This window comes from Urocitellus parryii, chromosome 15, assembly GCF_045843805.1.
Source record: "Urocitellus parryii isolate mUroPar1 chromosome 15, mUroPar1.hap1, whole genome shotgun sequence".
Classification (NCBI taxonomy): domain Eukaryota; kingdom Metazoa; phylum Chordata; class Mammalia; order Rodentia; family Sciuridae; genus Urocitellus; species Urocitellus parryii.
In genome coordinates this window covers 11,219,006-11,335,561 of record NC_135545.1, presented here as the reverse complement: position 1 = coordinate 11,335,561, position 116,556 = coordinate 11,219,006, and the positions used below count along the sequence as shown (strand labels likewise).

The window sequence follows — 116,556 nt, the reverse complement described above, 5'->3', positions numbered from 1 at the left end:
AAACCAAAAACAAACAAAAACCCCACAAAATCAAACCAAAAACCAGTCTCGAGCCAGACCTCAGAGTGCTCACCCTCACTGCTACGACACCAAATAAGAACCCCAGCCAGGAGCAGAGCAGCCTCCTGCAGGTCGGACCTCATGCTGCCGAGCCCTGGCTGTGGGGCAACCTCCAACCTTGCCCCCCAAGTGGGGGCTAAAGAAGGAAAAAGAGAATGTGCCAGCCTGCTGACCCCTGCCCCAACCCTGGGCCAGCAGAGACAGGGCACAGCCTGGGGCAGAGGGCCCTGACCCAGAACCACCCATCAAATGTTCTTTTCCAGAAGGTGAAAGAAAGGGCCTGAACAACCTTACACCAAATATTCAGTAGCTTCATCCAAAGGATGTACAGACTTTTTAGCGTTGTGCTCAACAGAATGTGTCCCTACCATATGTCCCCCTCTCCCCTGGCCCCCAGCTCTCCCCACCTGGGCAGGGGGTCTTTCTTTAGCCCTCTTCCCTCCCCCAGCCAGGGGTGAGTTCGGGGGAAGGCCCGGGGATGATTTTTCACCCTGTACCTCCCCCTTTTCCCTTTGAAGGGTGGGCTAGGCCATTTTGCCAAGTTCCAGCTCTCATAAGTCCCTCCTCAACCCTGTCACCCTCTTGTGCTCTGGAATCTACCCCTCTCCAGCCTGTGGGAAGGTGGATGTTTCAGGCAATAGGTGATGAGGTGAGGGCATTCAAGTTGTCTTTTTTTCCATCCTGTCAGTTTCCCTGAAAAAAAATATTCATATTCCAGTGCCTATCCGTGGGATCCTTCACGTTCTGACATTAACCAGAAACCAAAAAGATAACTCACCTCACTCCGCCCACCCTGTGCCCCTCTGACACTGGCAGATGCCTACCCTCCCCTGTCCCAACGCACACACGCACGCACCCCAGTGGTGGGTTCCTCCAGATGGCATCCCCATCAGGGTCCATGTGGCGGGGACAGTGCCATGACCTGTGGTCCCCATCCAAGAGGGCGTTGTGGTGGCCACCACTCCCATGAGACCTCCACAAGTCTTTGCTGGACCCTGGGTTTGCCCAGCCCTAGACGCATCTTGATGATGGACAGAGGAGAGACGCTACTGGGAGCCACCTTGCCCTCCTGCTGTTGTGGAGGCCAACAAAGTTTTGAACCAAAAAAACAAACAAACAAACAAAAACCAAACAAACAATAAATTAAAACTAGAAAAAAAGAATTTATAGATATATATATATATAAATAAATATATAAGGGAAAGAAGACAAGGACTCTTCAAGAATAAGAAGGAAGCTCGAGGTGGAGCCAAGCCCCTGCACCAGTGGTCCAGGCCCTTGGTCCCCAAGGCAGATGGAAGGACGGATGCTTCTTTCTCTTCACAAATACCTCATGGACGTCGTCTTCGGGAAAGCCGGAGGGGGACGGCTGGGGCAGGGCCTGTCCCTCAGCCAGGGTGGATGGAAGTGGGTGGGCAGGGCTGAGAGAGGGTGTCAGGGACAGGGGTGAAGAGCCCCAAACTCCTCGCCCCCCCAATCAACTGAAAAAGCTTTAAAAAAAAAAGACAGGAAAAAAAAAAGAAGAAAGCAAAAAGAATGGACGAAGGAAAACCAACAGTTTTCGGGTGGTTTGATTCCTCCTTTGATTTCTTTTTCTGTTATCTCCTGTCTCCTTCCTCTTTCTTGCCCTCCCTCCCTCCCTGCCCTCTCCTCTCTCTTCTCCTTTCCCTTTGCTCTTTTCTCACTTCTCTCAATCTCATTCTTTCTGTGTCTCTCCTCAAACCAAAGTGTTGCTGTGAAGGACTGGAGCCATTGAAATCAGAGTGGTCCCCGCCCCTGGCTGGGCAGGAGCAGAGGGAGGGGAGCCTGGAGATGGCCTGGTGGCCTCCATGCTTTCTGCTGGACACTCCAAAGAGAGGCAGACGGAGCCCCAGCCTCAGCGTTCTCTTTTCTTCTGGTCTCCCTTCTCCCAACCGGGAAACAAAACTGTTGGGCTGGGCCACAGAGGCAGCAGAGACAGCCATCACAAGGGCCTCGGTGCCTTGTCTGGGCAGTGGTGGAGCGGCGCCTCTCCCACCCCTGGCACTAATGGGGCCTGGCACCTCGTCAGCCCATCCTTGCTAGAATGTAAGCATCTCCGATGAATCAGCTCCCTGCCCTCACCCTACCTCTGAGTTTGTCCATTTGATGTCCTGAAAAGGGCCTGGTGAAAGGACCTAAGCCCCAGCCCAGGGGTGGAGAGGGGCCAAGGGCTCCTGAACGGATAGGAAGGATGTTTGAGCAGAGCAGAATGAAAGGAATGATGACCAAAAACCCCCTCCGAGAAGACAGGCAGCATGGAAGGCATGGTGGAGATGACTCAAATGAAAGCTATGATTCTAGACCAAAAAAAGGAAAAAAAGAAAAAGAAAAAAAAAAAAAAAGGAAAGAAAATCCAGGACTCACCACCACCCACTTCATCCTGCTTCCTCCCCATCAAGTCCCCTACCTGGGACCTCTCCCCATCCCAGCGTGTGGGGAGTGGGGCAATGAGAGAGGAGGAAGCAGGGCAGGGATGGGGCAGATGCCCTGACTTGGTGGAGGGACCCCCATGCAGCTGGGGGTAGAGGGGACCCTCCCCATCCAACCCCCACAACTTGGAAAAGAAAAACAAGAAAAAAGAAAATTCCTGGGGGGTGGGGAATAACCAAATTCCAAGCTTTAACTACAGCTGTGAAACCAAATATTGGGAAGGGGCGGGAGGGAGGGAGGGAGGGGCAGGTGAGCCCCAGGTCTCCCCCCTGGGCCCCCCTCCTCCGAGGACTCGAGATAAGGCACCAAATACCTCATAGAACTTTAATGTTAAAAAAAAAAAAAGAAACCAAATATCGTTGGCTGGGGGCCAGCCAGGGCAAGGGGCTGGAGCTGGAGGGAGCTAGGGCTGGGAAGGTGATGGGGGAATTCCTGCCCCCCACCCCCACCTGCCCCTTCCACTCTGGCCCCCACCCCACCCCGCCTCGACTCCGGGAAACAAAACTATCTCATCGTTTTTATTTTGTGGTCTGTACAGAGCCTGTGTCCGTGTGTCTGTGTGTGAGCGAGAGAGTTGGAGAGCTGGGGAGCTTTATGTGGGGATAGGGGAGGGAGACCCCAGGCCAGGCTCTAAGCTAGCTTAGAGGTCAGATAGAGGGCCAGGGGCCTGGGCTAGAGAGGAAAGGTGAGTGAACTGGGGCAAGGGGAGCCCTCTGAATTTCCCTTCTTCCCATCCCTGACCTCCTACTTAAGGGAGGGACAGAGACTGGGTCTACTTAATGATGGGCTTTTTAATTGTGCCAAAAAAAAAAAAAAAAAAGATGCCAGTAACGAAACCACCTCTCTCTGTTCTCTTCTGGAGGGCAGAGTGGAGACTAGAAGTGGGAGGAAGGGGCTGGGTGTGTATGGGGGGTGAGTAGTAGGGATGGGGGCCCCAGGTCCCTGTAGAAGTTGGGGCTAAGATCAGGAGGGGGATGGTGTGAGTTTTCCACACATCTCCTCCCTGGGGAAGGCCAAGGGAATGGTCTCCAAGCCTGGCACCCTGGGAAGATTCAGAAGGAACTAGTGGGGGGTGACCTCTTGACCTATTTTCTCTCACCCACCCTAACCCCAGGGTGCCTCTCTCTTCCTCTAGCCCAGGGTAGGGGGAATTGAGTGAGAGTGAGACAGACTGAGCAAGATTGAGACACGCGGGCCCCCACCAGTCTCAGTGGGAAAGGCAAGTGCGAGAGATAAAGGCCTCCAAGAGAATAAAGAAACAAACCAAAGATTTAACCATTTAAAAAAAAAAAAAACCCACAGACAACTCCGCTACCTTTTTATACGTTGGGAAAAAAAGTGAAAAAAAATTTAAAATAAAAACTAAAAAAAAAAAAAAAAAAAAAAACCACAAAAACTCCGAGCCGCAGTTCCCTCTTGCGGTTTAAACTTTGACCTCAACAGTCTCCAAAGCAAGACGATGATAAGAAAGGAGAGAAAAATAAAAAATAATGTATATTTTTAAGTATTTGTCCTTGAGATGTTAGCTCCTCGCCAAACAAACAACAACAACAAAAGGAGCAAAAAATTCAGAGAGAAGTGTTGCTGGGATGGAGACAACAATTTACTATGTCTGTGACCCCTCCCCCCCGCCTCCCTCCCCTCCCCCTCCCTTCCTTTCCTCCAGCCCTGCTGCCTTTCCCCCAACCTATTCTCCAAGACCAGGGGCTCAGTATTTATTTATGTAATTGCAGGGTAACTGGGAGCCTCTCTTGACAACTTGTAGAGGCCTCTGGATCATGGTGGGGTGAGGAAGGGGCAGGGTGTCTTTAGGGAAAAGCAAGGTCCTAAATCTTTGAGCAGCTCTTCTCACTTCCCTCTGGCCTCTTATCCCACTGCTGCCACCATTACACCCCGATTCAGGACTGCACTAGGGGAGGGTGACCACCCCACTTTGTAAAGATCTGATTGGCTGAGCCCTTTTTGGGGTGGGTGTCTCACCTAATTGGGTGGGAGACTTGGAAAGGGTGGCAAGTAGTGGTCACAGGAGAGTGGCATCCAAAAATTGAGTAGACTCTGGAGTACACCTGCCTTTCCTCCATCCCCCCAAGTGAACCCCCTTTTCAGTTCTCTGACCCCTGTGTTGGTAGCCCTCCTCTCCCATCCTTTACCCTTTCCCTGTCTCTTCTCGTGGTAGCGGGTTAGCGTTTCAGTGTTCTTAACTCCAATCTGCTTGTTCATTGTACAATGTGCTTCTTTTAAGGCCCCATTTTTGTAACTTGAGTGTGTCATTCATCTGAACAACAAACATCAAAAAATAAAAAATTAAAAACTGTACAGAAAGAAATGATGCCTGCTCTCCCTTGGTCTTCTGACTGTGCTGGGAAGGGTGGTAAAGAAATGAGGGTATAGGGGTAGGGATGGTAATGTGGGGAGGGAGAGTTTTACTTCTGTACAAATACTGAATGTTCAGAAGGCCCGAACAAAATTGTTTACCAATCAGAAACTTAGGCTGAATTCAAAATTCAGTTCTGCCATTTTATGGATATGACCTTTAATATGTAACTTTCAGTGTTCTTGTCTATAAAACAGATAATACCTATTTCATGGGGCTGAGAGAATTAAATGAGATGGTATAAGTAAAGCGCTTAGGACAGACAACACTGTCAATAAATCTGACAGCAGTCAATAAATGAGAACTATAACAAAACCAGGGACCAGCAAGTACTTACCCACCTCCATCCCTGGATGCTTCCCCAGAAGACTTTAAAGCTCTTTTAAAACTAGTTGATTTTGATGTTGTTTGATGATACAATGTACATACCATCCTTCTTCCTTTTTAGAGGGACATTAAATGTAATTCATTCAAATTCTTCGCCTATCTTGAATAAGTCATAGGCAGGAACTATAGCTTCACAGGCCAAGCCTGGGCTGACCCCTAGAATTCACCATTGAAAATCAGAAGTGGTCTTAACACTCCACTTTCTCACAAAAATATACTGAGAAAGCCATTGGGGTTTTCTTGTCACTGAATTATCATCTGATGTCTGTGTGGCATACAGGTGCTGGGTTTCCAAATCCAATAGCAAAGGGTAGGGAAAGAAGGAAATGGAAAGGAGAAAAGACTGGATGAGGGGTTTAATAATTTAGTAATGAAGTATTAGCGATGCATCATTTTGGCAAGATTAAAAGAAAAGCGAGGGATATAGCTCAGCAGATTAGTGCTTGCCTTGCATACACAAGGCCCTGGGTTCTGTTCCCACCACAGCAAAAAAGAAAAAAAAAAAGAAAAAAGTCAAGCAAGCTCCTCTCCAACTCTTAATTAAATCAGCAGGATAGGAACTTCAGGATAGTGTGCTGAGGAGGATCTTTTGGTGCAGGCTCCAGCATTCAGAGTGGTACAGTCAGAACCATGCAGGTCATCTTGTGACAAGCAGACGGCACACCAGAGCACCCTTCAGAGTTTGCCACTTGTCCTGAAGCCTCAAATGTGTCCACCTGTAGCCCAGTGAATGTGCCTGGGTTATGTACATGCCCCACCTTCTAGTTACATTTGGGCCTACTCTTGTTAAGAGCATATTGGGTACCGAGTGTGATGGTGCACATCTGTAATCCTAGCTACTTGGGAGACAGAGGTATTACAGGTTCAAGGTCAGCCTGGGCAACAGAGTGAGACGTTTTCTCAAAATATAATAAAGGCTGAGGATGTTTGTCTAGCATGTGCGAGGCCCAGGGTTCAATAAGACCCTAGTACTGTGGGGGAAGAAAAGAGAACACTGGGTACTAGAGGAGCAGTGTTCGGTTCCTTTGACTATTTGACTTCCATTCCAAAATAGTCAATGCAAGTCTCTTGTTAAGGGCCTCCAAGCCGCTCTCAGAATTGGTGTGTTCACCAATAGATTTGGTGTCTGACCCTAGATTTGCTTGCTGGGTCCAAAACTCAGAAGGAATTGCCCAACAAATCATTGTGGAGTTTGAGAACCTTTGCCTGTCCAACTCGAACACCAACATCCAACAAGTAGTCAGTACTGCCTTTTTTTAAACAAAGGTTCAACTGAACAGCATCTGAGTTTCAGCAGGGTGATGGAGAATAATACTTTCCCGGAATTTGTTCGCAAACTTTGTTTGCATGGGTAAACTTTTCTTATGTGTAAGCTTTTATTATAGGCTCCAGAAAATAATAATAAAGGACAGTCACCCTATCATCATAGTTGTTATTCTGTTTAAAGCTTTTTTTTTTTTTTTTTGGTCTGTGGTCAACCAGTACTTTTTTTCTCCATTCCTTTTTGTTATTGTTTTGGGGGTGAGGGGTGGAGAGCTACCAGGGATTAAACCCCTTAGCACTTGACCGCTAACCCTCATCCCTAGCCCTTCTTAGTTTTTGAGACAGGCTTCACTAAATTGCTGAGGCTGGCTTTGAACTTTTGATCCTGCCTCATCCTCCAAAACTGTTGGGATTATAGGTATGCACCACTGTACCCTGCCCATTTTTTTTTTTCCCCTTAATTCAGCCTGCTGTCTGGTTTTGCAAGGATGAATCTAAGCACTTATTTGATACTACTTTCAGGATATTATAGCACCTCAGGAGTGCAGTTCAGGAAACATTATGGGTAATTATGGGGACCTGGCATGATCGTCTACAATGGTTCAAATCCTTCCTATAGAATATGCAATATGAAGATGATATCCATGATCAACACACCATAGTGGGAAACAACTACTTAACAGAACTGCTCTTTATTAGGTGCTTTTAGGACATCAAATAATGAGTACATTTTTTAAAAATTAACTATTTTGTAAAAAAGCTAATGTGTTAGAAAAGCAGTGGAATTAGAAGACCTGACTTCTAGCCCTTCTTACCTCTAACTGCCTGTGTGGCCTTGGTAACTCCTCTGAGCCCTCCTCTCAGCTGAGCAACAGATTAAACCTCTGATCTTCAAATGACAGGGCCTCAATGCCCAGAGAGCCAAAGGTCTGGAGAGAACAGAATATCAGGGATGCTTACTGGGCAGGTCCTGAGCTTCCCATTCCCAGAATTTCAATATAGCTTTTCTTTCTACTTCTGTATTGGGGTTCCAAATTAAGAATTCTTTCCAACAGAACTATCTGGAGACATCTCAGGAGGTGGCATCTTAGAGGCAAGGCTGGCATAGCAACTGAGCATGCTCCATTCTCTTGTCTCTACCACCTTCCCCCAGTTATGTAAAAGGAAATAGAGTGAAAAGTATATGGATGATTAAGCTAAATGAAACCTGAGCTCTGCTCTGTCTGGGTTGAACTGACCTTGGGGAAGTTACCTCAATGCTTATGACTTTAGACACCTTCCCTGCAAAAATGTTCTCTTTACAGGACCAGTGTAAATGTTATGCAAAATAATGCAATTCATAGATAACTAGACATTCTAAAACTGGGAAGCCACCCCAGCACTGCCTCTTCCCCCACAAAATGTATTGGTTGAGCCACAGTCTAACTCCAGGAGTGCTACCTCCTCTTATGCTTCTTCCTACCCCAGTGACACATTATTCACAATCTTATCCAATTCCACAGCTGAGTCTGACCTCAGGAACCACCCTGCTTTACTGTCCCAGAAATATGCCCAACCTGAGTTTACCCTTAGGGACCCTATGAGTAAACCAGATGGCCTTGGGCGACATGGGCCACATCAGGCAAGAAGTGAAGGGACAGAGGCTGGTAAGAATCTAAGGATTTCTCTAAACATTCCTAACCACTAGCAGAAAAGCTCTGAGCATTTTCTGCAGGGCTGTGGGGACCTCCAGTGGCAAGAAAGTCATGTTACCTCCCTTTAACACCAGAGAAGTTCCTGCTCTGGGTGCCATGCCTATAGACTCTTTAATCCAGCAAATGTTCACAAGGAGCTCCTCCTACCCGCTAAGCCCTGTACTGGGTTCTGGGAATGTAGGCATAGTCAGACCTAGTACTAGGCCCCGACTCCCAAATTCCATTCTACACAGCTAGGCCTGACAAAAACACGTTTAACTCAGTCTTTATTGACTCTTTTACTTCGGGGTCACCAATGCTAACAGGTGGAAGGTTGTGGGGGCACCTTTATGCATGTCAAGGACCCCAGAGCATCCCCTTAAGAAAAGAGAATAAATCCAGTTTCAGAACTTACACAGTGGCAGGGAGGGGAAAGAAAAAGGAGCACAGTATGTACAGAGGTTTAAGGGGATGCTGGAAGAGGGCCTTTAGCAACAAGGCATGGTGGTGCTAAAAAGGGAAACAGGGTAGAATCAGCCACTGATCTGGACCCCTTCGGCCTCAGCCAGAGGGTATATCTCAATGGCCTCTACCAGGGGCAGTGCCTCTACTGCAGACTCCATCACAGCTAGTCCAACAGCCGCTTCTGCCTCTGCCAGCTGTTGCCGCACAGCTGCCTGATGCTGCTGCTGGTGGGTCTTGCGATGCTTCCAGAGATTGGAGAAGGAGCGGTAGCTCTTGCCACAGTCGGGACAGGAGTAGGGTCGTTCACCTGTATGGATACGGCGATGTTCTGCCAGGCGCATGGAGATGGCAAAGGCCTTGCCACACACTTCACAGGCAAAGGGCCTCTCACCTGTGTGCAGGCGCCGATGGTCTTTCAAGTGGGTACTCTGACGGAACGCCTTGCCACAGTCTGGACATGGGTATGGTCGCTCTCCTGTGTGGATACGCCGGTGTACTTGCAATGATGTCTCTGTGCTGAACAGCTTCTTGCACTCACTGCACTCTAGGCCCCGGCGTCGGGCAGGGGCTGAGGAGGCTGTGGTGGCAGTACCTCCGAGGGTTGCTGGGGAGGCAGCAACTGGGGTGCGAGTGGCTCTTGGAGCCCGAGGAGCTGGGGGCTCCTTAGCCAGGACCTCTCCAGGCCCAGCAGCTGCATGGGCCGCCTCATGTGCCTGCAGCCGAGCAGCTGAGCCCACTTTCTTGCCACAGGTCCCACACTCGAAGCGACGTGGGGCCTGAGCAGCAGCAGCTGCACAGCGGTGCTCTCGAAGTCGCAATGAGGAGGGGAAGGCAGCCCCACAGGAGGGGCAGCGATGGGGCTGGCGCCCAGCATGGGCCACAAGCTGGTGCACCTCCAATAGCCGGCGCAGCAAGAAGGAGCGGGGACACTCACGACACTTGTATGGGTACTCGCCTGTGTGGTGGTAGCGGTGCATAAGCAGGCGGTATGGGCGGTGAAATCGTACCCCACATTCCTGACAGCGGTAGGGGAAGTGCTGGGCATGCACCAGGCGGTGCTGCCTCAGTGTGGAGCTTTGCGTGAAAGCCTTGCCACAATCCCCACAGCGGTAGGGTCGTTCCCCGGTGTGTGTAAGTCGGTGGCGCGCCAGATTGGCAGGTGAATTGAAGGGCTTGGAGCAGTCAGGACAGGGGAAGGGTCGCTCTCCTGTATGTGTGCGCAAATGGTTACGCACATGAGACTTCTTCTTGAACATCTTGCCACAAATACTGCATTTATGGCGCCGCTCCAGCCGGTGCACAAAACGCTGGTGCCGAGTCAGCTGTAAAGCTTTACCAAATTCACGGCTGCACAGGAGGCAGCGGTAGGTACCTGGGGCAGCAGGCCCTGCTGAGCTCTCCTCAGACACAGGTGGCTCTGGGGCCTCTGGCTCTCCAGTCTCTGCTGGGGCTGGCTCAGGAAAACCAATGACAGGCTCCTCTGGTGGGACTGGTGTCGTGGGCAGAGGGACACCCCCTGCTCCATGGGTACGCCTGTGATAAAGGAACTTGGTGAGGTTGACAAAGGTTTTCCCACAAGGACACGAATGCAGAGGATTTGGGGTATGAGCTCGCCGGTGGGCTAGGAGGAGGGCCTCTGTGCCAAATGCCAGGCCACAGTCTACACATAGGAAGTGGGACTCACTGCTGTGGTCTCCAAGATGCTGGTCCAGACTAGAAGGGCTAGGGAAGACACGACTGCACAGGGGGCACTTAAAGACACCTTCCCGGTGACTCCGCAGGTGCTGCTGTAGCTGGTGAGGTGAGAGAAAGAGCTGATCACAGGCTGAGCAAAAGAGCTCTTGGGTGGCTGCCCCACCTGGCTCTCCACTGTTGTTCCTTCGGGCCCTTCGCCCCCGGCGATCGCGCCCAACTGCTTCTCCATTACGTAGCTCATAACTGTGGTCAGAAGCTGGCAGAGGGTCAGGTTGAGACACAGGCACCTCTGCAGGTGATGGGGTCAGAGTCTCCTGCTGTAGGGCAGGCTCCTCAGGCTCTGCGGCAGGAGCAGGAAAATGGGTAGCCTGGTGCTCCAAGAAGTCAGCTGGAAGCTGGAAGAGCTGGGAGCACTCAGAGCATTTGTAGAGTAGTAGTTCCACCTCAGTCACTACCTCGGTGGTGGTGGCAGCTGCAGATGGGACAGCAGCCCCTTCCCCTCCCTCTTCTGCTTTTCGGTAGGAATGTTCTACAGCCACTCGTGCCTGGCCCACAGGGGGCCCTAGGACAACTGGGGACCCTAAGACAACTGGGGCAGGAGACTTGGTGGGTGTGGCCCGAAGATGTGTCTGCCGGTGGCTCAGCCAGAGTTCCTGGCTGGCAAAGAGAGCCTTGCAATCTATACACTCATAGTGTATGGTGCTGGAACTCAGTGGGGGCACCTTGGGTGGTGGCTCAGCTGGCACTGCCTCCTGTGGTGCCATCATCTTCAGGTGCAGCTCCTGGTGCTCCAGGAGCTGGCTGGGTGACATCAGCAGTTGCCCACACTCTAGGCACTGGTACTGGCTCTCCTGTACTAAGGTCTGATAGAGGCCTGTGCCTGAAGCTGCTTCTGTGGCCACAGTGACTCCAGGGTCAGCCACCCCAACCAGCTCAAAGTGTTGCTGGGGTACATGGGAGTTCTGGTGCACAAGCACCTCCTCCAGGGATCCATAGAGCTGGTTGCACTCAGAGCAGACATAGCGGTGCTCAATGTATAGGACTGTCTCCTCTGATTCCTCAGTCATTGCAACAGTAAGGCCCTGGGCTGTAAGAGGGGAGAGCAGGGTCAAATCAGCTCTTCCTAGGGACACTTCTTTCCCTTTATCACCCCTACCTTCTATTATCTTAAAACTATTTCCTCTCCTAACTTCTTCCTTTGATTTTTCTACTCCAACTTCCCTCCCTAACAATGCTTCCTTTCCTGAACACACAAAATGAAAACACCAAGTGCAAAACCTTCCCAGCAGTCCCTTCCCAGGGTCCACCCCAAGTCTCATCTCTCAACTGAATCACATAAAAATTCACCCACCAAATCCTTATAACCTGTCTAATCCCTCCATCTCCCATTCCTCATAGCAGGACCCATGGCCCAACCTATCACACAAGAACCTGTTTCCACTTAGATCTCCTTCCACTGATCCCTTACAACTCACATTACCCTTGCTAAGGTACTCAGGAGAATCTTCACATAGGCCTTCACTACCTGTTTCTCCTGGCTACACTCTTCTGGGATAGATAGGACTCTGTTCTATCTCCCAGGTTCTCAGACCACTTTTTATACCCAGATCACTCAAACTGCCCCAGTGACCTGCCACTCCACTTTTGGCACCCTTACATGACATAACCCCTCTCTTTTACACACACCCCTGTTAAGCACCAACTCTCCCTCTGGTGCCAGATTCCTCACATCAAACTATCCTTTCCCAATCAAATGTTCTCACATCAGCCTAACCCATCTCCACATCCAGACTTTTTCTACCTTAACCACTTCCTCACAATGCCCAGACCCCTCTGCTTGAACTGAAAACTTCAACAAATCAAGGTCCTCTCCCACACCTAACCCCTTATCCAGAACAGCCAGACTCTCAAAAAAAAAAAAAAAAAATTACCTCTTCTCTATAACAAGTCTACAATTCTAAGACCCTCTCCGAACCCAGATCCCCTCTTTACATTGATTTAAACCCCTCTTCTTCATACACAGCTACCCATCCTTGGTGCCCATATTCCTTCGTATGAACCTAAGTCCCTCTTCTTTGCAAAAATGCCCAGGTCAACCTTAACCTATTCCAGGAATTCCCAAACACCTACTTCACATCAACTTAATTTTTCTTCTTTGTAAAAAGATTCCCCAACTCTGTAACTCAATCCAGAAATATTCAGACTACCCTTCCTAATGGCTCAAACTCCTTTCCCACACAGCCCTTCCACAGACAAATCCTCTTCAGGGATATGCAGACCCCCCATAACCACTCTAACCTGGAAGACAAACCCCTTCACATCCAAATCCTTCTCACCAGGATACTACTATGGAGATATCTAGATTTCTAATTATCAATGTAGCATCTTTCCCATCACAAGGATATCCAAACCACCCTCTCTTTAGCACACAGATCTCTCTCATCACATCACCCCCAGGGTTACCCAAAACACATCTTCACCTTGGCCTAGTTACCCATACTAAAAGCAAATGAGTGAACAAAAACTACCTCCCTTCAGTGCATTCTAGGGACACCCAGACACTTTCATATGAACATACCCTTTGTACAAAGGCCCCTCTCAACCCTTTCCAAGGGTATCATCCCCCACATAATGTCCCACCACATTGGCTGAACGACTCTTCACATTAATTTAATCCCATTCTTCACATCTGGATCTCTTCCTCAAGTCTAAATTCCCCTTTAAAGAAGAATATTCTTTTCCTAATACCTTTTTACACCAAGTTCCCTTTCACTGCCCTAATTCTTTCCAGAATTAACTAGATTTTGCCCCCAGGGTTAACTTAATCACCTCTTTCCTCATGCTCTAACCCCCCTACCCCAGGCACCAAAAAGCCCTCTAACCGCCCCCACTTGGGTCCAGTACTCGTCCCATGACCCAAGTCCTTTTCCTCGATACCCCGTGGAGCCTAGGAGCCCTCCTCGGCGTCAGCACTACTAAGGCCGCTTCTTCCCTCCCAAGTCCCCACCGGCCCGAACCCTCAGCCCCGCCCCGCCCCTCCTCACTCAGCCCTGCACACGACTCTAGTCCCCTTCCCCACCCGCCACCCTGTCCCGACTCATCCTAGCCGCCCGCGTGCCCCGCGGCCGTTGGTGCCATTCCGCCCTCACCGCCCTGCGCGCGCCCCTTCGGGCCCTCACTGCGCAAGCCTTGACAAGAACAGGCCGCGGGGGAGGGGTGGAGGCCACGCCGGCCCTCCGCGCGCCCGCTGGCACTCACCCACCTCCGCCGTCTCGTACGCCCGGGGAAGGGGCAGCGGCTCTTCTTCCACAGCTACCCTAGCGCGGCGCCCTCTCTAGCTCCCGCCGTCGCCTCTCGCCTGCTCCGCAGCCTCACTCTCGCCCCAAGCCACCCTCAGCAACGCCCCTCCTACCTTCCTCCACGGTCGCCGCACAGACGGCACCACGCGACCAATTATCGCCTGCCTGGCTCCGGCCTTTCTGCCAATCGACGCTCTCGTCTCTGAGGCCCGGGCCAATAACGAGGAGGATCTGGATGCCCGGTAGCTCCCAACCAATCCTCTCGCTACGTTCCCTCAACACCCCTCCCCACGGCCGGGTTTGTAGTGACCGCCCCCTTAGGCCTCCAGGAGGTTGCTCCTCCTCCACCTCCTTTTCGGCTCCGCCTCTGACGGCTCGAAAGGAGAGCGCTGAGCCGAGGGCAGCGCGATGACGTCAGGAGGGGCGCAAGGCCGCGGGCGCCATCTTGGCGGCACTGGGCGGGAGTTAGCGTTGGGATTGAGGAGAAAATCTGGGCAATTGAGGCAGGCGGAAGGCGGAGGCAGGGGAATTGAGGCTCAGATACCCTCGAGGACCAAAGGAAGAAAGTCAAATGCCAGTCAGCGGGAGGGAAGAGGGGAAATTAGAAAGTCCATCATATGGAGGGGGTTTAAAAATTGAAACCAAGGCACCAGGCTCTATTTTATTAAACAGGGAGTGAAGGCAGGAAGGAAGGGCGGGGAAGCTAAGAGACGGGATAGAGACGAACACGAAATGTTAGAAAGGAATGGAGGGTGGGTAGCTTAGGGTAAAAGGAAAACAAAGGCTCCAGAAGGAAATGGGAAATGGAGAAAAAGAAAAGGGTCAGGAATTTACGTTTGAAGAAATGGAGTGTGGAGGGTAGAGTACCTGAGCACAATTCGGGCGTGAGCCTGGAGGAGATGAACCGGTAGCGCATGGACTCAGGGAGGACGGATCCCTATGTGTCTGAGGGATTCTGCCCATCTCTGTTCACCTTCCCTTCTGGCCCTCCAGGTCTTGAGAGCAAATTGCTTCAGCACTGTTAAAAAAAAAAAAATGTTATTAGGTGTTGGGGGTACAGCTCAGTGGTACAGTGTTTGTCTTGCATGATCAAAGCCCTGGGTTCAATCTCCAGCACTGCAAAAAAAAAAAAAAAAAAAAAGAGGGCCCTCTGAATCTGAGGTGGGGGAACTGGAAGATAGAGTTGGTCAAACCTCTCCTCCCTACCCTTTCGGATGAATAAACTCAGACTTGGGTCTTTTCCCCCATCTGAGGCCAAAAAGCTAGTAGGGGATTGAACACCAGAAAATCTAGGTCTCATTCTTCAGTCACTACCTTTGCTTTGCCTTTATCAGTCTCTTAACTGGGTGCCCTAACTTTCCACTAATCTCTCTAACACCAGGCCCACGTGGATAAACCAGGATGTTTGGACTGACATCCTGGCCCAGCCACTTCCTTGCTGTGAATTCCCTTGTGTCTCAGTTTCTTCATCTGTGAAATGGTCTAAGAAAAACCTCTGTCTCAGTTGTTGTGAGGCATGGAGTAAAATCTATATAGGAGTTAGTTTTTATTAGTGTCTCAAGGAGCTTAATAATAATAGCCAACATTTCCTATGTTAGAATGTGCTAGGAATTATACTCAGTGCTTTCCATGCATTATTTAGTTTAATCCTCTGAACAATCCTCAGAGGGAAAAACTGTTATCCTGAGTTATCCTCAAAGAAACTGAGGCCCAGAGAAGTTAAATAACTTGTCAAAGTTCCCATAATTAGGAAGAGACAGCCAGGATTCTAAGCCAGGAGTTGATCCCACCCAAAGCTTACAATCTTTTTTTTTAAATGAAATAGTCTTTAATAATAATAATCATAATACTAGAATTGGTCAAGCTTCTAGATCTAATCACCTATTTATAGAAAATACGATATATAGAGGGACAAGCATTTATAAGACAATTGGGAAACAATCTTGGGCCCCAGGTGCCACTGCACAGAATGCTGAAGGTTTGTGATTGCATGTTGAATGGCTGGACTAAGAAGTAGAACAAAGAAGTTGACTAAAGTTAGGGCCTGCAAAGGTTCTTATGTCAGGCTGGATTTGCCCTTAGGGTGAAGTCATCTAGGGTGGGAGCCTGAGAAGTAGAAGTTAGGCTCAGCCTTTGATAGGCTGTCTGCCCTTGGACAGGTTTTTGCTCCTACAGAGACTTCCTTTACACTTGAAAGTCTGAGGGTCCAGTGTAGTTTTTCAGGCCCCTTTCTGCTAGAACCTTCTTGGATTTTTTTTTAACTTTCTTGTGTTGGTTAGGACCTTTTGGACTATATAGGAGTAAAAAGAGGACTGGTTAGACATTCTGGAAGTGACACACCAGACCAGGACTTCAAGAACAGTGTTTAGAGAGAATAGATATTCTTTGTTGATATTGCTACATGAGCAAAGCCAAGAGGCAGGTATGAATCTGGGCCTCAGACCTGGCTAAGAGTGGGTTAGGAAAGTCATAGGTGCTGCCCAAGTTGGGTGAGGAGGTGTGTGCAGAGTTGTTAGTCCAATGTCACATGTATGTCAGGGATGCCACACATGGCAGCTGCAGAGCGCTCCCCATGCCAGGCCTGTGCGTGGTCTGAGAGTTGCCACGTGCCCAGTTGTGTGTGCCCAGTTGTGTGTGCGAGGCAAGCGGTCACATGCCGAGGGCTGCACGTGAGCGTGTCACTGTCTCCTCCCATCACGAGCATGGGGGTGGTAGTGAGTCACGGGCTCAGCCTTCAGCGCCAACTGTCATGTTCCTTCCCCCAAAATTTCACCCCCCACCCAGCCGTGCACCACCCACCCCCACTCCAAGATCTGTGGAGATTCTCTCTTCCATCCCCCTCCCCAGCTAGGTTCCTTTGAGAAGCAGCAGAGACTCCCTGGGAGGGAGGGAGTCTCCCAGCTCTGGCTGTGCCCTCCACTCCCTGCTCTTGTGTTGTGCCCCTTTCCCAAAGCTTCTTTGCTTTGGTGACTGGAGAATGAAGCCCTCTTCTTCCTACCCACTCATCTTTATGGATCCCAAAGACTTCTGTATGTGTTATCAAGAATTCCCACACCCGAACCCATTTCTTCCCTTCATGGGGGCTCTTTCTCCATGACTGGCCGCTCTTGCCTCAGTGGGCCTTGCATCTATGAGCCAAATCCTTGTCTCTTTTGGGTCCTGTGGTTTCTGTGTCACCCCCCCCCCATTATCGTGCCCTCCTCCCACATTCTTGTCCCTCTCCTGTTCCTGTGGTCTGCTTCCTTATTCCCTTTCCATGGACTGAGGAGTTTTCTGTTTCTTGTCCTATGAGCCCATCTCTCTGGATATTGATGGCTGCCTTTCTCTTTTTCTGCATTTTTCTTCATCTCTGTAGCCCTCTCTATCTCCATTGCCTTCTCCCCAAGTCTCCCTGCTACCTCTCTTCTCTGTGGGCCCCGTACCTAGGGCTGCCTGGGCAGGGCGGTGGCGTGGTGTGGTAGAGGGGGTGGCCTGGGGGTGGGCCCTCCATCCAATGCAGCTCCTTCCTCTCATCAGCATTCTCCTCGTGGGGGCCCCCCAGCCCAACCAATGCGAGCTCCCCCTCCCCCGATTCCCCTCCCTCCCTCCTTGCTCTCTGCCTCCTCCCTCCCTTCCTCCTGCCTGCCCTCCTCCCTGCCTCCCTCCTTCCACCAACCCCCCCCCCCCCAGCACTCCAGGACCCAGCGCGGGCGGCAGGCGGGCAGGCAGGCGGCGGCCTCAGAGGGGAGAAGGAGCGGTGGCGGCGGCCAGCAGCAGGGAGGCAGGCCCAGCTGGGGACACACAGCCGGCGGCTGCTGCTTCTCACAGGGGACCAGGAGTCCGTGGCCAGGCCCTCCCACCGAGGCCCTGGGAGGGCCGCCCCCGGGACACCCCACCTCCGCCTTCCTCTTCCACCTGCTCCTCTTCATCCTCCGCTCCATCCTCTCCTCTCTCCTCCTCTCCTCTCCTCTTCCCCATCTCTCCACCTCATCTGCCCCCTGCTCGCTCTCCGCCGCCAGCATCCCGTCCTCCCCAGCCCCTCTACTGCCTGCCTTTCCAGGCCCCCAGCATGTTTTTCCCACTGGGGCTGAGGGCTTGAGGACTTCAGGCCCCAGCCTCATCCGGGGCAGGGCCAAGGCTCTGGGGGGAGGGGGGGACGGGGGCGACCCCCTCCCCCCCATCAAGCCCTCCCCTCCCCCACTTCTCCCGATGGCCAGCTTCCTTTTCTCCACCCAGTCCTCGCCACCCCCTGTGGCCCCCCCAGGCCGGCCAGGCTAGGGGAGGGGGCGGGGGCCCTTTCCCGGGCCGGCTTCCCCCTCCCCCGGCTTTGCCTGTGTCCCCCTCCCTTCCGTTTTCACCTTCCTCTCTTCCTTTCCTCCCTCCTTCCCCTCCATTTGCTCCTTCCCCCTCTCCTCTCTCCCCTTCTCTCCTCCATTTTCTCCTTTCCCCTTCCTCCCCTCCTGGCCCGCCCTCTCCTTTTCCACCTGTCCTTCCTCCCCTTCCTTGGGAGCCACCAGTTTGGATTAGTTGGGGTCCACAGCCGGCGGCGGGGGAGGGGGCCCTGTGAACTGCCCTCTCCCCCTGCCCCAGCCACACCACCACCCAGCACCAGACCATCTCCCGATTGTCGCTCCTCTGTCGTTCCTCGGGCCTCGAGGGAGCCCAGCCCTCCGTCCCACCAGGATCCGTGAGTGTCTCTGCAGGGCGGGGATTGGGCTGGGTCCTGGGTCCTGGAAGGCTGGGCTCACTGCCCACCTAATAGGGTCCTCACATTCCCTGTTCTCCAGACAGCAAGGACCCTCCCTCACTAGGGGCCTGCTTCATGCCCTCCATCTCCCTAACCTCCCTTCACCATGACCTTTTCTCACCCCTACTTCTGGGTACACAGTTCACACCTGCCCCAGTCCCCCACTTCCTGAGGTCCTGTGGGGTTGGCCAGCTCTTACCTGTGGTGTCTCACTTCTCTGGGGTTTCTGGCAGGTCCCTGCCCCCACCCCCTTCACTGATCTTTGGTCCCATCCCAGACCAGCTCCTACTCTCACTCTGTTTCAGTGCCCTCCCTACCCACCCGTGTGCCTGCCACACGCCCTGTCGCCCTGTCCCCATCTTATCTGCCTATCCCACCTCATATCTCTTGGAAATGTCTTTCTGTTTTTGTTTCCACTTCATGTGTCTCTTGGGCCTCTATCTGACTCTGCCCAACTTTTCTCTTCTTTGCTATTAGCCTAAGCCTGTATTGTTGGGTCTCTGTTAGTGGTCTCTGTCAGAGGTGCCCAGGCCATCCTAGCCATCTTTCCACTTCTCTTTCTGTTCTTTGCCTCCTTTCTCTCTCCAGCTCTGAGCTCAGGACTTGAGGTTTGGAGGCTGTTTTCTATCTCTTACTTTTTGCCTTCCCTCCTTCAGACCCACTCTGTGTACCCAGCCCCTCTACCTACTCCCTAGCCGTCTCTGCTCCCTGATTGCTGGATGGTTCTGCTTTTCGGCCCTGAGCCCTCTCTTCTCACTTCTGTTTTTCCCTGCCTGGCCTTTCTGCTCCCATCCCTACCCATGCCTGGGGGCTTGCATCCCCTGGGATCTTTTCACCCCCACAACCATCCCTAAGCGTCTCCTGCTGGATGTGCCTGTGTTAGGGGGAGCTGCCTCTGCCACTCCAGGCACATTTATTCTTCCTCTCTGCCTCAGTTCTTTCCTCCTGACTCTTTTTTACTCTCTCTCCTGTTGTCTGTGAGTCCATCTCTTTCCCTGTGTGCTTCTCCCTCATGCGTTTCTTTCTCATTTCTGCCCCTCTTACCTCTCTTAGGCTGCTGTGCAGCTCATCATCCTTCCTCTTCTTTCCTCTCCCTCTTTCTCAGACTCTCCAAGTTTTATTGTTTCTCTCCTCCCTACAGTTCCTGTACTTTCTCCTCCTCCTCCTCCTCCTCCTCCTCCTCCTCCTCCTCCTCCTCCTCCTCCTCCTCTTCTTCTTCTTTTTTAAGTCTTCTTCCTCACCCTATTTGTCTACTCATCTCTCCTTTGCCCTCTTGTCTTTCTCTCTTTCCCCAGTGGCAGGGCCCTTTACTTGCCCCTTCCCCATAGCGACTGACAGTGTTTTTGCCTTGTCTGGCTTGGCCTGAGTTCCCGACTGTAGTCCCAGGCCTGCTGGCTCCCTATATCTTCTCTCTCTCATCTTCAGTCTGTTTTCTGCCACCTTGGGTGTTTCACTTCTAGGCTGTGTCTGTTTGTTGTCCTCACCCATTTAGCCCCAGTTACCACTTTTGGTCTGTCTGTCTTGCTGTGCATGCCTTCCTGGACCTCTGTGTCTATTTGCTGTCCCCAAGCTTGTCCCTGCATTGTGTCTCTGTCCTTCTCCCACCTGTGTCTCTTGGTCCCTGCCCTTCTGTCTCCTCTCTTGGTCTTTCTGTTCTCTAGTCTCTGCTCCCTATTTGTTCCAAAGTCTCTGGTGTCTCAGGATGACCCCTCCCAACCCCACCTTCCCAACCTTTCTACTGTGAGCTCTTCTCCCAGCTCTCCCATCATCCCTTGCTCCTACCCTTGACAAGCCTTCACCTTAAATCTAAATTACAGTCTGTAGCCACCAGCCTGTCCAGCATGCATTCCTGTCCCCCAGCCTCTCCTTCCCAGAGGCCCAGAGCGTGGTGACTCGCTCAAGGTCATGCAGTGAGGCCAGGATTGGGACTGACAGGTACAGAGCTCAGACTGACAGGGCTCAAACTGACTGGGCTTTCCTGACCACATCAGATGATCCAAGGTTTTGGGTTGTACTTTTGTCGTTCCTAGCAGTTGTCACTCTGGCATCTCACCAGCTCAAGCTTTCCTTCTATGGAGACTGGGTGGGATGTGGAGAGACACTAGTTTCACCTCATAGCACTCCGGGCCCTACAACAATCCTCTGTTCTGGAAACCCAAGTATCCTTTCTCTTGGGGCATGGCCCTTGGCCGTGCTGCATGTGCATCTGGCCAAACATCCTGCCCAGTGGTGCATCCAGAGCCATCCCTAACCCCTGGCGGTCGAGAGTTGTGAGAAGCAAAGATTCAGTCTCCCCCTTTTCTTCAGCTCCCCAGAACAGGGTGGGGGCAGCAGTTTGGCATGCACTACTGCAAACAGCTCATTCCCAGCCTCACTCACTTTCTTGCCTTCTGGCTCTCTTCGGGTTGCATCCTGAGTTGGTTTGTGCTGTCTCCTCTGTCTTCCTCACTCTGTGCCTCTCCTGTGCTTGGTCAACCTACCCTGCTCTCTTCCTCTTTCATATATATATATATATATATATATATATATATATATATATATATATATTTAGTTGTAGTTGGACACAATACCTTTATTTTTTATTTATTTATATGTGGTGCTGTGGATCGAACCTAGGGCCTCGCACGTCCCAGGTAAACGCTCTACCGCTGAACCACAACCCCAGCCCATATCTTCCTCTTCTTGCTTCTGCCCTCTCTTTCTGTGTCTTCATATCTCCCCCATCTTCTTTCTCTTCCCTCTTTCTCTCCTAATTCTATCCCTAGCTCCCTGTAACCCTTCTTGTGTATCTCTCTCTCCATTTCCCTCTCCATTTTCCTATCATCTTTCTGTTCCCTTTTATATCTGCCTGTTTTTCCTTCCTTTCTTCTTTTCTGGGCCTCTCCATTTCCCCCAAGACCTTCTAGCTCTGTTTCCTCACTTCTCTTTATTCTTTTTTGTTTTTTTGGTTAGGCCCCTTTACTACTTTGGGTCCATCCATCTATGTGAGTCTCCCTCTTCCTTTCTGTTCTCCACTCTCCTCAAGTTTCCTAAGTCCTGGATACTGTCCCCAAACCAGACCCCAGATGTCCAGTCCTCTTCCCATGGGATTGTGGGAACTAGGGATGTCAAGAAGGTGGCAACTGAAGCTTGGGATGGGGTTGCCTAGCAACCATTGCATTCTCTCCAGCCTGTTTCTGTTGCCTAGTAACAGCTGCCTGCCCAGAGACAGGGGCGGGACTGGGTGAGGGGGGTGGCACTTCCTGGTTTCTTATTGGGGTGGGGCTGGTCCCTGGAATCACTCCTACCTGAGATCTCTAACATGCTTTGCTCCCACTTGGGTCACTGTGTGCATTCTCTAGCAGTGTCTGTCCCATCAGTGCCCAAGTGCTGGGAGCTCCTCCTGGTTGCACCTCTGAGCCTGAGCTTCCTTCTAGCAGTGCCCCAGTACTGCAAACTTATAGTCAGAGCAGGGTCCTGCAGAGCTGTGAACCCTTCACCAGCAATGTCCTGGGGGTTGTGCTTGTCACCCTGTCTAGCAGCCCTCCTAAGAGACTCTGCCTTCATATCAGCAGTCTCCCCTCAGCTTGGGGGTCTCGCTGCAGGTGGCGAGTGGGGGCCGCGGCAGCTGCGTCCCCATGAGGAGGGGAGGAAGATGCCGGCTGAGCTGCTGCTGCTGCTGATTGTCGCCTTCGCCAGTCCCAGCTGCCAGGTGCTCTCATCACTGCGCATGGGTGAGGTCCTATAGCAGTCCCTCTCTCAGAGACCTCCTGCTGGGTCCTGGGGGTCCTTTTGGGAACCCATGCATGTCAGTCCCCTAGGATCCAGGATTCTGGGCCTCACATTCCCACATTCTTCAACAACAGGGGGAGCCCCGGCCCCCAACTCCTCCTTCCTCTGCACCTAGGAGTTGAGATCTCCAGTTCTCTCCAGTCTCAGATCCAGAAGTCTAGACCCTTAGTCTCTATACCTGCCCTCATTTTAGACCCCAGCCCCTCTATTCTCAGGACCTAGGAGTCTGGTCCCCAACCCCTGTGTCCCCTCAGCTGCAATCCTGGACGACCAGACAGTGTGTGGCCGCGGTGAGCGTCTGGCCCTGGCTCTGGCCCGGGAGCAGATCAACGGGATCATCGAGGTCCCAGCCAAGGCCCGAGTGGAAGTAGACATCTTTGAGCTGCAGCGGGACAGCCAGTACGAGACCACGGACACCAGTGAGCGGGGCCACGGGGGCGTGGGGTGAGGCAGGGCAGTTGGGGCCCTCAGTCTGTCCCTCTGCCCTGCCCCCCTCATCTTGGCCTTGTCCTCTCCTGAATCTGTCTGCCTACTACCTTTGTGTCTGCCTTCTCTTTCCCAGAGAAGGCTGCTGATGGGTGCAGGTCCTGGGCAGTGAGGCAGGTAGCTTAAGGGTGGGACAGCAAAAGCATGCTGAAGGAGGCTAGACTGAAGCAGAACTTTGGCAGGTGAACAGAATGTAGAGAGTGGCACTGTTCCCAGCACACCTGTGGAGCCCAAGCCTGCCACATGATAGGGGTGTAGAAGTGTTTGAATATTGAATGAATGAATGAATGAATGAATGTTAATACACGATACTTGAACAGATGTGCTGGAGATATTGACCTTTGCAAGCAGCTGTCTTAAACCATGTTTAAGAGCTGGGGATGTAGCTCAGTGGTAGAGCACTTGCTTAGCATGTCTTAGCATGTTCTATCCCTAGTAACACCAAGAGGAGGAAAAAAAGATAGCATGATTTAGACAGGGTTTTCTTCTGCAGGCCTTATCAGAAGTTCTCTTTTTGGGGGGTGGTGTAGTGGGGGGGGTTGTACCTGGGATTGAACCCAGGGGCACTGAGCTACATTCCCAGCCCTTTTTTATATTTTATTTAGAGATAGGGTCTCACTAAATTGGAGCCTCACTAAATTTTTGAAGCTGGCTTTGAACTCACAATCTTCCTGCCTCACCTCCTGAGCCACTGGGATTATAGGCGTGTACCACTGCACCTGGCTTTAGAAGTTTTATTATGTTCATGTAATATTTCAAATCACCAAGAGGGAGAATGGGGCACAGCATCTCCTAGATTTTTTTGACTGGTGCAGCATAGAACATGGTCTGGGAAAAGTGGTGGTGGAAAGTAAGAAAGCAGATGGCATTGTGTCTGAAGCTGCGGGGCAGGAGGAAGAATTTGGAGCCAAGGAATAGAATGTGGGGTTGAGGCCATCCTGACTACCTGAATTCAGGGCACATTTGAGAGAATCGTGAGTGGTTCCTGGGCTAGAATATGACAGGGCAGTGGGAGGCAAAATTGGGCAGATTGGCAGCCTGGCTTAAGGAGGCCTGCAGTGCCAGGGTAAGAGACACCACCTTTAGCTAAGGCAGTAGGGAGTTGCCAATGGGTTTAGACCAGGGACTAGGCTTTTAGAAGGGGAATCCAGAGGCTGGATTTGAGTGATGCATGAAGAGGCTGGTACTTGCCTGACTTGGGAATCCAAAGTAGGACGGGACAGAGGGATTAAAGAGTGGGGGACAGGTATAAGAAATCTTGGAGACAAAGAAGAGAGAGGAGTTGGTGATTAATGACTAGAGGGAAAGAGGCACCTGGTCTGTGCAAGTGGTGGGACCTTCACAAGTGTGGAAGGCACAGAAGTAACAAGTTTGGAGGAAGATGAGATGTTCAGTTTTGATACTTTTAGTTAAATATGGCAGAAACTCAACTCAGACTGGTTTAAGGAAAAAAGAGATATTATAGCTAGGGGCTTAGCTTACTTGTAAAGCACTTGCCTAGTCCCTGGGTTCTATCCATAGCAATACACACACACACACACACACACACACACACACTATTAGATCAGGTCGCTAAAAGACCTACAGACTAGGGGCTGGGATTGTGGTTCAGCAGTAGAGCATTTGCCTGACACATGTGAGTCATTGGGTTCGATCCTCAACACCACATGAAAATAAATAAATAAGCAAAATAGAGGAATTGTGTCCATCTAAACTAAAAAAAAAAAAATACTTATTTTTTAAAAAGTCCTGCAGGGCTGGGGATGTGGCTCAAGCAGTAGCGCATTTGCCTGGCATGTGCAGGGCGCTGGGTTCGATTCTCAACACCACATAAAAAATAAAAATAAAGATATATAAAATAAAAAAAGAATTATTAAAAAAAAAAAGTCCTGCAGACTAATTTTAGGAGGCATGACTACATCTAGGTACTCGAACGATGTCCCAGAATTGTTCCAGGAATGGCTGGATCCAGAGGTTGAAATGATAGTCTAGGAATCTCTCTGTCTTTATCTCTGGGTCCTGCTTTCCTCTGAGTTGGCTTCATTTTCAGGAGTGCCCTTCTCAGCTGGTGGCAGGATGGCCGTAGCAGTTCAAAGCTCACATCTCACCAGTTTAGGAAACTCAATAATAATCATAGCAGAAGTTGGGGAAGGCTCTTTCTGGTCTGATTTGAACCCAGATCCACCTCTGAACCAGTCACTGTGGCCAAGAGGATGTGGTTTTGTGACTGGCCAGGCCTGAGTCGGATGCCAATCAATCCTGGGAAGTGCATAAACTGAGGGCCAGAGTGGTTTTTCCAGGAAAAGACAACATTCTGCTGTGAGAACAGGCACGAGCAGGCAAGAGCAGCAGCTGTCTGCCTCTGAGTCTTGAGACCCACATGTGATTTAGGGGAAGAAAGCAGGAGGAGCGAGTAGATGTAACAGAAGGGTGGTGTCTGGAGCAGACCCAGGGGACATTGGCTGCGGGTTCAGTGTGGAGGGAGTGCTGGGTGCATCCTAGGTGGCAACATGGCTGAAAAGATTGAGAAAGAGGAAGGCAGAGGAACTGGCCCCCTGGTGTCTCTCTCTCTCTCTGCTTTCCTTTATTTCTCTTAGTCTGACCTGAACCTCGGCCTTGTTTCTCTTCCTTTTGTACACTGTATTGAGCAAGATCAGGGATTGGGCCTCTAGGACTGGGTAGATAGAGAAGCAGCAGGCATTTTCAAGTGTCCAGGTCATCTCCTAGTCCAGGCTGTGCCCTATCGGGTGGGGTAGGAGAGGAGGCCAAGAATCCCTGACTCTGGTCTCTTCGCTTCCCCTTACAGTGTGCCAGATCCTGCCCAAAGGGGTTGTGTCTGTCCTGGGACCCTCCTCCAGCCCAGCATCTGCCTCCACTGTGAGCCATATCTGTGGGGAGAAGGAGGTGAGGCATGGATTGTGGGGTTGGGGGTGAGTGGTCCCTGGGAGGTGAGGGCTGGGGAGCAACCAGATGGAAGCAAAAGCTCCCTCTCTGTCCAGATCCCCCACATCAAAGTGGGTCCCGAGGAGACGCCCCGCCTTCAGTACCTTCGCTTCGCATCTGTCAGCCTCTACCCCAGTAACGAGGACGTCAGTCTGGCAGTCTCCCGAATCCTCAAGTCCTTCAACTACCCCTCGGCCAGCCTCATCTGCGCCAAGGCTGAGTGTGAGGGAGGAGAACTGGATGTTTTGTTTTGATTCCCCCCAAATGTCCCTTCCCATATGGTTGTTCAGTCCCCCCTGGCTAGGAGCCCTGGGCAACCTGGGTATTAGGCTTTCCTAGTAGTCCCCACTATCCCTTTCCCTTTTAGGAACTAAGACCTCTGGTTCCACAGACCCCTTCTTTCCCCAGAGGTACCCAGTTGGTCCACAAATGGTCACTGAGTACCTGCTTCATCCAACCTTCTGCTAGGCCCTGGGGGGATTGGCAGGGAACAGTGCTAGGCAGGTCTCTGCCTGCACAAGACTCTATCTAGGGGATGCTGCAGGTCATTGAATTTTTGGGACTCAGACTGGTATGTGGGGCCTCTGGGAGGGCCCCAACCTATCTGGGAGGTTCAGAGCCTGTGTCTGAGAAGAGGACATCTAAGCTGAACCTGGAGGGCATATTCCAAACAGAGGGCTTGGCAGGGGCAGAGGTGGCTCTCTGAGATGCTCAGGAATGCTCCTGGCTGGAGTATAAGAGCAGTGAAGCAGGAGGCAAGTGAGCCATGGAAGTTTTCTAAGCAGGATAGGGCAAGGGCACACAGCCAGTTTCATGTTATAGGAAGAGAGTGGGTTGGAGAAGGACACACGAGACTGGGAGACCAATAAGAAGCAAGGAAAGATAGTGTGGTTTTGGGCCCAGGTGGTAGAAATCAGAGTAGAGAATCAAGGTGGATTGAGGGAATAGAGGGGGGTGGGGAGGCCAGGGTCAGCCATGGCAACAGAGAGAACAACAGTCAGTTCGAGGAGCACATGCTGGGTATAGCAAGTCTGTCTTAGACATCCAAGTGGTCAGTCTGGTAGGTGTGGAGCTTAAAAGAGGGCAGATTGTGCTCTGTAACCTCTGGAAGGAATTCCTGTTTCCAAGGGGGCTCACCGAGCATCTGATGGGTGCCAGACACTGTTGGTGTTAGTGACCCCCAGTGAGTGAGGCAGACAGAAATCACTCTTTGTTAAACCTCCATTCCGAGAGGTGTTAGGCAATAAACACTGTAAATAAGCACTCGCTATGGTTAGACACAGTAAGCTCTGTGAGGACATGGCAGCCAGTAATAAGGATTGGGAATCTGGAGGGGGCGTGGAGGACATTTTTAAACAAAATGATCATCTCAGCCCTGAAATGGTGGGTTCGGACCTTGTTGAGAAGGTGATTTTGAGTAAGGCCTGGAGAAGATGGGGACCTGAGAGAAGAGAGTTCCAGATAGAGGGAACAGCCAGGGCCAAGGCCACAGTACAGAAGCGTGACTATTGTGTGTGCAGAGCAGCAAGGAGGTGTTTGTGGCCAGAGCTGTGTGAGTAACAGGGAGAAGAGATGTGGAGCCATCAAAGGGCTTGATGCAGAGCAGGAGGCCACCTATTGACATCATTTTGGCTGCTGTGTAAGAAACAAACATAGGAGCCAATGTGGCTCTTGCAAGAGGCAAGAGATGGCTGTGGGCTTGGGTCAGGTAGTGATAGTGGGATGGCGGAATGGGTTCTAAAGTGTTTTGAAAGGAGAGCCTGGATGGGCTAGGTGTGGGTGAGGGAGGTGGAGCGAGAGAAAGCCAGGCTTCCATCGAGGTCTGGCCTGAGCCTCTGTCAGGCTGCAGTTGCTGTTCACCCAAAGGTGGAAAATGGGGCAGAGTAATGTGGTTTTGGCAAGAAAACAGGGATGTTGAATGTGATGTCATACATCCCAGTGAAAGTGTGGGAGAAGCGTTTGGAGATCTGGGGAGGGGTCTAGGCTGAGATTTTACTTGGGAAGGATCTGGGCATTAGGTCCCTGAGCCCAGTGCCCTGAGGCCCCAGCTGCACTGGGGACAGCCATACCATCTTCTTGGCATGCCCTCTAGTTCTCTACCTGCTGCCCTGTGTTGGGGAGGAGAAAGGAGTGTCTGCCCCGTGTCTGGCACTCAGAAAGCAGGGCCTAAGCCAAGGCCTGACCCTCCCTCAGGCCTGCTGCGATTGGAGGAACTGGTGCGTGGCTTCCTCATCTCCAAGGAGACGCTGTCTGTGAGGATGCTGGATGACAGTCGGGACCCCACACCGTTGCTCAAGGAGATCCGAGATGACAAAGTGTCTACCATCATCATTGATGCCAATGCGTCCATCTCCCACCTTGTCCTCCGCAAGGTGGGCCCTCTCCACTGTTTCTCATTTCAAAGGGTCAGAAACCTTGGTAACTGTGACCACATCACTCAATGCTCAGGGTACTCAATGATGGAAGAGGATATCAAGACCCTCTTCTTACATGCAACTGATGATTATAAGGCTCATTGCCTGGCCTGGCTGCTCCCTTGACATGTGGTCCTGGACAGACACCTTGTCTTTCTAGGAAGTAAGGACAGTGATAGTTCCTACCTCAGTGGCTTGTAGTGAGGGTTGGTGAGTGAATGGCTGGGAAAGTGTTTAGCACAGTACTGAGTTGAGGTGCTTACTGTGCATCTTTAATTTGACTGTCACTCTGCAGGACAAGTGTCATGAGCATTTGGTAGATGAAGAAGCTGAAGTTTGTGGGGAGTACTGGCTCAAGGACACACAGGAGGGCCCAGAGCAATAGGACCTTCCCCCGGGGGCTCAGCACATTCTGTCTACCAGTGATCCACACTCATTAATCATTGATTTGCTTCCCTGTTCTTAATTTTTCTTCATAATCAAATTTGTATTATTTTTCTCCGCTTTTTTTTTTAATTAAAACCATATGTCATTGCTGATAATAGCCCACAGAAAGAAGTGAAAGTGGACTCTGGAGGCAGGATGGCTTAGGGAAAAGGTTTCAGGCTCAGGAGGCAGGCCAGTCTGGCCAGGCAGCCTAGTCCCTCCGGTGGAGCTATGTGTGGTCTTCTTTCTCTCTCACCTTGCCCTTCCCTGATAGCCACATGTAACCCTCAGCTCCTGTCATGCAGGAAATACAAGTTGATGCCCTGTAATAATTCTCATGGCAGGTCAGGACTGGGCACTCATGGTGTGGAGAGGTCTTCTAGCCTTGTTCTTGACGACTATAAGAAAGGGAACTCAAAAAACGAACCTCAGGATTAAAATGGGTGACCTCTGGTTGTGTAGTGCTTTTCTGAGCTCATATGTGATGGGGCTGAGTCCTACACATTAGCAGCTCAACACCTTTTGGGCAATGTGAGGTTTAAGGTTAAGTTCCTGTCCTCGTCCAGCCTATTTCTGAGATTTTCCTTCATTTCCAGAAGGAAGTCTGCCAAGTTCCTTTATGAGGAACAGTAGGCATTTGGGGGCCCTATTGTCTCCTCTAACAAATCTCTGCTCACCTGGGGCACCAAGGGATCGAGATCTCCCTCTGCCCTCACCTGTCTCCTCTGTCTTTCTGTTTCTGAGTGTCTTTTACTGTGTTTCCTATTGGATCTTGTCAGGCCTATCACTAAATCTCTCTTCCTTTCTTGGGTTCCCTGATTGCTGCCTGCTGGACCTCCACCTCTCATGCCACCTCTTGGCTTCTGTGTTCTCCAGGCCTCGGAGCTGGGAATGACCTCAGCATTTTACAAGTACATCCTCACCACCATGGTGCGTACCCCTGCCAGCCCCCAATCACCTCCCACCGTGTCTGCCCCACTTGGGATTTAGCCCCAGCACTTACCACCTCTACTTGGTCTCAGGACTTCCCTATCCTGCATCTGGATGGCATTGTGGAGGACTCGTCCAATATCCTGGGCTTCTCCATGTTCAACACCTCCCACCCCTTCTATCCTGAGTTTGTGCGAAGCCTCAACATGTCCTGGAGGGAGAACTGTGAAGCCAGCACCTACCCAGGCCCCGCGGTGAGCAGAAACACCCAGACACACTGCACAGATGCTTCCAGGGGCCCCTTTCAGACCTTACTGAGATCATACTCAGAACCCTCTGGCACCCAAGAGGCCTTTCAATATAATGCTGTGACAAGTCTAACCCGTGTCCTCCTCTTCCCTGCTTCCCACACTGCTGCAGCCACACCAGCCTCCTTGTAGTGCCTCTGCTGCCCCAGTACATGCACAGCTCTGGCCTTTGATACGTCCTTCCCTCTGCTTCCCATGCACTTTCCCACAGAACAATTGGCTACCCCTCATCTCCAGGTGTGTGCTCACATATCCTCCTGGCTGTAAGACCTTCCTTGGTTCCTCTATCTTTAAAATGGAAAGCAACCACTTTTTAGCTCCTTTCCCTGCTGCCTTATTTAATCACCATGTGGCTCACTTGATATTCTACTTACATATAGATGAAGATCTGTAGACTATAACTTCCACGAGGGCAGGCATTTCTGTCCATTTTGCACACCATTGTACCCCCTGCACCTAAAACAGCCTGGCTCATGGTAGGTGTCTGATAATATATGTAATAAATGCAAACATACAAAAGAGGCTTATTTATGTGTATTTGTTCATAGACACCTATTCATATGCCAAGATACTAAGACACTTCTGCCTGCACTAAAGTACCCACAGATGCCAAGATGTGCAGTCACAATGTGTGTATGCAAAGACATCACACACTGACACAGGCAGAGGTACATTAGTATTCACCCCTGTACATACCAAATGGCACACTCAGCCCTTCATACCAGCCCAGATAAGGCACATGCTCACACGTACACATGCATGCACCTGCCACAGTCACAGCTTAGTAGCCAGGGCATATAGAACACTCATGGGGTACCAGGCCCTGTTCTGAGCATTTTATGAGCTTTCTCTCCCTCTAGTCCCACAGTAGTTCTCAGAGGTGGTTACTACTTCTATTCCCATTTTATAGGGGAGGAAACTAAGGCTTAGAGAATGGTAGGGACATGGCCATAGCATCAGGAAACAGCAGACCTGAGCCTCCATCAGAGTCCCTGCCTCCCTGATCCCACACCCACCCTGCATACTCCAGACACACTCAAAACAGGGCAGGGGCTGTCTTCCTCACCTGCATTGATCATGCAGACATAGGTCTGCTGGCGTGCCTGCCTCTGTGGGAGACACATCTGACCCTCCAGGCAAACCCTCTCAGATATGCCTTCCCTAGGGAGACATGGCCATACACAGTCTGGCAGAGCTATTCCTACCAAGGCGTGGGACAAAAAAACACTTCCCCATTGTCATCTACATGTCCCAAGGGAGACCAGAGCTCCTTCCTCCCTCCTGACCCCCTGGTTTCCCATTCCTGTGAAGACAGGAACCATCCATGAGGGGCTTCAAGGCCCCCCCCCCCAACTAAACTGCTTCTTTCTCTTCCTTCCTGCTTCTGCTCACTCTAGCTGTCAGCTGCCTTGATGTTCGATGCCGTGCATGTGGTGGTGAGCGCCGTCCGAGAGCTGAACCGCAGCCAGGAGATTGGTGTCAAGCCGCTGGCCTGTACATCGGCCAACATTTGGCCCCATGGGACCAGCCTCATGAACTACCTGCGCATGGTGAGCTGGGAGCAGAGAGCATGTGGGAGGTGGGCAGTGGTCACCTCCGACGGGGACACTCACCATGTCCACCCTGCGGCCCTCTGCCCTCTCCCCTACCTCCAACCCCACCTACCTACCGCCTTTGGGCTTCTTCTGGGCCTCCTCCTCATTCTTGCATCTTGTCTGTCCATTCCCAACTGTACTCTGCCTGTCTGGGCTGTATGCTCTCTCTGGGTCCTACTGTCTTGCTCCTGGTCTGCTTCCTTGTGTCATATCCCCTTGTTTCCTTGTGTGCTGTCTTCTTTTTTGACTGTGATCCCTTTCCTGGTCCCTCTCCTGTTCCTTCCCTTCCCATTTCTGTGGTTGTCTCGTCTCCACTGGGTCTTTCTGCCCATCTATGGGCCCTGCCACCCCTCCCTCTGCCCCACCTCCCGCCCTGCTAGGTAGAGTATGATGGGCTGACCGGGCGGGTCGAGTTCAACAGCAAAGGGCAGAGGACCAACTACACCCTGCGCATCCTAGAGAAGTCCCGGCAGGGCCACCGTGAGGTGAGCAGGTCCAGGGTGATGTCAGAGCCTTGCTGGGATTTGGGTGGGGTGGGCCTAGAGACTGCTGTGTCCCTGGGCAGGGCCTGGGGCTGATGGCGCCCTCTCTGCCCCTAGATAGGGGTGTGGTACTCTAACCGGACCCTGGCCATGAATGCTACCACCTTGGACATCAACCTGTCACAGACGCTGGCCAACAAGACACTGGTGGTCACAACCATTCTGGTGAGTGGCCCTGGGGAAGGAGGGTGCTGTAGGTTAAAGGGACCATCCAGCTTTATGCCAGCTCTCTCTGAGGTGGAGGGATACTTTACTGGCATAGGTTACATTGTACCAGCTATCAGGGGACGTGGCCCATGTATCCACTAACTCCCAACTGTGATCAGGTGTCATCATCCTAACCACATGGGAGCCAGATTCAGCCTTGGGCTCTTCACATGTCTGGCCTATGGTGGGTTCTCCATAATAGTAATTTCTACAATGGTTGTTTCGTTACACTTGCCAACGTAGTATGTTGACACATGCCAACTTATTTAGTATCCATCCCAAGATGTGGAAGCTAAAGATCAGAGAGGTAAAGCAACTTGCCCAGGGACACGGCACAAATACATGACATAGCCAGTACTGGAAGCTATGTCTTTAAGGATCCAGAGTCTGAATCTTAAGTGCTGTGCTCTGAAGCTCCAGTCCTCTCCATACCTGAAGACCAGATAAATAAATTGTTCTGTAGCCTTCAGGTTTCTATTCCTGCATTTTATCAAGTCAAGGGTGGAGGGGTCTTGGGGTGTCAGTGATCCGCTGCACCAGGCACTGTGCTGGGCCCTTACAGATATCTCTCTTGAGACCTCACAGTAGCCTGTGAGGTTGATTTTATTTCCTCTCTTTTGATAGTAAGGAGACGTCATGCAATGAGCCCTAGTGGCCCCGAGTGTCAGGCTTAGAGTCTGCGCCCTCCCTTTTGCACCCTGCTGCCTCCCATAAAGTCAGGGAGGTTCTGACGCACAGGGCCTGGTGAGAAGGGGCTTCCCTGAGCAGCTGCGCCTGAAGACAGGACATGCTGGGCAGCCACACTCTTCATAGCAGCCAAGTCCAGAGCCTGCTGGCTTCCCTTGTCCAAGGGGGCTGCTAATAGCTGTGGAGGCCAAGGTTCAAAGAGGATTTCTAGAAGGTTCCACAGGATGTCAGGGGTCCCATAAGTATCAAATCACAGAGTTCTTCCCTTGGTTTCTAAAAAGGAAACTCCTGATCTAAAGTGGAACTGGAATCTCTCTGGAGAAGGGCCAGTGAGCCTGTTGCAAAGGGACAGATGGCCTGCAGACAGGAAACCAGACACTTCCTAATAGCCTCACCAAGGGGCCCTGAGGGCTGGGCTGGCATGAAGCAGTGGGCACCTCTGTGCGTGTAATGTGTAGTCAGTCCCTGAAGGCGCCTGGAGGCAGAAGCACAGAGGTCCTTGGGGAACAAGGGTCAGAGTTCAGGAAGAAGATGTCAGGTGAACCAAGCCATGACCTGGCTCTGAGTCTCTCACATTCTCCCTTCTTCTCCCCAAAGCCTGAGAGCCGATATTATTCTTCTCTTTCTGAGGTTCATTTTCCTCTTGATGGGTTGGTTCACTCACCCATTCCACAAATATTTCTAAAGCTGCTATGTGCCTGGCCTTCACACAAATTCTGGAGGCACAGAAATAAGTCATAGGTGCTCTCAGGTGGCACTGGGGAGGAGATCTCACCCTGAATACAGTCCTTGCAACCCAGGGTATTGAGGGGTTTCCTGAAAAAGGAGGGACTGATGCAGCTGCAGCAGCCTGAAGAAAGCCTCAAGAAGAGGTGGCGTCAGATGGGGTTTTGGAAGTTGCATAGGACTATGGTGCAGAACATCCTGGAAGCAGGAGCAGCAGGAGCGGGGGCCTCTGGATGTTTGTTAGTTTGGATGGGAGACAGTGGCCTCCATGTGTACAACAGGATGTGTTTCCTTTCTTTTTGTGGTGCTGAGGATAGAACCCAGGGCCTCACACATCTAGGCAAGTGTTTTGCCACTGAGTCACACCTACAGCATTTACCAGTTTCTGACATGGGTTTTTGGGCAGGGCCTGTGTCAGAAACAAGGGGATTCAGGTATGAGTCACTGATACCTTGGTCAGACGTGGGTCAAGACTTGTCTCATTCCCTACTCTGTCCTCAGGGCCTAGGATAGTGCCTGGCACCTGCAAACATGAGGTGTGTGGATTGTGATGGGATAGATGTGGTCCGGGGGGCTGTGGGGCAGAAGAAGGGAGGAGTCTCTGGAGGCCTGCTTATGCTTGCTCTTTACTTGGAAGAGAGTGCTGAGCAGGAAGGGCAGCGCCAGATTCTGATGTCAGGAGAGCTCCTGGGTCCACATTGGAGGATGCTGGAGAGAAGACGCCTGGGTGGGAGGAAGGGGAGTCTGATGAGGATGTTAAGAAGCAGGGCAGACAGGACCAGCTGGGTGAGAGCGGAGGAGGCCACGTGATGAGGTGCAGGCTGGAGCTGTCTCTGGGGTGGGAGCTGTTTTAGTCAGCTTTTGTGTTACTGTGACCAAAAGTCCTGACAGGAACAATTGGAGGAGGAAAAGTTTATTTGAGATTCACGGTTTCAGAGGTCTTAGTCCTTAGATCGCCAGCTCCATTCCTCAGGGCTTGAGGTGAGGCAGAACATCATGGTGCAAGGGTATGGTGAAGGAAAGCAGCTGAGAACATGGCACCCAGAAAGGAGAGAGGGCGGGTCGGGGGCGTGCTCCACTTGCCAGATATGCCCTCCGTGACCCCCCTCCTCCAGCCACACTTTACCTGCCTTCAGTTACTACTCAGTTAATCCCCCATCTGGGGATTAATTTACTGATTGGCTTAAGGCTCTCATAGCCAAATCATTTCACCTTTAAACCTTGTATTGTCTCACACATGAGCTTTTGGGGGACACATCATATCTAAACCATAATAGGAGCACTCAGCTCTGGAGCTGCAGAGGGTGAGCTGGCTCTGAGGTTGCGTGAGGTGGGGGTGTAGAAGTCCTGAGGAGATGAGGTTGGGCTTACCTGCCTTCCTCAGCCCAGCCTCAGGCTCTGGCACATAGTTAGTTCTGATGATTCTTTTCCTCAGTCTGTGGCCTCACTCCAGTCTTTGGTGACTGGTATGGCAGTATGTGCCCCTACTGTGGGGCAGTCAGACCTTAATCCATTCCTGGCTCCCATTCAAGCTCTCTAACTATCTAGTTTCCATACCTTCATCTGTAAAATGAGTCCAGTGGGCCACCTCAAGAGGCCACAGGAGCAGTGCATGTGCTCGTCCCTGCAGTGCCCAGCATACAAGACCGCCAGGTGCACCAGTGCTCTCCCTCACCCTTCTGCACCCTCTTGTACTTGTGTCCATGAAGAAAATAGCTGCCACTGTGGCTAACACCTCTGAGCACTGTGCACAGTCCTTCGCTGGTGTTACTCAATTTCCATAGCAGCCCTGCAATCAGTATCTTTATGACCCTGTTTATCAGATGAAGAAACTAAAGACACAGGGTGGTTAAGTGACATGCCAAAGGTCACAGCGAGAAGATAGTAGAGAGTAGAGCCGATTTAGGTTGACAAAACTTATATGCCCGTCCTTTGCATTCCATTGCCCTAGGTTCTGATGCTTCTTGAGTCTTCAGGGTGGTATTCTGGGCCTGGCACTGCTGTTCACAGTATTCATAACACAGTGGAGCTGGGCTAGATCAAGGTCATATAACTGTATTCCAGGAAGTCAGACATGGATTTGAGTCCAGGGCAATCAGCTTTTGAAGCATGTTCTAGAACCATCCTCCTTTAATTTTGTTTTTACTTTCAGGAGATTTTTTTCCCCTTGCGGTGCTGGGCATGGAACCTAGAGACTTGAACATGATAGGCAAGTGTCCCACCACTGAGCTACATCTCCAACCTCAAGAGACTTTTAAATATAACATGCACATAGAAACTTGCAGAAATTGTAAATGTAACTTCACAGAATTTTCAAAATCTGAACATATTCATGCTATCTATGCAACCAGCCCCCAACTCCTGAAAGCTCCTTGTGCCCCTTTCTGTCACTAACCTGCCCACCTCTCAACTTCCCTCACCAGAGTAGCTTTGCCTGCCTATGAACTTAATATAAGTGACATCATACTGGTAACCCTTATGTCTGACTCCCTTTGCTCATAAACTTTATGTTTATGAGATTCACTCCCATCATTGCATGTAGTTCAGACTTGTATGTTCTGTGATACAAAGTTACAGTTTACTTACCCATCAAATGTAGGTGGAAATTTGAATTATTTCTGATTTTCACTGTTATGAACAGTACTACTAGTTACATTCTCTCCCATGAACTTGTACTGGAATGTCTATGGCGGATGTTTCAGGGAGAGTTACTGGGTCACAGGTGCATGTTTCAGCTTCTTAGCTACTGCAAAAGCGTTTTCCAAGTGTTTGCACCACTGCATTCCCTGAGCAGTGTATGATTGACAGTTCCAGTTGCTCTTCATTGTCCCCAGTGGTGAGTATATTAATAGGTACCAGTGATATGTGGTGGTTTTCATTTGTACTTGATCACTTTTTTGTGTTTATCAGCTATTTGGAAATCCTTCTTTCAGTTCTTGCTCAAGTCTTTGTCTATTTTTTAAAAATTGGGATATATGACCTTTTTATTGATTTTGGAGTTATTCATATATTCTGGATTCCAGTTCTTGGTGAGATATGTGTATTGCAAATATTGGCTCTCCTTTTATGGCTTACTTTTTTATTCTCAGTTGTATATTTTGATAAGAAGACTTAATTTTTAATTTTACTAAGATCTATTTTATGCATTTTTTGGTTAATGTTTTAGAATTTAAGAATTCCTTACTTACCACAAGGTTATGCAGGTATTTTATTTATTTTCTGAAAACTTAATAATTTTGCCTTTTACGTTTAAATCTGTGTTCCATCTGAAATTGATTTCTATGAATCATGTGAAGTGGGAGGTGGTTAGAATACATTTTTTTCCCACATGGATGTTTAATTGAATGGTACCATTTTTGTGTCTGTGTGTGTAGGTATTGGAGAATTGAACCCAGGGCCTTGCATATTCTAGGCAAGTATTATACCACTAAGCTACATTCTTAGTCTTTTAAAATTTGTCTTGAGATAGGATCTCACCAAGTCACTGAGGCTGGCTTCAAACTTTTGATCCTTCTGCCTCAGCCTCCTGAGTAACTGGGATCATAGATGCATGCTACCACACCCAGCTGAATAGCACCATTTATTAAAATGAACATTTTCCTCTCTTCCCCACAGTCTTTTTTTTAAAAAATATTTATTTATTTATTAGTTGTAGTTGGACACAATATCTTTATTTTATTTATTTATTCTTATATAGTGCTGAGGATCGAACCCAGGGCCTCGGATGTACTAGGCGAGCACTCTACCGCTGAGCCACAACCCCAGTCCCTCTTCCCTGAAGTCTTATCTTTGTCATAAATCAATATTCATTTATGCGTGATTTTCCTGATACTCCATTTAATTGTCCATTGCCCCTCTGTTTCTAATACCACATTGTCTTAAAATTATAGCTTAATTTAAATGTTAACTTTGTGTGGAGTTATCTACCAGTTTTGATGATCTTTAGGATTGCTTTGGCCTTTCTTGACCTTTTGCATTTCCGTATACCAACCACGGAGTCACATCACCAGTCTTTTATTTTTTATTTTGAGACAGGGCCTCACTAGTTGCTGAGGCTAACTTTGAACTTGGGATCCTCCTGCCTTAGCCTCCTGAGCTGCTGGGATTACAGGAGGCATGTCCCCCCACCACCAGCTGCATTTCCATAGACTTTTAAATATCAGACTTTAGTTTAAAAAATTCATGACCTTGAGGGGGGACAGAGATAATGAAAATCTAGGTAAAATAGAATTCAAAGGATAAAGGGGATAAGGAGTGAGAAATCAGCCCCCTTCCCTCCCTAGTCCCTCATTTTTCTTTTCTCAGAGGCCACCATCCTTCTAGAAATGTCTGTGCATGTACAATCACATCCCTGTTCTTTCTGTCACAAAGAATAGCATATTGTACACGTTGTTCTGTAGCTTGTTTTTTTCCTCTTAATATATCTTATAGACTTTGCTATTTTAGTAGTTGCCTGGGATTCTTTTATGACATCGATGATCTCTTTATCTTGTCTCAAATTAAGTTGTTTCAGTCATTGTTCCCACCACAGGCACTGCTGTGATGACTTTCCTGGACCTGTTTTTGGCTGTAGATGCACACCATTCAAGGGGAGCTCTTAGAGTGCCCCACTGCCTGCTTGCCATGTAGGACTTTCACCTTAGACTCTCTTTGCAGAAACCTGAAAATATTGGATTAGGGGCTTCTTAAAAACCTTTGGTTGGGAGGGTCCAGGGCTCTGAATCTTAGATCATTGTTTTCTTACCCTGAGTTCTATCTTAGGACCCAGTTTCTGTTTTTGTCTCTATAAGCTCAGGCTCTGATTCTGAGACCTTAAACCCAATTTCCTCAATATTGAATTTGAAGATCAGCTTGGCATAGTGGAAGGAACAAGGGCTTCAGAGTGCACATTGGGTTGTGAATCTCAGCTTTGTCCTGTATCCCTTCCGTGGCTCTGCTTTAGCAATGTGTCCTTGTGCTGGATGCTTTACCTTCCTAAGCCTCGTTTTCCCCCCCTGTACACCAAGAAGGCTGTATGCAAGCCTTTCAGCTCCAACATGGGTACTTCTCTTAGAATTCTTGATTTCTGAGCCTCTAATTTTGGTACCTGACCCAGAGCCCCGTCTCTGTGTCTGGTTTCTCCCATGTCCACATTATGATTCTGTCCAGTTGAGCTCAGTCTAGCATAGGTGGAGCAGGGCTTTAGAATCAGACTGACTTGTCCTACTGAGTTACTTATGACTTCATTCTCTGGACCTCAGTGTCCTCATCTCTAAAGCAGAGGTAATAATACCGACCTCCCACACTGACAGAAGAGCTGTCACACAGCAAGCCCACAAGAAATGCTAGCTGCTGCTGCTATTATTAGTATTATCTCACATTCCTGCTCCCAGTTCCACACTTTTGGATTTGAAAAGGCAGCTGGGTAGAGAAAGAGAAATACTGACTTCCCCCATCCGGTTGTCCCTCAGCTATGGGCCTCTGGTCTCCTGGAGTCCAGCGCCCATGACAAGAGGCTTCATGGGAGGTGATTCTATCTATTGCTATGTAACAAACCACCTCCAAACTCAAAGACTTAAAATAATAATGATTCGTTAGTTCTTGAGATTCTGTGGGTTAAGTGGGCAGCTCTTGGCTGGTCTTGTCTGGGCTCATTATGGCTGTATTCAGTTGGTGGCCAGATTTCACAGGAAGGGCCAGGATGCCTCTAGGTGCTGGCTCTTGGCTGGCCCACCTTGATCTACTCATCATCCAGCAGGCTAGCCTGGATTTCTTTACATGGGTATCCCTGAGAACCGTTCTGAAAGCAGAGGCTCTAGAATTCACACATTCTGTTGGCCAAAGCAAGTCATCAGGCCAGCTTGGCCCAAGTAGTGGGAAGGTAGACTGCACCTGGAAGAGGCAGCAAAATATTATGTTCTCATCTATCACAGAGCTCACTAATTATAAATGGTGACAGGTCACGCCCTTTAGGAACCTCAGTGTACCCATGTGTAAAGATGAGTCTAATATTGCTTATTTATTTATTTATTTAGGGATGCTTGAGATTGAATCTAGGGCACTCTACCACTGAAATAAATCCCCAGCCCTTACTATTTTTTATTTTGAGACAGGATCTCACTAAATTGCTCATGCTGGTCTTAAACTTGCAATCCTCCTGCTTCAGCCTTCTGAAGGATTACAGGCATGAGCCACCACACACACACACACACACACACACACACACACACACACACACACACACCCCTATATTGCTTGTTTTAGTGTAAGGTATCTGTGAGGAACTAAAGTGAGGTAATGGAGAGAACACATACAGCTGGTGCTTATTACAAGGTGCTTAATTGCAAGGTAAACTCTCTCTTACTGTGGTTCATAACTAAATACACGGGAATCATCATGGATGTTATGACCAAAATTTTCTACTGGTTATTTCCTAAGTTATTTCACTCATTAGTCCAAAGAGACACTGTACAACAACCATTTAGACAATCACTGTGTCAAGATAGGTTTCCCTTTTGTATGATCATCTCCACATTACTTGTCTTACTAGCATTTGGGATGTTCTCTTTGCTTTTGTGTTTCTTTGGCACAGTGGGGTCAGTAAACTTGCTTACAACCCTCAGAAATAAGCATCTGTGTAGCAAAAGGCCAGGGATTACAAACTGGCAGGTGTGTGTGTTTGGCCTGCAGAGCATTAAAATAAATGGTATTAGAATTTGAATTAGTTGCTAACATTTATAATCAGGAGATTTTACGAAACAATCTAGGTTTCCAAATTCTGTTGAAATCGCACCATCTGGCATCTCAGGCCTGCTTCCCTCATAGTAGTGCTGGGCTGGAGCTAAATCCTGGTAGGGGACACATTCTTTGGTCCATTGGTGGCTCATGAATTCAGCTTATTAAGCCACTCCTGGTAGCATGAAAAAATGAAATAGGGCAGAAAAGAAAATACCAGTGTACTGTCTATGATCACTAAGGGCAAGGACTACTTTGTGGAATTAGGTCTAGTTATGTGTGTGCATGTGTTGGGGGTGACTTGAGTTGCAAGGTAAACTCTCTCTTACTGTGGTTCATAACTAAAAAAACAGAAAGCCCTGTTCCAGTTTGACACAAGCTCTATCCAATCCTATTTTCTTCTAATCTCTCTCCTCCCTTATAGGCATTTCAGCTGGAGACCAAGGAACATCAGGTTGGCTGAGGAGATTAAGATGGCTCCCTGTGATCTGCTAGGGGCTGGCAGGGTTCATGTGCTTTCCTCCCAGATTTCAGGCCCCCTTCCCACTTGGAGCATTTGTAAGTGAGGACGTGTGCAGTGAATCTGTCCTCCCAACTCTGCAAGCAGATTGCTGCTCTGGCTGCCTGGTCCAGGCCCTTGAGGCTCACTGAGGCTCTGGGATCCCCAGTCCAGCTGGAGATATCCTGTCTTTGACCCCTGCTCTCTTTGCTCACCCAGGAAAACCCATATGTCATGCGACGACCCAACTTCCAGGCCCTGTCAGGGAACGAGCGCTTTGAGGGCTTCTGTGTGGACATGCTTCGGGAGCTGGCTGAGCTGCTGCGCTTCCGCTACCGCCTGCGGTTGGTGGAGGATGGGCTGTATGGGGCGCCCGAGCCCAATGGCTCCTGGACAGGCATGGTTGGCGAGCTCATCAACCGGGTACGTCTGGGCCAGGGATGGGGAAGAGGTCTTGGAGTGGGCAAGTGAGGGAGGGAGGGCAGCAAGTGGAGCTTCAGAACCTGCCTGGCACATTGCAAAAAAAGAGTCATTAAGGGCCCTTCCGCCAGCCTGGGTGGGAGGGGCTGGGCACCTGTGCTTGGGAGCCCCATGAGGCTGGACAGTGTATCACCCCATGCCCCCTGTCCCCCACCGGCCATCTTGGCTTAATCAGTGCTCAAAGATTTATTGAGTGGATGAAATGACACAGAGTGGGGATGGAGTGCAGATCTGAGAGATCATGTCAGGCTTCCTGTAGGAGCTGAAGCTCAGAATAGGGGCTCACCTTGTTTATGTGCTCTGCCCAGTATTGCAAAGGAGGACTGGCATATTGTGGGCATCGAGAGGTGCTTCTCAGACTTACACATTCACTCAGTCAGTAGTTTTTGGAATACCTATGGTGTGCCTTTCCCCTTGTTGGGCAGGAGATATAGCAAGTGGGGAGCACCTTAGACCTGGGTCCTACCCCTAAGAACTTCAAGTTTTTTTAGGGTTCAGGAAGCAAATGATCATACCCCAGAGCCATTTGGTCTAAAATGGAAAAAACTCAGGAGGGGCCCATGGCAGGCACTGGACCCAGGTTCCACAGAGGGCTTTCTGGAAGAGGCAATGCCCAAATCATTTCATGGAGGGCATGAAGAAGTCACCAGGTGATGGGGTATAGGAGGGGGATGTATTTGGAGCAGAGGAAACAGCATCTACAAAGCTGGGGGGCCTGAGAGAGTGGGGAGCTCTGGAAGAGCTAGCTAGGCCTGCAAGTGGGCATCCTGCAAGTGGATGAAGGTGAGGAGGGATAAGAGGCAGGGCCATGGGAGGCAAGGGCGCAGTGCAAAGAATGTTTTGGAGTCAGACCAACCTGAACTGGAATCCTTGGGTGAGTCATTTCTTTTCTTCAAATCCTTTTTTCCCCTCCCTAAGGTAGGGATAGGACCTGACAGGTCTGTGGTGAGTAGAGACAAGTTCCTCAACACTTGCCTATCAGACAGTGGGGACCAAGGTGGTGTTCCTATTTCTATTCCAGTTGGAGAAATTGGGAGGGCACATGGCAAGAGACAGGACTGTGCCAAACAGGCCCCAGTTTAAGTCACACTCAAAGCTAGTGTGCAGAGCAAGGAACTGGCCAGGAACCGTCAGGGTGGCCTTGACATTGGACTTGGCTGAACACATCAGAGATTCTTAGCTCCTATCTCTCCTGTGCCAGAATTTACTACATCCAAGCCCTTGAATGTCACCAGGATAGACACGAGTAGGGCACTTTGCTTGACAAGGACATTTATCCCTTACGGCACTGATTCAAGTTATTCTGACTGGAACTTTTTTCTATTATTGAAAGCTTCTTCTGAATCCTGGACAAAAGGAGAGCTCCTCTGGTGGAGCAGAGTCTCTGAGTCCTGGCTGCCCAGTCTCCTCCCCCAACTCCCGGGGCAGGCCCTGAGGCACTGCCTCCTTGTCAGGCTGCCATCTGGTTTGAAAGCTTCTACCCCAGGGTGGGTTTTAAGGCCTGAAGCCCAAAGAGCACCTGATGAGACAGAGGGCAGAAGCCCAGAACTGGTGGCCCTGCTCCCACCAGACTGCTAAGCTTCCCATGACCACAGTCTGGTCCTCAGTCACATGAGCTCAGAAATTTTCTTTGATTAGGAACCCTAGAAATAGGCTCTGGGGCTGGGGTTATGGTTCAGAGGTAGAGCACTCACCTACCATGCATGAGGCACTGGGTTCGATCTTCAGCAACGCATAAAAATAAAATAAAGATATTGTTATAACTAAAAATAAATATTGAAAGAAAAGAAATAAGCAACTGAAGATCTATAAACTGCATGCCAGTTTATTCATCAAAAAAGAAGGAAGTTCTGGAACAGTACTTATGCACAGCTGCCCAACCTTGGGCCAGTCTTAACCTTTGTGTTTCTGGACCTGCTCAGTGAGGTGGGCAAGATGATTTGGTGCTGGGGGACAAGCTTTTGTGATTGGTTGCTGTGACTTTAACCCTGAGTCTTGACTCTGCTGTGCCCCAGTTATGTGACCTTGATCAGGCTATTTAACCTCTCTATCACTTAGTTTCTTCAACTGTAAAATAAGTGTGAACATGAAATGAATGAATCCACTTAATAGGCCTAAAAAGGGCCTGGAGGGTAGAAAGTGATAAGTGCCTATGTCCTGTGCTCTTGTTGTTCTTATTCCTCTTGGCATGGCCAGCTCAAGAGTACATTCATGTTCTTATCCACTAGCTACCCAGCTAGTATTGATTGAGCACCTGCTGTGTACTGGGCCCTGTGCTTTATCCTGGGATACAGTAGTGAACGAGGCAGATCTGGCCTAGCCTCTACTGCTGAGTGTAGTAAAGAGTTTAGGCCTCAGCAAATTAATGGGATGCCCTCAAAGACTTTGGGTTGGCTCCATTATAGGAGGGGGTGCAGGCAGCAGTGGCAGCAGGACTAGTAAGGAGGTTCAGGATGAGATGGTGTATGTGGGCCCCAACACAGCAGGGATGGAGACTTGGGGAGGGATTGTAGAGCCCAGGTCTTGGTGACAGCCTTGGGAGTGGAAGCAGGAGGGAGAAGGCAGGCGGGTGTTCTTCCCTTGTCTGGCTGGGGCAGCTGGCAGCGATGACATTTATGGAGAGAACAGTGGAGGAGGAGCAGGCTGCGAATGCTAAGCAGGGTGGGGCTCAGCCTTGCTGAGTCTGCGCTGCCAGCAGAGCTATGTGCGAATCGCCACCACATCACCACGACAGCAGCAGCTGCTGTTGGCCGACTTCACACTGTGTGCCAGGAATGTTCCAAGTGTTACTTAACTTCGTTCTCATAACAATCCTTCACAGTGCAGAGGTTCACTGTCCTCCTACCAATGTGAGATCTGGGGCTCAGCAGCAAAGGGACTTGTCCCCAACTCACAGTGCTATAGCAGGTGTCTGTCCCCAGGCCCATGCCTTTTCAAAACCCCCAGCAGATACTTGAAAAGCCAGGAATAATATAGAAATTCACTGTTGCTGATCAAGCACTCCTGTCCAGGCTCTGACTTGTGTTCACTCCTGGATGCCTCACGACCACCCAGCAAGGGCCTGGCATTAGCCCCATTTTCTCAAATGCATAGAGTGAGGCACCAAGGTACTATGTCCAGCCTGTACAACAAATGACTGAGAGAACTACAGTGGGCACCCCAGTGGACTAGCTAGGAGATGGAGAGTGAATTTCAGATGGAAGACAGCCCTGGATGCTGGCATCTCCCCATTCCCAGTCACCCTTGGCTTGGGTGTCAAATTATGGTCCCTTTATTCCACCCAGTGGCCACTGCTGGAATTGGCCTCCTCCTCCCTGTCGCTGCTTTGGTGTGAATTGAAGCTCTGCTCCTCAGCCTCCTCACAGCTGCCTGGCCTCATGTCTCTCCATGCCTCAGTTGATCCTACAGCAGAATCTCTCTATAATTAAGTCTGACCTGTCCCTCATACTTTAGGTGAAACTCCATGGCCTCAGGATAAAACCTGTGCCTTCTGGTCTGGCCCTCAAGGGTAGAACAGGTATCAGGTTAGGGTCCCAGGAACATACTCAAGTCAGATTTACAGGCCAGGAGCACAGGAGGTACCCCTGGAAACCTGCCCTGTGAGGGATTGCAGGAAGCAGGCATGGGCAGAGGGTGAAGTTGAGCTACAATACAGGCCTGCTGTCCTATAGTCCTCCACCATGGACAGCTCCAGAGTTGGGATGGCCATCAAGGACATCCCTCCTAAGATAATGGACCAAGTCTTTATGTCCCCCACAGATGCCATTGGACATGGAGTGTCCTCGGGTGGGTCACCTTGGGTGAAGGGCTGTCCTGTCTCCTATTGTCAGAGCTGAGAGCCATCAGCCAACAACACCCTGGGTAGCTAGAGCAGTGACTGCTCTGACAATGAGTGAGGGTTGAGGAGCCACCATGGCATCCAGGATACCAGCACACCAATTTGGAGCTGGACCACCAGCCCCAGATTCCCTGAAGTCCCACAAAATCCCTGCCAGGCTGCTTTATGTCCAGAACTTCACTTTCCCTTCCTGAAATGGGGCTCATATTACCTCACTAAGTATGGGGGAGTTAAATACGGCTAATACCAGTCCCTTGCTGGGTGAGTCAAGGAGTGAATACAAGTCAAAGCCGGACAAGAGCCTGGACAGGAGTGCTTGATCAGCAACAGTGAATTTCTATATTATTCCTGGATTTTCAAGTATCTGCTGGGGGTTTTGAAAAGGCATGGGCCTGGGGACAGACACCTGCTATAGCACTGTGAGTTGGGGACAAGTCCCTTTGCTGCTGAGCCCCAGATCTCACATTGGTAGGAGGACAGCCAACCTCTGGGCCATGAAGGATCATTATGAGAACTGTAGAACTGCTATTCCTAACCCCTCCATCTAATGTCTAATTTCAGTTTTTTCTTTTTAAGGCACTGGGGGTTGAACCTAGGGGCACTCAACTACTGAGCTAAATCCTCAGTCCTTTTTTATTTTTTATTTTGAGACAGGGACTCACTACATTGCCCAGTCTGGCTTTCAAGCTTGCCATCCTTCTGCCATTAGCCTCCCAAGTAGCTGGTATTACAGGTGTGCATACCACGCCTGGCTGATTTCAACCTTCTTACTTATAGTCCTCATCAAACCTTGTCTCCTGGGGATGCACAAAGTCCCCTAGATGCCATTTTCAAATACCATATCACAATTGTCTTCCAATTTCAAAATTTTTATGCGTTGAGAAAATCATAGGTCAGAGAGAAAAGGAATATCAATACAGAATATCTCTGCTTTATGATTTTAAAAATTATCTCATTTTATGCATAGATTTTGAGCCATTTTATATCATATTGTGTTTCAGGTTATAAAACAATATATGGTAAGTATAATTCCATTTCACACAAAATGTATATATACATCAAAAAGTTATAAGTGCTTCTGTATGCCATCAAAAGTTGTTGTATGGCTAGGAAGTAGACCAGTGTAGAGTGAATGCTTACATGTGCAAGGCCCTGAGTTCAGAAGTTGCTCCAAGCCATTTAAAAACAGTTTCTTTATGTTCATTAATTACATATGTAATACAAAGTGATGCAAAATCACATTTTGGAGATAACCACTGTGATGAGTGTGAGTATATTTTTGTAACTCATTTTCTATAAACTCATTAATACATGTATTTAAAGTTTTAAACTTTTATTTTTTATAAAAATGGTATCCAGCCAGGCACAGTGACACATACCTATAATTCTAGTGACTTGGGAGGCTGAGGCAGAAAGACCAAAAGTTCAAGGCCAGCCTAGTCCATTTAGTGAGACCTTGTCTCAAAATAAAAAGCGTATGAGGCTGAGGGTGGGGTGGGGTGGAAATACAGCTCAGTGGTAGATCACCCCTGATTTCAGTTCCCAGTACTGGAGGGGAAAAAAAGTATCCTGTTACACATACTATTTTGTAATTTGCTTTTTTTCACTTATAGCTTGACATTTTTTCTGTTGGTACATATATTTCTGCCTTTTAAAAGGGCGGGTGATGGCTAGGGATATAGCTTAGCAGTAGAGTGCTTGCCTAGCATGTGTGAGGTCCTAGGTTCAGTTCCAAGTGTGGGTGGGGGGAAAGTGAAGAGGGGGAAAGGAGAACACAGGGGCTTACCAAAAGGCTGTGAGTGAATTTTCTACATGGATCTGCCTTATTTTTTAAAAGCAACCAAAAAAAGGCAGATACATTTAGCCATTCATTTATTGATTAACTTATTTATTAAGCACCTGTTATGCACCTGGCCCTGTTCCAACCACTAAGAGGAAGCAGTGTATGGAGAAGATATACTTCCTACCTACCCTGAAGCTAATGTTTCATTTTTTTTTTTATTGGATCTTTATAGTTCTTCATAGTAATTGGGTTCAGCCCAACAAACTCATGCATGCTTGGAAATCGATTTCAGTTCATGATCCTTCCCTTTTCCTTACCATCCTCCCTCCCCTCTCCCATTCTCTTTCCACTACTAGACTACCTTTTGTTTATCTATTAATTTATATTTAATTGATTATTTATGTTATCCTATCCTTCCCTTCCCCTTTCCTTTATTTTACTCTAACTTCTGCATATGAGAGAAAACATTCAACCTTTGAGTTTCTGAAGTTTGGCTTATTTCACTAAGCATGATATTCTCCATTTCCATCCATTTACCGGAAAATGCCATAATTTTAGTTTTTTTTTATGACTGAGTAGAACTTCATCATATATGTATACTACAGTCTCTTAATCCATTCATCTTCTGATGGGCATCTGGGTTGATTCTATAGTTTAGCTATTGTGAATTGTGCTGCTATAAACATTTGGCTGTATCACTGTATTGCTGTAGTATGCTGATTTTAGATATTTTGGGAAAATATCAAGGAGTGGGATAACTGGGTCATATGGTGGTTCCATCCCTAGTTTTTTGAGGAATCTCCATATTGCTTTCTAGAATAGTTGTACTAGTCTGCAATCCCACCAACAATGTACACGAGTACTTTTTCATCACAACCTTACCAGTATTTGTTGTTGTTCATAGTCATGATCATTGCCATTGGATTGGAGCAAGATGGAATCTTAGTGTAGTTTTTATTTTCATGTCCCTGATTCCTAGAAATGTTGAACTTTTTCTCATATATTTGTTTATTCATTAGCCATATGTGTTTCTTCTTTTGAGAAAAAAATTTAAATCCTTTTGCCCATTTATGGATTGGGTTATTTATTTATTTATCTATTGGCATCTGCTGAGCCCCAGATCTCACATTGGTAGGAGGACTGCCAACCTCTGGGCCATGAAGGATCATTATGAGAACTGTAGAACTGCTGTTCTAACCCCTCCATCTAATGTCTGATTTCAGTTTTTGTTTTTTTTTTTCAAGGCACTGGGGGTTGAACCTAGGGGCACTCAACTACTTTTTTTGAGGTCTTTGTATATTCTGGATATTAATCTCCTATCAGAAGAGTAGCTGGCCAAGATTTTCTCCCATTCTGTCGGCCCTCTCTTCACGCTCTTAATTGTTTCCTTTGTTGTGCAGAAGCTTTTTAGTTTGATGGTGTCCCACTTGCTGATTCTTGGTTTTATTTCTTGTGCTTTGGGCGTCTTGTTAAAGAAGTCAGTACCAGTACCTCTATGATGAAGTGTTAACCCAGTGTTTTCTTCTAGAAATTGTAAAGTTTCTGGCCTAATTTCTAAGTCTTTGATCCATTTCAATTTGAGTTTTGTGCAAGGTGAGATATAGGGATCTAGTTTTGTTTTTCTACATATCGCTGTCCACTTTTCCCAGCACCATTTTTAGGCTATCTTTTCTCAAAAAAAAAAAAAAAAATATATATATATATATATAAAATTTTTTTGGCACCTTTGTCAAATATCAGATGGCTGTAGGTATGTGGATTTGTCTCTGTGTCTTCTGTTCTTTTCCATTGATCTTCATGTTTATTTTGATGGCAATATCATGCTCTGTAGAATAATTTCAGATCAGGTATTGTGATGCCTCTTGTGAAACAAATGTTTTAGTGGGGAAGCTGACAGCATATATATTAATGTCATGCCAGATGGTGAATGCATTGTGAATAGAAATAAAATAGGGTAAGGGATAAAAAGTATTTGGTGCATAGATATGTTTTGGGTGGTTAGGTGGAGTTTGGGAAAAAAGCCTGAGTGAGATGAGGAAATCAGCCCTGAGAAGACCTGTTAGGAAGTGGGTAACAAGGACAGGGACTTTGTCTCTGTGTCCCACTTCTGTATGCCCAGCTCTTAGAACTGTCAAACACCCAGCAGGTACTCAGTAAATACTTGCTAACGGATTGGTAGGTCTGGGGGAACAATATTTTCCAGGTCGAGTACAAAACCTGGAGGTCAAACTGAGCTTTCCTGGGTCCAGGAAACGGTGATGGGGCTAGAAGGGCTGAGGGGAGGGAGCGAGGGAGGCCATGGGGCAGTGAGGTCCAAGAGAAGGCTCAGATCAAGGGCTGTAGGGTCTGGAAGGCACAGGTAAGGATTTGGGATGTTATTTTTATTGTGTTACAAAGCCATTGTATGGAGTTTTTTTAAAGAATTTTTAAAAATTTTTATTAGTTATTGATGAACCTTTATTTATTTATTTGTTTGTTTCTTTATATGTGGTACTGAGAATCGAACCCACATGCCAGGCAAGTGCTGTACCACTGAGCCACAACTCAGCTCCCTATTGTATGGTTTAAGTGGGAGATGTACTGTGATTTTTTTTCTCCTTTTTATTGAAGTGAAATTCATAAAATTAACTATTTAAAAGATACATATCAGTAGCATATAGTACATTCACAGTGTTATGTAATCACCGCCTGTATGTAATTCCAAAACATTTTCATAACCCCCAAAGAAAACCTTGTACTTACTAAGTAGTCACTTCCCATTCCCCCTTCCCTCTCCCACCCCTGGAAACCACCAATCTTCTGTCTCCATGGATTTACTTATTATAGATATTTCATGTAAATGGAATAATCCAGCCTGTTATTCCTGGCTTCTTTCACTTAGCATCACTTAGCATGGTGTTTTCAAAGTTCATCCACATTGTAACAGTTCTCAGCACTACATTCCTCATTATAGCTGAATAATATTCCATTGCATGGATATGCCATCTAGATCTAATTTTTAAAATTTCTTAAAAGTGATCACTCTGGCTATTCTCTTGAGAAATAGCCATAGTGGGGCAAGAGTAGAAGCAGATGGTTCATGTAGGAAGCTATTGGATCAGAAAAGGTGTGGGCCAGAGAAGACATTGACTTGGGCATGAGAGGCAATTGTGGCAGCGATGCTACCAGATTGAATGTGTACAAGTGGAATCAGAGGTGACTGGAGAGTTTGGCCAGTTTCCACCATGGGGTGGTTGGGTTGAGAAGCAAGTGTTATGTCTGGACATGGATTCTTCAAGATGCTTGTCTGAAATTGAAGGGGAGATGTATGGGTTCCATTGTGTGTCTGGAGCATGAATTAACGAACTCATCCCCTATTGATGGATATCGGGTCATTTCCTGTTTTGCTAGCACAGACAATGCCCCTGTAGACTTGGCCTGTGAATTTGCAGGAGTGTTCCTGGGTTATACATTTTAAGAAGTGAAAATTCTGGGTCAAAGGGTATGAAATTTTTAAAAGTATATATTGCTAAGTGGCTATTGAAAAAGGTTTTACCAATGTATATTCCCACCAAAAGTGCATGAGAATGTGAAATTTCCCACATTCTTGCCAACAGTGGATATTATCAATCTTCAAAAAAAAAAAACTTTGCCAATCTGAAAAGCTAAAAATAATATCTGATTTTTTAATATTTATTTTTTAGTTGTAGTTGGACACAATAACTTTATTTTATTTATTTATTTTTATGTGATATTGAGGTTTGAACCCAGGGCCTCGCCTGTACAAGGCAAGTGCTGTACCACTGAGCCACAACCCCAGCCTAATATCTGATTGTTTTAACCAAAACAGAATGTTACATGACTGAGTATTAATCCCCACATGGATGTACTGTTATTTATCTAACCATTTTTTATATTTAGTTATTTTCAAGCATTTTTATTTGTACTGTTATAAACAACTATAAACAAACATCTTTCTGCATAAAAGCTTTGCCTGAATAGCAGCTTTTTTTTCTTTTCTTTCCCTCTCCTCTCCTTTCCTATTCTTTTTCAGTCTTCTCTTCTTTTTGAGACAGGGTCTTCTTATGTTGTTCAGGTTGGCCTTGAACTCCTGGACACAAGTGATCCTCTTGCCTCAGTCTCTTAAGTAGCTGGGACTATAGGCATGTGCCACTGCACCCAGCTTATTTACTGAAGATTGATTTTTGCACAGAATGACTGGACAAAAGAGGAAGACCCTTTCTATGGCCTTTGTTATATATAGTTGAATAGCTTTCCAGAAAGACTACACCAGTTTCTATACAGGCTTCTTCTCAGAATTGAGTGCTTTTTGTTTTAGGGCTTTGTTTTGTTTGTTTTATTGTGATACTGGTGATTGAACCCAGGAGCACTCTAACCACTGAGATACACCCCCAACATATTTTATTTTTATTTATTTTATTTTTGAATATTACATTTTAAAAAATTTGTTCTAATTAGTTATACATGATAGTAGAATGCATTTTGACACATCATACATAAATGGAGTATAGCTTCTCATTCTTCTGGTTGTACATGTTATTTTTTATTCTGAGACAGGGTCTCACACTAAGTTCAAGGCTGGCCTTGAACTCATGACCCTCCTGCCTCAGCCCTCCTCAGCACTGAGTGTTTTGATTAGTTTTTAGCAATAGAAACCCTCTGTCATTTTTGAAGGTGGCAAATTGTTTTAATTATTCCTGCTTTAGTGGACCACAATGGGGCTTATATGGTCAGGTAAAAGATGGAATCTGGGCCCATGTTCAACTTAGAATGGGTCTTCATAGGGCTATGGACCCACCTTGTGTTTTCCTAGTTCCTGGCTGTATAATAAATAGACATACGTAGCAGCCATCAGCATCCCACACAGAGGCACTGACCTGTGGAGCCAGGGCCATTATGGTAGAAAGAACCAAGTGGAAGCCCCTAGAACTCCCCATCTTTCTCAGGATAGTAATTCAAAAGCAATTTTACATCCTTAGGGGAAATTGCAGAGATTAGTTCCACCATTAACAGCTTAAAGAAGCAGGGGTAGTGATACCACCCTCATTCCGCTGGCCCATTTGGCCTGTGCAGAAGGCAGATGGATCTTGGAGAATGACTGGATTATTTTCACTGTAATCAGGCGATGACTCCAATTGCAGTCGTTGTCCCAAATGAAGTATCTTTACTGGAGGAAATCAACACAGCCCTTGGCAGCTGGTGTGAGCTACTGACCCAGCAAACGCTTTTTCCTCTATCAATTTCCAAGGACCACCAGAAGCTAAGAGTGTGCATCTTCACAGCCTTGCCTCAGGGCAACATCAACTCTCCCACTTTCTGCCATGATAAAAGGGGCAGAGAACTCAATCTCAAGGGTTCCCACAGCATCATGCTGATCCACATGTTGACAACATGATGCTGATCTGATCTGAGGAGCAGGAGATAGTTTTGTAAATGAGGTTGGCCATAAATCCCCTGCTGATGTCTGTCAGGTCCAGTCTGGAGATGAAGATAGCACCAGTTAGTTGACTAAAATCCCATCAGTTTTTTGAACAGAGAGAATTGAATATAAAGGATTGTTAACTAAATGTAAAGTTATTGACGAGCTAATTGAAAAGATAAAAAGAAAATCAAAGGGTCACTCAGGCAGCAACTACAGGTAGCAGCTATCACCCTTGGGCTGAGGTGACAAGGGGAAGAGATTGAAAAGATGAAAACTTAGGAACCTACCAGAAGACCACTCAGAGCCAAGACTCATTAGTCCTGAGGAGAGAACCCTATTTGCTTGATATGTGACATTTTTTGGATTTGGGGACAACTTATAATCACATTAGATTGTATAATTTCCATTCACTTACTTTCCAAACAAACCATATAACTTGTCATTTCTAGTGTGGTCTGGAGTACACACCAGCTCTGTAAGCAAGTCTAAGTTGGCAGCTGATGGCCCAGCAGATCCACAGATCTACAGAGAGCTGCTGGCAAATGGGATGCTATATGGGGCCGCACTGGTGTCAACAGGAATTAATTCATGGAACAAACTCAAGCCCTGTGCAGTAGCTGTTCTCTTTTGAGAAACTACTTCTGGCTTCTTTTCTAGGCCCTGCTAATAACCCAACACTTTCCCATGCCTGTGAGTGACTGTGTGGCCTCTTCAAGACCTGGGTGTGTCAGTTCTGGGTCAAGTCAGATCCTACCAGGAGATAAGCCACACAGATATTTGAATGAAGAAGAGAATTTTGTTCTAGGTATAAAGTTGTTCACTAGGTAAATGTGAGCATGAAAATTCCAAGTCAGGAGGTTTGACTCGTTCTCCTGTAAAGGGCCAGGGAGTAAGTATTCTGACTTTCCGTCTATTCTGCCATAACCACTCAGCCCTTCTGTTATGTGGAAACCAGTTTGACAACATGTAAACCAGCAGGCAGACTGTATTCCAATAAAACTTTATTTACAAAACTAGGTAAATGAGCTGGCCTTGGCCTGGGGTCCATGATTTGCCCACCTTTGCTCTTAGTGTCCTGCAGGAAGTGGCCACACAGGAGGAGCTTTCGCTGCTGCTGCTGGTGTTTCTGAGAGGGCTGGCTCTGCAAGTGTTGGGAAGCTGTAAACTGGCTTCATCTGCTATCGTGGAAAGGAACCACTGCTGCCAAGGGGTGCCCACGCAGGCTGGGAGGAAGAGAACAGCCACAGGAAGGAGCAAGCTCTCTCCCCCTGCAACTCGGCAGCCTCCCTCTAGTGCCCCCCTGTGGGCAGAGCCTTCAAGGCAGGAATATAGGTTGCACATAGCCTCTATATTTGGAGCTGAGGGAGAATCACAAGTGCTTTGATTGGGCACTTAGATGATCCCCCTTGTAATTCCTAATTTGAATTCATTCTAATTTCATTCTAGAGATAACTTTCAGGGTCCCATTGGAGAAAAGTGTGGGGGTGCATGTTAAGATGGGAAGATTTCTCTAAGAAAGAGGTATTTCTGCTGGGAAATGAGGGTGAGGAGAAGGTAAGAGGGGGTCCAATAGGCTTTGACAGGAGCCTAGAAGGAATTCACAGCATTTGAGGATCCTTTAGTCCTACCTTCAGATCAAAACGCAAATCCGACCACCACTTTCCACTACCACTGCTGACCCTCAGTCCTGCTCCACCATCTCCCTGGGCATTTTTAGTCAGCTCCCTGGTCCCTGCATCCACTCTGGTGCCTGCAGTCTGCTCCCAGATTGTCCATATCATTCTGGCATGACATCCTATGTTGCCCTTGGAGCAGAGCCTGACCCCTCACCATGTCTCACAGGTCCTGCAGGGCTGTGTTCCCTCCATGCCACACTTCCCATCCCTCCTGTTCTCCCACAGCCTCCCTGATCACTGCAAGCCACTTCCCACCTCAAAAACCACCCACTGTCCCACAGCCTGGAACTTGCTCGCCAGGTCTTCTCCTATCTTGCCCTTGTGCTTCCTTCAAGATGGGTCTCAAATGAGACCCCACAGCAGAGAGTTATCCAAAGCACTGTCTTCCATGGGTCTCTGTTGCCCTGCTTTATTTTACTTCGTTGCACTTGTCACTTTGTGTGTTTGTATTCACAATACTCCCAAAGCTAGTATTGTGCTTGGCCAGTAGAGCGCGTCCAGCAAAGATATGTTGAGCAGGTAAATGAGAGAATGAATGAACAAATGCAAAGGGCACAGCAGTTGTGATGCAACTGGAGCTGGAGATGCAACTTGGGCTGGAGACCAAGATGTCAGGGGGTGAGGCAGGCAAGGTTTCAGGAGCCAGATGGAGCAGGGCCTCATGGAGGAACAGGTGAGAATTGGGGCTGATAGTTGAAGAAGGATGAGCGGCATTGAGGTATTTAAGCAGGGGAGTGGTGTGAACAGATTGTAGCATATTGGAGTCCCTTGGGCTGCCAGCTGAGTGGCCTGGGAGATGGAGATGAGCTTTCCAGTCATAGGTGGAGGCCTGGGCTGGGGTAGTCAGTGGAGGCAGAGATGAGTGACTCAGCTCTGCAGGTGTTTGGGGGCAAAATCAGGAGGGTTCAAAAGAGGCTGCAGGGACTGGGGATTTAGCTCAGTGGTAAAGCACTTAGCCTGTGCAAGGCCCAGGTTCAATCCCAAGCAGGGGGAAAAAAAGTGTCTACAGTGAGGGCAAGAGAGACAGACATGTACAGGATGACCCCTAGATTTCAAATGCGATGGTTTCAGGGAAGATGGGATTCAGATCAGTCTTCGGGAGAAGGTAGATGTTGAGGTTGCTAATGTTCCTTGGAGGTTCAAGGGCTCATTCATTTCTTGAGCTCCCTGAGAGCCAAGGAAGGGTCATACCTGCACTTGATCTCAGATGCCCCCAGCCATGGAAGGATGTGGGCAACAGAGAGGAAGTCTCCTCAGCAAGGGAGTGATTCCAAATCTGGGGGCAGCTAGGTCAAGACACCTACCCTCTCTGTGTCTCAGTTTCTTCACATGTAGTATGGTGGGAATGTGGTCTCTCATTTTATAGGTTTCTCTGGGGGACCAAACAAGCCACTCCAAGGAAACCCTGGAACAGTGGCCCTGTGAGAGCTAATGTGTACTTAGAAGCACTTAGAAGGATAATGTGAATAAGAGGGCCTTGGGATGGGGGTGAGTAGGGTCTGGAGGCTGCTTTGGGGTAGGCTTAAGCAGTGAGGTATATTGTAAGCCTCCAGTGATTGAGGAAGAGCAAGTACAAAGGTCCTGAGGTCGGGAGTGAGCCTGCTAAGTTGAAGAGCAAAAAGCAGGCCATTGTGACTGGAGGAGTGGGTAAGGGAGAAAGGGCATGAGAAGCTAGCAAGGCAGACTGCAGAGGGCCTCTGGACCATGAAAGGGTTCGTCCTAGGTGCTGTGGGAGGCCATGCTTGGTTTTAACAGGAGACCATCCCTTTGACTTATATGTGAGGAATTCATCCAGGGTCTATCAGTGGTAGAAGGGGCATCTATGAGTGGTGTAGGTGAAGAGAGGTGAATAGATCTAAGAGTGTTTCAGGAGCAGTGCCACTGCCCTTGTTACTAGAAAGAAGCAGCAGGCCAGCTGATGAGGAGGTTGGTGAGCCTTCAAGGGACAGGGAGAAAGAAGCAGGGGAGGCCTGCAGGCTTCCTGAGGAACTGGGGATAGCCAGGGCCCCTCGAACCCATCTGAAAGGCCACTGCTTCCTCTTCTCTGAAATGGGGACTGGGCCACCATGGGTGGCCACTGGGTGCACAATATGAATAGGATTCCTGTGCTAGCTGGACTGTTCCCACAACAGTTCACATCTTAGTCATAAATGTGACCAGCATACAGGAAAGGAGGTAAATGCTCCGCATTCTCAACACCCAGGAAGCCCCATAGATGTTGCCAGAATCAGATGGGGTTTGGGTCTCTGCCACACACCGGGCTTCTGTTATGCCTTGGGGCTGAGCTGACTCAGTGCTTAAGCTATATCAGGCAGGTACCAGAGTGCCATCGCTTGTTGCCTTAAGCCCGCTGTTTGACCTGTGCCACCTCAGCTCTGATTCATCTTTCGGGTCCGTGTCTGCTCTCCCTGATCTTGGGGCATTGTCTTTGGACTCTCCTCTGGCCCTGGCCCTGGATTTCACTTGGCACATTTGCATTCTCCCTACTTTTAGGTTTGGTTTTTAGCTTGTGCCCCTCTACCTTGTAGTGCTTTCGGTGATCTGGGCTTGTGTTTGATCCCTGCCACCTATTCCTGCCTCTGGGTTAGGTCCTGGGCCTGGGCTGTCTCACTGCCATCCAGGGTTGTGCTTTGATTCCTGTGTCATCTCGTGGCTGTGGGTTCTGTTTCTGGCTGTGGCCTCTCCCTGACTGCAGATGGGGTTAGGCCTGGGTTGTCTACACTGGCTGTACCCTTCTGGGGACTGTGTCCTCTCTCCCCATCCCAGGTTATGTCCAGGCCTGGGTTCCCTCCTGTACCCTGTTCAGCCCCTTCAGGACCTTGGCTCATTCATTTCAGCCTCAGGGGAAACTCAGTTTTTGAATTTAGGTTTCAGGCCCCTCCGTCCCTGGCCCCTGAGGCTGAGACCCAGTTGAGGCCCAAGGGATGGAGTCAGGTTGCTAAAAGGGGCATCCTGGGGCCCTGGTCTCCATCCTGGGACTGGGGATCTGTGGAGGACATGGTGCCTGACACCCTGTTTACAGATGAGCAAATTGAGGCCCAGAGATGTGAAGGTTGCCTGAGATCATGCAGAAAGCTGGGCATAGCCAGGGCTCCCACCTCCCCATGTTCACCTCACCTGCTCCATCATGTACAGGTGAATGCAAATGCTATGTGTATATGAGGGCATGTGCTGGGCCATTAGGGACTATCCCTGCATGTTGCTTCTTCCGCCTGTGTATTGGCATGTGTGGGTGAGATAGTGCAGAAGTGACTGTGTAGTGCTCCTCTGTGCAGGGATTTCTTTAGGTCTTGTGTCCAGCCCTTGGCTAAAGACGAGCTACTGTCCCCTTAAGCCAGAGTGAAATGGCCTTTTGGATCAGCCAACATGTTCTAAAAGGGGTTCCAGATACACCAGCAGGTCCAACCCACACCCTGCTCTCTGTCCCTCCCTTCACTGCTTAAGACCTGGACCCCAGCACCCTCCACTTGGGGCCCCACACAGCCTCCCCTGAGGTCATTTCAACTGAGCCAGACACTGTTCCTATATGTCTGGGGAGGCTTCAGGCACACATCTGGGTCACTAATGTCTTCTAGGGGCAAGAGAATAGAGGTCACATCCCCAGTTTGCAGTCCCCAGCAGCATCTTTTACTCACTAGTGCCTTTGCTTCAGACTTGGTTTCCCCATCTAAAAAACGGGGCTGGGATTGGCCCAGGGAGCTGTTGGAAGGAGCGTACAAGATCATCTGTATGACTTGCTATCCAGCACGGAGCCTGGCACTTAATAAACATCACCCAGTGCTAATGATTAATGCAGAAGAGGTGAAACCAAGGCCTGAAGAGGGTCCTGGAGCAAGCTGGTGACCAGTTATCTTAAGGCCAGTCTCAGGCTGTCTGCGTGTCTTTGGGTTAGTAGGGGACAGAGGTGAGTGGTGAGTTCTATAAAGCAGGTCCCTGATGATACTTGGTAGGGGAAGGGACAGGGCAATGACTGGGATTGAGCAGCTGGGCAAGACCAGGGCAGGAGGAGGCGTAAAGCCAGTAGGAGCTGTGGCTGATGATGGTCCAAGGTGGACACCCAGAGCCAGTTCAGGCTCTCGGCCCTTGTGATCCCTTCCTCTCTCTCCTTTGCCCCCTCAGTGGCACAGGTTTCTCTCTAACTGCCCATCTCTGTCTTCCTTTCCTCCCCCTCTGCCCTATCCTGCTTCCCCTCCAGCAGAAGGCAGACCTGGCTGTGGCTGCATTCACCATCACTGCCGAGCGGGAGAAGGTCATCGACTTCTCCAAACCCTTCATGACCCTGGGGATCAGCATCCTCTACCGAGTGCACATGGTAAGCTCCCAGTGGACTGCAGCCTGACCCAGGGGATAGGGGCAGGGCCTGCAAGTGGGAACAGGACTCCCACTGGACCACAGATGGGCCCATCAGACTCCTGGCGCCTGACAGGGACCGGGGGTGAATATACAGTCCAGGTCAGGAGCAGCTCCAGATTTCACTCCCCACAGGGCCGCAAGCCTGGCTACTTCTCCTTCCTGGACCCCTTCTCCCCTGCCGTGTGGCTCTTCATGCTTCTTGCCTACCTGGCTGTCAGCTGTGTCCTGTTCCTGGCTGCCAGGTGAGTGCACTCTCTGCTGCCTAGGAGGGAGGGCAGGGACAAGGCATGAGCCCTTTCCCCTTATGGCTCTGCCTTTTGCTCTGTGGATCTCTATCTGGGCCATCTCCTTGCCTCCTCCCTGAAGAGGTGTCTCTCCATGTCTCTGTCTCTCTGTCTCTGTGTCTCTGCCTCCCTTTCTCTCTACCTTTCCTCTGCACGTATGTCTCCATCCATCTTTCTCTTTCCCTCCCAATTTCCCATCTCTGCTCCTCTGACCACAGTGGCTCCATGTCCCCCGACTTCTACCCTTTTCCCCTGCACCTGGACCCATGCACCTGCGTATGTCTCTCCACAGGCTGAGCCCCTACGAGTGGTACAATCCGCACCCATGCCTGCGGGCACGTCCCCACATCCTGGAGAACCAATACACGCTGGGCAACAGCCTCTGGTTCCCAGTGGGGGGGTTCATGCAGCAGGGCTCGGAGATCATGCCGCGGGCGCTGTCCACACGCTGTGTCAGCGGAGTCTGGTAAGATGCTTTCTATCTGCCCGGCAGGGACTAGGGGTCATCTGAGTTCTGGAAGGTGTAGGAGGCTGCTGCAGTCCTCTGGGTGATCTCCACCTCCAGCTATGTGGCAGGAAATGGGGTCAGACACTGAGCCCCAGCATGACTGCCTACTAGCCATATAACCTTGGGTAGGCCCCATCCTTTCTCCATGCCTCAGTCTCCTCATCTGAAAACTGAGAATAAAAAGGCTTATGTCTGAGGTCTGTGAGGATTCAGTGAGGCAGTCAAGGAAAAGCACCCTGTGAGCCTGACAGCCTGTGCTGACAGGAGGAGTTTTGGTCACAACAGGAGAAACATCATCTGCTGTCACACACATTGCCCTGGTTATCATAGAGACTTAGAGTCCTTGAAGTCCCAAAGTGACCTAGCATCCTGGAGAGAACTTATTTTTCCCCTTGGACAAGCTCCAGGAAGCCCCATGTCAGGGGGGCATTCACTGAGAACTCATGGTCTCTAGTCCACAGTTTTAAAAAATGTGGAATTAGATGCCAACACTCAATGTCCAGGCAAATTCATCCAGGCACAGTGGCACACAACTGTAACAGCAGTGACTCAGGAGGCTGAGACAGTGGGATCACAAGTTCAAGTTCAGCCTTAGCATCTTAGACCCTCAGCAACTTAGCAAGACCCTGTCTCAAAATAAAAAATTAAAAGGGCTGGAGATGTAACTTACTGGGCTCAATCCCCAGTACCCCCCCCCCCAAAAAATGGAAAATTTACCCACAAATCTAGGAGACCTGTCAGCACTGACCAGAATCCCAGCTGACATCAACTTCAGGCCCACACTCCCCACTTCCATTACTCTCTGGCCTGGCCTCACATTTACCTCCCTGGTCTATCATACAGCAATTGGATTCAGCTGCAGTTCCTGCAACTAAAGAGAAAGTTTAGGAGGGGGAATAGTCTCCCTGTTTTATGGATTAGAGAGGAGTGGGTTGCTAAAGAGCATGCATTTGGCTAGATGCAGAGCCAGGTTCCAGCCCCACCCCGTGCCAGCCCTCAGAACTGCCCTGCCAGCCCAGCTCCTGAGGCCCTCCGTAGCCTCTTCAGGAAAACCCCAGGCCTTCTAGGACACGTCCTCCTCCTCTCCTTCCCATTAGAATTCGTGCATCCATGGACATTCCACAGGGGTTTGTTGAGCCCCTCCTATGCCAGCTCCATCCCTGTTCTTCAAAGGCAAAGGTGTTGATAGTAAACAGGTAAACAATAAACACTGGGCTTCATATTTTATTTAATGGATCTGTCCCAGAGACATTATTTAATATACAACTGTTCAATCAAGACTAACCTTAAGAGGCAGCAGTTTTTCTCTCTCCCAGCTAAGTGGATGCAACTATAATTCACTTAGTCCACTGGCTTTGAAACTTTCAAGTCTTTTTGCTTTTGTTTTCTGTTTTGGTGGTATTGTTCCAAAGGTTTGTATTGGTAATCACTATGGAGGAGCTAACTGGGGCTATAAATGTATTAATTGAGGAAACTATGAACAGCTGGGAAAACTTGAAAACTCAAACATAAACCACAGTGGATGAGAGTTTTTAGCACCCACACAGAACCCAAGTCAGAGTCCTGGATACTGGCTTGTGACAACATCTCATTTGTTCATGTTGGTTATTACCACAGATTACCCCAATGAAATTTTCAAGTCTTAATGATTTTTTAAAAGTTTTTGAATTTGCATCATTTCAGATGATGCCCTGTATTTGTTTCTTATGGCTACTGCAAAATTTATCACAAATTTACTGGCTTAAAACACATTAAATGTATTCTGGAGATCAGAAGTCCAAAATAGATCTCACAGTGCTAAAAACAGGTTGGCAGGGGGGTCTGGATCCTTCTGGAGGCTTTAGAGGGAATCCCTTTCTTTGCCTTTACCGGCTTTTAGAAGACACCCACATTCTTTGGTCATGGCCTCCTTCTTCCATCTTCAAAGCCAGCAGAGTAACATCTTCAAATAAATTCCCCCTCTCCCCCTGATTCTGACTTTCTTCTTCTACTGATAAGCACCCTTGTGATTCATTGGGGCTGTCTGGACAATTCAAGAGTAAGAGTATCTCCCAATCTTAAGATCCTTAAGTTAATCACATCTGCAGTGTGCCTTTTACCATGTGAGTTGATGTAATCATGTTTTCTAGGAAATAGGGTGTAGATATCTTTGGTGGTGGCAGCAGGAGGAGGCTTATTCTGCTACCATACTGCTCAAGAGAAATGTATTGATATTTTCAATATAATGATGTATTAGATGCACATAAAAGTGCTGTTGAGGGGGCCGGGTTGTGGCTCAGTGGTAGAGAGCTTGCCTAGCATGCATGAGGCACTAGGTTCGATCCCTGGCACCAAATTTTAAAAACTAAATAAAAACAAATAAAATAAAGGTATTGTGTCCATCTATGACTAAAAATAAAATTTAAAAATTAAAAAAAAGAAAAGTGCTGTTGAGGAACTTGCAGAGTGCATGACAGAACAGTGGAGAACGGCCCCCTGAGGAGGTGCATGGGAGCCGTCTCGGGGGCTACAGTGGAGTCATCCATGCCAAAGAGGGTGGGAGAAAGCCAGGTATGTGAGAAGTAGCTGAGAGGGCACTGAGAAGAGCCACTGCAGGTCAGGCAGGGGGAATCAGTGGCCTCTCTGCAAACCATGATTCCTGCTCCTTGGTCAGGGACCCTCTTCCTGAGGTTCATGTTCTCCAGCCAGGCATTCTTTGCCTCTTCCATTGCTGTCACCCAGAAGCCCTGGGTCATGCCCCCTCTATCACTGGAGACTTTGGCCCTATGCTCCTCTCTTCTGTACCCCAAATCTATTCACACATTTGCTCATTTCATAAATGTTTGTTAATCTGCAGATATGACCCCATCGTGATAATTCAGCAAGCCAGGTCCCTGACTTCCAGGGGCTGGCGTTCCTGTAGTAGACAGTAGGGGTTTGGTGCCATCATCCTAGAGGGCTTTGCTGAAGCTTAACCTGCAGTAGCCTGGCCAGACCTGCTTTCTTGTCCCCTGGTCTCCAGTGTCCACTTGGTCTGCAGCCTCCTGTAGCCACATCCAGGGGCTCATCATCATTCAGGACAGCTCTGCCTTGGAAATCAACATTCCAAGACCTCTCTGACCACAGCCCCGTCCCTCCCAGACTCTGTCTTGTTCCCTCTCCCTGTTCTCTGAGCCCTGCCTGCCTTCACATCCATCCATCTCCAGGTAGGCTCCCAGGCACTCTCTTCAGCCATTGTCCTCTACTCTTCCCCTGCTGCTCCTTCCCTCAAGCTCTCTTGGCAAGAAAACCCCCAAACCTCAGAGCTAGCTGCACTTGGCCTCTCCCCCTCCCCACAACCCCAGTTCCACAGGGTCTCTCGCAGCCCCCTTATCCATATATCCAATCCCTTTCTTCCTTGTGTCTAATGTATGCCCTACTAGCCACCCACCACTGGAGGCTCTGTTCTTGCTTCTGGGATGCCATGTCCTCAGGTTTCCTCTGGCCACTTTGGTCCTCAACCTCATTTCGTTGTGCATTCCCTTTGCCCTTGTCCATCCCTCAAATGGACTTCTCACCCCACACCAGTGATGGTTCAGTGCTCGAAGACTCAGCACCTTCTTTTTATAACAACTATTCTTTCAAACTTCCTTTTCTACCCTGAAATTCAAGGATAATATATCTACAAACAGGCATAATTTTTTAAAAAGGAAGAAGAAGAAGGAGGAGGAGGAGGAGAAGAAGAGGAGGAGGAAGAATATAACACCCTATTTGCAATATGAAGGAAAAAAGAAAGTGATTTCTAATAAAGTAACATGATGGTAATATGTAAATGCTTGGATGTTGCTACACCAGAAGACAGAATACCATGATCAGGTGGCATCTATTTGTAAGGAATAAGTCTGGAATGATAAGGAGTTTTCTTGTCCCCTGGTCTCCAGTGTCCACTTGGTCTGCAGCCTCCTGTAGCCACATCTATTAGAATTTTGTCAACCCTTGATATTCGATGTGGAAATAGTTAGCAAATTAGTGTGGCAAATATGAATTGCCACGAATGAGATAGTTTGCTAATGCAGCTGATCTGAGCATCCTGACTCCAGGATTCAAACACAAATGGACCAGTCATTTGAGACATGACTTCCCAAAATAGTAAAGAGTTCTTGCCAGAGTACCAAACAAAGCAACATCCAGTTGTTTCTCAGTCTGAACAAGAGATGTATTCCTGGAGATTTCAGTTTATTTTCTAACTGCAAAAAGTATGTGGGTTTTCTTATACCAAAGAGACAGGCTTAGATCCTCATGTCTGGATTTTCTCTCTTTTTCAGATTAAGCTGAGCATGGTCAGACATTTGCCACCTGCTGGACCCACTCTGACCAGCAGAGTTCGCCCACACTTCACCAAACACCTTCCTCACACACCTCCATGCATACCCCCAGCCAGAGACCACCAGTCTTAACATTTGGTCCAGGGCCATCTCATCTATGCCCTGGCTTCCCTTGCTTTCCAGATATAGATACTTCTGAAATCCTCATCTTTGACATCTTCATGTATCCACCCAGCTTGGGCTTCTTCTCTTAGGCACCCAACAGGCATCCCCAAACTCATTGTTCAAAACAAAGCTCGTGTTTTTGCTCCCAAATCTAACTCCCCATCTGTGTTCCTTTTGCTGTCTCAGTGAGTGGCCCCATCACCGTCTACCCCATCACTACAACCAGCCAGACAGGAAGTATCCTCAAGGACAAGTGTGGTGCCTGGTGTATACAGGCACTGGTTAATTTTTTTTTTTTTAACTGTGACTGAACCCAGAGACGCTTTGTTACTGACTTATGTCCCCAGCTCTTTTTATTTTTTATTTTGAGACGTGGTCTCACTAAGTTGCTTAGGGCATCACTAAGTTGCTGAGGCTGGCCTTCAACTTGCAATTCTCCTGCCTCAGCCTCTTGAGTCACTGGGCACTGGTTAATATTGTTTTAAAGAGTGAGTGACAGCATTGACCCATGGGTGAGTTGGAAGATACTTGGTTTCTGGAAAGGTTGTATTAATCCCTGGGTTTTGTGTGTTGGGGTTGGGTTTTGTTTTACAGGAGGCTGTATTATCACTAGAAGGAGGACAAGGGGGCAGGATAAGACAAATGGCTGCCCTGGGGTCCTGCAGCCAGGCCCCTGAGTGCCTCTTCTCCCAAGTCAGTCTTGTGTCACCAAGATAATAAGAGCAAACGTCTGTGTGGCACATTTGCTCTCTCTTCCCAAAACCCTGTGAGGGAGGGCTTGCAGTTGTGCTTACTTCATAGGTGAGGAAACTGAAACAATTTCAAGGTCATACAGCTAGAGCCAGGATTTGGGGATTTTCCATAGAGCTTTCTATTATTGATTTCTAATTTAGTTCCATTGTGATCAGAGAACACACTCTGTAGGACTTGAATCCTTTTAAAATTACTGCGACTTGTTTTATGTCTCAGCAAATGGTCTGTCCTGGTAAAGGTTCTGTGTGTACTTGCACTGAATGTGTATTCTGCTGTTGGGTAAATGTCAGTGAGGGCCAGTGGTTGACGGCGTTATTCAAGGCTTCTGTGTCCTTACTGCTTTCCTGTCTCCTTTTCTACTTGTCCTATCAGTGACTGAGAGGAGAGTTTTGGAGTCTCCACCTGTAATTGAGGAGAAATTGTCTATTTCTCTTTTCAGTTCTGTCATTTTTTGCTTCATGAATTTTGAGGCTCTATAATTAGGTGCATGAATGTTTAAGATTTCGGTGTCCTCTTGATGATTTGGTCCTTTTGTCATTATACTTTGCCAGTCCTATGAATGATCATTGTCATGACCACTCAACTCTGCCATTGGAGTATGAAAGCAGTCGTAGATAAAATATAAATGAATGAATGTGACTGTGATCCAGTGAAACTTCATAGATACTGCTGGACGTGTGGTGCATGCCTGTTAATTCTAATGATTTTGAGAGGTAGAAGCAGAAGGACTGCATTCAAGGTCAACCTTGGAACTTAGCAAAACCCTGTCTCAAAAAAAATTAATTAAGATTATTAATTAGATTTAAATTAAACTGAGCCACACCCCCAGCCTTTTTTTTTTTAGAGAGAGAGAAAATTTTTTAATATTTATTTATTTATTTATTTTGGTTTTTGGTGGACACAACATCTTTGTTTGTATGTGGTGCTGAGGATCGAACCTGGGCCGCACACTTGCCAGGCGAGCGTGCTACTGCTTGAGCCACATCCCCAGCCCCAACCCCCAGCCTTTTTAAATTAATTTTATAAAAAAGGGTTTAGGTTTGTGGCTCAGAGTGTCCCTAGGTTCAATATCCAGTACCACAATAACTAAATAAATAAAAATAAATAAATAACTGTATAGCTACTGACACTAAAATTTGAATTTTATATAAATTAGGTGTCATAAAATATTACTTGTCTTTTGGTTTTTTCCTTAGCTATTTAAAAATGTGAAAACCAGGGGCTGGGTTGTAGCTCAGTGGCAGAGCACTCGTCTAGTATGTGTGAGGCACTGGATTCGATTCTCAGCACCACATATAAATAAATAAATGATAAAGGTTTGTCAACAACTAAAAAAAATGTGAAAATCATTCTTAGCTTCTGGGCCAGGTTTGACCTGTGGGCAGTGGTGCATACCTGTAACTTCCAGCTACTATGGGGGCTGAGGCAGGAGGCTCACGAATTCAAAGTAAAATTAAAAGTAAAAATAGAAAGGGAAAGGAACGTAGTTCAGTAGCAGAGCACCTCTGGTTTCAATACCAGTACTGCAAAATAAATAAGTCAGTCATCTGCCAGCTTACTGTTTGTCCTATTTGTTCTTTGTTCCCTTTTTCCTCATTTCCTACCTTGTTTTGAGTTTATGATATCTTAGGATTCTGTTTGTCTTCATCATCAAGTAAATATACTTCTATACTTATTTTAGTGATTGCTCTGGGTTTGAAATATGCATCTTTAATTTATTAAAAAATACTTGCAAGCTGGGTGTGGTGTGGCACAACTATAATCCCAGAAGCTCAGGAGGCTGAGGCAGGAGGATCGAAAGTTCAAAGCCAGCCTCAGCAACTGAGTGAGGCCCTGAGCAACTTAGCAAGACCCTGTCCCAAAATAAAAAGGGCTGGGGATGATGGCTCAGTGGTTAATCACCCCTAGGTTCAATCTCCAGTAAAAAAAAAAAAAAAAGTTAAAGTAACATACAATTTCATATAAGATGTAAGACCCTTGCAACAGTATATATCCATCTCATCCTCCCACCTTTTGACTTTTATCATTTACGTTACTTCTGTATATCTTATGAACCCCACACTATACTAGTGGTGGGTGGGTGTATAAATAGTAAAGGTTTTTTTAAAAAGCTTTTAGGGGCCAAGGGTATAGCTCAGTGGGAGAGTATCTGTCTAGAATGCATAAGACCCTGAATTCTATCCCAGCACCAAAAAAAAAAAAAAAAGAAAGAAAGAAAGAAAAAAGGAAAAACATCAAATGTGGAATATGCCTTCTATATTTACTTACATGTCTACCATTTATAGTGTTCTTCATACCTTCTTGTGCATCCACATGCCCATCCAGTATTATCTTCCTTTTACTTGAAGAGCTGCTTTTAACATTTCTGAAAGTGCAGGTCTGCTGGTAACAAACTCTCCCAGCTTTGTTTACATGAGAGATGTTTTCACGTGTGATCTTTGGAGGATGTTTTTATTGGATTTGGAATTCTAGGTTGACAGTTTTGTTTTGATTTTTCTTTCAGCATGGTGTTGCCTTGTTTTTTGGCTTGAATATTCTCTGACAAGAAGTCTATTGGAGCTATTATCTTTACTTCTTTACGTGTAATGTGTCCTACACACACACACACACACACACACACACACACACACACACCTTTATCTATTCTGGCAGCTTTTAAGCTTTTCTCTTTATTACTGGTTTTCAATAATTAGTTATAATGTGCCCTGGTGTATTTTATATATAAATGTGTTTATACTGCTTGGGGTTTATTGAACTTCTTGGGTTTGCATGATAATAGTTTTTGTGAAACTTGAAAATTTTTTAACCATTACTTCTTCAAATAATTTTTTTTTCAGTCACTGCTTTCTCTCCTGTCTTTCTGGGATGCCAATCATATCTGTGTGGACACCTGATACTGTTCCTCAAGCCACTGAGGCATTCTGCTTGTTTACAGTCATTTTCCTCTCTGCTTCGTTTTGGATGGATTCTGCAGCTGTCTTCCATTTCCCTGATCTTTTCTGCTGCAGTGTCTAATCTGTGTAATCCCTTCCAGCAAAAGTTTCTTTTCAGATATTGTGTATTTCATCTCTAGAAGGTCCCTTTGCCTCTTTTTTATATCTTCCATTTCTCTCCTCCATGTGCTTTTTATATTCTTGAGCATTTTGAGTATATTTATAATAGCTATTTTAATGTCCTTGTCTACCTTTTTCATCGTCTTTGACCACTTTGAGTCTCTTTCATTCCAGGGTCCCTTTTTTCCTGTACCTTTATATATCTGATTATTTTTTAATTAGATGATAGATATTGTGAATTTTACATTGTTTATATTATAGCGTCTTGGACTTCTGGCTAGGGAAGTCCAGGGAGGTAGGGAGAGAGGATGAACCTACCAGGAGGATTTAACTTAGCTCAATGATAGAGTGCCTATCTAGCACCACAAAAACAAACCAAAACATCAAAAGAGTCTTGGACTTTTTCTGGCAGACAATTAAATTACTTGTGAATTATTTTGATCCTTCCAAGCCCATATTGAAGCTCTTTTAGGACAGGTCTTGTGTTGTTTTTAGGGCCCATGTAACCCAGTTTCCAATATGGTGTACTTTGTGTTCCCTACTGAATATCTCATATATTCAATGAGGTCTCTACTCTGGCTGGAAGGAGCTCAAGCAATTCCCAGCCCTGTGGGAACTCTGGGAATTGTTTTCCCCTTGAAATTTGTTCTTGTCTGGCCCCATGGAGTTTCATCCATGAACTTACAGATTGATATTCAGCCAAAGACTCAAGGGGACCCCAGGTTTCTGGAACTCTCTGTGCAGTTCCCTCTTCTTAAGTATTCTGTCTCACAAATTCCAGACATCTTGCTCCCTCCACCCTAGCTCCTATCTCCATCTCCACAGCTCTGCAGGATTGCTGAACCGTTTGGATTTCCCTTCCAGGTGCTGAGTGTGTAAATTAAATCCATTGGGAAGCCTATATGATGATGTCTCACTTCATTTCTCTTTTCTTAGGAATCTGATTCCTATCATTCTCTATAGTTTCCTATATTTGTACAGTTTTCTGGTGGTTTATGGTGAGAGGGTACTTTTTTATGTAAATGTATTTTTAGTTGCCAATGGACTTTTATATTTTAAATTTGTATATGGTGCCAAGAATTGAACCCAGTGCCTCACACATGTTAGACAAGTGCTCTACCACTGTGCTACAACCCTAGCCCCATGAGAGGGTATTTCTCATACCAGGAAATAGAAGTCTCTGGAATGGATATTTAAACCCAAGGAGTCTAGCTTCAAAATCCACACTCCTAGTCAGCAGTCAGCCTGTTGAATGTTGGGGTCACTGTTGATGAGGGAGGTACCACTAATGGAGCACATGGTCACAGGTCAAAGTGGCAGGGATGGCTCCAGCCTGCAGCTCATCCCTCCCACCCCTCAGGTGGGCCTTCACCTTGATCATCATCTCCTCCTACACGGCCAACCTGGCCGCCTTCCTCACCGTGCAGCGCATGGAGGTGCCTGTGGAGTCGGCTGATGACCTGGCAGATCAGACCAACATTGAGTATGGCACCATCCACGCTGGCTCCACCATGACCTTCTTCCAGGTGGGGCCACTGGGAACCTTCAGGCTTGGTGTTGGGATCCCTGCCCTGCATAGCATCTCTGAGTGGGGCTGGGCAGGGCGTCCTGGATCAGAGACCGATGATCAGTGACGGTCGGGAGGTACGGGAGCAAAGGACACACTTGCTCTCATGGGGAGTACTGCTGTCTGACAGGGGACAGGGAATGGGGACAGGGAAGCAGACGTGGGATCTAATGTTGAATCAGTGCCATAAGTAGAGGACAAGCAGGGCCAAGGAAATTCTAAAAGGGTTAGAACTGGGAATATCATCCGACAGAGAGGAAGGAGGGTCCTAAAAGTGAAAGAATACACTCTATGTATTTGGGGTAAAAGAAAGATAAAAGCTTGGCAAGGAGGTTTGGGTTAAAGACTCAAAAACCTCAAAGGCCAGGCAGAGCACTTAGATTGGACTCTGCACATGGGCAGTGGGGAGCAAGGGGTGACAGTTTAGAGTTGGACATTCCCCCTGGGCCAGGTTGGGGTAGACAAGTGTTCTGGAGGAGGCTGAAGCTGGGTGGGGCCACTGGAGGGTTAGGGGAGAGGAGACAGGAGTAGGTCTAGGAGGTTGCTGAGCCATGAGGGCTGTGAGGCATCCTGGGAGAGGGGGTATGGGGATGATTTGGACCTGGCTTGGACAGTTTGTCTAGTCTCTCTCCTCTGTCTTTGGCTCTTTCTGTCTTGATCTCATCTCTGTACTCTCTCAGATTGAGGGAGACATCCTGGAGGGCAGGGTACAGGGCTTGGGAAAGGACATGGGTGGAGAGACCCTCACCTGTCTTCCCCTTATGCTCCCTCTGCCCAGAATTCTCGGTACCAGACGTACCAGCGTATGTGGAACTACATGCAGTCCAAGCAGCCCAGCGTGTTCGTCAAGAGCACAGAAGAGGGCATCGCCCGTGTCCTCAACTCCCGCTATGCCTTCTTGCTCGAGTCCACCATGAATGAGTACCACCGCCGCCTCAACTGCAACCTCACCCAGATCGGGGGCCTCCTCGACACCAAGGGCTATGGCATTGGCATGCCGCTGGGTATGGCTTCAGTGAGGATGTGGAATGGGGCAGGGGCCCTTTGTGTCTGAAAACAAGATGTGTGAGCAGGCCCGGGACTGGGCCAGGGCCCCCTGAGGCTGGCTGAGAATTCTGTGTGTAATCTTCTGGCTGTGTGGCATTAGGCAGGTGTCATCACCTTCCTGTGCCTCTGTACCTTCCACCTGCAAAGATGAACCCAGGAAAAATCAGTTCTAGACTCCAAGGGCTATTGAGAGAACTCAATGAGGTTTTGCTGTACAACTCAGTACATGTTGGCTATGAGGCTTGCTGCCTTTCCTCATTGGCCCAAGGGGCCCTTGAGGGAGAGGACTTGATTTTATTTGCTTCATATTCTCTGCACCAAAGCCTACAGTTTGGCTCAGAGAAGGTGCTCAGGGAATGATATAAATGGATGGATGGATAGAAGGAAGGTATGCATGTAAATGGAAGGAAGGAAGGAAGGAAGGAAGGATAGATGGCTGGATAGGGGAAGGAGAAAGATAGGGAGGAAGGAAGAGAGTTGGGAAGGGAGGAAGAGAGGATGAACCCTCCATGGGAACTTAACATGTTATTTTATTCTTCAGTTCAGGACATGCTTTTTCAGGGCTCAGTGCTAGAAGCCTACCACTGATTTGTCTCCAAATGTTGACATTTTGGCTTTTAAAATCATGTGTGAGCCATTGGTGCTTACATTAGTTACCTGTAACTGCACAGAAATTCTGAGCATTTTTGCATGAGAGTTCATGCTGTTCTGGAGAAGTAGTGTAGCCTGGTGCCTTGGGGACAGGCTTTAGAGTCACATCAGCCTGGTTTTAGATCCCACTTTCCACCCTGACTCAGTACGTGATCTAAGAGAAGAGCATCGCCTCATTCAGAAATATCTGCTTCAGATGGAAACCTCTGCTTCACAGGGTCATTGCAAGGCTTGAATAAATTCTGCAAACCCAGGGTCTGGCACATAGCAGGTGCCTAATAAACATTAATTACCTCCATTCACCATATCCCTACTTCCTGGCATGTGACAGATGTTCTATGAGTATCTTAGTAAATGAAGGAGTGCGTACAGAACAGGATATATGGGGTGTTTGAGGCCCAAGGATGGTTCAAGAGGAGAACACGAGGGTGAGGAGACAGGTGTTGTGAAGAGGAGGGGAGAATGGGGATCCATTCACTCAGCAGATTGGTCTGATGTCCTCACAGGTGCCAGACCCTGGGCTGGATGCAGGGCAACAGAGAGAAGATGCCAAGCACCCCAGCCCCTCCTACCTTCCACTAGGGCAGTAGGCAGCAGAGATCATAAACATGTAGCTGCTGTGTCATATGACGTCAGGTGGTGATAAGTGTTCTAGCTGAAAATTTAGGGGAAGAGACTGACAGAAGGGGGTTCTTGGGGCCATTTTAAATAAAGTGATCAGAGAAGACCCTGAGGAACCAGCATGTGAGCAGAGATCTGAGTGAAGTGAGGGAAAGAACATTCCAGCAGAGCCAAAGGTCCTAAGGTAGGACTTTGCTAGGCTGATTTGGAACTTGCAAGGAGGTCAGTGTGGCTGGACCTGAGAGAACCTTGGGCAGGGGTACCAGAAAGTGGCTGCCTGAGAATACAGGCTCTTGTAGGCAGAGGGAGGGGCCTTGTTCTAGCAGCAGTGAGGGAAGCCATGGAAGAGGTTTCAGCAAGGGAGGACTGATCTGATTGCTCCTAAAACTGACTCCTGGCTGCTGTGTTGTGAAGAAACTGGGTAGGGGTGGGGAGAGGCCACAAGGAAGACCCTGAGCAGCATCAGGGACTGATGGAGGCCATGGTGAGGGGACAGTTGGGTTTGGGGCAGGCAGGGCCCCAGGGCCTGATAGCCAGTCCCTTCTCATGTGCCCGGCCCAGGCTCCCCATTTCGGGACGAGATCACGTTGGCTATCCTGCAGCTCCAGGAGAACAACCGACTAGAGATCCTGAAGCGCAAGTGGTGGGAGGGAGGCCGGTGCCCCAAGGAGGAGGACCATCGAGCGAAAGGTCAGCCACCCCTGCATGCGGCATGTCCTTCCTGAGGACCTCCTTGCAGCCCCATGCCCACACAGCCCACTCTGTGGCTCTCCCCTAACCCCCAGGTCTGGGCATGGAGAATATTGGTGGCATTTTTGTCGTGCTCATCTGTGGCCTCATCATCGCTGTCTTCGTGGCAGTCATGGAATTCATATGGTCCACAAGGAGGTCAGCAGAGTCTGAGGAGGTGAGGAAGTAGGCCAAGGGTGGGGCATGAAGCACGGGACCCCTAGGCTGGGGCATGTGAAGGATGTGGCATTGGAAGCCACCTGGTGGATGATGGGGAGCTGGGGAAGCGGGAGGAGGAGTACAGCAGGTAAGGAGGGGCCTGGAGAGACTCCTGGGGTTAAGGAGGTCCCAGGAGAGGTGAGAGAGCAGGCAAGGAGACAGAGCATCCAGACGTGCAAGGATAGAAGGAGAAGAGCCCAGGAAGAGATAAAGATGCAGGGAAAGGGGGTGGGGGGAGAAAAGTGTGGCGAGCCACAGAGGCCATAAAGCAAGAAAAAATTAGAGGAGAAACAAGCCACAGAATGCAGACTTAATGACCACTCTCATGCTATAGTCAGGATCACTACTTCCAGAGGGTCTAGGTGCTGCTGGGTGACACCTCTGCTGTTCCAGACCCATTCATGTTCCCACAACCCAGACTGCTAGTGCCCCTTTTCCTTGCTCTGCCAGCCTCCAGATCCTCCTCCACTCCTCACTTCCAGCAACTGATCTCACAGGTACACCCCAAAACCCCAGCCCCACATCCAGCTCCCCCGCATTCTCTACTTGTCCCTTCCACCCCTCTGAAGACAGCCTCCACCTTTGCCCAGATCACCCCCTCACCTTCCCAAGGACATCCCTCCAGTGCAAGGCAAGCAATATTGAGTCTGTTTATACCCCCAGGTCTTTCCTCCTGCGTTGCACAGTCAGCTGTCTTCTCTTTATTGGATCAGCAGTCAGCATACAAATGTGCTGTAACTCCTCCCACCCTAAAGAAGGCCTGTCTTGACCCTACTTCTCTTCCCAGCCACCATCAGATCTCTCTCCTTTCCTCTGCCTCCTTAAGAGGGTTGTATCTCCCTGTTCTTTCCAGTTTCTCTCCACCCATTCACTGTTGGGCCCAGCTTCTGTCCCTGCCCCTCTACTCTTTTTTTAATATATACATTTATTTTTTAGTTGCAGGTGGATACACAATATTTTTATTTCATTTTTATATGGTGCTGAGGATCGAACCCAGGGCCTCTCACATGCTAGGCGAGCATTCTACCACTGAGCCACAACCTCAGCCCGCCCCTCTACTCTTTAATGAGTGACTTCCTCATCTGAAATCCAGTGCCCAAGTCTCAGGCCTCATCTACCTGGGACAGCAGCAGGCTTCAGCACAGTTTATCACTCTGTCTCCTCAATACCTTTTCCTCTCTGCTGATCCTTTGTTTTCCTCCTGCCTCTCAAGTCACTCTCCTAAGCTCCTTTGTTGGGTCCCTTTCTCCCCAGGATTTGTTGGGGGATCCCAGGGCTTGCTCCTCTGTTTCTCTTCTCTGTTTTTCTCTATTTCCATAGAGGTCCCAGGAATGGTTCTTAAAACTTTCTGTGTGCTGATGACTTCTATACTAGTTATTCATTGTTACCATAATACCTTTACTGCTTAAAACAGCAAACTTCTGTCAGCTTACAATTTCTGGGGCCAAGAACCAGGCAACAGCTTAGCAGGGTGGTTCTACCGCCCTATGTTGAGGTCACAGTCTTGGTGTTGGCCAGGGCTACTGGGATCTGAAGGCTTGATGGGGGCTGGAGGGTCCACTTCTAAGATGGCTCACTGTCCCAAATATATCCATGATTTTTATTTATGGAGAGGACTAATGACAACACAGGCCAACACCAATGAAAGGAGATTCTTAGCCAGGAGCAGTGGTATATGCCTATAATCTGCGGGACTAGGGAGGTGGAGGCAGGAGGATCACAAACTAGAGACTAGTCTCATCAACTTAGTGAGATCCTGTCTCAAAATAAAAAATTAAAAAGCATGGGGATGCAGCTCAGTAGCAAAGTGCCCCTGGGTTCAATCCCCAATAAGGGGAAGCGGGTATGGAGATAAAGATTCTTATTATGTTTCCTGAGAAGTGGGGGTAGGACATCACATAGGGCCACAGAAGAAGCACCAGATTTGGTCAGGAAGTAGAAGCTGCCCAGAGGGGAAAGACTAGGTCATTAGTTTTCCTGCAGTTTCTTTGGGCAAGGTTGGGCAGGCAGGCATAGGACTGGCCAGTTTGAATCGGTCAGTGGACTCTAGACTATAGGGGCTGTCTCTAGTTGTCTTGTACCTGCCCTGGAATGATTTAGGACAGGGTAAATATTGGGGGTACATGAAATTAAATTAGGTGCAAGGGGTGAGTAGGAGTATAGATAGACTCAATATTGCTTGCTGTGCCTCTGATAAGCTAAGGAATCCTTTGCTATCTAAGATTTGGCTAGTTCTGGGAGGGTTAGTCCCTCCCCAACCTGCAGGATTTTGAAGATATTAAAACATCCTAAGACACAGAAAATAAAACACATGATTAGTACATTCAAAGGCAGTTGGTAGGATGCCTCAGTTTCTTGAACAGTGACCTCCATGGTCCTCATGCCATGGCAGCTGACATCCCCTAAGGCAAGTGATCCAAGAGAGGAAGAGCAAGAAGTGAAAATGTCAGATGACCAAATTCTGTTGGTCCCACAGACCAACCCTGATACAGAGAGGATTACATGAGACCGGTAGAATCTTAGAGACTGCCTTCCATAACCCCCAAGTGTGTATTTCCCTGAGCCCAAAGTTTGTAAATTCAGCTCCATATCTGACATCTCTACATGGACATCTGGTAATATATGCATAATGTATGTGTTCACCACTGAGGTCCTGCACACCCACCAGCCAATGCCAACCTTCCAGTTGCTCAGGCCAAAAGTACATGAAGTTATCCTTTACTCCTTCCTCTCTTTCACCATCTCAGCAAATCCTTTTGTCTCCACAGCTGTCACAATATATCCAGAGTCCAGCCCTCTCACACCACTCTGGTCTAGCTAATACCACCTCCTGCCTGGGATATTGCAGTAGCCTTCTAGGTGGGCTCCCTGCTCTTGCCTCCCTGTAGTCTGCTGTTAAAAAACCTCAAGTGATTCTATGAAAACCCAGCAGTTGTCAGCTTCAAACTTGGGAGTCAGTTGGCAAAAGCCTTACAATGGCCTACAGGCCTTCCGGAGCTGGCCCACACTTCACCTCCTCTCTCTCCCCCCTTTGCATGCCCCATTCCTGCCACTCCGACCTGCATCACTTCCCATCCATACTGCTTATCTGTCTTCCCTACTTAACTTTTTCCCAAAGCACTCATCATCATCTAACATACTACATACATTTACATGTTTGTTATTTTCTGACTCTGCCTACTTGACTATAACCTCCATGAGGGCTGGGACTTCTGTTTTATTCTCTGCTGTGCCCAGGACAGTGCCTGGCACACAACAGCATTCAGTAAACATGGCTTGCACTGTCAGGAGAAGATGGGAAACGAGGAGGAGGGAAGGACTAGGGGCATCAGAAACGTAAGAGGAATAACAGGAGCCTGAATTGGTGAGGGCAGGTAGGCTCAGGGACAAACCCAAGGAAGATGGGAGATGTGAGAGAGGAAGAGACAGAAACAGGAGATGAAGGGCTGGTGAAGAGAATGGGTGAAGATAGAAGAAAGAGGAGGTGTAGAAGAAGATGGGGACGGGGAGAGAATGCTGAGGATGTGCAGATGGGAAAGGAGTAGAGGAGTTGGGGGCATGGGGAGAGGCTGGCTGGGAAAGGGATGGGATGGTGAGGGGAGGGATGGTGAGGAGCACTGCAGAGGGTGACCACCCTGCGCCGCCCTCAGGTGTCGGTGTGTCAGGAGATGCTGCAGGAGCTGCGCCACGCCGTATCTTGCCGCAAGACGTCGCGTTCCCGCCGGCGCCGACGCCCTGGCGGCCCTAGCCGGGCCCTTTTGTCGCTGCGCGCCGTCCGTGAGATGCGGCTTAGTAACGGCAAGCTCTACTCGGCCGGCGCGGGTGGGGATGCAGGCGGCGCTCACGGAGGCCCGCAGCGCCTCCTGGACGACCCGGGGCCCCCAGGTGGGCCCCGGCCCTCTGTCCCCACCCCCTGCACGCACGTGCGTGTCTGCCAGGAGTGTAGGCGCATCCAGGCGCTGCGGGCCTCTGGGGCGGGAGCACCGCCGCGTGGCCTGGGCGCCCCCACTGAGGCTACCAGTCCTCCTCGGCCGCGGCCCGGCCCCGCCGGCCCCCGTGATCTGGCCGAGCACGAGTGACCACGGGCGGGGCCGGGTGGGTGCCAGGACTGACCGTAGGGACTGGGCCTGCCCCAGGCCCCGGCCACTCCCGCTTCCCTAGCGGGAGGGATACAGGACTTGGGGCGATGCCCCCGACGCCGCGATTTTGCCTTCGGTTCCCTGTGAGATCCGAGGCCGGGCTCCGGAGCCGACCTGCGCCCCCTAGTGGACTCGCGAGAGGGCGCCACGGACTCCCGCACTCCGCCCCCCGCGGCGGGAAAGAGGAGCACAGAAACTGAGAACTCCAGGGGCCCGGGACTGCGGGGGGCCGTTCCCAGAGGCAGAAAACAGTTGGCGGGGAGGATCCCGCCCTGGGACTGCTCAGGCGTCCCAAGACTTGAAGCTGCCCTCTAAACTACTGGAGGTGGGGATGGCCTCTGGACTGATGGGTGTCCCCTGGCGCCCCTCCGCTCTTCTCTTTCTCTCTTTTTTGGGGGGAGAAACCTCGGAATTTCTATGAGACCCCCAAGGGAGGGGGTCAGTTGGGCCCCTATCCCTACCCCTGCCACATCTCAGTCCCTGTTGGAATAAAAAAAAGAACAAAACCCCAAAACTGGGGATACCCGGGTCTCATTTCCTGGGAGTGGGAAGACATTGGAGGCTTGGGTTCCTGAAGTCGGTCGAGAACCATAGCCTGGATGGTCACTTACACACTCTCCACCCTTGGCCCTGCCTGCATCCAGCAGGTCAGCCCAGGTCCCAGCAGCTGGCTCCTCTCCACTGACCTTCTCTCAAGACAGAGGGAGGCTGCGACAGAGACCCTGAGACAGATGGAGAGATGCAGGGATCTGGAAAGGCGGAGACACGGGGAGCAGAAGACACAGAAAGACAGAAACCAGATGGGGCTGGGGGAGGGGAAGGGCAGTGAGCTGTTCCCTGTGTGAAGCATTGAGGGGGCACCAATGGTGGCTAGTGTGTGCCCAGGCCAGAGTGATTCGGCGACTTTGAGATCATGAGCGTGTGTACTTTACTGAGGTGGGCCCTTTCTGTCCGTGACCGACCCTGTGTTTGGCTGAACCTGTACCTCTCCAGCCCAGAAGAGGGGAGTGAGGAATCCCGGAGGCGGGGCGGTTGCTGAAGGGCTGGTTGAGCAGGGAGAAGGGTGGGTCTGCCTCTTGTCCCCGCCCTCCTCTGCCCCGCAGGAGGTTTCTGTGGAAACTGCAGCTGAAAAAGGACGAGTGAAGGTCAAACAGGGAGAGCCAAAACGAGGCCGAGCAGAAAGGGGAGAGTTGAAGGGGCGGGGAAAGAAAGAGATGGGGCAGGGGTGGAGGAGACCCTGCGGGGGGTGAGTAGGAGAAAGAGGGGCCAGGAAAGGGAAGGACAGGGAGTGAGGCTGCGATGCATTGGAGGAGAGAGAGATGTGGCAGAAGAGGAGTTTCAGAGATGAAATGGGGAGTTGAGTGAAAGACAGGAAGCCATAGAAAACTAAATAGAGACCAGAAGGGACCAGAGCGGTGAGGAAAACCAGACAGAGGGTCGGAGAGTGCGAGACGGCGGAGGCTGGACGCGCCCTTTCAGCAGCCGGGCGAGCTCGGGAGCTGTCCGTTCAGCACCCGACCGCCAGCCCGGAGTACAGCCGCGCCCACGCTCACATCCAGGGTCCGCCTATCTTCCTAGTAGTCCCTCTGCTGGCAGGACACACCTCGAGAGACCCCTCCCGGCACACAGTCCCCCATGCCGGGCTCACAGTGCCCCCAAGTTTCCACTTGGCCCCTTCTGTGTCTCAGACTTGCTGTATGTGTGCCCTTCAGGATCAGCACCAGCATTTCTGTTCCCTCCACGTCTTTTAGACTCTAATCAATGCCTCTGCCCTTGGGTTGGATTCTGTTGAAGGGCCTAGAATATGATCGCCGACATTTATGGCCTTTCCCCTCACTGTCCCAATACTATAAGGCTGGTCTCCTCTGGGGTCTCTCCCCATTTCTGAATCCTCCTCACCCACCAAGTTTCTGATCTGAGCCTCTCCCCATCTTTATCACTGAGTCTTCATTTGACCAAACCTGTTTCTGCCTGGCTTAGTCGCCCTGTCTCTCTGTCACCTTTACTGAGTATTTCTGTTGCTATCTCCCTGTTTTCTCATCTCTGCCTTTGCAGATCTCTACGTCTTTTTCAGTCTGTCTGTCTCTGTTAGTCTCTCTCTGGCTCTGGACTGTGTCTGTTTCTCCTTTTATGTCTCTCCTTCCATCTCTCATGCAGAGCTCCCCTGTCCCCCTCCATCCTGGTGACCTTCCTAAGTCTTCCCTCCCCCTACTTCCGCAGAGCCTGGCGCTGGGAGCACGATGCACAGTCATCAGTCTGGCTAGGCTTGTGTCTGAGAAAGGAATGCGTGAGGGGGGACCTGAGCCTGTGTCTGGGGTAGGATGGTGGGGTAGAATGGTGGGGTAGGCCACCCCCAGCCCAGCTGGAGAGCAGAAGAGCATAGATCTCCTAGGATCTATTTCTCCCCCATCTTCCCAGGCTTCCCTATCTCCCCAGTCCTATCCTCACCTGGTCTAGTCCCAGACCTTCAGGCCAAGATGACAGGGAAGGAAAGGGATGAGTGTAGACATACAAATTGTCCTTCCCTGGGGAAGGGGTTGGAGTTGGGGAGGGGGTGTCTAGTAGCAATGTACCTGGGTTGAAAGATGTGGCTCCTCCTGCCTCTCCCAGTCTCCATGGCAACAGCCTGGTCTGCCTCCTTTTGCTGCAGAGTCAGTCTCCCTGTTACCATGGCAACAAGGGACAGCGAGAGGGACTGGGAACAGGTCAGAGAAAAAGATTGGGGTGAGGCTCTGAGTGCTGGGGAAGTCCTCCTTACCTCCTTCTCCTTTGGCACTATCCCTGAACCTGTCCAAGGTCATCTATGTGGCTCTGACTTTGTCTCTCCCCGTCTGTCTCTCACTTTAGCCTTCAGCCTTTCACACATTTCCCTGACCAGGTCCTTGACCTTTACCCACTCCCACACACCAGGCTCTTCCCTGTTCCTAGCCTGTGTGCCTCATATCTCCACTTCCATAGATGGGAGGGATATCCATTCTTAGAAAGCTACAAGGTCAGGTGTTCTCTCTCCACACTCCCCTCTTCTATCCCCAGGGAGAGTCTGGGATGTTCCTCATGGAAGCAAAGTGGTGTTGGGAGTGGGAGTGGAGGTTATGACTCCTCAGGTTCCACGGGTGGCTGATGGTGTTGCATGTGTGTGGCAGGCCAGGTGTGTGGGTGCCGGCTGTGTGTGTGTGTGTGTGTGTGTGTGCTTTCTGTGATGGGGGTGTGGCATGTGGGTGGGAGTGTTAGGCTGTGTTTGGAGGTGTCACAAAGGTGTACGTGATAGTGCTATAATATGTGATATGTGAGAGGTGTGTGGGATGGTGTTATGTGACTTATTTCTGTGAACTGTTGTACTGTGTGTGAGTGCATGCATCTTTTTGTCTGTCGTCATTCACAACAACAATTTGGCAATTTTGTACTGTGGACCTTTGCTCGTGCCCAGACATACGAGGGAGCAGTGTGTATGATAAAGTGTGTGATGCTATGTGATGGTGTCCAGGTCCACAATAGCTCATGTGTCCTGTGATGTGTCTGGAGGCCTGAGCATGTGTGATGTAAAGGTGAATCTTCTTCATGGGTTGTACATTGCGGGTCTCAGAGATGGTGCAAGGTCAGATGCAGTGGATGGGTCTGTGATGTAGCATTCTGAGGGTGTGGGACCTACATGGCGCTTTTCAACTGTGCCGATGATTCTCTTGTGCTTTGATGGTTTTGCAAATCGTGTGCTCTATGTGTGTTTCCTTCCTGTGTGAGCCTCTGTTTGTGCGATGGATAGTGTTGTAGGTGAGGGTACAGGCTGGTGTGTGATGGAATGTGACTGTGGTGCATAACTGGTGCTGGGCACTTCCTGGGCCTCCTGGTGTCTCCTGGCTGTGTACTCTGTAGTTATATCTCCTATATCTCAGCCATGGCCGAACGCACACTGGGGAAGTGGGCAGTCTCAGGACTCTTCCTCCCCACCTGCAGCACCCCTCTTCAGTTTGGGGTCTTCCTTGCTTTCTTGCGTCCTCCAGCTTCCTCTCCTGCAGCACCATCCCCCTGAACAGCACCAACCCAGACTCCAGCCCCAGCCCGCCACACTGCAGAGGGGGTGCGCTGGGGCCCCTGCCTTACTGCGGTGGTTCACTCGGGCTTTCCCCCTACCCCGCCCCCACCCCCTTCAGTGGGTCCCTCTCCTGGTGGCACACCTCTACAATGAGGGGATTTCTGCAGCGCTTCCTCTTCTCAGAGGCCCCACCCTCCATAGAGGGGGTCTCCGGGATCCCTCCCCCGCCTCCACGCAGTACTCCCCCCTTCCTAGTGGCGCCTCCACTTTGCGGAGACGGGGTGGGGGTGGGGGAGGACAGCTGCAGTACCGGGGGCGGGGCCGCGGGCCGTCCATCAGCGCAGCGGCGCCCCGGATTGGCCGGCGCCGCCTCCCCCCGCGGGCGCGGGCATATGAGGAGGCGGAGGCGGCAGCCGCCGCAGCCTCTGTGCGGTGGGACAGACAGACCGACGGCTGCACGCTCCGACCGAGGCGCGGGCGCTGCAGAGGCCCCCAGCCCGAGCCCGCGCCTGAGCCCGCCCTGAGGCCGCCGCTCGCCCACCCGCGCCTCTCCCCACAGAGCCGCCAAGATGGGGGTAGGTGCTTGGGCCAGCAGGGCACTGTGTGTGTGTGTGTGTGTGTGTGTGTGTGTGTGTGTGTGTGACATTGTGGAATCAGGGACATTGGGTGTGTGTGGAGGCCGGGGGCTCCAAGACCCCTGAGCTTTGGGGCCAGGACTTTGGGGACCTGTGACCCCGCTGACCCAGCGGGTCCGAGTGGTCGTGCGGCTGTGGCTGGGGGGAGGGGGGACGCAGGGCTGGAGGGGGTCTGTGGCGCATATTGGCTTGGCTTTGTGTGCGGGGATCCGAGGGGTCATGGGCTGGCCTTTAGCATCTCTGCCTGACCTTGTCGGATGCGTGTATGCAGTTGCAGGATTGCGTGCGGCATGACAGCGTGTGTGAGCTCCTGATTTTGTCAGGCCCTGGCTGCACTGTCTGCCCTCATCTGTGGCCCCAGTGGTGTCTGAGCCTGTGCGAGAGCTGTGTTAATGTGTCTGGGTGTGTCAAAGCCCCCTGATCCCCTGGCTGGGTGGAGATAGGTCCAGGCTGGGAAATTGAGAAATGGACATCAGATGACCTCTCTTTCTCCTTCCAGGCCTGGTTGGGGGCACTCCGAAGTGCACCCGCCTGGGGCTGCAGAGTGTGTGTGCAGCCTCTAATCTGGGGGAGCAGATATGAGGGGCTGGGAAGAGGGGGAGGAGCAAGAGGACCATGGCTGAGAGTCTGAGCCCCTGGCTGAGGGTGTGAGAGTGCAAATGTGTGGTGGGGAGCTTGCTTGCCTGCTATGCCCTTGCCTCTGTGTCCGTGTGTCCTTCTCTGTCTGTGAGTCTCTCCAGCAGATGCCGCCTCCTTCCCTGGCTGACCACCTGACCCCTGCTGCAGCCCTGGATTCCTCCCTGTGTGTCTGGGTTGGGGTCTTTGGGGTGGGGAGTCAGGGAAGGAGGTGGGTGGGTTGAGGTAGGTGGGCCAAAGAGGATCAGGATGGGAAAGATGGATAAGAGGAAACATGAGAGATAGGGAGAAAGATGGCGGATGGAGACTGATGGGCCTAAGGATGGAGGTGGGGGATGGGGCTGCAGATCTGTGGGTTGGGAGGGGGGTGGGGAGAATTGGGTGGGGGGAGGACACAGGGAGAGAAACAGGGAGGTGGGAATTAGTGATGACTTTCAGGTAAGTGAAATGGAGAAGGGGAGCATGGGAAGATTGGGGGAGAGGGCTGAGGCCAAGATGCCTTAGAGAAGGTAGGGGAGGGGGGAATCTTAGGGAAAAAAATGGGGATGGGGGGGGGGAGCAAAGGATTTAAACATGAGAGGGAGAGACAGAGACACAGAGAGGATGAGACTCCAAAGGAGACAGACAGAAAGAAACATAGACATAGAGACAGGGACATGGAGACATAGGCAGAGAGCCATGGAGTGGTAAAGTGGGACATGGAAAAGGACCTGGAGACAAAAAGGAGAGCAAAGACAGACATTTCCCATCCAGATACAGCAAAGTCAGTGGGAATGATAGGAAGAGGAGGCAGAGGGCAGAGGGGCGCCAGGGAGAGGCACTCAGAGACAAGGGCCACAGGCACCTGAGGTGGGGCACTTGAGAGGTGCAGAGGCTGAATAAGCTGTGCCAGCATCCAGGAGGGAGACTGCTTGGAAAATGGCGAGGAACCGCAGATGCTGGCTACAGGGAGACAGGAGTGTCCCCACGCTCAGAGGTGCTCCCTCCCACAGTGCGCCCATCTGGGCCTCCTGCCTTGACTGGGAAAGCCTCAGTTCCCCCACGGCAACAGATGGAAATTGCCCCCAAGGCAGTCTGGCCATGGCAAGGACAATCAGGAGCCCAGACTCACCTACAAGGGACCCGGGAGTCCCAGCTTTCCTCCCTGACACAGAAGTCCAGATCCCATCACCCCCCCCCCAGAGTCCTGACCTCCAGTCCTCCTCCCTCTTTCCCAGGAGTCCAAACCTCAGCCCTCCTCCTTCAGACCCAGGAATCCAGCTCCCAGCCCCTCCTTCTGATCCAGAGGTCCAGGCCCAAGTTCTTCTGCAGATCCAGGAGTCCTGATTGCAGTCCTCCTCCCTCTGTCCCTGGAGTCAAGACCCTAGCCCCTCCTCTCTCTGACCCAAGAGTACAGGCCTCAGCCCTCACTCAGAACTAGGGTCCCAGACCCCATCCCTCTTTTCTTAGACCCAAGGGTCCAGGCCCCAATCTTCTTCCTTCAGATCCAGGGGTCCAGTCCCCAGTCCTCCCTCAGACCCAAGAATCAAGCCCAGCCCCAGCTGTTAGGGACCCAAGCAGCAGCTGCCTAACCTTCCCTAAGACTTAAGGGATTGATGGCAGATTTCCTGCCCCACTTCTACCAGACCCCCATCTGTCCTTGCTCCCACCTCCCTGCTCACTTCTCCAGCTTGACCTCATGACTTGCTATCTGCACATCCCTCCATCCATGTGGGGAAGCTGAGACCTTACCCCTAGCACAGAGCTCAGGATGGAGGATCAGCTGCCTCCATCTCCTCCAAGCCTCTATGCCTCTGTGTCTGAGATGCAGTGCTGCTGCAGGACTGGCCAGGGGCCAAGCCTCCCTCCCACCCCTGAACCCCTCCTTGGGACTCCCCCCAGACTGCAGCCCTCCCTGCACCCCTAGACTCAGCCTGCAGGTCTGGGGCAGACAGCAGGCAGTTCAGGCCTCTGCAAGGTCACGAGGAGATTAGCGCTGAGCCGCGCTGAGCCTCGGATCCCAACTTGGCTGTGGGCCCATAGGATCTGTCAGCAGCCCTCTACAGGCGCCTGGCCTCAGCCCACCCCTCCTACCTGCATGGGACACTACCCTCCCCATCTGCCCAGGCCCCCAAACTTGAAGCTCATTCCCTTCCCCTCACACCAATTCAGTTCAAACCAGTTCTGAGGCTTCTGCCTCTTTTTCCTCTGTACTCCAAATCATCCCACTCAGCCCCTGCTCAGTCCTCCAGAGACCTGGCAATGCCCACTCTGGTTCAAGATCATCTCTGGCTCCCACCTATCCCCAGGAGAGAAGCCAGGGTCTTCATCAAGGCCCTCAGGACTGGCTGCTTGGGTACAGCAGGCTGCCCACCCCGTTCAGCTGTGACCAACACCTGTAGTGCCCTTTCCTCTCCCTCTATGCCATGCTTGTGGAACCTCTCAAGATTTTCTGTGTCCTTTGCCTGAGATGTCCATGGAACTGGAGAAAGGCCCAGAAAATAAAGCCAGCCCAAGTTATATGGGAGACCTAGAGCAGGAAGGACAGAGAGACTGAGGTGGACCCAGAGAGGAAAAAGAGGAAAGAGAGAAGAAGAAGAAAGGGGGGTGATGAAAGAGACAGACACACACACAGAGGGAGGAGGAGGGGGAGAGAAGACAGGGTGAAATGAGGAGGGAACCGGGTGGAGACACATGGAGCATCATGAAGGAGGCAGATGGAGGGAAGAAGATAGAGACATAACAACAGAGTGAGAGAAAAGGATGGAGAAAGGCACAGAGACCAGAAAAACTGGTCCATAGAGACAGTCTGAGATACCAAAAAGCAGCACCTTGGAAAGAGATAGGAACCCAAAGAGAACCAGGGAGACAGAAATAGCAGACCCTGGGAGAGATTGCCAGGAGATGGAGACAGACATCATGGAGAGAGAGACAGAAGCAGAATCACAGAGAGACCCAAAGAGAGAGAGAGAGAGAGAGAGAGAGAGAGAGAGAGAGAGAGAGAGAGAGAGAGAGAGAGAGAACTAAAGTGATAGGAGAAAGACCAAGGGAGAGAAACAGCCTTGGAGAGATAAGGATACAAGATAAGAGAGACGCACAAATAGATCTGGTGGGATGGATCAAGAGACAGACAGACACAGGGACCACAAAGTTAGGCATAAAGCCAAACCTAGAAAGAGACAGAGCACAGGAAGGTTGGATGGACCCAAAGAGAGGGAGAGACAGAGCACAGGAAGGTTGGATGGACCCAAAGAGAGGGAGAGACAGGAAGATACACACAGAGATAAAAAGACAGATACAGACCCATGGAGTCAGAGAGAGAAAGAAGCCACAGGGAGACTCTCAGGGACACAGTTCCAGAGACGCTTGGTGCCAGGGACTGTGAGGGCAGTTGGAGACCAGACTCAGGGGTTCTGAGAGATGCCCAGAGACACCAGGGAGAACTCAGTGACAGATGGAGAGCCCCAGAGACAGCCCCACACCCGGAGATAGAGAGACACAGGCCAGCAGGAGAGGCAGGGCTCACAGGGCCAGTGTCCCTCTGGAATCCCTTCTCGCCCGCAGTCTGGTGGCTCTGACAGCTATCGTGTCGCCACCTCGCAGGACAAAAAAGATGACAAGGGCTCGCCCAAGAAGAGCAAGGGCAAGGAGCGCCGGGACCTGGATGACCTCAAGAAGGAGGTGGCTATGGTAAGCCCCACCTCACGCCTGTGCCCTCCAGAGCTCCCCCTCGCCCTGAGGTAGGCCCCGTTTCACGTCTCCTCTCTTTCCATCCTCAGACAGAGCACAAAATGTCCGTGGAAGAAGTCTGCAGGAAATACAACACGGACTGCGTGCAGGTGAGGGCCGCTGGGTCAGCACGGGGGCCTGGACCCCGGAGTCTGAGGGAGGAGGGCGGGGCCTGGTGTCCTGGATGCCTGGGTACCGGGGTGGGTTGGGATGCAGGGCTGCTCAGGGAGGGTTCTGTGTGTCCCCCAGGGTCTGACGCACAGCAAAGCCCAGGAGATCCTGGCCCGGGATGGGCCCAACGCACTCACGCCACCGCCTACCACCCCAGAATGGGTCAAGTTCTGCCGCCAGCTCTTCGGGGGCTTCTCCATTCTGCTGTGGATTGGGGCCATCCTCTGTTTCCTGGCCTATGGCATCCAGGCAGGCACTGAAGATGACCCCTCTGGTGACAATGTGAGTGCTCTCTATCCCCTCCAAAGCCTCACACATTTAGGAACACAACTTACCCACCCCTCAGGCCTCCCGGTCTCTTTAGACTTTCCAAATCCTGCGTTCCTCCTCTGACTCTCATAATGACCCATGAGAGAACCAGATTGGGTACAAGGAAACCAGAGGCTCAGAAAGGCCAAGTAACTTGTCTAAAGTCATACAGCAGGAGGTATGAGCTGAGGTTCTGTCCCCAGGCTGGGTCATCTCAGCAACCTTAGGGAAGGACACTATCAAGTGGTCACAGCCTGTTAAATACTCCGAGAGTCAGTGAGTGTACTCAGGTAGAGACCCAGGTACTTGCTGATGGGTCAGAGCCCATCTGCCCAACAAAAGACACGATCTCCACAGTTGCCATGCCTGGAGGCAGAGCCACACACAGCTGCAAAGGGGTCCTCGCACAGGGGCCTACATATACCTGTAGGATGAACACAGTGGATGCACTAGGGCACAGATTCAAACACCACCAAGTGGATCAGACACATGAGCACAGACAGACACACAGATGCAGACTGTCAAACAGAAACAGACCAACAGAGACAGAGACTGCAAGAGAGAGACACAGAGAGAGATCTACAGAGATTCAGTGTCGTATAAATGTAAGGCCAGGTATACAGAGAGACAGAACTAAAGACACATGGACAGACAATTGCAAACACTCTGATTCTTAAACGTAGGCAAGAAGATGGATGGACAGACAGACACACACACACACATGAGAGACAGTCCCAGAGACTGAAACACAGACAAATACAGGAAGAGGGGCTCAGACAGACAGACACACAGACTCAGACATACAGATTCAAATGAACAAATACAAACCCATTGATAGAAAGCTCCCTTCCCAGAAGCCCCACAAACATGGGGTGGGCACGGGTGGGGAGTGGCTCTGGTGACCATGACCCCATGCCCTGCCTCTCCCTGCAGCTGTACCTGGGCATTGTGCTGGCAGCTGTAGTGATCATCACTGGCTGCTTCTCCTACTACCAGGAGGCCAAGAGCTCCAAGATCATGGAGTCCTTCAAGAACATGGTTCCCCAGGTAAGGGATGCCCTGGGAAGGGCCAGAAGGGTGTGGGCAGAGAGTCATGCAGAGTGACCCTCCAGGCAGAGGGAGTCTGGGAGGTAACTCTTCTCTGCTCTGCCCTACAGCAAGCACTGGTGATCAGGGAAGGTGAGAAGATGCAGGTGAATGCTGAGGAGGTGGTGGTTGGGGACTTGGTAGAGATCAAGGGTGGAGACCGAGTCCCAGCTGACCTGCGAATCATCTCGGCCCATGGCTGCAAGGTGGGCCTGCGTCCGAGCTCTGTCCTTCTCACTCAGGAGTCAGGATCCCAGGCCCCAGCCCTGCTCTCCTAGACCCAGAGGTCTATGCCCTAGCCCTTCTCCCTCAGACCCAGAGGGCCAGGCCCAGATCTCCTCCCTCAGACCCAGAGGGCCAGGTCCCGTCCCTGCTCCCTCAGACCCAGGGGTCCAAGCCTCAGCCCTCCTCCCTCAGACTCAGGGGGCGAGGCCCAGCCTACTCCCTCAGACCCAGGGGGCCAGGCCTCAGCCCTGCTCCCTCAGACCTAGGGGTCCATGCCTCAGCCCTGCTCCCTCAGACCCAGGGGTCCAGGCCCAGATCTCCTCCTTCAGACCCAGGGGTCCAGGCCTCAGCCCTCCTCCCTCAGACCCATGGGGCCAGGCCCCACCCCTCCTCCATCAGCTCAGTGGTACAGACCTAGTCCTCCTCCTTCAGGCCCAGGGGGTTCACATCCCAGCCCCAGGTCTAAGAGATCCTCAGTTACCTTAGGCCTTGGCAAGTAGTCTGGTACCCTTTACACCTTCATGTTCCTGTTCTCCAGCCTCCCAGATGCCACTGGCCCAGCTGGGCACCTCCAGAGACACAGACCCTAATCCCCCCCTGGACACATGCCCTCTAACCCTGGGCCCTGGACTGAGCCTTATCTCCACTGCCCCCGCCTGCAGGTGGACAACTCTTCCCTGACCGGCGAATCTGAGCCCCAGACCCGCTCTCCCGACTGCACACATGACAACCCCTTGGAGACTCGGAACATCACCTTCTTTTCCACCAACTGCGTAGAAGGTGAGCGGGGCATGCTTGGGACACCCAGGTGGGCAAGCAAGGGGATGGGCCTCAGGGATCAGCCTTCCTGAGCCTCATCTCACCTGACCTAACCCTCTCACCCTATAGGCACGGCTCGGGGTGTGGTGGTGGCCACTGGTGACCGCACTGTCATGGGCCGCATCGCCACCCTGGCCTCAGGCCTGGAGGTGGGCAAGACGCCCATCGCCATTGAGATCGAGCACTTCATTCAGCTCATCACCGGTGTGGCCGTCTTCCTGGGCGTCTCCTTCTTCATCCTCTCCCTCATTCTCGGGTACAGCTGGCTTGAGGCTGTCATCTTCCTCATCGGCATCATCGTGGCCAATGTCCCAGAGGGTCTGCTGGCCACTGTCACTGTAAGGCTGAGCTCCAGGGGCTGAGGGAGGAGGGGCAGGGCTTGGATGGCTGTGTTCTTGATAAGGACAGCTTGGGCCTCCCAGCCCTGAATAAAGAGGGGCCTCCTAATCCAAATGAACAAACAAAACACAAGCAAACATCTTAAGAACCACTGCAGGACACAGAGGTCTGCGATACTATCACGTTAGTTAACTCACAAAATTAAGATTTGCACACTCATGCAAAAAATCTGAAGAATAGGTCAAGTTCAAAAGTAAATGGTCTCAGCTGGGTGTGGTGCCTCATGCCTGCAATCCCAGAGACTTGGAAGGCTGAGACAGGAGGATTGCAAGTTTGAGTCCAGCCTCAGCAACTCAGAGAGGCCCTGTCTCAGATAAAAAGCATTAGGAATATAGCTCAGTGGTAAAGCACCCTGGGTTAAATTCCCAGTACCAATGCGGGGAGGGGGGGGAACCCAACAAACACATGTGGAAAAAAACAAATGGTCTCCCTCCTACTACCAGCTATCAGTCCACCTCAGTCCCCTTAATGTTGTTTTCAAAATACATGGAGCCACTCTAAGAATATTATTCTGCTCCTCGATTCCCCTATTCTACTTAATGTGTGGTGCAAGACCTGCCACATTAGCATATTCAAAACTACCACACAGCCAGGCATGGTGGTGCACATCTGTAATCCCAGCCACTCAGGAGGCTGAGGCAGGAGGATTGCAAGTACATTGTGAACCTCAGAAACTTGACAAGACCCTGTCTCAAAATAAAAAGTAAAAATGTTAGGGCTGAGGATATAGCTCAGTGGGTAGAGTGCTTGCCTCACATGCACAAGGCCCTGGGTTCAATCCCCAGCGCCACAAAAAATAAAAATAAAAAAAATGGTGAAGATTCCAGCAGCTTGGGAGGCTGAGGCAGGAGGATCATGAATTCAAAGCCAGCCTCAGCAATTTAGCAAAGCCCTAAACAACTCAGCAAACCCTGTCTCTAAATAAAATATAAAAAGGGCTGGGGATTTCACACGGTGCCTAAGTGCCCCTGGGTTCCCTGATACAAAAAAAAAAAAAAAAAGATCCACATGTCAAAAGGCTTTGCTGGTGTATAATACATGCACAAAGGACTGCACATACTGTGAACATGCAATTTGACGATGCAAATGGTCCCACATCACCATGTCAGCTACTCTCAGCTACTCCCAGGTTGAGTCCCCCAGCAGTCCCCTCCTGACCTTGGGACTCACAGCCCACAACAAAGAGTAACCCCTATATATGGCTTCTGTTTTGGTGATTTGTGAGTGGTAGGAATTGAACCCAGGGCCTCACACATGCGAGACAAGCACTCTGCTTCTGAGTTACATCTTTAGCCCCTAACTCTGATTTCGAATAGCAGAAATTAAGTTTGCCGTTTTTCAAATTTCATATGGAGAGAATAATTCCATATGGACTCTTATCTGTCTCTTCTTGCTAAACATGATGTTTTTGAGCTTCAGTCATTTAGTTGGAGGCAGTGATAATTTATCCTTTTATACAGATGCATAGTGTTCCATCTCTGATTTTCCCAGTATCTCCTTTCTCTGAGTGGACTCTGGTTGTTTCAGTTTGGCCTATTATAAAGCTTGCGACTGTGAACATTCTAGTGTGTGTCTCCAGGGGCACATAGGGCCTGTTTCTGTGGGTCTGTACCTGGAGGGAGGAGTGCTGGGTGGTACTGTTCTTTTCAGGCCACCCAGAAGTCTCCTTGGGCTGGGCAGGTGGGTTGTGGACATTGGTCACCCTGCACCAGCTCCCACCTGCAATTCACCTGCGCTTGCACGTCCCCCAGGTGTGTCTGACCCTGACTGCCAAGCGCATGGCTCGGAAGAACTGTCTAGTGAAGAACCTGGAGGCTGTGGAGACCCTGGGCTCTACATCCACCATTTGCTCAGACAAGACGGGGACCCTCACCCAGAACCGCATGACGGTGGCCCACATGTGGTTTGACAATCAGATCCACGAGGCTGACACCACTGAGGATCAGTCAGGTGGGTGGGGGCCCAGGGCAGGGGTGGTGGGCACGGGGCATTGGGAGCCCCTTACTCACATGCTCCTTCCACTTTCAGGCACCTCCTTCGACAAGAGCTCACACACATGGGTGGCCCTGTCCCACATCGCCGGACTCTGCAACCGTGCTGTCTTCAAAGGCGGTCAAGACAACATCCCTGTACTTAAGGTGGGTGCAGCCACCGCCTCCCCTTGGCCCCCTGTCGTCCACTCTGCCCCATGCTCCTGCCCTAATGACACTCTCTCTCCACAGAGGGACGTGGCCGGGGATGCCTCCGAGTCTGCCCTACTCAAATGCATCGAGCTGTCCTCCGGCTCCGTGAAGCTGATGCGTGAACGCAACAAGAAAGTGGCCGAGATCCCCTTCAACTCCACCAACAAATACCAGGTACAAACTTGGGGCTCTCCAGGGCGGCCTGCCTGGGCCTCGGTTTCTCTGTGACACCTGGACAGCAGTTGCCTCTGCCCTACTGTCCTGCTTTGGGCAAGATACTAATCTTTGCAGAGCCTCAATTTCCCCATCTGTAACATGGGAAGACAGTACCCAGCCTGTGGGGAGGGCGACTGGCTGCACCTGAGCGTGAGAGGCAGCGTGAGATCTCTGTTGAAGGGAGACGCAGAGGGGCAAAGAGCTCTGCCCAGCAGAGGGCGGACGCCAGCCAGGGACCTTGGCCACAGCAGCAACTTTCACACCTTCATCAAGTTTCTTTTTTTGATCAGCCACCACGTTGACCGTGTTTTAGATCCCGTGGGTGCTCGTGGTAGAGAGTAAAACAGTGAAGTTCCTCCTCTCTGGAACTGACACTCTAGTGCTAGAAGACAGGGAATGACAAAGTCATGAGGAAATACTGTGCTGAGGGAGGGAGCCCTGCAGGTATCTGGGGGAAGGATGTTCAGGCAGCAGATGGTGTGTGCAAAGGCCCTCAGGCAGGAGCGTGGCTTGTCTGAACAACATCCTGGAAGCCGGAGCGGGTAGGAGGTGAGGCCAGAGCCCTTGGGGTCTCTTGGACCATGACGAGGACTTGCTGAGGAGGATGTGAGCCAATGAGAGGGCTCTGAGCCGAGGAGAGACAGGATTGACTCACATCCTTTTAAATAGCTTTATGGAGATATAATTCACATGCCATGATCATCTATTTAAAGTGTGGAACTCAACAGTTAGTGTATTTATTCACAGATACACGCACCACCTACATAGTCAGTTTTAGAGCATTTTTATCACCTCAGAAAGAAACCCTGCACCCCTTAGCTATCACCACCCCCTCTTCCTCCACCCTCCTAGCCCTAAGCAACCACTAACCTACTTTCTGTCTCTATGGATCTGCCTATTTGGGACACTTCATAAAAATGGAGTCATACAACACACGGCCTTTTTTGTCTGGCTTCTTTCACGGAAGCATCTTGCTTTCAAGATCTAGCCATGCTGTGTATCCGAGCTTCCTTCCTCTTGGTGCCAGACCAGTGTTCTGTTGTATGTGTAGACCACACTGTATTTACCCACTCATTCACTCACGGACCTTTGGGTTTCCACCCTTTGGCTCTTGAGTAGTGCTACTGTGGACATTTGTGGACACGTTTTTGTGCAGACACGCATTTGCATTCCTTTCTGAGGATGCCAGTTTATATCATAACTCTGTTCAACTTTTGGGGAAACTATCAGATTTTTGTTGGTGCTGGGGATGGAGCCCAGGGCCTCATGCATGCTAGGCAAGCTCTCTCCCACGAGGCTGCACCTGCAGCCGGCTGCCACGGGAAGGGGAGATCTGGGGATTCGGGTGTTGGATGATGGTAGCTGGCCCGTGGGTGGGGGCAGCAGCCGGTGGCGGGAGGACAGTCCAGACTCCGAGTGCATTTTAGAGGCGAACTGAGCAGATTTAGCGCTAGTTCAGGTGAGGGAAGAGAAGGACTAGAGTGAGGCGGAGAGAGGGCAGGTAACCCACGCTGGGACTCCTGTAGGAGACAGAGATGGAGAGACAGAGACAGGAAGAGCAGAGATCTCCCTAAGACTCCAAGAAACAGAAAACATCTGTCTAGGGGAGAGTGATGTGGGCAGGGCCCTCTGGGGGAGCCCCGGTGGACATCTGTCCTTCCACCATGGCTCTGTGGGGCTGGGACAGTGCTCTCCCATCTGGGTGTGGTGGCCTCCAGCTTCCCGTGTGGCTCAAGCACATCTGCCTCTGTGCTTCTCAGCTATCCATCCATGAGACAGAGGACCCCAATGACAACCGATACCTGCTGGTGATGAAGGGCGCCCCCGAACGCATCCTGGACCGCTGCTCCACGATCCTGCTGCAGGGCAAGGAGCAGCCACTGGACGAGGAGATGAAGGAAGCCTTCCAAAATGCCTACCTGGAGCTCGGGGGCCTGGGCGAGCGCGTGCTCGGTACGTACCGTGGGTGGGGCACGATTGTGGGGCAGGGACTGGGCCAGCTCTTTGGGCTCCTTGGGGCCAAAGAGGGGTGTGATGCTGCCCAGAGCCTGGCCTGGCTCAGAAGAGGGGCTCCCAGCATGCACTGCAGCTGAGTGGCTTCAGGCATGGATGGAGGAGAGGGGAGGCATCTTTAGGAAAGGAGGGTTGACTTGCTGGGAAGATTGATGGCCCGGGATCCAGACATTTCATGTCCCCCACCCTGACCCTGCCTCCAGGTTTCTGCCATTACTACCTGCCCGAGGAGCAGTTCCCCAAGGGCTTCGCCTTCGACTGTGATGACGTGAACTTCACCACAGACAACCTCTGCTTCGTGGGCCTCATGTCCATGATTGACCCTCCCCGGGCAGCTGTCCCTGACGCCGTGGGCAAATGCCGGAGCGCAGGCATCAAGGTGTGGCCGGAGGGAGCTGGGGATGACAGGGAGGACACTGGGGGAAGATCAGACCGACCCTAAAGAGCAATGCCTGCAGGTCATCATGGTCACAGGCGATCACCCCATCACAGCCAAGGCCATCGCCAAGGGTGTGGGCATCATCTCCGAGGGCAATGAGACTGTGGAGGACATCGCCGCCCGGCTTAACATCCCTGTCAGCCAGGTCAACCCACGGTGAGCCACCCCGCTGAGCTGGGGACACAGGAGAGCCATCAGGGCCATCTCCACAAGGCATCTGTCTGGTCCAGCTTCCCTCTGGGCTGCTCACCCCCTTCCTTTTGGGGATTCCTCTGTTTGCTCCGCACCTGGGGCCCATCTAGGTGCTGCCTGGTGTGAAGGTGGCTGCCTGGTACCATAGCCACAGGGGTCAATTCCCAGCATGGCCACTCATCACCGTGTGACCTTGGGCAGGTCATTTAGCTTCCCTGACCCTCACTTTCCTCCTCACTAAGATGAGCAACTAGGGCTGGGGGTGCAGTCAGTGGTAGAGCACTTGCCCAGCAAGCACGAGGCCCTGGTTCCATCCCCAGCATCAAAAATAAAATAGGGGCTGGGGATGTGGCTCAGGGGCAGAGCACTTGCCTCCATGTGCGAGGCATTGGGTTCAATTCTTAGCACCCCATATGAATAAATAAATAAAGGTCCATCAACACCTGAAAAAAATATGTGTATACATGTGCTATACATATACACATATACACATATTAAAGTGCTAAAAAATAAAATAAAATAGGCTGCCTAACAATTGCTATCTCAGAGGGTTTGATGGCGCCCCATATGTCCTCATGCCCACCTGTGGCTGTCACCTTTCCTACCTGTCTAGTACCCACAATCCTCTACATCAGTGCCCCTCAGTCCTTCCTGAGGTCTTCCTCCTGCCCCACTCCCCCATGTACCTTCATCTCTGCCTCCCAGAGACCTCTTCTTTTCTCAGCCCTGGACCGCTGGCTCTCCTGTCCATGGTGCTGCCCATCTGTCTCTTTGTCTGTCTGTCTGCCTCGCCCTGGAACACTCATTCTTCCTGCTCTTCTCAGGGATGCCAAGGCCTGTGTGATCCACGGCACCGACCTCAAGGACTTCACCTCTGAGCAAATCGACGAGATCCTACAGAATCACACTGAGATCGTCTTTGCCCGCACCTCCCCACAGCAGAAGCTCATCATCGTGGAGGGCTGTCAGAGACAGGTGGGCTCTGCCCCTGGGTCTGAGGGAGGAGGACCGGGGCCTGGACCCCTGGGTCTCACCCTCACCCTCTCCCCTGCCAGGGAGCAATTGTGGCCGTGACTGGCGATGGTGTGAACGACTCCCCTGCTCTGAAGAAAGCTGACATTGGGGTGGCCATGGGCATTGCTGGCTCTGATGTCTCTAAGCAGGCAGCCGACATGATTCTATTGGATGACAACTTTGCCTCCATTGTCACGGGTGTGGAAGAGGGTGAGTGGCTGGCAGTGACTCTGGAGACTTGGGTCACTGAGGGGGCGGGGAGGGTGAGGAGAACAGTCCAGAGATGCAGGGACTGCAGAGTGCAGCGGGCACCTGAGCTTGCCCTTTTCAGTCCTCCCTGCTCTCTGGCTCAGAGCTGATGCATTTCCGGGTCCCTGTGTGGCCCCGCACAGTATGGTCTGGTGGACAAGGCCGACTTGGAAGCATGTAAAAGTCCTCTCCAGTGCAGCCACCGGGAAGCACATGGTCCTGAGGCTCTGGAGGCCTGGCCTCTCCTGGGCTGGGGGTTCAGCTAGTTTCCCTAAGTGGGCAGGGACAAGGGAATGGAATCAGTGGGCCATGCTGGGAGTCCCTACATGCAGGGACAGGAGTCACAGGCAGGGAGAGCTGTCCCCAGCAAGGTGGGTGAGGGGTGTATGGCCAGGCTGGTGTTGGAGGTGGAGGGGCTCCAGGTGCAGGCTCCTTCTTGTGAAGGGGCCGGTTGACATTTCATTTGTTTCCTGATCATCAAAAATAATTCATCAGTATAGAAAGTGCAGAACTACAGAAAGCCTCATACAGAAATAAGTGCTATTTGTGCTTTGGTGATTTTTTTTTTTTTTCTATTTCTCTCCCCCATCTGAAAATGTGGCTACTGTAAAAAAAAAAAAAAAAAAATAGTTCACAGTGAAACCAACTCCAAGTGACAAGTGCCCTTACCTTCATCTCCTATGTAACAAATTAAGGGCCCTTACTCTGTCTCCTGTGTCCCCAACCCCGGCTAACTTTCCAGTCAGCCATCTTCTATGCATGTGCAGTGCACATGCCCACAGATCCCATTCCCATTTGGTCCAGATGCTCACAGGCTCCTACCATGTGCACCCTGCAGATGCCAGGTGTGCAGCTGTGAGCAGTGCAGATGTGGTCCCTGGTCTCCCAGGTCCGGAGAGACCCCCTTACTCAAGGCAGCCAACAAATACATAATTACAACCATGACAGGTGGGAAGAAAACAGGGCTCTGTGAGAACTAGTTACAAGAGTCCTATCCAGACAGGGGACATGGAAGGACTCTCTAAAGGGAGGCAGGGAGCGTAACTACCTTTAGGGGAAGTTTCAGAGATACTGAAAGTAGAGTGGATGGCATTGTGAATCCCCTGCTAGCTCATCTGGTTTCTTCCCCACCCACTGCCACGCTCTGGTTTGTGTGGAAGCAGACCAAGTCGCCCATTCACCCATGAGCAGTTCCCCCATGAGGAAGGGGTAGTTGGTGAGGAGCAGCACGTTGCCAGGAGAGAGAATGGCTGTCAGGTGGGGTCACCCAGAGCTCTTCGTTACACAAAGGTGACCAAAGGATCCAGTCCTCTGCAGCCATCAGGGCCTAGACTTTTTATTTTTTTAACTGATACATAAAAATGACACCTAGTAGTGGGGTACCATGTGATGTTTCCATATATGCATACATGGTGCAGTGTTAAAATCAGGTTAAGCATGCGTGTCTCCTCAAACACTTGTCATTTCTTCATGGCAAAACCATTCAGTATCTTTTCTAGTTTTATTTATTTATTTGTACTGGGGATTGAACCCAGGGGTGCTTGACTACTAAGCTACATCCCCAGACCTTTTTATTTTTTTAAATTTTGAGACAGGGTCCCACTAACATGCTAAGGGCCTTGCTAAATTGCTGAGGCTGGCCTCAAACTTGCAATCCTCCTGCCGCAGCCTCCTGAATCACTGGGATTGTAGGCTCCTCACCAACTACTCTTCCTCATGGGGGAAACGCTCATGGATTGTAGGCATGTGCCACCACGCCTGACTCTTCTAGCTTTCTGAGATATGCAATACATAATTAGTATCTGGAGTCACCCAGCTGTGCAAAGAAGGCACACCAGAGTTTCCTACTACTCCTTCCTCCCTCCCTCCCTTCCTTCCTTCCTTCCTTCCTTCATTTCCTTTCCTTTCCTTTCTTTCTTTTCTTTCCTTCCTTCCTTCCTTCCTTCCTTCCTTCCTTCTTCTTTCTTTTCTTTTCTCTTTTCTTTTCTTTTCTTTGGGATTGAGCCCAGGGCCTCAGGCACACTGAGCAGACACTCTAACACTAAGGTACGCCCTTAGCCCCTTACTCCTCTAACTGTAAGTTAGCACTTATCAATCAACGTCTCCCCATCCTTCCCCATGTCAGCTTCTATGGGGTCACGCGTGTGTGTGTGTGTGTGTGTGTGTGTGTGTGTGGTGTACATACTGGGCAAGCACTCCTACCACTAAGCTATACTCCCAGCCCTGAGGTCAATATTTTTAGATTCCATATATGAGTGAGATCATATGGTATTTGTCTTTCTGTACCTGGCTTATTTCACTCCACATAATGATCTCCAGTACTGGCTGAATAGTATTCTGTTATGTTTGGACCACACTTTATTTATTCCTCCATTGATGGACACCTAGGTTGATTCCAAGCCTTGCCTACTGGGAAGAGTGCTACAATAAACATGGCAGTGCTGATGTCTCTTCAATAGACTGGTTCCCCTTCCTTTGGGTATAGACTCAGGAGTAGGATTGCTGGATCATGTGGTAGTTCCATTACTAATTTTTTGAGGAACCTCCAAACTGTTTTCTATAATGCCTGTACTAACTTACATTCCCACCAACAGTGTGCAAGAGTTTCCTTTTTCTCCACGTTCTCCCTTTTAATCTTTTTGTTAATAGCCAATCTTAGGTGATAACTTAGTGTGGTTTTATTTTTTTATTTTTATTTTTTGGTACCAGGGATTGAACCCAGGGGTGCTTAATCATGGAGCCACATCCCCAGCTCTTTTTATTTTTTATTTTGAGACAGGGTCTCTCTAAGTTGCTAACACTGGCCTCAAACTTGCAATCCTCCAGCTTTAGCCTCCCAAGACACTGGGATTACAGGTGGGCACCAGGGTGCCCAGATTATTTTTTATTTATTTTGCGGGGAGAAGGTACCTGGGATTGAACTCAGGGGCACTCGACTAAGGAGTCACATCCTCAGCCCTATTTTGTATTTTATTTAGACACAGGGTCTCACTGAGTTGCTTAGCTCCCCGTCATTGCTGACGCTGGCTTTGAACTTGCAATCTTCCTGCCTCAGTCTCCCAAGATGCTGGGATTTCAGGCGTGCACCACTGCATTTGGCTTATTATTTATTTTGAGACAGAGTCTCATGAAGTTTCCCAGACTGGCCTCCAACTTGCCACTCTCCTGCCTCAGCCTCAGCCCAAGTAGCTGGGGTTAAAGGTACTTAGGTACTTTCCACTGTGCCAGACCTGATCCCTTTTTTTTTTTTTAAGAGAGAGAGAGAGAGAGAGAGAGAGAGAGAGAGAGAATTTTTTAATATTTATTTTGTTTTAGTTTTCGGCAGACACAACATCTTTGTTTGTATGTGGTGCTGAGGATCCAACCTGGGCCGCGCGCATGCCAGGCGAACACGCTACCTCTTGAGCCACATTCCCAGCCCCTGATCCCATTTTTGATGTATAAAACACATACCTGAGTAAGGTGATGACAGATTTGGGCACACATACACTCCTGAGTGACCACCAGGCTCCAATCACTAGAGAAAACACACCCACTTCCCATTCAAGTGTGTCTCTTCCCAGTCTGTATCAGCCTTCTAGAAATAGCACTCCCCTGACCTGCAGCTCCATGGATTCGTGGCAGACCTCAGCTGCGTGGGAGCACAGTCTGGAAGCTCTGGGGTCTGCTTTTCTCACACCTGAGATTCAGCCGTGGGGTGGCTGCACCCGTGGCTCCTTTCTTTCCGTGCTGGGCTGTGTTCCGTGGCCTGGATATTCTGATTCTTTCACCCACTCACCTGCCATGGCACTGGGTTGGCTCTGGTTTTTAGCCGTTATGAATCAAGCTATGGTGAATGTTATTGAACTTGATTTTTTGTGTACATAAATGCTCATTTCTCTTGTATAGACCTGGAAGTGGGGTTACTGGGTCAATGGAGAAGGGAGATGTTTAGCTTAGACAGAAACTGCCAGACAGGCGTCCACCAGGGGTGTATTTCAAGATGGTTGAGCAGGGGCACCGTGGTCACGGGTCTGTGTGTGAAGGTGGGTAGGTGGGTGGGTTGGAAGGGAGGGCCAGGACACGAGGCTCCCTGACAGGGGCGTCCAAGCTCTGAACCAACCCCTGTCCTCCACAGGCCGCCTGATCTTTGACAACCTGAAGAAGTCCATCGCCTACACGCTCACCAGCAACATCCCCGAGATCACGCCCTTCCTGCTCTTCATCATGGCCAACATCCCGCTGCCCCTGGGCACCATTACCATCCTTTGTATCGACCTGGGCACAGACATGGTGAGTCCCATGGCCACCCCGAGGCCTGGGAGGGCAGAGTCCTCCCATCCCTACTCACCCAGCCTCTTCCACCCAGGTCCCTGCCATCTCCTTGGCCTATGAGGCTGCTGAGAGCGACATCATGAAGAGACAGCCCAGGAACCCTCGGACAGACAAGCTGGTCAATGAGCGACTCATCAGCATGGCCTATGGGCAGATCGGTGAGGGCTGGGGCCACCCCTGACGCTGCCACAGCAGCTCTCAGGAGCCTCGTGCTCACCTAGCAGGGTGGAGGAGGGGCAGGATCAGCCTGGGGGCTCTCTGGGAGCAGGGCTGGAACCCCACCCTCTCTGCCTGCTCCTTCCTGCTGTGTGCAGAGTTCTAGAGGTGCAGGACAGGAGTTCCCGGGAGTGTTCTAGCAAAGCAGAGGCTTTGTGGCAGTGGCCAGAGACCTGGGGAGGTCACTCCTCCATAGAGGGCCTAACAGTCAAGCCCAGGGTCCTCAAGGATGTTGCAGTATTCAGGTGGCAGAGAGCTCCCAGGTTATCCATGGGAAGAGCCCCTTCCTGAGGTCCCTGACCTGGGCAGCCATCTCAGGGCCTCACCACCAAGATCTCCAGATGATATGGCTTGGGCAAGAGGACCAAGGCAACCCACAGGCCACCAAGAGTCTCAGGGTGTGCTGGCACATGAGCTCTGAGCTCTCCTTGGCACCTTCTCTCCTCCCCAGGAATGATCCAGGCTCTTGGTGGCTTTTTCTCCTACTTTGTGATCCTGGCAGAAAATGGCTTCCTACCCGGCAACCTGGTGGGCATCCGGCTCAACTGGGATGACCGCACCGTCAACGACCTGGAGGACAGTTACGGGCAGCAGTGGGTGAGCAGGGCTGGTGGGCATCCTCCAAGCCACAGAGGAGCCTCAGGCAAGCTGTCCCGGCCACGCAGGGGTCAAATCCTACAACGACCCCTCCACCCCAGGGGCAGCACCAGACCCTTGCCCAGCACGTGGGGTGTCCTGAGCTCTGGGCCCAGCACACCCTAGGTGACATGTCCTAACTGCCAACCCTCCTGGCCCTGCCAGCCCTTCTTCCCTGTTTCTGTCTGTCCCTTCTAAGCCTGGCTGCTGTCCCTCCTCCTCTTCCTGGTCCCTGGGAGACCACCATGAGCCCTGACCCTTTCTCTTTCCTCAAACATCTGCCTCTTGCCCCAGAGCTATGAGCCCTGAGAGGGGAGACACATCTGAGATCCTGGGGATCCCATGCAGGGAGTGGGGCAGTGGCCTGGGCCACGGTCACATGATGACACCTGCATCCTTGTGGTTGCTCACAGACCTACGAGCAGAGGAAGGTGGTGGAGTTCACGTGCCACACGGCCTTCTTTGTGAGCATCGTGGTGGTCCAGTGGGCGGATCTGATCATCTGCAAGACCCGGAGGAACTCAGTGTTCCAGCAGGGCATGAAGTGAGGGCCAGTGCCGCGAGGAGGCCGTGCAGCCATCTGCCCTGTCCCTCTATATGTCTGTGTCCCTCCCCTTGCCTCTGAGCTGCCTTCTTCTCAAGGGTCACGTGTGCAGGTCTCCAGACCTGTGTTGCCTTTTTATACCACTCACTGCCTCTGTGTGTCTGTCCCTCCCTCTCTTTCTGCGTCACTCTCTCTCCACGTCTCTGTCTCTGTGAGCCTCTCTCCCTCTCAGGGGACGTCTCCTCTCTGGGTCTCTGCACCCCTCTATGGACACATCGCTGTCTCTGGGGCTGCCTCTCCCCATCTGCCGCTTGCTGTGCCTGCATGTCTGTCTCTGTGGGCTCAGGGTGCCAAGGTGCCGGGCTTCCTTGGGCTAAGCCCTGCCTCACCTTTGTCTCCAGGAACAAAATCTTGATCTTCGGCTTATTTGAGGAGACGGCCCTCGCTGCCTTCCTGTCCTACTGCCCTGGCATGGACGTGGCCCTTCGCATGTACCCCCTCAAGTGAGTGTCCTGGGCCCCCAGGACCCCCCCATCTGCACACCCTCCTGGAGCCCTTACTTAAGGGATGTGCTCACAGACTGAGCCGCCAGCCCCAGGCCTCAGCCATGGATCTCTGGCCCCATCTCTCCCATGTCTCTCTGGACACCCTATGTGTCCCCCATTGCCACCTCTGTTTTGATGCCACCAACCTTCCCCCATAGGCTATCCTCATGGAGGTGCAGGGAGGGGACTCTGCAGCCCCCAGGCCCCAGAAAGGGCCCAGGGCCCAGAGGGTTATGGGAGACTAGCCCTCCCATTGCTGGACTCACACCCTCCTCTCCCTCTGCAGGCCCAGCTGGTGGTTCTGTGCCTTCCCCTACAGTTTCCTCATCTTCGTCTACGATGAAATCCGCAAACTCATCCTGCGCAGGAACCCAGGGGGTGAGGCTGTGGGGTGGGCCTGGGGGGCAGGCCGGAGGAGCCTCCAGGGGGCGCTCATGCGCGGGGCATCTCCCTCCATCACCTTCCGAAGGCTCCTCCCCTTTCTTTCTCTTCCCATCCCTCTTTCAGAGGGTGTCTCTGTGTCTGTCGTTTTCGTCTTTGTCTTCACATCATGTGTACTGTCTCCCTCCCTCCCTCTGCCTGTCTCTATCTCTCACTCGCCTCTTTGTCTCTCCAGGTTGGGTGGAGAAAGAAACCTACTACTGACCTCAGCCCTGCCACGTCGCCACCCCCTCCCTGCCCCCAAGCCCAGGATGTCCCCTCCGGACCCCCCATTTTGTATTCTGGGGGAGGGACCTTCTCTCCCTGTGGTCCCCCCTTGGCACCCCCTCCATCACCTCCCGCCCCTCCCTCTGGCTGGCTTCTCTCCCCCACGGCCCTGGCCTCCCTCCTCCCTCTTTTCTGTGTCTCTCTCCCCTCCTCAGCCCTCTCCTGCCTCCCCCAACCCCCTCCCTGGGCTCTTTTTTACTCCCCCTCAGCCACCCCCCACCCCCCAACGGCTGATGCCATCTCTGGTTCTGGACAATTATCAAATATATCAGTGGGGAGAGAGAAGTGGGCCTTGTGTTCTGCTTGCTTTCTGGCTGGGGCCCTGGGTGGGATGGAGTCTTCTCTCTGGGCTCACTGCTGGGTGACTCACTTGAGCCCACTTTAGCCTGACACCCACCACTTGGGAGTCATGGAATCTCAGGGTCACAGGATCATTCACAGAAGTTAGAGGAAGAGCAGCTGGAATTGGCCAGGTGATGGGATTATGGGGTGAGGACAGGGAGATGGAGGGGACTCAGTCTTGGGATGGCAGAGGTGGTGGGCCTTGTGTTGGAATAGGACCCTAGGAGACCATGATGTGATGATGGGGATGATTGTAATTCATTGACACCCCTTCTAAGCACTCTGAGTGTCTTAGCTCATTTAATATTCACAAGGTATGAGGCACAGAGAGGGAAAGCAATTTGCTTATGGTCACACACCTAGGAGGCAACACATCTGGAATCTGAAGGGAGGCCATGGCAGCTCTATGCTAATCTGTACTGAGATCACCTTTCATACAGTAAAGCGCACAAATCTTAAGGTTATAGGTCAGTGATTTTAAAATTATGTCCGTGCAATCATCGCCCCAACTGAGGTGTAGAAAGAACATTTCCATCCACCTAGAAAGTTCCTTCATGCCTCTGTCCAGTCCACCCCCTCCAGACGCAACTGCTTATCTGATTCCATTGCCAAGTTGTGCCAGGAGCTGAGAGCCCCTGGGAGTGTGCACTCGCCACGCACAGACAACACCCAAAGGAGAAGCTCTGGAACAGATTGAGGAGGCAGCAAGAGCACGGGGGGCCATGTGGTCCCAGGACAGAGCCTGGCCCTGGGAGCAGGGGAGCCACATAAGCCTGGGCCTCTCCTGGGACCCCTTACAGATGGCTTTATTGATCCATTGAGGGAAGATGCACTCCGAGGCCCAGAGAGGGGTCACAGAGCAGGGTCCATCACCCAGGTTTCTGGCTGCCTGTGCTAACTAAGATCTTCCTGCCCTCTCAGCTCCACTTCCTCAGAATCCAAGAGGCAGGAAGGAAACCTCAAGCTGAAGGGACCTCAGGGTCAGGGCACCCTTCATCTCCCAGCACCTGCTAATTCAGTCAATCTGTCATAGGTCCCTTTCCCAAGGACCCCAAATTCCCATCCCTTACAATGTCTCAGCCTTAGGGTCCTCTCTCCCACGCTGTTTCAAAGGGCTCCTTTCCTGAATGTTCCTTTTTTTTTTTTTTTTGGTACTAGGTATTGAACTCCCAGCTCTTAACCCCTGAGCCACATCCCCAGCCCCCCTTTTTTTATATATTTTATTTTGAGACAGGATCTTGCTAAATTGCTTAGGGCCAAAGTTGCTGAGGCTGGCTTTGAACTTGTGATCCTCCTGCCTCGGCCTCCCCAGCTGCTGGGATTCCAGGCATGTGCCACCATGCCTGGCTCCCAAATGTTCCTGTGTCCAGGCCCCAACTCCCAAAATTACCTTATTCCAAGAGCCTCCCACCTCCCCCCAAACAACCCTCTCTCTGGAGCCCGCCATCCACCTCTCCTGCAGCCCCATCTCTGGCCGTGGCCGAACGATTTGGCAGCTCAAAGCCTTAGAGCAAGTATATCCTCTGCATGGAGCAAGAACCAGTGGGTTACGGAATGAGGGGCTTTCACTCCACTCACATAAGGAAATTCAGCAGCTTCCACAACAAAAATAAAACTCAGATTTTCCCAGACTGGCATGGGAAGAGGCAGCTGGGCATTTACCCTCTGCTCCCTGGAAGCTCTGTGCCCTCCCACCAACATTAATGCTCAGGCCAATTGTACATTCACAGTCCTCCACTGAATTCTGAAGCAAGGCTGGACCAAGTTGGAAAATCTAAACCAAATTTACTGACAGCCTCTGGACAACAAAGAGACCCACCAATAATCAGTTACTGGCCACTATTTAGCCAATCGGGTCTTCAAAGCATAGTTCTTTCAGCTTCATCTTGGGACCCAACCAATAGGGGGGCCTCTTGGCCCATCCCAGCAGCCCCTTTGACACGGACTACCTTCCTTAGCCCCAGGAATGCCTCCCAGCAGGCCTCAAAGTACAAAGGGATGTGGACCTTGGAAGGCAAGAGTTAGGGTGCAAAGATTCATCTGGATCCCCACATGGGTACTGCTGAATAGCCCCACCAAGCTTTGGAGAATTAAGATCTCAACCTACCAGAGAGCCCAGGCTTCCCCACCCACTTTTCTTGAGGCCCCACCCCTCTTCCCACAGATCATTCAGGCAGGCCATGGAGGAAATTGTTTAAAGACAGAATATAGCCCCTGTTTGCAACACAAACCATTCTTGTGTCCAAGGGGGAATAGCCCCAAACGTGTTACTACTGTTCAAGGAGGCTGAACTCTAGAAAAACCCAGAATACTCACGATAATATAGTGGTAATTACAATGTCTACATTTACTGAACAGCATCATGATTCTTTCAAGAACCATCTAATTGAAACATCATAACCCCATGAGTGTGGTATCATTAGGATCCCCTAGTCCAGATAAGACACTGAGGTTCAGAGAGGTGACTAGGTCAAAGCCAAAAACCTGGATTTTCTCCTGAGTCTGACTCCATAATTCTAGCTTCCTCTTTAAAAATCCACAGAATCAGGCTCAGAATTTGTGCTATGCCTCCTCAAACAGTAGTAACCCGTTTGGGGCTACTCTCCCTTGGACACAAGAATGGCTTGTGTTGCAAGCAGGGGCTGTGTTCTGGCTTTAAACAATTTCCTCCATGGCCTGCCTGAATGATCTGTGGGAAGAGGGGTGGGGTCTCAAGGAAAGTGGGCCGGAAAACCTGGGCTCTCTACTAGGCTGAGGTCTTTTAATTCTTCAAAGCCTGGTGGGGCCATGCAGCAGTACCCACGTGGGGATCCAGATGAATCTTTGCACACTAACTCAGTAGTAGAGCTCTTTCCTAGCATGTGTGAAGCCCTGGGTTCAATCCTCAACACTGCAAAAAATAAAAATCCTCAGGGCTGGGGTTGTGGCTCAGTGGTCCAGCGCTTGCCTAGCATGTGTGAGGTACTGGGTTCAATTACCAGCACCACATAAAAATAAATTATTAAATAAAGATATTGTATCTATCTACAACTAAAAGTATTTTTAAAAAAATAAAATAAAAATCTTCAGCCCTTTTATTTTCCCAACTTTCCTCCCTTTTCTCTTATCTCATATTTCCCCAGAAGTCCAAAGATGGGAGAGTGCTATGCTTCAGAAATTATAACATCTGCCTGTTAAGGAAGGAATTGATTCCTACATTTACTCTATAATCTTGCTTCTCAAAACTGTGGTCCATGGGGCTGGGGATGTGGCTCAAGCGGTAGTGCGCTCGCCTGGCATGCTCCAGATGTTTTTTATGCCCTTTAGAGTCCGAACGACACTATGCACTGTTCCCATTATACCCTCCAGGACAAAGGAGTACACGACGCCTACTTCTGCCATTTGAGCTCCCTTAACGCCCTCGTGGAAAATACATTCCACTCCAGAAACTACAACTCCCACAATGCCAAGAGGCGCTCACCGCATTCTGAAACTACATCTCCCAAACTGTCTTGCGAGTCAAGCCGGCACCACAGCATCCGCCCTGCCTGATGCCGCTAGGACTACAACTCCCACAATGCTCGGCGGCGCAACTACCGCACCCTGCGGCTCCGAGCGGCGACACGTCGGCTCCGCAGGGTGAGGCCGGGCTCGGGCGGGGCCCAAGGGGTCTGCAGGGCTCGGGGCTGGTCACAGCAGCTGTACCCCTTCACGACGCAGACATGGCGGGCCAGAAGGACCAGCAGAAGGATGACGAGGCGGAAGGGCTGAGCGCCACGTGAGCGAGCTGACTCCCCTGACCCGAGCCGCCGGAGTCCCGGACCCCAGACCCAAAAGAGAGTCCCTTATCTCCTCTTCAGGGACCCTGGATCTAGGCCCCCAGCACCCTCCTCCCCTGGGATCCAGGAGACTTGGCCCCTTCCGGGACACTTGCCTCTTGGACTCCAGAGTCCAGCCCCCCTACCCCCTTGTTGGCCACGGGTCTGAACTCCCAGCCCGGTCAGCCGCTGACCTGACCCCACCCCACAGGATCCTGCTGCCAAAGCTGATTCCCTCTGGCGCCGGCCGTGAGTGGCTGGAGCGGCGCCGAGCGACCATCCGGCCCTGGGGCACCTTCGTGGACCAGCAGCGCTTCTCGCGACCCCGCAACCTGGGTGAGCTGTGCCAGCGCCTGATACGCAATGTCGAGTACTACCAGAGCAACTACGTGTTCGTGTTCCTGGGCCTCATCCTGTACTGCGTGTGAGTGCCTCCCGAGACCCGCCCCCCACCTGCTGGTCCCATTGCCAGACCTGGTCACCAAATGCCAGGTCTCTACTCCCCCATCGATCTGGCCAGGGTGCAGTGTGACCATATGTGATCCTGCCTTCTTGTCCTCAAGACATAACCTTCACCGACTGGTTCAAAGTCATGGCCCCTTGGCAAGCAAAACCCCAGAGGCCTGAATGCTGCTTCCCTACGCTCTTCTTCCAGGATGACATCCCCTATGCTGCTGGTGGCCCTGGCTGTCTTCTTTGGAGCCTGTTACATTCTCTACCTGCGTACACTGCAGTCCAAGCTTGTGCTCTTTGGTGAGAAATCCCCAGCCCGGATGGATCCCTCAAATTCTGGGTTGAGAGTCCCAACCAAATCCTTGGAACCCAAGTCTGTCCCAGCCTTGGTGTACTCTAGTTCCACAAAACCTAATACTTAAAACGTCAAGCACACCCAGTGCGCCCACCCCAAACCCAGAGATACCTCAGAAACACCACCCACCACCCAGTTCCTATATTTGTGGAAAGCATCAACTGCAGGGACCTACATTGGACACCAGGTGGCGACCTTATACAGCTGTAGATATTTTCCCTCTCACTTTTTTTTTTCTTTCTTTCTTTCTTTTTTTGGCAGTGGGGATTGAAGCTCAGGGGCCCTCCACCGCTGAGCCACATCCCTAGCCCTATTTTGTATTTTATTTAGAGACAGGGTCTCACTGAGTTGCTTAGCATCTTGCCTTTGCTGAGGCTGACTTTGAATTCATGATCCTTCTGCCTCAGCCTCCCAAGGCTCTGGGATCACAGGCGTGAGCCACCCTACCGGCTCCCTCTCCTTTCTTGCTTCTTGGGTGGGACCTAGAGGGGGAGCCTGAGGCCTATGGCTCATGTAGCCCCAGACTGATACCAAGCAACATTGGGAAGAAAGATGCCAGGGGAAATTCCACACAGGGTTTCTATGGGGATGTGACAACAGTGGGCTGGGGGTGCAGGGCATGGAAGGAAAAGCACGGCCACAACTTGGCTTGTCAGTTGCTGTCATGGGAACACGCAGACCTGACTTTGTAGTCATATCAGAAGCCAGAAATCTGTACTTTTATGTGAAATCATTCAGTGTATTCTTGTGAAACATCTCAAAGAACACATCCTCAGGTCAGACTAGGACCTGGGGCCACCAGGTGGAGACCCCTTGTCTCTGTGAGTGCAGGTTGGAGTGGGAGGCTAGAGGCTCCTGAGGAGGCAGGGCTGAAGAGCAGAGACTGCTGTATGCTGGTGGTCAGAGGATACTGGAAAAACTAGGCAGGGCCCGGACACAGATGGCCTCAGCATAAGGAGTTTGGATTGGTTCCTGAAGCTTCCAGAACTTATTATGCTAGATTGTCAGGGAGCAGCAGAGGTTACTGTGGGAGAGGGCATGGGTTAGAACAGCTGCTTAATGACATCTGACCCCAGGCCGAGAGGTGAGCCCCGCTCATCAGTACGCTCTGGCTGGAGGTGTCTCCTTCCCCTTCTTCTGGCTGGCCGGTGCAGGCTCCGCTGTCTTCTGGGTCCTGGGTAAGTATAGGGTCTGGATGGCTGTGGGTGGGCCATGGGGCCGGCCAGGGAAGGTGGCCCTGAACTGCCCATTTCCCTGCAGGAGCCACCCTGGTGGTCATTGGCTTCCATGCTGCCTTCCACCAGATCGAGGCTGTGGACGGGGAGGAGCTGCAGATGGAGCCAGTGTGAGGTGTCTTCAAGGCCTTACGGCCTTCAGGGCCAGCTGACCCATCCCTGTCCATCCCTGTCCCACACTGTCCTGCTGCTTGGGCCCAGGCTGCCTCCCAGGGAGGGCTTCCACCGTTAGAAATAAAGCCGTTGCAGTCCTCATCCAGCAGACATTTCCCAGTGTCTTCTGTGAGTCTCCAGAGGCTGGTGCTGGGAATAGCACAGAGAGCAAGATGGGGGCCCAGGTGTGGCGGGCACAGCGAGCAAGGTGTAGAGGGACAGGATGTCACAGGGTGGTAAGTGCTAAAGGGAAGAGAGGAGCTGAGAAGGAAGGCTGTCCAGGGTTCCCGAGATCACCCCTGGTTCAATGATGTGCTAGGACGACTCGGGAATCAGCACATAACTGTCCTCAGAACTGTGACTTATCAAGAAAGTACACGAAGCAAAGTCATTAAGAGGAGAAGGCACATGGAGCAAGTTAAGAGCAAATAGGGCAGGAGCCTCCCAGGTCTCTCTGGAGTGGCCACACAGGGCAGGCTGAATTCCTCCTCCAGCATTGAATGGTGACGACGCGAGAGATGTCAACTGCAAGCCAACTGAGACTCAGTGTCTGATTGTTATTGGGGGTGACCACATCAGCACCCTCTGTGCCCCCACTCCAGGATTGCAGAAGGACTATCACTGGCACAGTCTAGACAGCGAGCCACACTCAGGAACTGAGGAGGCCTCCTGAAATCCAGGTTCCCAGACACCAGCCACGGGCCAGCTGGACAGCTGGCAGAACTGCTCAAGGACAGCAGCCTCAGCCACAGTGTTAATTGTCTACTGCAGAGAAAGTTCTGAAGTTAGTGCAAGTTAAGGGTTAAAGAGGTTGGCCAGAGGGCTGGGGATGTGGCTCAAGCAGGCTTGCGGACCAGATTTGATCCTCAGCACCACATACAAACAAAGATGTTGTGTCCGCCGAAAACTACAGAGGTTGGCCAGAGAAGGCCTCCCTAGGTGACCGTGGGTGAAGACCTAAACTGAGTGGAGGGGCAGTCGCGGATCTTTTCAACAAAGACTGTTCTGGGCAAAGGAGGCAGTAGATGCAAGGGCCCGGGCCAGCAGCACACCGGAGGTCAGAGGAGCCTGGAAAAGGCTGTGGGCTGGAGCCCATGCAGCGGGGAGGCTTGGGGGCTCGGACTCAGACTCAGGAAGCTTTTTGTGAAACATCTCAAAGGACACATCCTCAGCAGATGGCTTTTCATTGTAACATGCGGACTCTACCACGTGGGAACGCTGTCAAGGGAGAAAGGCACTTGGTCAGGAAGGGGCAGGTGTATAAAGTCAGGAAATGAGGCACCGGGGAGAGGCCTGGGGGCTGGGAGCAGAGCTCAGTGGTGGAGCGCTTGCCTGGTGAGTGTGAAGCCCTGGGTTCCGTCCCCAGCGCCCCAAAACAATAAATAAAGGGAGAGCCCTCTAAACAGGGCCAGCCTGGGGCCTGGGGGCTGTCTTTGAGGCAGTGGCATGTCAGTGAGCCCCTCGGGACACAGTCAAGTGCATGGAGAGTTGTGGTGGAGTCTCCAAGGCTTGGTAATGTGGCCCTCGGCCTCTCCCACCTGGGGCCTATCACCCAAATTCACTGTGTCATTTGTCCAGCCCTGTTGATCCACAGCAGGAGGGGACCTTCGTTGGTCTGGAATCCAGCTGTCAGGCCACCAGGCATGTGTGTGGACTGTGCTCAGTGCACCAGGGCACGGCTGGTGCAAACAAACCCAAAGTGTCAAACAAAACCCCAGATTTCAGAGACTTGGTGTGTAAAGGTTGTAAAATTTCTCATTAATCATTTTTATGTTGATCATGTGTGTTGGAAGGATGCTATTTTGGATACATTGGGTTAAATTATTATTTTCACTTGTTTTTTGCTTTATTGCTTTTTAAAAAATTTTTTTTCAGTTGTAGTTGGACACACAATATCTTTATTTTTGTGTGGTGCTGAGGATCTAACCCAGTGCCTTACACATGCAAGGCCAGCGCTCTACCACTGAGCTATAGTCCCAGCCCTGCTTTATTATTTTTAAAAATGTAAGCCAGGTACAGGGACACACACCTTTAATCCAGCTACTCCAGAGACTGAGGCAGGAGGATTGCAAGTTTGAGACCAGCCTCAGCAACTTAGCAAAACCCTGTCTCAATAAAACATAAGAAGAACTAGGGGTGGAGCTCAGTGGTAGAGTGCCCCTGGGTTCAACCCCCAGTACCAAAAATAAGTAAAATGAAAATGTGACCACATAGAGAATGGCACGTCATATCCATGGCTTGGATTTATCCGTTTCTACAGGCAGCAGTGCCACAAGCAAGGCCCAGCCTTCCCAGAGCTCCCCTTTGGTGTGAGAGGCACATGATACACAAACAAACTGGCCAACCACCGGGAGCCCTCAGAGAGGGACAGCTCAGAAGCCAATCAGATGAGGCTGGCAGAGACTAGAGAGTAGCTGAGGGGAGGAAAGGGCGGGGCAGGACCTTGCTGGGGAATGAGCAGCAGCTTGTCCCTCTGAGGTCTGGGGGGACAGTAAGTACAAAGGCCCTGAAGTCAGATTTGCTCAATAACATGGTGCTGCTGTGGCTGGGGTGAAGGGAGTGAAGGGAACAGCCTAGGAAATGACATTGGGAGGATATTGGGGACCAGAAGGCACAGGACCAGCAGAAATGGATGAGGTCTTTGGATTCTTGCTTAAGGTAATGTGAGACCACAGAAGACTTTCGAACAAGGAAGAGATAGAAATGTTAGAAATATCCTGCTGGGTTAGGTACTGTGCTGTACACCTGTAAACCCAGGAAATCAAGAGGCTGAGGCAAGAGAATCACAAGTTCAAGGCCAGCCTCAGCAAGTTAGCAAGGCCCTGTCTCAAACACTAATAAGGGCTGGGGTGTGTGGCTCAGTGATAGGGCGCCCCTGGTTTCAATCCCTGGTACTGAGAAAATTAAAATAAAAAGGAAAAGAAAAGAAATCTCTCTCTGGGCAGATACAGAGGCACACACTGTAATCCCAGTGACTAGGGGGTAGGGGCTAAGGCAGGAGGGTCACAAGTTCAAAACCAGTCTGGGCAACTTAGCAAGATCCTGTCTCAAAATTCTAAAAAAGGGCTCAGGATGTAGCTCAGTGATACACTGAACCTGGGTCCGATCCGATCCCAGTGCCACGAGGGGAAGGGAAGGAAGATGTGTGGGTGGGAGGGAGGGAAATCCCAGACGATGATCCAACCTGGGGAAGGGGAGGCAGGGAATGTGGGCTGGAGAGTAGAGACAAGGAGGATAGAATCAAGAGGTGGATGGCGCTTGGTGGGGGAGCTGTGTGGGAGCTGAGGGGGGTGGCAGGCAAGGTGACCCCACCATTCAGGCCTGAACACAGTGGGAAGACCAGAGGCCTAGACAGCCACTGTGGGCGCTCTTTCAGAAGCTGCCACCAGAGGGCAGACAAGTGCTGCCTGCACACTAGGGAGGGAGCCAGAGTGGGGCCCACTGAGTTCCTGAGACCAGGGCAGGTGGGGACCTGGGGGGTGTGAGGCTGTCAGGTCATCTGGGTCACTCTGAGGCCAGAGTCACTATCCCAATTTTTGGGGTAGCAAAGGGTGTTTTGTATGTTTTTCTCAATGCCAGTGTTCCCAGGGGAGAAGGAGTCTCTGTGCCCATGTGGGTGTGTGGATGCCATGTCCAGGCCTGGAGTGAATCTGACCCATTTTCCATGAGGCCAGGGGACACATCATTGAGGCAGGTGGTCAGCAGGCCAGGGCTGAGGGCCAGGCCAGAGGCCTGATCTGGGGGCTAACATTATATGCCCCTAATTCTAGTATTGAGTCACTGAGGTTTGGCTTAGAGTGACAAACTAGAGGGTTTGGAGTCTCATCAGGGGGACAGAAACTGAAAGTCTGATTGTCTATTTTGGGGACAGTGATTGAGGTCCAGCTTGCTGGCTAGGAGTGACAGATCAGGGATCTGGTTGCCTTGTTTAGAGTGACAGCCCTGTTTCTGTTTGGGGTAATAGAAATGAATTGTCACTTTTAGGTGACAAGATACCAATAGTCAGGAGACAGAGACTGGAATTCCTGAGGCCTGAGTGTCTAGAAGGCATATTTGGGATGATGACACTGATCTGGAACTCTAGTTTTGGATGACAAAGTGGGTTGTCCCCTTGGTTGGAGGTGACCCATATTTGTTATCCCAGGGCAACAGAGGCAGGTTAGGAGCAGCTGCAGGTCTAGGTGTCGGGCCTGAGGGTCCCACTGTGTAACAAAGACTAGGACAACACAGACTGAAGAGGGATCTCACTGCCTAGTGCGAAGTGACTGTAACTGGAGCAGCACATATTTTAATTTGGGGAATGTTTGCTCACCTAGTTTGGGGTTAAAGATACGTGAGTCCAGTTATCAATTTTATTACTACTATTATTATTATTGAACTGAACCCAGGGGTTCTTAATCACTGAGCTATATCCCAGCCCTTTTTAAATTTTTTATTTTGAGACAGTCTTACTAAATTGCTTAGAGCCTCACTGTCGAATTCCAGGACTAAACAGGTCACTCCAGGTGAACTGGGCTGCATGAAATAATCACACAGAGACAGAGAAATACCTTTTTCTTTGGGTCCTATGATGGTTCCTCTGAGGTCTGTGAAAAGAGAGAGAGTGAGGAGCAAGTCCTCAACCCTTTTATTGGGGAGAAGGCAAGGGGTCAGGTTTCAGGGTTGAGTCTAGCTTGGTGATACCTGCTGTCAGCAGGTTGACTGACATTCTAGGGAGGCCACGCCCATCTCATGAACTGTGTGGGGGTCATGGCAGAGCAAGTGAAAAGACCAGAGCAAGGCCCCCCAAACAGAAGGCCAACGTGGGTTCAGTCCATCCTGTGCGCTCAGTGCCCATAGTTCACACACACAGCCCGTGGCTGGCTTGCCACATGTCCACATTCTCATTGCTCAAAGCTAAGGGGCACTCATTTCTTAAGTGACAGCTCCCGACACCTCACTAAGTTAAGGCTGGCCTTGAATTTAACAATCCTCCTGTCTGAGCCTCCCAAGTCACTGGGATTACAGGCAAGCGTACCATACCTGGCTCAGTTCTCAACTTTTAAGTGACAGTTTAGGAACTCTTGTCTGATTTAGAGGGACAGGAACTGGAGTTGTTTGAGGTGTCAGTGACTTGGATTCCTGTGTAGGTTGGGGTGATGGGCTGAGATCCACAGGTCCACTTTGGGGTGATAGACTGGGGTCTGACTGCCGAGTTTGGGGTGATGAAGACTGGGAGTCCTGGAATCTCCTTGGGGAAATAGGGTGTGGCCTCTGGGAGAGACAGCTGGGTGGAGACAGTAAAATTTAAAGTTTGAGGTGCCAGATGGAAGGTTCAATGGCTAGTATAGAGCAACAGAAATTGGGGTCTGGTGGACCCCATGGGGGTATCTGAAATTTGTGCTGTTTCTCTTGTTGGGGTGGCAGGAATCACGAGGTCTGGTCTGGGCTGGGATTACAGGGACCAAGGGACTGGTTTCCTGGTTTGGGCTGATGACACTGGTGTTCAGGGCTTCAGTGTGAAAGACCTGGAGACCAGTCGGCTAACCTGAGGCCGCGGGCTCTACAGGTCTGGTTGCGTATGTGAGGGGACAAAGCCCCTGGATCTGGTTGAATCCTTTGGGGTACATCCCTGAGAGTGCAGGCTGCCTGGGGGGTGGGGCCATGCTGCGCAACAGTGAGCAGCCCCCTGTGTCAAGATGTTCCCCTTTTCACTGTGCACTTCCCTGTCGTCCGTGGTTCTTTTAATAAACGCATCATTCCTATGTTAGTCAGAAGTTCACCACTGGGTCCCCTTCTCCATGTGTCTGGGACCCACTGTGGTTTCAGGAGGCTGCAGACCTTAGCTCCTCTGTGACACAGCGTCCTGTCCGTCAGTCTGGTCTGTGCTCAGGTTCCTGATCAAGTTCTGCGAAGATTAATACCCAGGAAAGGGGGCCCGTGGGGCGGGGGACCATGCTGCAAGGGGCAGTGGACACCAAACGGAACACTTCAAGGTGACACGGGAGTTCAGGGCTTTAGTTTGAGAGACCTGGTAACCAGTCAGCTAAGTGAAGCGTGCAGTGCTGTTCTGGTGACCGAGGGGTGGGGCAGCCGCAGCGGGTGGAGTGGACGGTTCTCCCTGGGCCACAGCCCTTGGAGGGCAAAGGCAGCTCAGCTGGACCACTCAGCACAGCACAGGTGTCAAGGCACAGAGGACGCCATCTTGCTCCTGGAGTGTCCAGTTTGGCAGGAGACCCAGAATGACCACGGCCCAGGGCAGCCCCTGGCCCAGCCAAGAGGCAGGAAAGCCCTGGCCTCCAGGAAGGCCAGTGGTCTCTGCTGGGCTTCTCTCTTGAAGTAGCCCCCGGTTCCTGGGAAGAGCCAGCCCCGGCTGCCCAGGCAGGTCTCTTCAGAGCCACAGGGAGCTGGACCGGGGACAAGTGCCCAGGAGAGATGCCTGGTAGCCAGTGAGAAAGGAGACCTAAGACTCAGAGAAACAAGTTCTATTTTCCGTCTTCAGGGGGTAGGATAATATTCATTTCATAATGTACTTTTGTGTAAATGAGGAATAGTTAGACAATAGACAGAAAGTAAGGTTTCTTAATTCTGGGATAGTTTTGTTTGTCTTGCGGTACTTGGGGGATTAAGCTCAGGGCACTCCACCACTGAGCTACATCCACAGACCTTTTTGCTTTCTTTCTTTCTTTCTTTTTTTTTTTTTTTTTCACATGGGGTCTCATTAAGTTACTTAGGGCCTTGTTAAGTTGCTGGGGCTGGCCAGTTGCTGGTCAGTTGCTGAGGCTCAAACTTGTGATTTTCCTGCCCCAGGCTCCTAAGTCACTGGGATTATAGGCATATGCCACTGCCCCTGACTGGGATGAAGTTAGAAAAAAAGAAGCTGTTGGTATGTTTTCTAGTTTGAGTCGCCTGTGCCTGGGGTCCTTTTGTCCAGTTTGGTTGACAGTGAATGGGGCTCATTTGTCCATTGGGTGGCAGCAGACACTGGGATCAGTTGTCTAGTTTGGGGTGATGACACCAGAAGTCCCGGGTCTTGCTTTGGGGTAATATACAGACCCCACTGCCAGGTGACAGCCTAGCTGTCAAGGGGGGACGGGGGCTGGTGAGGCTAAGGCTTGAGTTTTCACGGTGGGTGGCAGGAGAAGTCATTCCAGTCCTCTCATTTGGGTGCGGAGCCAGGGGATCCCGAGTCTGAGCACATTAAAACCTGAGTGTTCCTGGCACAATTGAGTCATGGGGTCCTGCACCAGGTGTGGGTCCCCTGAATAAACGGAGACCTCTAAGTGTGAGCAGGGTAGTAGAGCCTCATCTGGAAGTTCTGAAGCTGAGAGTCTGGGCATTTGAAACTGGGGAGTCAGGAAATCAGGATTCCAAGGTCCAGGATCTACTTGTGGGGTGTTGGTTTGGGTTGCTGATTTATGTGGGTGACATAAAGGTCCAATGCTTCCCAGGCTGGAAGCATCTCAGCCCCACAGTCTGGTGGTGACAGAGATGAGCAGACACCTGACTTAAGGAAACCTGAAGATGGGGCCCTGATGCCTAGTGTGGGCCTCTGAGGCTGCAGCACAATTAACCACGGGGTTCTGGCCCTGGAGGCTCTGTAGACCCGAAGCCTACACTGAGGGCAAGTGGTAATGATAAAGATGACTTGTGACTATGACTGGAGACCCAGGTCCCTGCTGTGAAGAGACAGATGCTGGGTTTAAGACACTGAATTTGGGGGCTAGGGATGTGGCTCAAGCAGTAGCGCGCTCGCCTGGCATGCGTGCGACCCGGGTTCGATTCTCAGCACCACATACCAACAAGGATGTTGTGTCCGCCGAGAACTAAAAAATAAATATTAAAAAAAAATTCTCTCTCTCTCTCTCTCTCTCTCTCTCTCTCTCTCTCTCTCTCCTCTCTCTTTAAAAAAAAAAAAAAGACACTGAATTTGGGAGGCTGGGTGGTGTAGCTCAGTGGTCGAGCCCTTGCCTAGCATGCACAAGGCCCTGGGATTGATCTCCAGCACCCCCCCACACCACACATACTGAATTTGGAAGCTGGGTACAGTGGTACCCAGATATTTGGGAGACTGAAGCAAAAGGATTGCTTGAGCCCAGGAATTTCAGGCCAGTCTGAGCAATATAATGAGACCCAATTTTTAAAAAACAGATCCTGAACTGGGGGTGGCTGGAGTCCCTCCTGTCCCCTTCTGCGTGTCTAGGAGCCAGGTTCCTGATGTGGGCAGCACAGAGCCAAGCTCTAGATGTCTGTGATAGTGTGGGCTCACTGTGAGGCAGGGTCTGGGGGAAACACCAGTGCTCACCAGTGCTAGAGCAGAAGTGACTTTCTGTGCAGTTCCACCTGCCAAGTTTGGAGTGAGTTCAGAGACTCAGATGTCAAATTAAAAATGCCTGGTTTTGAGATTTGGTGATGACCAAGTTTGGCGGCTGCGTGTTAATTCTGGGGTCCTATTGATTGTCTTAGGGCTGACTAAGGTCTGGGGCTCTCATGCCTGGTTTGGAGATCACTGAGCCTGAGGGTCCTAGGCCCTGGTTTGGGGGATGTCTGAGCCTGGGAGGTGAGATGCAGAGTTTGTAGGTGACTAGCTATAGAGTCGAGAGGCCTAATTTGAGTGACTCTCTGGCTCCACTGACTGTGGGTCCCTCAAGGTTAGTTTAGGGTTGAGAAAGACTGTGGACCTGACCAAGACTGGGGCCCTAAACCCAAAGTAGAAGTGACTTCCTGAACTGTCCATATGGGG

General features: G+C 50.5%; 4 protein-coding genes across 9 annotated transcripts; 3 read left to right on the top strand and 1 right to left on the bottom strand.

The window, feature by feature from the left end:
* Positions 1-7,273: 7,273 nt before the first annotated feature.
* Positions 7,274-13,779, bottom strand: Znf574 (zinc finger protein 574). 3 transcript variants are annotated; one of them, XM_026403715.2, is made up of 2 exons: positions 13,627-13,779; positions 7,274-11,455 (listed from the first exon to the last, which is right to left on the bottom strand). In XM_026403715.2, exon 2 carries the CDS (start codon positions 11,433-11,435, stop codon positions 8,742-8,744), a length of 2,694 nt encoding a protein of 897 aa, XP_026259500.1. In that variant the 5' UTR covers positions 11,436-11,455; positions 13,627-13,779; the 3' UTR covers positions 7,274-8,741. The 3 variants fall into 3 exon arrangements, with proteins under 3 accessions (XP_026259500.1, XP_026259501.1, XP_026259503.1); XM_026403716.2 differs by having other exon boundaries at positions 13,631-13,779; XM_026403718.2 differs by lacking the exon at positions 13,627-13,779 and adding an exon at positions 13,518-13,533.
* A 4,361-nt stretch (positions 13,780-18,140) lies between these two features.
* Positions 18,141-76,204, top strand: Grik5 (glutamate ionotropic receptor kainate type subunit 5). The gene is made up of 20 exons (XM_077792850.1): positions 18,141-18,333; positions 21,978-22,106; positions 22,419-22,583; positions 25,457-25,554; positions 25,650-25,815; positions 27,787-27,965; positions 29,310-29,363; positions 29,456-29,617; positions 31,069-31,221; positions 31,647-31,751; positions 31,866-31,973; positions 40,861-41,064; positions 58,036-58,152; positions 58,326-58,435; positions 58,770-58,943; positions 68,600-68,765; positions 69,585-69,810; positions 71,687-71,815; positions 71,911-72,032; positions 75,724-76,204. The coding sequence occupies exons 2-20, from the start codon at positions 22,028-22,030 to the stop codon at positions 76,150-76,152; spliced, it is 2,946 nt and encodes a 981-aa protein (XP_077648976.1). The 5' UTR covers positions 18,141-18,333; positions 21,978-22,027; the 3' UTR covers positions 76,153-76,204.
* Positions 76,205-85,062: 8,858 nt separating this feature from the next.
* Positions 85,063-101,436, top strand: Atp1a3 (ATPase Na+/K+ transporting subunit alpha 3). 4 transcript variants are annotated; one of them, XM_026403737.2, is made up of 22 exons: positions 85,063-85,182; positions 85,272-85,331; positions 85,471-85,674; positions 86,635-86,748; positions 86,859-86,993; positions 87,675-87,792; positions 87,901-88,169; positions 89,982-90,180; positions 90,259-90,368; positions 90,453-90,587; positions 92,390-92,582; positions 92,846-93,021; positions 93,101-93,237; positions 94,098-94,248; positions 94,329-94,497; positions 98,654-98,808; positions 98,885-99,008; positions 99,518-99,663; positions 100,116-100,246; positions 100,648-100,749; positions 101,078-101,169; positions 101,408-101,436. In XM_026403737.2, the coding sequence occupies exons 1-22, from the start codon at positions 85,180-85,182 to the stop codon at positions 101,434-101,436; spliced, it is 2,952 nt and encodes a 983-aa protein (XP_026259522.2). In that variant the 5' UTR covers positions 85,063-85,179. The 4 variants fall into 4 exon arrangements, with proteins under 4 accessions (XP_026259522.2, XP_077649116.1, XP_077649118.1 ...); XM_077792990.1 differs by having other exon boundaries at positions 85,102-85,182; positions 101,084-101,169; XM_077792992.1 differs by lacking the exon at positions 85,471-85,674 and having other exon boundaries at positions 85,129-85,182.
* A 3,959-nt stretch (positions 101,437-105,395) lies between these two features.
* On the top strand, positions 105,396-107,940 carry Rabac1 (Rab acceptor 1). The gene is made up of 5 exons (XM_026403872.2): positions 105,396-105,598; positions 105,850-106,062; positions 106,294-106,391; positions 107,523-107,624; positions 107,707-107,940. Exons 1-5 carry the CDS (start codon positions 105,543-105,545, stop codon positions 107,793-107,795), a joined length of 558 nt encoding a protein of 185 aa, XP_026259657.1. The 5' UTR covers positions 105,396-105,542; the 3' UTR covers positions 107,796-107,940.
* Positions 107,941-116,556: the final 8,616 nt, after the last annotated feature.

Bases quoted from the DNA above. Each gene is read 5' to 3' on its own strand.
- Znf574 (XM_026403715.2), bottom strand. From the start codon at position 11,435: ATGACTGAGGAATCAGAGGAGACAGTCCTATACATTGAGCACCGCTAT.
- Grik5 (XM_077792850.1), top strand. From the start codon at position 22,028: ATGCCGGCTGAGCTGCTGCTGCTGCTGATTGTCGCCTTCGCCAGTCCC. The intron at 27,966-29,309 runs GTGGGCCCTCTC...TGTGTTCTCCAG, and splicing joins CCCACCTTGTCCTCCGCAAG to GCCTCGGAGCTGGGAATGAC. The intron at 58,944-68,599 runs GTAAGATGCTTT...CCCACCCCTCAG, and splicing joins CGCTGTGTCAGCGGAGTCTG to GTGGGCCTTCACCTTGATCA.
- Atp1a3 (XM_026403737.2), top strand. The intron at 85,332-85,470 runs GTGAGGGCCGCT...TGTGTCCCCCAG, and splicing joins ACAACACGGACTGCGTGCAG to GGTCTGACGCACAGCAAAGC. The intron at 90,369-90,452 runs GTGGGTGCAGCC...CTCTCTCCACAG, and splicing joins ACAACATCCCTGTACTTAAG to AGGGACGTGGCCGGGGATGC.
- Rabac1 (XM_026403872.2), top strand. From the start codon at position 105,543: ATGGCGGGCCAGAAGGACCAGCAGAAGGATGACGAGGCGGAAGGGCTG. The intron at 106,392-107,522 runs GTGAGAAATCCC...ATCTGACCCCAG, and splicing joins GTCCAAGCTTGTGCTCTTTG to GCCGAGAGGTGAGCCCCGCT. The intron at 107,625-107,706 runs GTAAGTATAGGG...ATTTCCCTGCAG, and splicing joins CGCTGTCTTCTGGGTCCTGG to GAGCCACCCTGGTGGTCATT.